Genomic DNA, 144,179 nt, shown 5'->3' with positions numbered 1-144,179 from the left:
AGTACTGACACAAAAATGGAACTCTACCAGGTGCTAATAATGTCAATAGCAACATATGGCTCAGAAGCTTGGGCGCTCAAGAAAAGAGATGAGAAGTCTCCAGAACAATTATTATTTTATTGTATCGGTACCAAATGAGTTATAGACGAACTGAACCTGGCGGGAGAAGACCACGGTGGCAAACTGCCATTTACCGAGGCTATGGGCTATAAATCTGGACGTGTCTGCTTTGTAATCTTAAGAACCACACTAATCTCCATTCGAAATGAATTCCACACTTAATAACGAATCGGATTGTGACCTTTGGCTTCCAAGCGAAGATGCAACTCAATTGTTATACAACACTTACCACAAGGTACTCTTCGTGGGATTTCCCAGCAAACACAAAAAAGTTTTAAAAACGTTTCAAATAAGTTATATTTTGGCTTTTGGTTTAGGTAAAAATGTTTTAATAATATTAAAATGTCGGGTTATATAAAGGTCATGAAAACGTTTTAAAACGTTTTGTACGAAAACACACTACAGCAATATTTTTAAAATGTTTTCAAACTGTTATTGTAAACTATTTTTGCAAACATATTTTGCCAAATATTTTGTCAACACTTAAGGGCTGGGGTATGAACGTTTGGACAGTATTTATTTTGGGACATCAGAGCATCAGACATATCGAATTGCATTCTGAATACGAAGAATGTCATTCTGATATCAAATAATTTTGATTTTTGAAATTCGCAATTTAATACACATTTTATGGTAAAACATTAAAAATTGATATTTTTGATATTTAACAGTACTTGAAGTAAACTTTATAAATCTGATGATTTATACTTAAAAGTAATATGTAGGTGGGATGAAAAGCCGACGATCAATTGAAAATTTTGACCTTTCGTATTGAATGGATTTTTTCCCAAAACACCAACAAAAATTAGGTCTTTTTGGGAAAAAAATCCATATCTTCAATATGAAAGGTCAAAATTTTCAATTGACCGTCGGCTTTTCCTCCCTGCTACATACACTTTAAGAATATATCATTAGATTTATATAATTTACTTCGAGGACTGTTATGTATCAAAAATTTGAAAAATATCAAATTTTTATAATTTGTCATAAAATTTGTATTATATTGTGATTTTCAAAAATTATTTGATATCAGAAAGACATGCTTCGTATTCAGAATGCAATTGATAGGTCCGAGGTGCTCTCATGTCCCACAAAAAATACTGTCGAAACGCAATAAACGCTCATTTTAGATCCCTTAAATAACATGATATTAAAATATTTGCATCCAGCAAACACAGAAATGTTCTTAAAATGTTTTTTCAAAACGTTTTAATAACATTTAAATGTCGGGTTATATAAAGGTCATGAAAACGTTTTAAAAACGTTATTGCAAATATTTTGGGCAAACATTTTTCACAAAATATTTTTTCAACCCCAAAATAACATTCTGTTTAGAATTTTTTGTATCAAGTTTTCAAAAATGTTTTTGGAATGTTATTAAAACGTTTTTATACCCTTTATATAACCCGACATTTAAGTTTTCTGTCAAACATTTTCTGTTTGCTGAGCAGTAGATTATCAAAAAATGTTTTTTAATGTTATGAAAACGTTTTATACCCTTAGTATACCCTTTATATAACCCGACATTTAAACGTTTTCTGACAACCTTTTATAACCTTTTGGGGTTGTACCTCTTGTCGTTGCATTTGGTATTTTATGAAATCTGGCTTTGCTGTTCTTATCGTATCTTATCTTGTCTATCGTATCAAGAGTATGCGTAATACTACAAATATTTATTTGTGCAACTTAGCCATGAGTGATGCTGCACTCCCGGGGGCACTTCAATTTGAAATGGATATAGGTGTAGGGCTGGCACTTTCGCACTAAGGAGCATTCGGTGAGAGCAAAATGTAAAAAATATGGGGTCATTGGGTGAGAGCATGATTTTTAGCATTCGGTGAGAGCAAAATGTAAAAAATATGGGGTCATTGGGTGAGAACATGACCTTTTTTTAAAATGGAATCTTTGGGTGAGAGCCGAAACAGCGCAACAGAAACCTCGAAAATTGAATTTCTAGTTCTAAATGGCTTCAAATTGCTTTGTTTTTTTCAAAATAAGTGACAAAATCAGTGATAAATGAAAGTTGCTGTTAAAATTGAACAAGTAAGGGTCTTTGGGTGACAGATCAAATGAAAAAATAGGGGGTCTTCGGGTGACAGAGCATGTGTTCGTAAAAAATATGGGGTCTTTGGGTGACAGCGACGCTGAAAAGGGGGGTCTTAACAGCCCTACATACGCGTCACCTCCAAAGTTGGAGTGCCCCCCCCCCCCCGAGGCTGCACTACTTGTTGCCGGTGCGATACGCTATCTTACTACCTATTTCACGACACCCATGTTTTGGTATTTCTCTTTGCCTACGGCGCAAGGCTGTCTTGTATCTGAAATCACTGTCCGTCTGTTCTATTTCACATCGGTTTTCTTCGTATGGTTATTTGAACGATATCTTGCCATTTGTCACCCTATGAGACATTTATTGATCAAAGGAAAACGCTGGACAATAAAGATGACCGTATCATTATGGATTATTTCCTTATCAATATCAAGTCTTGCTTTTCCACTTCATCGAGTCTCATATGCATGTGTAAGTTGGCCCAATGAAAGTGAGTATCGCTCTTTGTTATCAAAATTCTCAACTTGCATACCTGATGTGAGTCGTGTTTCAAGTCATGTTTCTATACTTATTACGGCCTTTTTCGATATCAGTCAATTTACTCTAGCGGTTTTGATGTGTACATACATGTTTATAAAGATAATTTGCACGCTAAGTACATACTGCAGTTACTGTCCGTTTTCCTATACACAATACACAGTGCTCTCACCATTGACGCGTGACCCCTACAAAATGATGTATGTTGGGAGAATGGACACTTGCCTAGTTAACATCACTGTGTGAAAAATAACCAGCCAATATTTTATTTATTCTCCAAAACTTCTAGCAAATATATTTCTCTAACATGACCTAAAATTACAGCTAGGTTAGATGTTCAGAAATGGTCGTACTTTTGTAAAATATGAGTGAGGGCAAGGCATAGCTAGCCAACTCCCCGTGTTATTTGAATGGAGATTTGACCGAAAATATTGGTATCGGACCGCTCACTTCTGAAGGATGCCACAAAAAACCGGTAAAAGCTACATTTAAATTATTCTAAATAGGTTCTAGAAAATAAAGTTTTGTAACATGTCCTAAATTTTTAGCTAATTTAGGTGTTTGGAGAGGGTCGTACTTTTGTGTTTTAGGAAGGACATGTAAACGACAGATAACACCAAAAATATGAAGAAATTATTTCTAAACCGTGTTAAGTCAAAAATCATTATGTTGCTCATTTTCAAGAATGCTGGTTTACAAACAGCACGACATTGTCTGATTTCGTGAACAAAGCCACACATAACATTGTTTCCTTTCGTTTCCTTTGTAATCGGTTACCCAACTGAAGCTATGAATACCAGCTTTATTGCGATATCGCACATGAAAACAGTCACTTGTGCACAACCAGAGAAGATCCGATTTAATCAGTTGAGCTGTTTCAATGAGTGTTATCTTGGTTTAATAGCTTTTAATGGGGTTAAGTCCTGCAAAGGTCGAGATGAATTCTACTGTAGACATGACTGCATCATGACAGACAGAGTCATCAACAGTAAGAAACCAAATAGCGCGAATGTTGATACTGAATGGAACCGTTTTCTTCATGTCTTCTTCCATTTCGGATAAATGAAATTAACAGTATCTTTGTAACGCTGACGAATAATGGTATTTTTTCAAACTTAAAAGTTTGGAATAATATTGCTTGGTTAGGACGTGTGATGGCACTGTTAAACTCAGCTCTAAATCCAATTTTGTATAATGTCAGTAATACGAAATACAGATCGGCGTTCGCTGAAGATTTTTGGTTTGAAGAAGAAGAAGAAGAAGAAGAAGACGTCTGTTTCAGGGACAACTAACCAATGTACTCAAAGTAAATAAATCCTTTGTTTCCTATTGTTTATTGTTACGTTCAATGGAGCATATCTCACTAGTGGCAGTGGCGACATCCGGGCTCAGTTGTGGAGGATGGTCACATATTTGAACGATATCTTGCCATTTGTCACCCAATGAGACATTTATTGATTAAAGGAAAACGCTGGACAACAAAGATGACCGTATCATTATGGATTATTTCCTTATCGATATCAAGTCTTGCTTTTCCAGTTCACCAAGTCTCATATGCATGTGTAAGTTGGCCCAATGAAAGTGAGTATCGCTCTTTGTTATCAAAATTCTCAACTTGCATACCTGATGTGAGTCGTGTTTCAAGTCATGTTTCTATACTTATTACGGCCTTTTTCGATATCAGTCAATTTACTCTAGCGGTTTTGATGTGTACATACATGTTTATAAAGATAATTTGCACGCTAAGTACAGACAGAGTCATCAACAGTAAGAAACCAAATAGCGCGAATGTTGATACTGAATGGAACCGTTTTCTTCATGTCTTCTCCCATTTCGGATAAATGAAATTAACAGTATCTTTGTAACGCTGACGAATAATGGTATTTTTTCAAACTTAAAAGTTTGGAATAATATTGCTTGGTTAGGACGTGTGATGGCACTGTTAAACTCAGCTCTAAATCCAATTTTGTATTCTGTCGGTTGGACATCCGGGCTATCTCTAGTCTCGGGCCCAAACTGCATGTGGCTCACGGTTTGTTATGAACAACAGAAGCCGGCTGTGAAGGAGGCTACATAGCGATGTTGCTGGAGTGATATTCAATTTCGGAAAAAACGACACTCGACCATGGAATTTAATTTTAAGTTTGTCAGTATATAAACGGTAAATCAAGTAAGTTTCTTTCACTCTGAAGACTAAGAAACGGTTGTTTGATTCCACTGACTATTTGCGATCGAAATTTACATAACACCAATGACAGAAATCATCAACAAAAATCGAATCAGGGACTTGTTTTCACTCGAACATCATCAACCGGAAGTGACGTGACACGGACCGACAGAATAATGTCAGTAATACGAAATACAGATCGGCGTTCGCTGAAGATTTTTTGTTTGAAGAAGAAGAAGAAGACGTCTGTTTCAGGGACAACTAACCAATGTACTCAAAGTAAAACTACTGCTTCTCCTGGAAATCGAAGAATTGAACGAGCAATTCCCAAGTATCTTGATTCTGAAACATGTGATATTCAGATGAACGTACTTAAGACTACACTACAGGATTCTCATGAGATTAGCAGCTCTGCTACTCTCGAGTACCTACGTCCGCCACCAGACCCTTGTGGGCCAGCAAGCCGGCTGCAACTCGCGAATACCTCGTGGCGTAGGTACTTTGAAGGTACTCCGAGTACCGACAATGGTACTCGCCTGTCAGGTACTCCACAGCTGAGTACCGACATGGGTACTCTGGCAAAAAAAATGAGACAAGCGGGTTGCCATTTCTTATTTGTTTCTGTTGCCATATTGTTTTATATTGATTAATATGTTCTTGATTTATGTTTCTTATTTATTCTTTTGGGCATTTTTAAGCGGATACGTTATAGTAAATGAGTAAATAAATAAATAAATAAATAGATAAATAAGTAAATAACTAACTAAAGGAGTAAATAAATAAGGAAATAGGTAAACAAGTAAATAAGTGATTAAATAAATAATTACCCAAAGAAGTAAATAAATAAATAAATAAATAAATAAATAAATAAATAAATAGACAGGTAAAATAACTAATTATATAAATAAGTAAATAATTAGGTAAATAATAACTAAATAAATAAGTAAATAAACAAGAAAATAAGAAAATAACCAAGTAGGTCTAAATAAATAAATAAATAAATAAATAAATAAATAAATAAATAGATAAATAAATATCTAAATGAGTAAGTAAATAAATAAGTGAAGATTAATAAATAAGTATATAAACAATTAAATAAAGAAAGAAAGAAAGAAGTAACCAACTAGATAAATAATTAGGTAATAAATAAATCAGTAAAATAACTAAAGCAAGTAATGAGTTAATGAATAAAAAAACATACGAACATAAAATACATGATGCAATCTTTTCTAAACATTTCTGAAAAATAATGAATTTACTAAATAAGATAAAAATTACAAATGAAAACAACCAAGCTGAGCAACCATCAGCCAAGCAAACAGCTAACTAACCAACCAAGTAAACACTTTTATAAAACCGTGTTATTTTCCAAACACAAAACGGAAAACAAATTTTATGAAAAACAACGGAATTATAACACTGTCGCCGGCGTACGGAAAAACTGCATTGTGTAACAAGCAATTGCATCTAGATCATAACAAATTAATATTTCCACTTCAACGCGTTCGTGTGCAAGCCTTGTTGAACGCGTAGTTGAACGCGCAGTCGGCCGCGTAGTTGTACCACGGGCGCGCGCGCCTTGAAGTCAATGAACTTTACGATCAAAGGACTTTGGCGACGGAGTACCTCGCGGGTGAGTACCTTCACTCAAGGATTCTCGAGTATACTGTGGTTCGCCTCAAGTTCTGTAGTGACGTAGGTGCGTATTTCGATGTGAACCGCACGCGTAAAGTTAAACGCGCAGAGCGTACACGCAAGCGTACAAGGGTAGATTGTCCACACGCTTGCGACGCAACCGCGAAAAAGCAATGACGTCACTACCAAACTTGAGGTGAACCACAGTATAATATACTATAGGATAAGCCACTAGTTTGCGCAAATGAAGTCAGTCATTCAGCCTATGCGCCTTCATGCATGTGATGGCCTAGCTGTACCCCGGTACGTGTAGGAGTGTATAACCTGTGGAAGAGATGATGCATGTTTACGTCATCATTTCAAAAAAAAATTAAATGGCGAAAAACGGTGAACATTTGGTCGGACCTTTCCATTACTATCATATCGTGAAAAACCAAATAGCTGAGGAGTTAGCTCAATATGCTAGGAAAATATTCTCTTCGATGACCCCGTGACGAGACTGGCTAAATAAGCTGTATTTTTGCTGGAAAGGGTCCGAATAACTGGCAGTCGATGTGCGCCATCTTGGAAAATAGCTCGAAATAGACTTCCTCGACAGTCGTTCAAGATTAGAACTGAGATCTGGAACTACATTAACCAATCAAATCTTGCGCACTCAAATGACCTAGCAACTGTCAATCAAATATAGGATAAGTCCTTTTGACCAATAAAGCAGTCTTGCGCATCATAGCCGTTCACAAGTACGTAAGATTTAGGCTACGCACTCAAATGCATAGCAACCGGCATAGCAACCGTCACTCAAACTGCCGACGAAGTGACTTCATTTTTTATACAGGGATTGAATACGAGTGTCACAGCCCTGCTTCACTGCTACTTCACTGCTGACACATGGGTACACCATGGGTGCGGTTACTGTGCAGGTATTTCCGCTGAAGGGCCATCCAGATCGAAGTACCCCCGACCATGGTGTGCCTATAAGTCACCTACTCGGTACCTCGCAGTTGACTCTTAGGTGACGCATGGTGGAGTATCGATGTATTTTTTGTTTAAAATTTGCTTCTTACTTTATTAATTGTACCTTGACCTTCGAGTCATTTTAAAGTATTAAGAAATGCAAATATCACAAGTAAACTATACTTTCCTTGACATGCCTTGCACAGTTGTCCTTCAACTCCTCAATCTGCTGTCCATCTATCACAAACTCATCACTTTTCCGCTCGTCTACAACCATTAATTTTGTCTTCTTTGTGTTCAGAAGAAGGCTTTTTTCTTCGCTTTGATTTGATTTCTAATTGATTAGTGATGTTCCTATGCTTATTGAAGTTGTATTGTGATTGTATTAACGTTTCGACCTGAAATATAAAGTAACTTGAATAGACTAGACTGATAATTGGCTTAATTTATTACAATTAAAAAGGGTAATTAAAATATGTTGCATGCACTGCCGTAGCTGTGTTTCTCGGGGTGTGTTTCAAAACAAACAGAATCTTACAACAATATTTGAGAGAAGCCCTAACAAAGTGGAATGGAATATGTTGGAAATTGATTGGTGAGTTAAAATCAAAATACAACATGTTTGCTGTTTTCAGGGTAGACGAGGTATTGTTGGCCGAAGCAGCCAAAATAAAATCGATTTTCATTATCTAAATCAATACGGTATATTATTGAAAAATAACACTTTAAAACTTCATTCTAAAAATCATATACTTTGAACACTTACATGATTTATTGAGTTATGTACGTTGTTTCAGCCCTCTTTGCAACATAACTCAAGAACAATAGGACCTATAAAAGTGTATCTGTGATATTTGAATTCTACACATTCGCTATGAAAATGATCAATGCAATTTTTGCCAAAGCTCACTACCATTCGCAACTAAATCAACAACAGTTTAAAATAGTTGCTTACCTTAATGATTAAAATCAACTCAAATCTGTGTTCTATGGAGTAAATATTTGTACTCGAACTTTTTCAACATTCAAGTTTTACCAATCAAGTATATGGGCAGTTAGTGCTGTATGAGTAATATGGCGCGGTCCATGTATATGACGTCATTCTCCCAAAAAGGTTGATACCAGGATTTTTTTGGATGCTTGGTGTCTGTGATTGAAGATTGGGTACATAGAGAACCTACAAAATCTGGGATATGGATCGAACCTACATAGGAGCAATTACGTCACAAACTTGAAAATGTAATGCTGCATTGGATGGAAAATTCAGTTATTATTTTGCCTCGAAAAACGCCCGGAAATATATACGTTCGCTTTAAAATGCTCAAACTTGTTCGGACTTTTGAAAGGGTTTCGAAACCCGCACCACCCTTTGTGAATGTGTCCTAAAATCTAATCTGCGGCCCGCGTAATTTTTCATTGGTTATTTCTGACCCGCAGAGTTAAAAAGGTTGCTTATAATTAAAGACTGAATTAAAAAGACTAGTTTGCGTCTGACGTCTGGGGAAATGCGCGGGTTGACTGGACGTAATACGCAAACTAGTCTTGTTAATTCTTTATTCAATTATACCCGGTGTTACAGGAAGCACATCGATTCAAATGGTTATTAGTATTATTGACAATTCTTAAACACTTGAGAACGTTCCTGCAATCTCATTGGTTCGTACCCGTGTGATATGACATGATATCACACGGGTCAGCGCGTGTGCATCAACGCGATACGCGTGCTCGCTATTTGAACCAATCGGGAGGCGCATAGCAACAACAGGACTGATCGATTTTAAGCCCTAGGTAGTTCCTTATAAAATGTAGGATTTAATTTGATTAAAATTTGTAATATACTTATGATATTTCTATTTGAATTGAAGTGTTTAAGAATAAGAATAAAGGTATTGTTTTTAGCCGATGTCGTGCATCTATCGTCTCATATAACACGGGCGATATCATTATTTTTGGCGTAAAACAACTCGGCTTCGCCTCGTTGTTTTACTTAAAATAACGATGTCGCCCGTGTTATATGAGACGATAGATGCACGACAGCGGCCAAAAACAATACCTTTATTCTCTAAATATTACATAATAATAAAACTGGACACACAAAAAGTGAACTATATAAACTTATAATGAAAAATATAACTGATAATATAAGCTTATATGTTTCATGAAATCTAACACACTTATTACGCAACACAAATAAAGTTGATTAGTAAAAGTGAATGAGCTTCATTAAAATGCCCAAGCTTTTAGTATTTATCTTTACAAATATCCACACTGACCACTGATTAATAATTATAATAATTAAAATAACGATGGGGAGTCTATGACTATAATGGGTCTACTGAACAAGTAAACATATACTAGTAATTAGTTTGAAAGCAGTGTAGGAAAACGTTTTATAAACTAATGAGTTTCATTCCACAGGAACGCCCAGTTGATTTTATTGTTATTTGTTATAATAATGATTTCATGATGAATATCAATACAACCGTTGTTGGTCCAAGCGAACGTCTTGTTACTATATTGCTAGCCTCGTCTCAGCCGTCATTCGAATCGTTTGAATCACCCGCTAATATGTCGGAAACGCCTAGCATGCCAAATAAGCCGCAACCAACCCGAATATCACCGTGGGCTGATGATTACCCCGTAAACACGTACTATCTGATCCTTGTCTATCTTATGTGCATTTGTGGGCTGGTTGGTAACATCCTAGTCATAGGTAGCGTTTTTGTCCACAAAAAACTGCGAGTTTTGAGCAATGTCTTCATCGTTAATCTTGCCGTAGCCGATTTGTGCGTCGTCATCGTCGTCGACGTGTTCACTATTCTCGGCATTTACACGAAAGGTTTGATCTTCGAAGGTAAGCCCATTTTGTGTGAATTACTCGGTGTGATTTGCATTACATCCTGCGCTTGTTCCTTGTGGTGTATTGCGGCCATTGCTCTCAATCGTTACATCTGTATCTGTCATCGCAATCTGTACCTGACTCTCTTCAAAAAGAAGACTGTGCCCTACATCATCCTCACACTGTGGGTTATATCTTTCTTCATAGATTTTCCAAACTTAATCGGTTGGGGTCGACATGGATTTGATCAAAGACTTCTCTTTTGTACCTATGATTTCAGCGCTAATTTTGGCTACTCCATCTACTTTGCCGTTTTGCTGATAACAATACCGTTCATTGTTCTTACCTACTCCTACATTCGTATACTGTTGTACTCTCGAGAAGTGAAGAAGGAATTGAGAGCACATCAAAAGAAAGATAGTGCCGCTCCAGGAGGCGTAATTCGCACAACAGATCTTCGCTTACTAAAATCTGTTCTTATCATCTGGATTTGTTATACTCTGTTCTGGTTACCTTACACCATCATCGTATTTTTCGACCAGGATGGGGACTGGGGACGTACAGTGTACATCTTCGCAACGGCATTGGCTCACGCCAGCTCCAGTTCGAATGGTTTGATATACGCGGCTACTAATCGTAACTTTCGAGAAGCTTACGTATATCAACTGAAATATGTGTTTTGTTGCTGCGGTCTGTTTTGTAATGATAAGTCTAAACATGCTGTAAACTCAAATTCAGCGTCCACAGTCGTGGCTGGAGATGTTGTTGCTACAGGATCGCGAAAAGAAAGCAAAAGAGACCGCAGCAGATGGATCAAAGATAAGATTACAGAACCAGAGAAACTCAATAACCTTAATGTAATGGTGGGAGTAGTGGGAGGAGAAAATGTCAACATGGGATTCGTATCCGGAGAAGAACCTGAACGAAAGATTATTGACCCAGAGAGTAAAAACTAAAGCAATGGAAATTGTTATCATGTGTTGTTGGCGATAACAGAAAGCAGCACCTAGAGTCGTCAATTAAAGCTATAATCACGACGCAATTGGTATCTAAACAAACGTTATAATAATGTTTAAAGCTATCACTTTTAGAGAATAGAGGTGTAGTTTTAACCTTTGTCGTGCTCCTATTGTCTCATAAAACTTATTTATAGTAGAACAACAAGCCCGAAGACGGAGTTGTTATGCACCTCAAATGGTATCGCCAGTATTATGTGACAATGAGATGCATGACAGAATAATTAGTTGGAAAACGTTTCGCGATGAAAAAAACCCCATGGTGATGTCTTTGTAAATTGCATTCTTGATCAAAGACTTCTCTTTTGTACCTATGATTTCAGCGCTAACTTTGGCTACTCGATCTACTTTGTCGTTTTACTCGTAACAATACCGTTCATTGTTCTGACCTACACCTACATTCGCATACTGATGTACTGTCGAGAAGTGTAGAAGGACTTGAACTCTGAAAAGTGCACTTTTTCAATTAGGAGGGTGTGGGGACGAACCGCTCATACCCCCACACCTTTTGGTGGGTTTGGGCCCTGCCCCATACAGGCTTGCCCCCTTGCACTTTTCTTGCTAATTTTGTCTTGCTAATATTGGACATGTTATTTATAAAGAACTATAAAAAGGGAGTCTTTCAATGGAATATTCCATATTGTTTGTGGCCACTACTCCACACCTGAAGTGCTCCATGATACCGGTTGCTTTGAGGGTTGGGGACGTCAGTACTTGCATTATAACACTTGTCACTTGGTCATAAGAGCCCTTGTCCTTTCAATGCCTTTCCAAGATAGATTATGGCAACGGGCTACTTCTTGGTTGCTCTAAAGCAGACATTCAAAGACTACAACGCATCCATAATTGGGCTGCGAAACAGATATGTAAAGCCCTCAGATATGATCATGCCAGCCTGTACTTAAAACAGTTGCACTGGCTTCCTGTTGAAGATACATTATTTTCAAAGTTTTAGTCACTCTGTTTAAATGCCTCTCACCAAGAGTGTTCCTGAGTACCTGCCTGATTGTGTTTCCCTGCCCTGCCCTGCGCATGCTGGCCTGCGTTCTGCACTTGATACCACCCTCCTGACTGAGCACAATACAATTAAAACCCTTTAGTCGGCTGAACGCAGGACCTTCTCATATGTTGCGCCTCGCACCTGGAATAGACTGCCAATTGGTATTAGATAATTACAATCAGTGGGTATTTTCAAGGGGGTTCTAAAATCACATTTGTTTCCTTAGAGTTTGTAGCCTTCCTGAATTCTGCCACAGGCAGTTCTCGCTGATTTTCTTTTCTTCATGTTCTTCTTTTGCTTTGTTTTTTGTTTTTGAACGCTTCGTTCTAAATGTAGCAGCGCTGGGTGTAAAGTGTTGAAAACGTGTGACAATTATTCCAAAATCTTCCACACTATTTCCACTAATATCATGAATATAATGGACGAAAATGGTTAGATCTGGAATAATTCAAATCAATGAATTTGGTTGGAATTCCAAAATCTTACACACTGTGTGTGATGTTTTCAAATGGAACAGCCCAATATTAACATGTAGTATTAATAATATACTCATTTTTCGATGGCCATTTTGAATTTCGTAAACATTTGGAAAATATGGAATTCTTGAAATGTAGTTATTTTGCATGCAAGACTAGCATGACTAGTAAAATTTAATTTAATAAATCAGGCAATTTTATGTTTTTCACTGAAGTGCAAAAACAAAAATTCAATTTATTTGTGTTAAGTCAATTAACTGATAATAATATCTATTCATGCTTATTTACAACCTCTACGTATTAGTAGATTTTGGGTTTAAACCGAGTGAGTGTCTCGCCATTTAAGTTTCATAATTTTGAATGTATTCTACAATTTCACTCACATTTGCAATTTTGACCTCTATGATTCAATCTTGGATTCAGGGACGAGGATTTTAATACAATTATGAAAGAAAAAAAATAACTCTATCTAATTCCGAAGGTACCCAGTAGACACAAAACGTTTTACAGAAAACGCTTCAATGTCGGGTTATATATAGGACATAAAACGTTTTAATAACATTCAAAAATATTGTTGAAAACTTGATGCAAAACATTCTAAACAGAATATTATGTAAGTGTTGACAAAATATTTTGCGAAAATGTTTGCACAAAATATTTTACAATAACGTTTTAAAAACGTTTTCATGACATACATAACCAGACATTTAAATATTATTAAAACGTTTTGAAAAAAATAAACATTTTTGGGTTTGCTGCGGAGGTAATGTTCTAGAAATTGCTACAATTGGAGCACAGAGTACATGAAACAGCCACTAAACGTATCACTTTACTTAAAAGTCTACAACTTTTTCTCTTTACAAACATAATATTTACGATTTTGCAAAGTTCAATTGATTCTAACTGCTTTGGTGCCTCAGCGCACTACATTACACTTCAAAGCACTGTTGATACAGCAAATGACAATTCAGAACAAATGTTGACATATTTTTAAATATACTATCTATATTATGTTATTATACAGTATATATTATTATATACATAATTATTATAATTATATTCGTTATAAATCACTTAAAGCTATATTATAACATTTGCTGAGAAGGACGCCCTCAATATTTTTCTTTTTTAAATGATTTATTGCACTTTATTAAACCAACATACCCTGCAAAAATCAAGACTCTAGGTGCTGTAGTTTGATCAAATTCCGAGATTTTGAATAAAACGCAGGAACCGTCGTTTTATTATTACGATGGAATTATTAGTCGAACGCATACACGATGTTCATAACCCAGTACGTACATGACGTGCAGGACGGTGATCTACACAACTCAGGATCGTACCATAACACGACCGAATGAGTGATACGTATTGGCGACATCGGCGCTGGCAGTAAATTCCAATTTTCTTTGCTTTGCTTTAGTTGTACGGCTCAAAAATAAAAGGAGATATATCTGACGGTAAAAGCTCAAATTTTATCGCTAATGCTAATATATTTTGTATGAAAATGTTATAATATAGCTTTAACTTACAGTCTAGAACGTCGTGCAAATAATTTTGCTTGTTTTGTGTAAGTTGGCTAAATTCACATGCATACGATTCCATTATAATAAACTGATCTCTATCACAAACTCACAAGCTTAAAGGAGTATTTTGTTGTTAATATTGAACACAATATTGGGCGAATAGGGAATCAAAAAGCACGTACATAAACCACTTTCATTTTTATGTAAAAAAAATTGTGAATAGGCCTAATAATTCTGAAGCTATAGGCGTATTTGTAACGGCTGCATTACTTTTTGTGAGATCTTTAGATTAATGTACAGTAAATATGGTCAATCTCAGTCTCATTTGATTTGCTTATATCTCTGGTTAAATAGTACAAATAAAAAAGGTGTTACACAGGTGAATTTTGCATTTATACTATTGACTTTTAAGTTTGTTCACGTGTTATACATCACGCTGTGCATTGTACATGTACATTTGTTGCGGTAACGTATACGCGTATTTTATATTTGAGAGGGATTTCTACTATCTTGCAAAGATGCACTTATGTTACTTATGTCAGTCTGGATGTCACGGTTACTGCTAGAAGATAAGCAGCAACACCAAAGTTTTTTCAGAGCATCGCGCATTCCATGACGATATTTTTGACAGCAACAGACATACAAGATTGGGTTGATACATGAGTTCAGAAAAAGAAAAATATGCCCAATACCATTCAGTGTTTCGCTTTGGTTTTTATTTAAATAATCAATATTAGTGACTTCATCAAGTATTTCATAGAAATAATAAAATCGAGCTGGCAACTGACAAAGAAAAAAGACCACATTGTTCAGCACCAAAGTTCGAGTGACTTGATTGCGAACTGACTGCATTTGTTCTTGATTATTGCCAAGTTCACGGCTCATTAAAGCTGATATGATTTTGACTGAAATAATGCAGTTGATCAGAAAACAAACTATGACTGAACACGTTGAGATGATTGGTGGAAATACGATATATTTCTTGCAAAAAGCAACATGAACAGGTAGGTGCGAGAATGCTTCTTCTAAAGGCCAAATGAAACAGGTTGGATGAAGTTCAAATCCAGATGTATGTACCACACTAAGCGCTGAACCAATCAACCATACTGCAATTATCATCTGGAATGTACGCTTGTTTCCTTTCATCAAGTGATGTTTAATTGGTGCACAAATTGCCAGGTATCTTTCCACAGCAATCAGTGTGACAAACCCCAATGAGACAGAGTAGGAGATATATGCAGACATCATAAAAACATAACAATCCATATTTGAACTAAGCAAGTAATCGTCGCGAACATCCGAGGTCCAATAATCCAAATGTCCCCACATCAATGCACATACGAGAAAGAAAATATCTACAATGGCTAAGTTGCTCATAAAAGCAGTCAAGCTACTCTTCATTTTGGAACTGTCAAGACTGACGCCAAAAAGGTGACATTTCCAAAAATACCAAAAGCACAAATGATAGGTAATGCAAATATGATGAGAGCGGCATCATTTGAGGACAAAATCCTTTCCCTGGCTAAAGTTGGATTAGTTACATTGATGATATCTTCTGCCTCAAAACAAGTGTTGGTGTTTTGAACTGCATCCATGATGAAGTAAAAAAGGTAAGTTGCAATAATAATTGGTATTTCAACAGTTGTGTTATATTTGATGTTGCTTTAATTGGCACAACCGGTGAACTGGTCACGTTATATGGGCTCACTTCTGTACGAGTATACACCTAACTCCCTCTCATAAAGCACTATTATTTCAGTTGTACAGTTGAGGATCTGTGCATGAAATTAATTGTACGTTGCACAGTGTCATCGCCCCGATATCTTCATGGCAGAAATCGCCATGGTAGGTTGAATCCACCGCCACGCATGGCCATTTTGTATCGACCTGTTTAATAGTTTTGAGTCGCATAATGGGCCGAAGGACATCTGACTAAGGCTACTGACAATAGCCCCGATTAGCTCGGTGACTGACCTCGCTGTGTGTCAGTCGAGCGTGGTACGCCATAGGTCATATGCTTTTAGATTACCTTCACGATTGGCCTATACACTGCGTTATATAATTCGGCACATATAAATCAGAATTATTGTCAGTTTTTGACTCAAGACGCAAGCTACTCTCTCAAGACGCAAGCTAACGACTATCATATCTGTTCAAAATATATATTCAAGTGCAAGGAACCACATCTGGTTTCTTTATACGAAATCATTTACGGGAGATATTCATCATTTTCTACCCCGGTATACAAAGATTTTCTTCTCATATCAAACTTGCGCATAGCAAATTCACGTGTATCGATCCCGGGTATTTATTTTAGTATCTCTGCTGACAAAGTAATTATTAGCCAGGCGATGTCGGTGTGCGTTGGTGCTGGCTTATAATTTCCCAACCTTATACGAAATATGTAGACAGCAACTAGACTAGCTGAGTTGATTGTTGCTTTATCGATCACCAGATCAAATCTGCCTACGCATCCATCCATACAACAGATTGCTAAATGGTACTATGCTGCAAGCCCACAAAAAAGTTCCGAAAAAGAAAAGTATGCCAATAGTTCGAGCCTTAGACATATTAGAAGCAGATAGTGAAATGCGGCAAGAGAGAGAGATAGCGACTGAAAGAGAAAGTTAGAATCTGAGCGAGTGAGAGAAGAGGGATAGAGAGAGAGAAAGACAGGCAGAGTAGGGAAGAAGCGAAAAAGAGAGACATGCAAAGAGAAATAAGGGTATAAGAGAGACTATGGGAGAGAGTAGGATGGCAATTCAATGGTGTACGACCATTAGAAAGTGAAAATTAAATTAGTCTTATCGATGTGGAAATCCCCTTTTGTTCAATATCTATTTTTATTTTATATCGCGGCAACGCTATCACGAGATAAGCTTAGAAGATGATAAAAAATGATATACTTGTATTTTCCACTTCATTACTAAAATCTGCCTAATGTTCAAATGATAAAGGAAAAGTCTGTATGCTACTAACACACGCATAGTATATGGGAAACACAGAAAAACAGGTTCTAACATGTTTATTAACAGTGAGAATTGAAATACAATTTTGGTTTTGTCTGTCTGTTTGTTAGTTACCAAACTTATTCCCAACCATTTTAGTTGAAAAGGCAAACACAACAACTTTTTCCTACAAAACATGGAACACTAAACTGATTTTGAAAGATACATTGAGAGCACATCAAAAGAAAGATAGTGCCGCTCCAGGAGGCGTAATCCGCACAACAGATCTTCGTTTACTAAAATTTGTTCTTATCGGAAAAGTGCACTTTTTCAATCAGGAAGGTGTGGTGACGGGTGCGTCGCACCACCCGCATCTGCCCACACACTTGTTGGTGGATTTGGACCCCGTCCCATACAGGCTTGCCCCCTGGCACTTTTCTTGCTAATGTTGGTTTTGCTAAATAGGACATCACCCGGGAAACATGTTATTTATTAGCAATTATAACAGGTGAGTCTTTCAATGGACTATTCCATTTAATCCCACACCCCCTGTGGAAGAGTTCACTGCCATCTCAATTGCACCTTATAAAATCATCCATATAAAATTTTTGGCTGGCGTACCAAATAATGTCCTAAGACATGAAAGTACTCCCAATCCCAGCCCATGAATCGGCACAGGAGCTGGCTAATGACTAGTTTTGTTTTCAACAATAAGGTTACTACAATATATCAAGATCTTGGCAAAGACCTACCTGATCATAACAGAATATGACCCTCTGCCAGAGAGACCAGTTTGTGCTTCAATCAGTGAGTTTGATGAGTATGCATTGATGGTACGTTTTCTGATCCTGTTGAGCTCACATTTGGCCTACGTACCACAGGGTTCAATAATTGGACCCTCAGGGTTTTCTTTTAATATCTTACTTATTGGTCGTGATATTGAATTATCTGACTTGTCTTACATGCTGACAATGTACAACTGCACACTAATTTCGATCCCAAGGACCCGGTATCCATTGCTGCTGCTTTAGAGATTTCAACATTTTTACCGAAAAAAGTGAACCTTTTGTGAGTTTTTTCTTAAACAGAGGGCTGGTTTTCAACATTTTTTTACAGATAAAAGTAGACTTTTTTTTAAATTCGGATTGGCATTTTTGGGGTACCTACTAGCTACGGCTTTGAGAAGATTAGTGTAGTGTAAAAGCTTGTAAACATGGTCAATCGCAGTCTCATTTGATTTGAATACAAACGCTACATCTATTAAGGGGGTACTACACCCATTGATTTTTTTGGCATTTTTTTGCATTTTGTGAAGAAATTACAAAAAAATATTGGACAAAGTGGTATGCAAAATGAAGGGGCAAATCTTCTCGTTTTATTGGTGGCATCGGTATCAACGTAGCTTACGTGCTTTTAAAAGTAGAAGCCAAAAGGTGGTACAACACTGATGATTTAAATTCACTTCATTTTGGAAAGCTTACTATCAACGGATATTTTGGATATGTGTTGCTAACACATTAGGGAAATAAAGTTGATATGTAAAATGGGAATAAGTGGTTCCTGATTTCTTTTATGACTTCATGAACTTGGTGCTCCACAACTATCAAAAAAGGAACTGGTTAAAATGCTTCTATTTTCAATGTTGAGCTATATTTTGTATTTTTAACTTGCGACATTATTTCACTGAAACATAATTAAGCCACAGGTAACAGGTTACCACAACCATACTACAGCAATGTTGAAAAAAATTGTATTTTTTGTCACCTATACCACCAAATTGGGTAGTTTTCCGTAAGCTTAACTTTTATGATTTTGGTAACTATTTTATATTTATTTGTGAAATCCATCTCAACTAGGCATTCTAAATTGTACTCACCATTTACATCCCAAGGTATATTAGTATATCCACCTTGCACTTCTCGATATAATCCAGTTAAAGACAGAATATCAAAATTATGCCTCATTATGATATCACAGACTCTCACATGTGTATTCAAAATTAATGCTTAAATTTGACCTGAACCAATTGACCTATTGCCTGACATACGGTGACCTAATAGCCTTTTCTTCTCCTAACAACATATTATAGTATTAAATTGACTAATGACTATGCATCCATTGTGTAAGTGTTTATTTAATTTGTTCAGTGTTATATATTTTGCATGCACCACTAGATTTTCTATAGAGAGTATAACAAAGGATTTAATGTATTCTATTCATGAACCCTACTTGAACATGTTGAATAGAATAAATTATGGTTTGTTATGAAACACGTATCTGAGTTACTAGGATACAGTAAACAAAAAATATATATGGCTAAAATGACTTACTAAAATGGTTTAAAACACTTTGTATGTAGATATATTTTATAAGTTCAGGACAAGAGGTGATGAACAAATTTATGTACTTCATAAATTTGCAAGAAAAAAAAGAAGAGGGGTACTGATGAAAATCAGGGTATTATTCCCCCTTAAAAAATAGAAGTGGTGTAACATTCATATCATTGGTGAATTTGGCATTTATACCTTTGACATTTAAGTTTGCTAATGTTTTAGTAGTTTACTGAAGATAAATCAAAGGCTGTCTGTCTGTAGGTTACATTTATTGCTGCAACTTATTTGATAGTTGAGTAGACATTTTATCATCTTGCGAAGGTCCACTTATGTTACTAATGTCAGTCTGGATGTCACGGTTACTGCTAGAAGATAAGCAGCAACAGCAAAGTTTTTTCAGAGCATCGCGCATTCCATGACGATATTTTTGACAGCAACAGACATACAAGATTGGGTTGATACATGAGTTCAGAAAAAGAAAAGTATGCCCAATACCATTCAGTGTTTCACTTTGGTTTTTATTTAAAAAATCAATATTAGTGACTTCATCAAGTATTTCATAGAAATAATACAGTCCAGCTGGCAACTGACAAAGAAAAAATACCACATTGTTCAGCACCAAAGTTCGAGTGACTTGATTGCGAGCTGACTGCATTTGTTCTTGATTATTGCCAAGTTCACGGCTCATTAAAACTGATATGATTTTGACTGAAATAACGCAGTTGATCAGGAAACAAACTATGACTGAACACGTTGAGATGATTGGTGGAAAAACAATATATTTCTTGCAAAATGCAACATGAACAGGTAGGTGCGAGAATGCTTCTTCTAAAGGCCAAATGAAACAAGTTGGATGAAGTTCAAATCCAGATGTATGTACTACACTAAGTGCTGAACCAATCAACCATACTGCAATTATCATCTGGAATGTACGCTTGGTTCCTTTCATCAAGTGATGTTTAATTGGTGCACAAATTGCCAGGTATCTTTCCACAGCAATCAGTGTGACAAACCCCAATGAGACAGAGTAGGAGATATATGCAGACATCATAAAAACATAACAATCTATGTTTGAACTAAGCAGATAATCGTCACGAACATCAGAGGTCCAAAAATCCAAATGTCCCCACATCAATGCACTTACGAGAAAGAAAATATCCACGATGGCTAAGTTGCTCATAAAAGCAGTCAAGCTACTCTTCATTTTTGGCACTGTCAAGACTGATGCCAAAAAGGTGACATTTCCAAACACACCAAAAGCACAAATGATAGGTAATGCAAACATGATGACAGCCGCATCATTTGAGGACAAAATCCGTTCCATGGCTAAAGTTGGATCAGTTACATTGATGATATCTTCTGCCTCAAAACAAGTGTTGGTGTTTTGAACTACATCCATGATGAAATCAAAAATGTAAGTTGCAATAATTGGTATTTTAACAGTTGCGTTATATTTGATGTTGCTTAAATTGGCACAACCGGTGAACCGGTCATGTTATATGGGCTCACTTCTGTACGAGTATACCTAACTCCCTCTCATAAAGCACTATTATTTCAGTTGTACAGTTGAGGATCTGTGCATGGAATATCTGTGATTGTACGTTGGTGCTGGCTTATAATTTTCCAAGGCCTCATACGAAATGTAGTCAGCAAGTAGACTAGCTGAGTTGATTTTTGCTTTCTCGATCACCAGATCAAATCTGCCTGTGCATCCATCCATACAACAGATTGCTAAGTGGTCTTCCAGTATGCTGACAGCCCACAAAAAAAATCAGTATGCCAATATTCAGAGCCCCTAGTCTGCTTTATTTTCTTTAGGAAAACAGACTAAAACTTACAATATTTGCATTTCATTCTTCCAATATTTCTCCGCTGTTGTTGTTTTCAGATTCATCTTCATTTTATTAAATTTATTTTTGATTTTATTCATCCACCCAATTTATATCAACATTTTTTATTACTTAATTGCAATATTTTACATTCATGCACCTAAATATTCTCTCCTTTTGTTGTTTTCAGATTTACCTTCATTTTATTAATTTAATTTTATTACTTTTTATTACCTGTCATATTTTCCTTTAAATGGGCTGTTCCAGTTGAAGTCCATACACCCCTATGGAAGACATGACCTTAAGGCCCATTCAGTGATTTGCTCATCCGGACGATCGTAAAAATCCTCAACATTCAGATTTTGGTACCTTTGTCATTGTCATAGATGTGCTAACATAGCCTGCTAGTGGTTCAGCCAAAAACCGTGTATTTAAGGCAGAATAAGGCATTTACATGATTCTGTATTTTAATGACAGTATATAAATTAGCTACATGTATTTGAATGGGGCTTCAACGTCAATACTGCTGTTTTCTTCGTTTTTTGCCCAATTTTACTTTTCAAAAATAACAAATGACAATTTGAATGACTTATCCTTCACTTTAAACAATTTATAAACAATTTATTTTTTTTACACTTGCCCTGGGATCACTGAATGGACTTTAATCTCCCACACAGGGGATGTAGATTTCAAATTGAGTCACCCATTCAGGTAACCCCATTTGAAATTCACATTCCCAGTGTGGGAGGTTAAAGGCATGTCTTCCATACGGGCAGGGTGTATGGATTTCAACTGGAATATCCCATTCTTCTACCTTGGCTCATTGTATTCTCCACTAATGCGATATACGTCTAGACGCGTCTAGATTGATATTATTCGCTTAATGATTGACTATATTAATATTTTTAATATATAATCTTTGATTTTCTCATTCTCCTTTCTTACCGTTGTTAAGTAAAAGTGAAACAGTGTTTCATAAACTTGTTTGTATACTTCTTCTTCTTAGCGTGTCCAAGCGCAGGGTCAAATGCGCCCCGAGCCAATAGCTGACGCAGTGACGAACAGAATCGTTGAATTCAGCTAGGTCCACATGTGTGCAGTTTTGCCCCATCTGTGGACAGACCAACAAGTGTTCCATAGTCTGTGGAGCCGTTCCACACTCACAGGTAGTGTTTTGTCCTTCTGGTAGGTAGCCCCATTTCTGCAATGCGACCTTGCACCTTCCGACCCCTGATTTTAGTCTCTTGAGACACCGCCACTCAGGCCATGTGGAATCAGCTGCAGGTGGTAGCTGCTCACTGGGTTGCAGTCCCATAGCTGGTGGATTGGGAGATCTCTTTTTCCGCTTCCTTGGAGACTGTCCCAAGAGGATGAACTTTGTTTGTATACTTTAACTAATTGTACTAGTCGATAAACTCAGTAGCGTAGCCAGTGGGGGAGGGGGCGGGGGACAGAGTGCCCCCTGACAAAAAATGAAAGAGAAAAGTGCCCCTTCCGACAAATAATGAAAGAGAAATTCGGGAGGGCAAAGGAAAAGAAAAAGGGAAAGAAGCCCGTTTCTCACCAAACATGGACCAAAATAGTGTAAAATACTACATTTGCCCAACAAGCCACTTTTTTGGAATAAGCTTAAAGGGAATGTCCGGCAAACATAACATTATGCCTTGTATGTTAGAAAAATAATTATAAGCACGAATCACCTGGTTTTGTTTAAAACAAACTCATATTGACCATAAAAACAAATAAACAGCCGGCTCTTAACACGCGATATTCAAAATGCCCCCGACGAAATTGTCCAGTGCAATGGCGTCATGGTTACTTGTGCTCAATTGTTGTCAGCCTTCATTGTATTACTGGGACGTCATTGCACTGGACAATTTCGGCGCCCGGGAATTTTGAATATCGCGTGTTGAGAGACGGCTGTATTAATTCGTTTTATGCTCAATATGATTTTTTTTCGAATAAAACCACGTGATTCGTGCTTGATAATTAATTTCTATCATATAAGGCATAATGTTGTAATTGCCGGAGACATCCTTTAAAGACTTGACGTGTACAGTCTCTCTAAAAACGGCATATGTATATATCTCACCAAAATACTGGGTCAAAATGATGCAACCAGGTTTTTTGGTTTTTTTTTTTTTTTTTTTTTGTCTTTACCCCAAAATAATTATTTTGCTCCTATAGATGAGCTAGTTCTACACTACATACTCTGCTATTTTGTAGTGAACGATTTCCCACTCACCACATAAGCAAACATTGCTCGTTGCAAATCACCCAAAATTGACTTACAATTTACTACATGATTCAAGTGTAAGCACTGCTGGAAACTGCTGGAAATAGGCTAAACTGCTTCCTTTATTAATGTTTTCACAACCACCTATCATGCAATAATTATAGTTTTATCAGCTCGTAATAGACGGGAAATGTTAGGCTTTTACCACTACGCCGAAAAGTAGAGACCCACGTTAAGAGTGCTATTAGTTGACGTGTCTGGTCTTTATTTTGTGTGTTGAAGAATGTAGACAACATACAGGACTTGAATTGATAATTCGTGATGCTTCTGGCAAGATGTCCCAAAACAATTCTCAAAAAATTACGAGCTGATCAAACTGAAAGTGCACCCATAATCTACCAAATATTTTACACAAAACTTGTAAAAATCTGTAATATTCTTGAATTTGTGTCAACAGAGTAAAAGACACAGATTTTCTGCGGCTCTGGCATGCTAGTCATATGCTTCAATGTAAAAAGTCCACATTTTCAAAATAACAAGAGCTATCTCAAGAACCCCTGAACCAATACTAGGCTAGTTTATACTAATTTTGATTCATTTTCTCTACTGATTACAAATATTGTCATGTAAATGTATAATTCTAAAATGTTTGTAAATTTTTAAAGAAAATTTGAAACTTGTCGTCTGCAGTCGACTATGAAGAAGGTTAATATACTTTGAAAACAAATTTCAATCACAGTCATGAAAATGGAAAACTCAAATACTTGATACAGAATGTGGTTTCAGGTTGACTTTTTGACGATTCGAAAAGATTGACATGCATTTTTATGCATTCATTTACATTCAAAAGTTAATCAAACTTATTCATTAAAATAAGAATATACGACAGTTATGGGTTTTATTCTTCAGTGTTTTGTGATGTTAAGTATACCAGTTGTTTTCATCAGATATCCAATAGCCTAAATATTATATCACTCGCTCAGTGCTATGCAGTGGCGTACCTGGGATTTTGCCGGGGGAAAGCCTGTATGGGGGCGTGGGCCCAAACTCACCAAAAAGTGGGGGTAGGTGCGGGTGGTGGCGTGGTGCGACGCAACCGTCTCCCATCCTAAAGATATGGTGTCAGATTGCTAGGGGAACAATAAGACTGGCAGCCATCTTGATTTTCAAAATGGCTGCCATTTAAACATTTTTACTATAACTTGAGTTGTAAATATCCTATGTATGACTCTCTTTTAGTGGTTATACACACATTATCATTAACAACAAGTCCAAATTACATGGTAACAGATTGCTAGGGGAACAATGAGGTTAAAAGTCATCTGCAGTTTCAAAATGGCGGCCACTTATGATGTATTTTCAACAATGACTCTGATTCTGAAAGTCGTATAACGTTCTTCATCTTTCATAAGAAATGCACTTGTACACTTCTCTAGTACTGAACTTTTTTTTAAAAATACATCCAGGAGTAAGTCTGTTAAAACCATATTATGGTAACTAACCAAATTTATATACATGATGAGCTTATTTCCAAACCGTGTTAAGTCCACAGACACATGTTTCTGATTTACCTGTGCGATATTGCAATGGGTTCTGATGCTATAGGTATTATAAATTCAGTTGGATGTATCATTACAAAGCAAACAGTGGATGGATGCACAGTAACAATACTGTGTGAGGCCTTTGATTCCCAAATGAGAACAATAGTCTGCATATTGTTAACTAATATTGTTGTGGTAAATAATGGCTTGTTGATGGTACAACTCGTTGTTGCTAATGTCAAACTTGTCAAAGTAATTGTGGTTGTATGACACAAGTAAATGAGAAACATGTGGTTGTGGTGGACTTAACATGGTATGGAAATAAGTTCTTCACATACACATTATAGTTTATTATTACTATCATCTTCATCATCTGATCGGGACATATTTTCTGTATTCTCACATTCATCTGACTCAATCATGTAGAAAAGCCACCAAGTTCGATACAGTTCAGTCCATTCCTTCGGCACTTGTAGCGATTGTGAGCTGGTACCAGTGAAGTTTTAGTTGGCGGCAGACCCTGTGATTCCGCCTGCCTCTTCTTCTGGAGCCACCACCTAACATCTGCTACATTTGTTAAATCTGTATGATGCAAATACAACTGGCAACTAAATGCTTCAATGGCAGACATGACTGCATCAGATTAGTGCACCATCTCTATCTCTAATTTTAAAAAAAAGGCCCACTATCTCTAATTTGAAATAAGGTTCGCTATCTCTAATTTTAAATAAGGTTCGCTATCTTTAATTTAAAGTAAGGCCCGCTATAGCGAACCTTATTGAAAAATAGAGATAGCGGGCCTTATTTTAGATTAGAGATAGCGAACCTTATTTAAAATTAGAGATAGTGGGCCTTAATTAAAATGAGAGATAGTGGGTCTTATTTAAAATTAGGGATAGTGGGCCTTATTTAAGATTAGTGATAACGAACCTTTCCAGTTGAAATCTATACTACCCCTGTGGAAGATTTTGGAAATATCTTCCACAGCGGGAGTATGTTTTTCAAATGCAATTGGTCAGTGTTAATCACTTCGATACCCATACTCCCTCTGTCATGTCTGTATTATGGCTTTACATCTATCTTCCACAACTGGAGTGAGTATTTCAAATTGAAGTTACCAAATTGCCTATTCTATTCAAACTTCAAACTCCTTCTGTGGAAGACTTTAGCTAAATCTTCCACAGGGGAGGTGTGGAGTTTAAATGGAACAGCCCATTATGTTCAAAACCTCTTTCTTTAACAAAAAACCCTTATCTTTGGTCATAGATTTTAAATACATGAGCGTTGGCTTACAGTTGACTGTGAAAGACAATAAGATGAAAAATCTTCATTATAATAGCAAGACATAAAATACTTTTTTTTTGGCGAATAATTTTCATTTATTCTTGCACGGTTATATAAAATTGTGAAAGATAAAGTATACAATTTAACAATGATTTCATAGTATTAAATGTCTAGTAACATTATATCCTACAAAATTTAACAATAGGTCCATTAACAATGATTAATTTATCAAGCTATTATAGGTTTACAACCAATACGAACAATCGATATCGTACATAGATTTACAACATTTACGAGATTACGACATACGACATACTTGTCAGTCTTGTACGGTCACATTGCTGGTATCTTCAGTGGGCAACACTTGACACTGTTATCTTTAGTAGATAACTTTTGATACTGCTATTTTGCCACTGCTTTCTTCAGTAGATAGCATTTGACAGTGATCCTTTAGTAGATCACATGGAACAATAATTACTATCTTCAGTAGATAGCATATGACAGTGCCTTTTTTTAGATTGCATTTACCATTGCTATCTCAGTGCAAAATGTAACAATAGTTCTAATAATTTATCAATTAAGATACTAGTTTTACATTCAATACTGTCGATCGGTAACATACCGGAAAACCTCGTCTTCAAGCATATATAGCGTTTTTGATGAAAGCTACTTAATACGAACCAGCCGTAAATATGCAAAAACAATATATTGGTCTTGCAATAGTATTATTTTGTTTACATATGCTTGTATAGGTAGTTTATTTGCTCAAACTCGATAATGTTATGTATTTGTCGCTGGATGGCGCCTGGATTAATTTAGCTTTCATCAAGAGCATTCTATATGCTAGTAGACGAGGTTTTACGGTATTTAATTTTACCAAATTTAATACATTGTTACAAGTAAAGATACGATTACACTCGTATAGTTACGGCTACATGTTCTGCAAAATATAACAATAGTTTTAATGATTTAAGGGATCTAAAATGAGCGTTTATTGCTTTTCGACAGTATTTTTTGTAGGACATGACTCATGAGAGCACCTCAGAACTATCGAATTGCATTCAGAATACGAAGCATGTCTTTCTGATATCAAGTAATTTTCATTTTTTGAAAATCACAATATAATACAAATTTTATGACAAATTATAAAAAATTGATATTTTTCAAATTTTTGATATATAACAGTCCTCGAAGTAAATTATATAAATCTAATGATATATTCTTAAAGTGTATGTAGCAGGGAGGAAAAGCCGACGGTCAATTGAAAATTTTGACCTTTCATATTGAAGATATGGATTTTTTCCCAAAAGACCTATTTTTTTTTGGTGTTTTGGGAAAAAAATCCATATCTTCAATACGAAAGGTCAAAATTTTCAATTGATCGTCGGCTTTTCATCCCACCTACATACACTTTAAGTATAAATCATCAGATTTATAAAGTTTACTTCAAGTACTGTTAAATATCAAAAATATCAATTTTAATGATTTGCCATAAAATGTGTATTAAATTGCGAATTTCAAAAATCAAAATTATTTGATATCAGAATGACATTCTTCGTATTCAGAATGCAATTCGATATGTCTGATGTGCTCTGATATCCCAAAATAAATACTGTCCAAACGTTCATACCCCAGCCCTTAAGATACTAGTTTTACATTCAATACTGTCGATCGGTAACATACCGGAAAACCTCGTCTTCAAGCATATATAGCGTTTTTGATGAAAGCTACTTAATACGAACCAGCTGTAAATAAGCCAAAACAATATATTGGTCTTGCAATAGTATTATTTTGTTTACATATGCTTGTATAGGTAGTTTATTTGCTCAAACTCGATAATGTTATGTATTTGTCGCTGGATGGCCCCTGGATTAATTTAGCTTTCATCAAGAGCATTCTATATGCTAGTAGACGAGGTTTTACGGTATTTAATTTTACCAAATTTAATACATTGTTACAAGTAAAGATACGATTACACTCGTATAGTTACGGCTACATGTTCTGCAAAATATAACAATAGTTTTAATGATTTAACAAGATAATAGTTTTAAATCCAATACTGTCAATCGATAACGTACTTAATATTACAAAATTTAATTCATTGACACAAGTAAAGACAAGATCTCGCTTATCAAATACGACAAATACTTGTTAGTTTAGTTACGACTGCATTGTAGATTCTGGTATCTTCAGTAGACAACACTTGACACTACACTCATAGAAATTGTTCGTTGGCATTACTCAGTAAGTTGATGTAAGTCGTTGCGTCAACCTTCCGAGTAATGCCAACGCGTACAATTTTGAGTAACGCTGACTCGATATCTTTATGTTGGTCGCACTCATTTGCACTTACTTTATTGAGTTGTTACAACTCAGAAAATGAAACTAGGTTAGCATAATTTTCTAGAGGTGTGCTATAGTATACAAAATTTTGCACTGATTACAAAAATAAATATTTGAATACTGCTAATTGTGCAGAAAATGATCCAATTACGTGAATTAAGTAACAAAGTACCAAATTGGAATAACTCAAAACAATAAGTACCAGTAACTTAATATGAACGAGTTACATCAACTTACATGTTGAGTTACAATAACTCAACTAATTGGTTCTTTGAACCTTGTTTATTTTTCTAAGTTCCCTGAACTTGAATTCAGAAGTTGGCATTACTTAAAAAGTTGACGCAACGACTTACATCAACTTTTTACGTAACGCCAACAAAGTTGATTAGTTGACGGAACTTTTGAGCTTTTTCAGCATTTTTTACGTTCGGATAACTAAAATCAATTTTGTTTTGGCAACTTCTACACTATTTTTGAGTTGTCCAAACTTACTCCTTTTCAATTGCGCCAACAAGGCGAACAAGTCATTTCTATGAGTGTAGACAACACTTAACACTACTATCTTCAGTAGATAATATTTGGCATGCTATCTTTAATAGATAACATTGCTGTCTTCAGTAGATAACATTGTTATCTTCAATAGAAAGCATTCGACACTGTTATAAGGAAATAACTATTTACTATATTCAGTATAGCATTTGCTATTACTTTCTTCAGTAGATTATATTTGCCTGTGATTCTTTCAGTAGAGCACATTTAACAACAAATACTATCTTCCGTAGATAGCATTTGACCTTGCTATCTGCAGTGGGTACCACTTGGCATGGCTATCATCAGTATACACAGCATTTGACAGTACTACATACATTAACACAAGTAAAGATACGATTACACTTAGCAAATACCACACATTTGTTAGTATAGTTACGGCTGCATTGTGTTCTGCAAGATCTGCCAAATGCAATAATAGTTCTATGATTTTATCAAGCTATAACTGGATTTTACATCCAGTATTGACGATCGATAACATACTTAATTTTACCAAATTTAATACAATGACACAAGTTTAGATACGATCACACTTAGCAAATACGACATATTTTGTTAGTATAGTTGTGTTCTTCAAGATGTGCAAAATGTAACAATAATTCTATTAATTTATCAAGCTATGTAGTTTTACATCCAGCATTGACGATTGATATCGTACTTAATTTTGCAAAATTAAAAACACTGACACAAGTAAACACGAGATCACACCACAGATATTGGAACATCTGTGATCACACTTAGCAAATACGACATACTTGTCTAGTTACGGTCACATTGCTGGAATCTTCAGTAGATAACACTTGACACTGGTATCTTCATTAGATAGCATTTGGCATTGATATCTTCAATAGATAGCATTATTTTGACACTGCTATTTGCTATTGCTTTCTTCAGTAGATAGCATTTGACAGTGATCCTTTCAGTAGATTACATTTAACAATAATTACTATCTTCAATAGCATTAAACATTGCAATCTGCAGTGGCATTTGACATGACTATCATCAGTATATAGCATTTTACCGTGCTATCGTCTGTAGATAGCATTTACCAATGCTATCTGCAGTGGGTAGCATTTGACATGGCTATCGTCAGTAGAAAGCATTTTACATTGCTATCTTCTGTAGATATCATTTGCCATTGCTATTTGTAGTGCAAAATGTAACAATAGTTCTATTAATTTATCAAGATAATAATTTTACATCCAATACTGTCGATCGATAACATACTTAATTTTACTAAATGTAATACATTGACATAAGTAAAGATTGGATCTCACTAAACATGCTTGTAATTCTGAAATAAAGTTACTATGGTCTAATTGGCTTCCTCGAGAGAGTGACGTCGGTGTCGGTGCCCTCTGTTTTTATTTATCAACATGATCTTTGTTGGCGTTACTTCGCCTGTGTACAGATGAGCCGGCTTTGACCTCGCGTGTAATCACGTCGCGACGTGATTACACGCGAGGTCAAAGCCGACGCGTCGGTTGTTTGAGTGAACTCGCACAATTTAATACTACACGCACTTGAGCACGCACTGACGTCACTCTCCCGAGGGAGCCAAATGGACTATAGAAGGTGAATAAGGCGCGAAACCAACAAAAGATAACGATAAGGAAAAAAAGGTAATTTTAAAAAGGGATGATTTAACATTACTTTTCATTTAGGGCACGGTATCGCAGCCGTAGCGGTATGATTGCGACTTATAATAATAGAGCAAAACTGAATTAGAACTTTATAATAAGTAGCCTATTTATTAATTTAAGTGGCCAAACCGAGAAAAATAGTTCAAAATATTAACTCACAGCAAAAGCTATGTCAGTTGAAATTCAGTTTCCCACATTAACTGTATCAGTATAGCTCCATTTATCAAAATATCATCACGGATTTATCTTAGAACAATAACATAATAATATAATTACAATTAATTTTGAAATCTATACAGTAATAAATAAACGGAATTTTACAAAAACACCATAATAAAACTGTTTACCACAATATATTGTACAATTACATTATGAAAAATTTTTAAATGCTGTAGAGTTTTTTCATATTGCACGTTTTTACTACTCTTCCATGACCTTATGTAACCCGACATTTAAAACGTTTTGCCCAAACGCAAGACCAGTTTATAACACGTTTATAACGTTTTAAAAACATAGGCCTATGTGTTTGCTGGGTGGACAGATTCTTGTTCGTATAATAGTTCCAAGATTTGCACAATCTCAAAGCCATGATTTAATTGATATACACACCAGTCAATGTCATTTAATTTGGACATTTTAAAATGTAAAATCTTGAAATGTGATCGCTCGCGATTAATGCCAAAGCGATGCCATCAATCGCTTTTATAAATAATTTAGTTTTAAAATTAGATGGTTCATTATCGCAAAGATCGGCTCAACTTCTTTGGAAATAATAAATTTTTGCTTGCAATATGGCTCTTTAAATCTCTGGAGAGGGTTTATCATGTTTGTCAAGACTATTAAATTTCGGCGGATTTAACAATTTGGGCTTTGTTTCGGTTAACTTGTATTTTTAATTGAGCATCTCTTTTCAATTTCCGTTTTTCAGCTCGTTTCTTTCTATAATCAAAAATGAGGTCAGCAATGGTGTACATGTATGGATTAATGGCAAAATTAATGGGCAAAACAACTGTAACACACCAAGCAAATACAGACGGGGGTAAAATAATCACCCTAGTTTGAACCAAGATCCCGAGTAAGATTATCGGCGACCAACAGAAGAAATCTGTGGCAACGATGGCAGATACTTTGATTGTGAGCTTTATCTGTTTTTTCATTCCAAGGGTATTTCCAGATTCCTTGGCGGATTTGACAACAGCCTTCACTATATGAACGTAACAGACAAGTATTACCAGGTAACATACACCGTTAAGGCCTAAGAAAAGGGCTGTTGAATAAAAGAGCCCATTAGCAAAATCATTGGATTCGGTATTGGTATTGTTCTCGCGAAAAAAACTCTCATATAGGACTCCTACTAAAGAACCCAAAAAACTATCGTCATGCTCGATTTTTGAAGTGGAATATATTGGTGTCAAAGCAAGGGGCAGACCAATACAAACATGAGAATTGTCATAAAATTTAAAATTGATTCCTGACAAAGCTGATGGAATAGTTCCTAATGCAGTTGAAATGATCCACGTCAAAATCGCAACAATTGTGGCAGATTTCTTTCTTAATTTGTGAGTAGAATAGGGATACCTGAGATTAATGAACCTGTCTATGCTTATCAATGTCACAAAGAACACGGACGCTTCACTAGATATTATTGATAAAGCTCCTGCGATTCTACAGGTTATGCCAGATCTCCAGGTTTCGGATTGCATTGGAAAGTGGTCACCGAAATATAAATCAGCTGAAGGAATGGTCATAAGATAGATTCCCATAAGAAAATCTGATATGGCAAGATTGCTTAGCAATAGTGCATTCACTGTATTTGTCTTAGCATTTTTGTTTGTAGCAATTAGCACAAAGAGGTTTCCTCCAAGTGCATTTAAACCGAGGAGCCACATTATCACTGTCAATGTTCTATCAGCAAGCAGTCTATCACATGTAAGATATGGTGATCTACTTCCTGTGGCAATACAATTGATATGATCATGGACATAACATATACATATTTCATGCTGACTAACAAGCAATCGTAGCCTATCTGACAGGGAAGAAAACGAATCGCGGGTTATTCTGGTTAGCGTGTTGTTAATGACATTTAAGGAACGCAGACGAATCAAGTGTTGTATGTTTGGAATTTCCTTCAATTTATTTCCTGACAAATCAACAAAGGATAGGCTGCCCGTGTCTTTGAATATGTCATTATCTAAATACGTCAGATAATTGTTTGATATAGCAAGAAGATACAAATTCACTAAACCTTTCATCACATTTTTATCCAACGATCGTAATTGGTTAGAGTGAACATAGAGGTACTCCAAACGTACCATGTTTTTGAAGATACCATCAGGGAATTCGGTTAACTTGTTATGATCAATATTAAGAATTTGTATTGTTCCTAAATTGGAGAATAAATTCGCATCGAATGTACGAAATTCATTTCCACTCAATCTTAGTATATGTAAATTGCGTAATTCTTTAAATTCTCTATGTAAGGAAGTTAATTGATTTCCCTCCAAGTTCAAATGGTAAACAAATGAATCTTGAAATATACCATCAGGTATTGAACTCAAGGCATTGTTTTCAAGGGAAAGCATAAAGAGATTTTTCATTGCGCGGAAAACTCTCGTGTTCAGGTTAGATAGTTTATTTCCACCAAGATATAGGTATTGCAAATTTACCAAATATGGAAATATCCCGTCAGGTAATGTACTCAAAAAATTATCAGAAAGCCAGAGCATTTGAAGATTTGTTAAATTTTTAAACATTAGTTTTGAAATCTTATTTCCATCTAGGTACAGTGTTTCCAAATAGATCAAATCTTGAACTATCCCATCAGGTACACTATTTAAATAATTGTTGGAAAGCGAGAGAAAATAAAGATTTTTCAAACTCATTCCAGGTAATTTAATTTCTGATATACGATTTCCGTCGAGAATCAGTTCTTCCAAGTTATTCATATACTGAAATATCTCAAATGTATTCGATAACGTGTAAGAAAGCACGAGATTCCAGAGATTGTTCAAACCTTCGAACATTCCTACATTTAGATCCGATATATTATTTTTACTAAGGATCAATTCTTCCAAATTAATTAGACCTTTAAATATCCCGTCAGGTAATGTGGTCAATAAATTACCAGAAAGTTCGAGTAATTTGAGATTCTTCAAACTTTGGAATACCGTAAACGTTCGCCTAATGGCGCTTTTGGATTCTTAGAAATGTGAGAGCGCCATCCTTGTAAAATCTCAACAGCATTAAGGATACGTGTATGTTAAATTGAGCAACCTGGACGTAATGCCTAATATGCAAAATATCGTGACATGACCCAATACTTTAGGTCACTAGGTTAGTTGCTAGAGCAGCAAATGTTTTGGGGTTTCTTCAGGTATTCTTTCTCAAAGTGTCATTGGACTTAATTTGTAAATCAATTCATACGTTATACCTAACTCATTTTGGTAAATCTTTTTATAACATTGTAATTTCTTCATATTTTTTTAATATTCTTCAGTTCAGAATTACACACTTCTATTGTCTGACCCGTTAGCTCAGTCGGTAGAGGGTGCGCCTTGAATAGTGAATGGTACTTGTTCGAATCTTGATTACTGCCCCCACTTTTATGTGAAGAATGGTCAAGAAATGTTTTTGGATTTTGTCCCCATTTTACGAACGAATATTGTGATTTTTTTTAAATTTAATTTTAATTTTCTAATTTTTTTTTAGATAAATAGGCACTGCGAACAAACGGCAACAAAAACCGCTGACAAAATTTGCTCCACCTGCTACCTATCAATGCGTGATATATTCCACTACATTTAACAGTTAAATGACCTTTGAAAAATAGAACGGCCTCAATGTTTCAAATTGTGTAACTACATTACTTTATTCATTTATGTAAACACCTCAAAAGAAATAAGTCCCCCTCTGAACATGTCGTCATAACATCGTAAGGTTTCATTTTGTACCAACAAAACTAACTTTGAAATAATTATATGACTGTTTACTAAGTGCTGTGTGAAAATGAGAGATTTCCATGACTTCAGGGCTGAATGAGCCTAAATTGAAGGCAAAAATGCCCTTTTCAAAAGTCACAAAGTAGGCCTATGCTTGTCACAAAAGTTGATTCATGGCTTGTTACTAATGGAAAACCCCATGTGTTTGAGTGCAGTTTAAAATCCTCACCAAGTGAACATTTACTGTAATGTGTATCGATTCTTGATCATTCAGCCATGCAAATCCCCTTGGTGCAGAGTTCAGCGTGCAGTGAGTTGTAAGATGGTCAGTTCCATTCCTTGTCCCAATACGCCTCGCAGTTAACAAGCATAGGCCTACTTTGTGACTTTTGGAAAGGGCACTTTTTGTCTTCAATTTAGGCTCATTCAGCCCTGAAGTCATGGAAATCTCTCATTTTCACACAGCACTTAGTAAACAGTCATATAATTATTTCAAAGTTAGTTTTGTTGGTACAAAACGAAACCTTACGATGTTATGACGACATGTTCAGAGGGGGACTTATTTCTTTTGAGGTGTTTATTATAAATGATCATTTATTTTTTCTTTTCTTAAAAGGATCGAACCCAAGTAGATCAGATCATTGATCATATAACTATCAGACCACGAAGTAGTTACGTAACTCCGTGATGGTATCGGAACCAAGCACTGTTTGTATGGCGATCATTACGATCACGCTATTGTGGTATGCCTTTTTTGTGTACTGATTGTTTCGATCGTGGTTCATTACTTAAGCGCGTGATCCCGTTGACATAGTAACATTACGTAACTTCGATACATACTGAATAGTTGTTGAGTGCACATAATATGGAAAGCCATTGGGGTATTGTGTGCCTTCCAAAGCGCCTTATAACATGTTCTCATTGTCTTTGAACAAGTTCATTTGGATTGTTAGATTTCACTGTTAACATAGTTCGTTTTATGCAAATCCAAGAAAAATGAAGATGTTAAACTCACATTTTAGTGACGTTTCACCACTACACTAGTGGTTTCTTCAGACTGGCAACCCATCACATCTGACTGCTTCCTTTTATAGGCAACAGGAACCTCTATAGAGGGCGTGATGAGTTGGTCAAAGATGTTGTTGAGTGAGTAGGCCCCCTCGTCCTTGTTTTGAGTACCAACAAAAAATGTGTGCCCTCCTCAGTGATTCTAAGACCTATGAAAAATTAGATCGCGACCCCACACCAAAACACAAAAGAGAGCTGGTTTCAATCCTTCATAGGCTCGAAAAAGACGATAAGATCAAGAAAGCGGACAAACAATTCCTGTATCCCACCTCAGAAAATGTACCTCGAATTTATGGTAGTCCCAAAATTCACAAAGACGGTACCCCGCTTCGTCCTATAGTGGACTTTACAGGTTCCATAGGTTATAATGTGGCCAAATCTCTTGCTGATATTTTGAGCCCTATTGTTGGCCAATCTGAGCACCATGTTCTAAACTCAAAAAGTCTTGCTGAAGATCTCAAAGATGTTACCCTTGAGGAAGATGAGATTCTTAATTCGCACGATGTGGTGGCGCTTTTTACCAGTACACCCATTGATCTCACTCTTCATATACTCAGAGAAAGACTTAACGAGGACAAAGATCTCAAAAACAGAACACTCCTCTCTACTGATGACATTATAGAACTGACTAAATTTTGCCTAGCTACGGTTGCGTACTTCAGCTACTCCGGTCAGATTTACCGCCAATGTTTCGGCATGGCCATGGGTAGCCCCCTCAGCCCCCTTGCTTGTAATATCTTTATGGAGTGGCTTGAGCAGAAAGCTATTTCCACAGCCCCGGATAGCTGTCGCCCACGTCTCTGGAAGAGATACGTTGATGACGTGTTAGAAATTATACGCAGAGGACAAGTTGACAATCTAACTGATCACTTAAATTCAATTGATCCCACCGGCAGCATTAAATTTACCTATGAACAAGAGCAGGACGGTTCTATTCCATTCCTTGATACCCTGATCACAAGAAAACCAGACGGGTCAGTGAAACTTAGCATATACAGGAAGAAAACCCACACCGATCAGTACCTTCAGTTCTCCTCCCACCACCCTCTCCATCAAAAGTTAGGAGTTGTCAGAACTTTACTAGACCGGAGTGAATCGCTAGTCACCGAGGAAACGGACAGACAGAAAGAGGAGACCAATATACGCGAAGCGTTATCTGGCTGTGGTTACCCAGATTGGTCGATCAAAAAAGTACAAAATAGAGCCACTCCAAAAACAAAGACTACCTCAAAGAATAAAGATGACAGTGAAAAGTCTAAAGGTATGGTTGTAGTTCCCTATGTAGAGGGGCTCACCGAGCGAATATCAAGAGTTTTCAAAAGCATGGCTTCTCTACCGCTATGAAACCTCACCGCACCATCCGCAGTATGCTTGTTCACCCTAAGGACAAATTACTCCCTCAACAAAAAGCAGAGGCGATATATGAAATTCCCTGCGGAGATTGTGCTGGGACCTACATCGGAGAAACCGTCCGCCCATTCGGCGTTCGCCTCAAAGAACACCAAAAAGAGGTGGAAAAATTTGAAACGAAGCCCTACACAAGAGCCAGCCGCACGTCATCTATCACAGACATTCACAAGTCAGCTATCACTGATCACGTTGTCTCTACCAATCATTCCATCAATTGGGAGGACTCAAAAGTCATCGACAGAGAAGCTGACAAGACCACTAGGTGGCTGAAAGAAGCCATCTGGATACGCCGAAAAGGAAAAGACACTCTAAACAAGGACGAGGGGCCTACTCACTCAACAACATCTTTGACCAACTCATCACGCCCTCTATAGAGGTTCCTGTTGCCTATAAAAGGAAGCAGTCAGATGTGATGGGTTGCCAGTCTGAAGAAACCACTAGTGTAGTGGTGAAACGTCACTAAAAATGTGAGTTTAACATCTTCATTTTTCTTGGATTTGCATAAAACGAACTATGTTAACAATGTTCTCATTGTGTTGTGGAATCCTAGCCAGTATTCAAAGATAGCTATAGAGGCCTTGCGTTTATCGATTGGCTCCAAACAAAGGATTTTAACCGGTTTCTTCCCCGATGGCGCAGTGCAGTCCATTCAATCAAATGTTGTCATCAACCTATTTGATCGTAGTGCATTTTGTTATGTGTTTGAGACGAACTGTCGCGGCAGATGCAATCATGCTTTTGTTGAATGCATTTGAGTAGTCCGCCATATTTACGGGATGATACGTCATATGCACAGCCTCTATTCAGTTGGTCGTTGTATGATTTTGTTCGTTCACTCATTCAAATTTTATTTATATCATTTGAAAACTGAGCCTATTATGATACATCCTCCGTGGAACAGTTTCAAACAAATATAGCTAGGGATTATTGGGGCAGAGGTTATCTTTTGAATCCTCTTAGGGGGCTATCATTTTTTTCGGAAGGGGGGTCCCAAATTTACAAAAAGTCTGCGTCAATAAAATTGCGCACCCCCTATTTCGGCAACAAAAATTTTATGATCCCAAACCCCAAAATTGTATTGAAATCAGTCTTTTTGAATAAAATAACACACTTTCTGTGGTCATCGTGTGACTCCTACATTTTGGTCATAAAACATTTTATGACCCCCTCCTATTATTCTTTCCAAGACTTTATGACCCCGGTATTTGGGACCCCCCCCCCCTTCGAATAAAATGATATACCTCTTATGACCACTGATGCATAGGCAAGGACACTCGCGCGAATTGAAAGACTTGTCGTCTCACACACATAACAAATGTCTATACAATCAAATAGGTTCATTACAACATTTGATTGAATGGATTGAGTTACTCTAAAATGAAACGATAAAAACAAATAATCATGAAAAAAGACACATACAAGAAAAAATAATAAAATTATATAAACAATGTTAAAGATAAAATCAAGAAAATAGAGAATAAAATTTCCTCAAATCAGAAAAAAAAACATTGACAGACATCATAATCTGTCAGAAATTACTGCATGAGATTCGAACCATGAATCTTCTCCACAAGTTCTCTTTATCCTCGCACTATAGTCTAATGCTCTGCTCACTGGGCCACAACGTATCAGGTGAATGATTACCGCATTATCATGAACAAGTTTGTTCGATCTTGTTCATAATTGTATGGGTCGATAGGTTTCACCCTTTAACTACACGTACCCTTAATGATCAGTGATAATAGTTGGCTTTTACAGGGATGGCGCTCTCTCATTTCCATGAACTCTATAGCGCCATTAGGCGAACGTTTACGGTATTCCTTCATTCAAATCTGATATCTGATTTAAATCAACGTGTAGATACTTTAAATGTATCAAATATTGAAACATCTCACCAGATAATGTACTTATGTTATTTTGGCTAAGATACAGGATCACCAGATTGTTCAAACCTTTGAACATTTCTCCATCCAAATGTGATATCTGATTTCTACGAAGGAACAACCATTTCAAATTGATTAAGCCTTGAAATATCTCACCAGGTAATGTGCTCAACAAATTGAAAGAAAGATCGAGTTTTATGAGATTGTTCAAGCCTTGAAACATTGTTACATTAAGATCTGATATCTGATTTCCATTTAGTTTCAGGTCTTCCAAATTTGTCACATTTTGAAATATTCCACCAGGTAATGTTCTCAAAAAATTACCATAAAGCCATCAGAGTGTTTTTAGATTGTCCAAATCTTGAAATATCGAAACATTCAATGTACTCAATAAATTATTATGAAGCCCGAGTTTTTTGAGCTTGTGCAAGTCTTGAAATAACCCATCAGGCAGTGAGCGCAATAGATTGTCATTAAGCAACAGCTCTGTGAGATTGTTCAAACCTTTGAACATTAATGTGTCTAGTTCTGATATCTGATCGAAGGTTAGGCTTATGTATTTCAAATTGATCAAATCTGTTTGAAATAACTCAATGGGTAGTGTATTGATTGCGTTTTTTTGTAACGTTTTTACTGGGAAATTCATATGAAGCGACAAAAGCATAAGGCCACTTAATCCAATGAACATTTCAGCATTCAACTCCTTTATTTCATTTTGATCCAGGTCAAGTCGCTGCAATTGTTTCAAATCTCGAAAAATTTTATCGGGTAATGTATTCAAGAAATTTACATTTAGATATAGTGACTTGAGATTTTCCATACCTTTAAATGTGTTTACCTCAAGGTATAATATCTTAGAATTAAAAAGGTGAAGGTTGATCAATGTTGTCAAATCTTTAAATATCCCATCATGCAGGTAATGAACTGAAGAAATATGTGGAATCCATAGCCAGGGTTGTGAGATTCAAGCCTTGGAACAATAGTTTGTCCAATTCTGATATTGGATTTGTACTGAGTTCTAGGCTTTTCAAATTTGTCAAATCTTGAAATATTTTAACAGGTACCGTGCTTATCAAATTCTCGTGAAGCCACAGAAATTCGAGATTGTACAAACCTTGGAAGCAATCTACCTCCAGTTCTGATATACGATTTCCAAAGAGGTAGAGCGTTCTCAAATTTGTCAAATCTTGAAATATTTTATCAGGTACTGTGCTTAAAAATTTTTCTTCAAGCCGCAGTGTTTTGAGATTGTACTAACCTTGAAAGATTTCTACCTTCAGTTCTGATATCTTATTAAATTGAAGATAAAGTCGTTCCAAATATGACAACGTCCAAAATGTTTTTGGATTTTGCAACACCAGTCGATTAGACTTCAGATTTAATACCTCTAAATATTGTAAGTCTTGAAAAAAGTTATCAGACACTTGCACAATTGTATTTTCTGATAAATCTAAATATGTTGTGTAAAGTGGGTAGGTGACTGCATGCGTGCTGTTTTGACCATGTTGGCAATCTTCGTACACTACTTCTCTGGTACTAAGGTAAGACGCACAGTTTGGGGAAAACTTGAGTTTACACTTATAATAAGTATATCGTGGATCACACATAACTTTATTGTTGTATCCTTTAACATTATGACACTGATCTCTACTTACTGTGTTACCATGGTGATCTTTCTGAACACTTTCGTCTTCAGGGCATCCGAGTAAGTTATCATTAGCACGTGCTTCTTTTATGTAAAGACTTATATTACCTTGCAAATTAACTAGGAAACTTGACTCTAACAATGTTGAACTACACATTTCTGGTTGTACATTGAACACTACATACTTATTTTGACAGTCTTTTAAGTCTCCATCTCGTTCAATATAAAGACGCGTCGGTTGTGTAGGGTCATTATATCCGTGTATTTGTAGCTCAGCGACGGTTCCTTGCGATGCCGTCACTTGAAGGATACATGCGTAATTCGCGCTCCCTTGGAAGAAAACTCCTCCTTCGGTCTTGTTATCAACAAAACATGGATAGGCTTCATTGAGAGGTACATCCCAAAGAGGTTCCACCAGCAACTGAGCTGCAACGATCATTCCATTCATCACTGGGTTGTCATTAAAGGACAATGTCATGATGATGACAGAGAGTTTCAGGATGAAACAGAAATAATTACGTTTGCTTACACCCGTCATTTCGGCTAGGTTGTGTTAGATCGCAAGGAATGAAATCAGTAAACGTTAAACATCTTATAGCGAATCAATGTCCGGAATGAATGCAGTTATTGAAACCGTTCGCGTCCTCTTTTTAGCTTAGAATAGATCATAAAAATAGCACAATTCTGCTGTATGAAAGAAAATAAGATCATGTACGTTGGATACCTTTGTTCACTTTGTTCTGTAAGGCCACTGCAAGTCCTGTGATATACGCACGCGTATGTGACACTGAATAAACAACAACAAAACCGTTCCAAGTAACGAACTAGCCCATGTAGGTCGATCGGGACCTATAGGTAACTTCACTCGCATCCACCGCTCATAACAAAGTTGTTCTTAACAAATATCCATAAAATTCAATTTCAACGCTCTTACAAGTAGAAGAAAAGGGCTCATCGGATGACGGAATTTGTTGTGCGATTATCGAACTCACTTCTGTTACTTCGACCTGAATTACACGGCAGAAAGTTTTATAAGTTCGCGTTGGTCGACTAAAAGCTAATATTTCTGGATATGCAAGCATGACGTACATGACATATGCATGTGCTCTTCCCTGGCTGCGGGGCTCTCCGCGATCCTCGATTTAAATACCAGTATAAGGAACGGCGAAAAGATGTATATCGGTAAGACGCTAGTGTAAGTCAGGTAGAGAAACAGAAATCAACGAGCAAGAGCAAGGAGACTGTAACGTTATAAAAAAAAACCACAAACACATCTTACTTTGGCTAACTTCATCCTGAAAATCACAGTCTATCGTTTCAAATATCTCGAGTTCGATGTGGCTTGTTCAATACAATGCTGACCATAATCGTGCAAACCGTTATTATAAAGAAGACAACAATTGAAAAAGAAATTACAAGTTTTGAGGTATTCACGTTGCCTCTTACGACACGCTGGTTTTGGTTCTTCCACTTTTGAGGTATTCACGTTGCCTCTTACGACACGCTGGTTTTGGTTCTTCCACTTTTGAGGTATTCACGTTGCCTCTTACGACACGCTGGTTTTGGTTCTTCCACTTTTGAGGTATTCACGTTGCCTCTTACGACACGCTGGTTTTGGTTCTTCCACTTTTGAGGTATTCACGTTGCCTCTTACGACACGCTGGTTTTGGTTCTTCCACTTTTGAGGTTTTCACGTTGCCTCTTACGACACGCTGGTTTTGGTTCTTCCACTTTTGAGGTATTCACGTTGCCTCTTACGACATGCTGGTTTTGGTTCTTTCAACTTTGTTACACGAGTTATTGAAGTACGGTTTGAAAAGAGTGTCTCATGAGACCGATATTGCAGAAACTAATAACGAAAGCAGAGAGAATACACCGGCATAAACTTTGATGACTACAATGGCTATTGTATGGTGCTGATCGACACGTCGTGTTTCTTGATTGGGCGACTCTATATGCAACCATCGCTTTTCCAAATTTCCAAATTTACCACATCTCATTATCATACAGTCGTATGTTTTATTTTCAATGCTTTTCTTTCAGAATGCTTTCGATGGACATAGATGTTTATAAAATACATTGCATATAAAACTGCCTTTGTGCGCAGATCACACGTGAGACGGCAAATTAACGTTCTCGTGTTAGTCATTCAAGCGGTAATTATTTGCCTTTTATTAAGAATGGACAAAAGTATTCTTGGCGAAAGCTAATAAACATCTCAAAAAAGTAACTAACCCCCCCTTAAATAATGACCATTATTCAAAAACGGGTGATTGTATTACAAATCTGAAGGGGGAAGGAGAATTTATTTTTGCACATTTTGACACCTCATTTGTAGCAATTGACTTAATATTGACGTCACAGCGTACATTTAAACCAATGTAACCCAAGATTTGAAAGTTGCAGTAAATTGTATTGATTTTGTATTCAGTGTAATGGACGGAAATCTGTGTAATGATATCTGAGTGTTTTTGTATTGTAAAAATTTGTATGTAAGTGCAACTTTCAAATCTGGACCTCACTACATTAAATTGACCGGTGTTTTATTGTTTTCTGGGCTATCGTATCAAATGAGGTGTCAAAATGCGCAGAAATAAATTCTGCTTCCAACGCATTTTACAGATTTGTAATACAATAGCTCCTTTTTGAATAATGGCCATTATTTAAGGAGGGTTAGTTACTTTTTTTGAGATGTTTATAAAAAGTTTACAAGACTACAACTAATATAACAAGTTTACAAGACTACAAGTAATATCTATAGTAAAAAAGTTGAGAAAAGCTTTTATTTTGTAAAACATGTAGCGTCGGACATGTTGATGACCAAAGAACTGGTGATAATAGTAAAATGGTATTGCCTTTAGTATGTTTAACGTGTTTGTTTGTTACGTTATTTGTTTGTTACCAGGTTGAATATGAAAACAATCCGTTCGCCTTCTAGACGTTAAGAACAATACTTATGCATTCAGATGAAAATATATAGTGAGTCTTTAAGGGCCGAGGTAAGGGCAAACTTAAAGTATGGTAACTCGAGAGAGAAAGCGACGACAAATCCCAAATAACAATCACAAATCAAGTTTGTTTTAAATTTTGGGGCGTTTTTTCCGAAATTTGATATTTTGGTGATATTTCAAGAAGGCGACATGCCAAACACAAATCTTTTTGCACATACTTTGTTATTGCTAATACAACTCTTTTCTGCATACCTACGTTACAATTCGTTTTGGTGATTTTGTGACTGCATTTTGACGTTTTCGGTGCGATTTTAGGTTTACCGGGAATTAACGTTGATTTCTGGTCCTCCTCCTTTTATAATTTTACTTTGATCGCATCATGCAGTATTGTTAACTACATGCACACAACACAGGGGCACTCACAATAGGCAATTGAACCCTACTGGTAGCGCTGTGTTGTAGCTATATGGGATGAACTAGTTAGCATCATATATCAAAAAGGAAAAAAGCTATGATTTTAGTACTTGCCCTATGTTTCAATTACTTATTCTTTTCCAAATATCTGAATCTTCAAACCCGGTACAAGCTTTAATAACGGGGAACATACATTTTATTAAAAGAAATCCTACCATCTATCCAAACTCGCCGTGTTATTCCAATGCACATTTTGCTTCACCGGGCAGCCATTTTTTTGTCGTGTTTGGAAGATTGGTGTCATAAAACCGTCATAGGTACAAATTTAGTACTTTCTGTCAATCAATTATGGCTTATTCTCTACATGTCAATCTTTAAATAGTTGGCATAGTCCTTATGATAACGGTGGTCCGCCTTGATGAGTAAATGACAGCAAACAGCTGCAAACCAGTGAAAAATACCCCCAAAACTCGGTCAGTGGAGCTCCGCTCGTACATGTCAATAGAGTCATTATCGATTGGATTAGTCGTCCGTAGCGGACAATTCGGTCGCTCATTGGATCAATATTATCAGGTGGTAATAAATTTGCATTGGACAATAGATTACTATATAATGGTTTAGTACTGCATATATATCGGTTTAATCTTCAATAAGCGGGTTTATGGATGGAAAGGTCACGGTGAATATGCCGTGGACGACACTGCACTATGGTCGGCTTTGCAAATAACAGAATGTAGATTAGCTCTGAATAAGTATCGTAGTCCTCTCGATGGGTTTTTTCATGATATAATTACTTTGAATTCCATGTAACAACCCAAAATTTACCTCTGAATTCAGGGTTCAAGGCTGCTTTCGGAACAGCCGTAGACTCAAAAAAGTGCACGAGTGGCGAATATGGTTTTATACTTCCCGCATTGATGATTGCGTCAACGCCTAATAATATACTTCTTTGTATAATGTTGATTGTATCAAGGTATACAAAGAATTGGTTACATGTCAATGGCCTCTATATATTTATTTGGTTAGTATGACTTCAAGGGATAAAACCTTTATGCACCTTTCGTGCTTTTCTATTACGTAGGATCTTTACCTACAAGCATATGCCCGGGGCATGTGCCAATATTGCGTAACGCTAGAGGTGAATATATTTCTTTGATATTTCTTTGATATGGAGCAGGATGTATGGTTCGGGTGCCGAGCGGTCTAAGGCGTTGTGATTTCTTAGTTGCTGTTCTGATCGTCGCTTGTTCGAAATCTTGCTACGCCATTTATTTTCTTATGCTGCTTTATTTATTTATTTATTTATTTATTTATTTATTTATTTATTTATTTATTTATTTATTTATTTATTTATTTATTTATTTATTTATTTATTTATTTATTTATTTGGTTGATTATTTGAACGACGTGATGATTGAGTGAGCAGATTGATCGATTGCTACATTAGTAGGACATCATACATTAGTATTGATTTATTTCGTTAGTTAGCACTATCAAGGATTAATATCACATGTTGTAGAGCAGATAGGAAGTTGGTTTAGTGGTATTATCCGGGCCTCAGAACCAGGAGGTACCGGGTTCGATTCCCACCTATGCATAATTTTTAAAGACCAGGAAAATTACTACAGTAAGTTTATTTGGCACGCGATCTCGGTTATTCATTTTCTGATGGCTGTGCCTCTTACAGACACCCTCCCTCTGGAATCCAAACCACGGTTCGCTCTTCTCACATCCCTTAAATCATGGTTAAATAAGTTTATGAGACTCTTCTCACACCTAGTCAATCAATAGAGGTTGGACATGCAGGTACTTGACTTCTTTTGAAAATCCTAAACAAGGTATAGCAGTCGCTGACAGGATATGCAGCTTATAGACGAATCTATTTTCACACCTCAATGGCAGCCATAGCTGGGTCCCCCCTTAGGTCTACCTAAAATGTGAAATGATATGGCCTTGGCGGGGATATTAAACAGACAAAAGAGTGATGAAAGTTTACAACACAATACAAGCCGAATTGTATTGTGTTGTAAACTTTCATCATTCTTTAGTCTACGTGTAACACGGGTGATGGAATGCAGTTTAATGTCCCCGCCAAGGCCACATCATTGCACAATTTAGGTGGGATAGACTTAAGGGGAGACCCAGCTATGGCTGCCATTGAGGTGTAGGAATGCGTGAAAATAGATTCGTCTATATAGCGCGGATAACCTCTATAGCAATTGCAGGGGGGTGGGGAGTAGTGACAACATTCATATGCCATTGGATAGCCTGAGTCCCTCGGCCCCGATCTCGAAACTATTAAACATGGCGGAACAATATGGCCGTTTCTCGTTCCTGCAAGCACAACCCGATGACCGTTCGTATCAGTTGAAGGACTGGTGGATCAAGCAACAAATTGAATGTTTCTGTATCTTTCTTTCTTGTCATATTTTTTCCTTACGAAATTTCCTTTCATAAAATATGTACTTGGATATAGTTAAGGGATGGGGTATGGACGTTTGGACAGTATTTTTGTGGGACATGAGAGCACATCAGACATATAAATGCGATCCTCAGACAACTGAGCTCTGATTTATTTATTTATTTATTTATTTATTTATTTTTGTATTATTTACGATTTGTTCTAATTTCTCTCGTCTGTATTACAGGCATGAAAAAAGTTTGTAATACTTCCGTTTTTAAAAACACGCTGCTGTTTTCTTGGGAAGACACTAATAATAAGTTAGATTTAAAAATAAAGAGTCTTACGGTGACACATATTTCAACTTTTAACAAATTATGACCACCATTGTATAAGTTATCTCGGGAAGAAATAAGAAATCATCCTAAAAATAATTACCAGTGATATTTGAAATTCACCACATGAATAGTATAATCATAATTATTATAGTATGAATGTTATAAATAGCGTTATTTAGTAATTGGATATATCTATCAATAAAACTCTGCAAACGGAAAGAAAGCAGGAAGTTACAATTTTCTTACAAAAAGCTTTCTGAAACTTAGTCCGGTAACATATTGAAAAGGTAATTATGAACATTTATTTATCTACGACTGTGATACAACGATACGGAGCCTCATGGGTGACATGTAACAAATATTTTTTTTGACAATTATCCCGAGATAATCAGGTTATCTCAGGATAATTATCCCGAGATAATCATGTTATCCCGGGATAGTCAGGTTATCTTGGGATAATTATCCCGAGATAATTATGTTATCCGGGATAATCAGGTTATCTCGGGAGAATTATCCGAGATAATCAGGTTATCCCAGGATAATCAGGTTATCCAGGATAATTATCCGAGATAATCAGGTTATCTCAGGATAATCATATTATCCGGGATAATTATCCCGAGATAATCAGGTTATCTCGGGATAATTATCCCGAGATAATCAGGTTATCCCGGGATAATCATATTATCCCGGGATAATTATCCCGAGATAATCATGTTATCCCGGGATAACATGTTTATCTCGGGATAATTGTACATGTGCTATCTCTTTAACATGTACAATTATCCCGGGATAACATGTTTATCTCGGGATAATTGTACATGTCACAATCTCTTTAACACAGCAATGTTACGCAAATAGCGTCAATTATGTAATAGACGTCCGTACAGGATGTACGGCGATGGAGTGTACATCTGGGTAAGAGACTGTATAACCCCTTCGTACATATTGTGTACAATTGTATACATGAACTTCTATTGCCACTGGCTACGTGGTGCGCAACCATCCAGGAAATGACATTTCGGACGTAAACATTGCAGAAATTGAATGACAATAGTCACAAAACTACAGCCTTTTATTTTCATCAGAAGTACAGTCGGATGAAACCAATAACATATTCATGAAAAGTGAAAATAAAATTATATATGTGCCGAATGATTTGGCTTGATTGGGTTAAATAAAGATAAAATCGACAGTTTTCCTCACACGAATCACGCCGAAAAATATTACAAAATTTCGCTCCAAATTTCGCGTGAAATTGCCCACCAAACTGGTCGATTGTGGCCTCCATTTTTAATAAGGGTTTTTATTTCAACCATAACTTGAAACGCAGGACTGGACAATTATAAGTAAAGTTACGAAGCAAAATGGACTGCAGGGTCATTTCAGATCACAGCACCGAGTTTAACGAGAGTAGTCGAGCGAGCATGCACACATGATACATCATACGGGGACCGGCCCGGTAGTTGCCCTCGCGGGCTGCCGGCTGGAGTGCCGTTACACTTCTGACTTTTGCTTTTTACACCTTTGCATCAGGCACCACATTTTTTACACCAAGACTTAAAAACTTGTCTAAATTTTGGTTCCGAATTCCCTGCATTGATTCGAACACGATTTGAACAAGTAGGCCTACGCTTAGGCCTATTCACAAGTTTGATCACAGTCATTGTGTATGATCTTAGGCCTATAGCGGCTTAATATAAAATTGGGTTATTTTTTGGCATATTTGTAATACATAGGCATAAATGAAATCAGCCACATTTATTGTGTCTGTAGGTCATGTTGTAGGCCAACCAGAGCAATTTAAACAGCCAAAATAGCCAGTGGTTTTCTTTCCACTTTACCTCGTTATCAGCTTAAGGAATAAAACCCTTCCCTATTATTAGGCTAGGCCTAATAGCAGATTAATATCACTAGGCCCTATCTTCAGTAGAAAGCAGTTTAATATATCTTCAGTAGATAGCAGATCAATATAGCTATCTTCTGTAGATAGCAGATCAATAGGCCTATAGGCCTAGGCCTATAGCTATCTTCAGTAGGCCTAGAAATAGCAGATCAATAATTATCGTCAGTAGATAGCAGATCGACATAGGCCTAGCTATCTTCAGTAGATAGCAGATTATTATAGCTATTTTTAGTAATTAGCCGGTTAATATGCAGCTATCTTCAATAGATAGCAGATCAATATAGCTATTTTTAGTAGATAGCAGATTAATATTGCTATCTCCAATAGATTACAGATGAATATAACTACCTTCAGTAGATAGCAGATCAATAGCTGTCTTCAGTAGGCTACATAGCAGATCAATATAGCTATCTTCAGTAGATAGCAGATTAATATAGCTATCGTCAGTAGATAGCAGATCAATATAATTATAGCTATCGTCAGTAGATAGCAGATCAATATAGCTATCTTCAATAGATACCGGTAGCAGATCAATATAGCTATCGTCAGTATATAGCAGATCAATATAATTATAGCTATCTTCAGTAGAAAGCAGATCAATGTAGCTATCTTCAGTAGATAGTAGATCAATATAGCTATTTTCAGTAGATAGCAGATTACTATCGCTATCTTCAGTAGAAATCAGGTTAATATATAGCTATCTTATGTCGATAGCAGATCAATATAGCTGTTGTCAGTAGATAGCAGGTCAATATAACTATCGTCGGTAGATAGCAGATCAATATAGTAATCTTCTGACGATAACTATATTGATCTGCTATCTACCGACGATAGTTATATTGATCTATCTACTGACAACAACTATATTGATCTGCTAGCTACTGAAGATAGCTATATTGGTCTGCTATCTACTGAAGATTGCTATATATTACCCTACTTTCTACTGAAGATAGAATTATTAATCTGCTATCTAAAAAGATAGCTATATTAATCGGCTATCTACTGAAAATAGCTATATTGATCTACTATCTACTGAAGATAGCTATATTGATCTGCTATCTACAGAAGATAGCTATATATTGACCTGCTTTCTACTGAAGATAGCGATAGTAATCTGCTATCTACTGAAAAATAGCTATATTGATCTGCTATCTACTGAAGATAACTATGTTAATCTGCTAGGCTGCTATCTACTGAAGATAGTTATATTCATCTGTAATCTACTTGAGATAGCTATATTGATCTGCTAGGCCTACTAAAGATAGCTATATATTAAAATGCTATCTACTGAAGATAACTATATTAATCTGCTATCTACTGAAAATAGCTTTCCACTGAATATAGCTATAATTGATCTGCTATCTACAAAAGATTACTATATCGATCTGCTACCTACCAACGATTGTTATATTGATCTGCTATCTACTGAAGATAGCTATATTGATCTGATATCTACTAAAAATAGCTACATAGATCTGCTATCTACTGAATATAGCCAGAAAATGGCCAGAAACGGGTTTTCAGGGTATAGAAGGGGTCGAAAATGTTCATGGTGCTGTTTAAACGCCCATATCTCGAAAATTAATCACAAGACTACCCGTACATTGAACATATATTAGATTTTCATCGATTGGTATTACATTTATAGTCAATTTGTTGCCGAAAATGTCTAAAATCGCGCAAAGAAAATGCGTGTTTTCCCGTGTGTTTCAATGGGACGCTGAATTGATGGTGTTCGCCCTGACTGTACGTAGCCAGTAGCACAGTTCGTCGTATAAACAGTCTCCTACCCAGATGTACACTCCATCGCCGTACATCCTATGATATGAACATCTATTACAAAATTGACGCTATTTGCGTGAGCAACATTGCTGTGTTAAAGAGATTGTGCATGTACAATTATCCCGAGATAAACATGTTATCCCGAGATAACATGATTATCTCGGGATAATTATCCGGGATAATCTGATTATCCAGGATAACATGATTATCTCAGGATAATTATCGAGTTAACTTGATTATCCGGGATAACATGATTATCTCGGGATAATTATCCCAGGATAATCTGATTATCCCGCGATAACATGATTATCTCGGGATAATTATCCCGGGATAATCTGATTATCCCGGGATAACCTGATTATCTCGGGATAACCTGATTATCTCGGGATAATTATCCCGGGATAATCTGATTATCCCGGGATAACATGATTATCTTGGGATAATTATCCCGGGATAATCTGATTATCCCGGGATAATATGATTATCTCGGGATAATTATCCCGAGATAACCTGATTATCCCGAGATATTACATGATTGACTATCTCGGGATAATTATCCCGAGATAACCTGATTATCCCGGGATAACATGATTATCTCGGGATAATTATCCCGAGATAACCTGATTATCTCGGGATAATTTTCAAAAAAAATATTTGTTACATGTCACCCATGAGGCTCCGTACAACGAAGCACGAAAGAACGTTTGTTTGTAATTTGAATCGTTGCTGTCGACGGGAAAAAAAGAAAGAATTGCGATGAAATGTATTAAGGGATCGGATATCAACGTTTGCACAGTATTTTTTGTGGGACATGTGTGCACATCAGACGACATATCGAATTGCATTCTGAATACGAGGAATGTCCTTCTGATATCAGATAATTTTGACTTTTTGAAATTGGCTATATAATATTTAATGGCAAATTATAAGTTGTTTTTTTTTCGTATTTAACAGTCCTCGAAGTAAAATTTATAAATCTAATGATATGTACTTAAAGTGTATGTAGCTGGGAGGAAAAGCCGACGATCATTTGAAATTTTTGACCTTTCGTATTGAAGCTATACATTTTCCCCCCAAAAGAACCTAAATTTGTAGGTCTTTTTGGAAAAAAATGTATATATTTAATATGAAAAATCAAAATTTTCAAATGATCGTCGGCTATTCCTCGCAGCTACATACACTATTTGAATATCATTATATTTATAAATTTTACTTCGAGGACTGTTTTTTGCCATACAATTTGTATCATATCGCGAATTTCAAAAAAATTCTTCATATTCAGAATGCAATTCGATATGTCTGATGTGCTCTCAGGCCCCACAAAAATACTACTGTGCAAAGGTGGGTGACCAACCCCTTATTGTTGCGTATAAATCACAGCAGCTGTCAGTCTTCATTATCAGTCGTTTATTTTTAAAACTTACTGGTCAAAACATAATCTTGAGGAGCTGTAACATCTCTTCAGTCATCTTTATCAGTCGTTTAAAACTTTTTCAAAACTTTTTCAAACTTGCAAGTCACAGCTACCGCGTGAATCTAGTATCTGCAATAGTCATCGGTGATGTCTTTTTTATGTCTTTTTTAATAGAAAAAGAGCCAAGACATGCGACCAGATATAGTGGTATCATTGATTATGTCCATAGCAACAAAATGGCGTTGTGGATATTTTAAGTAGCAATTCATTTGCTTCGAGTACTTTGCAACTTCCAATAACTAATTGTTCTCTTGTAAGTACAGACTTAACATTTAATATGGAATATTTTTCGCAAAATTCCAAGACTGGTCTGGACGGATTCTACATAGACCGCACGTGCTTAATATTAACTGGGGTGTGTCGGGAGATGGTGTAAAATAATTGTTTGATAGCCTGTGCTTTCCATATATGTTTACATTATGGTGCTCATAATGTAGCGAATTTGGCTAAAATGGCGGATTTAGGGAGTCTGAATTTGAGCTTTGTGGGGGACACAATTTCAGACTTTATGCAACATGGTTCTGTTATTATCAAATTTAAAGGAGTTTGGGAGGATATTTAATATTTAGCCCGTGCCGTTTATGCAGACCTCTATACCAGACCAGTCTTGGAATTTTGCGAAAAAGTATTCCATATTAAATGTCAAGTCTGTAAGTGTATAATTATCTTAATGATTTCAGCTCAAGACTCCTCTACGCTGTTTATTAGCAACTATTTTGGTACCCAACAAGACGCTCGTCTCATCTATGCTGTTTGATAACCGCTAGTTTCGTAGCTTCTTTCAAATATACTTATTAGGAGCGTTTGCCGAATAGGGTGCGTGGAACTCTTATTACAAGACTGCCCTATACCCCAACCCTAAACCCTAACCCTAAACTCCGTAAACGAGGACTTGACTCAAGTCTAGCAAGTTGCACCTTACTTTCGATAAAGAATTTTCTATTTGGTGAAGACATTGGGCTATTCCATTTAAAATCCACACTACCCCTGTGGAAGATTTTGGAAATATATATTCCACAGAAATATATTCCACCCATGATACTCCCCCTGTGTTATGGCTTTACCCATGGAGTGAGTATGGAAGTTACCCATTTCATATAATGGACGGCTCTTCATCCCATCATATTAGAATACAATATTGTCTATTGTATTTAAAACTCATACTCCCTCTGTGGAAGGCTTTAGCTAAATCCTCTGCAGGGGTAGTGTGGATTTCAAATGGAATAGCCGATTGTTTTATGTTTCAAATAGAGTACGTTTTTTATCACATCATAATGCCCGATAATTATGAATTAAGTCATCATGCTTTCCCCGGATGCTTTCTTACCGTATACATTCGAGGGTCAGTCAGTATGTAATAAGAGTTGACTCGTGACGTCATATGTGCATTGTTTTCATGGCATTTCTCAATGATTACATAAACACTGTAGCTTTGTCTTTCAAACAACACAGGTAAACATTATACACATGATTACGTAACTGCATTGGCATAAAATCAATAGACTAGGGACACTGCCAAATCACGCAAAAAGGCGGGCTTTTAAATTACAGCAAAGATACGTGTTTAAAATGTCCGAGAACAGCAAAAGTACAAGGTGCCTCACACCGACATCGCCTGGCTAATAATTACTTGGTAGGCCTACACCAGAGATACTAAAATCAATACCCGGGATCGATACACGTGAATGTGCTATGCACGATTTTGATATTCAGACGAAAATCTTTGGATACCGGGATAGAAAATGATGATTATCTCCCGCAAATGATTTCGTCTAAAGAAACCAGAGGTGGTTCCTTGCACTTGAATATATGTGTTGAACAGATATGATAGTCGTTAGCTTGCGTCTTGAGAGAGTAGCTTGCGTCTTGAGCTCAAAAACTGACAATAATTCTGATTTTATATGTGCCGAATTATATAGCGCAGTGTATAGGCCAATCGTGGGTAGTCTAAAAGCATATGACCTATGGCGTACCATGCTCGACTCACGCACAGCGAGGTCAGTGACCGGGCAATTGTCAGTAGCCTTAGCCAGATGTCCTTCGGCCCATTATGCGTCTTAAAAGTATTAAACAGGTCGGAACAAAATGGCCATGCGTGGCGGTGGATTCAACCTACCATGGCGCGCGATTTCTGCCATGAAGATATCGGGGCGATGACACTGTGTGCCTATGGCTGGTTTTGGGCAGGAATAAACACTAGGTCCTCAGTTTGCTTTTGGTACTTTTTGAATATGAGACTTGCCATTAAACTTGGGTGGAAATGGGACGTCTGGAAACTTCAACAACTTTAGGCTTGAATGGAAGCAAAATTATTCTGCAAAAATGGCGAAAATGAAAAAGCAGTTATTACAAATGACATTAATTATCTCCAAAATGAAACAGATTAAAATATGATCACTGGTCACGTGTGAGAGCTGGTACTTAGTGCAATGATAACTGGTGCAAATCAAACAACAATTTGCGCATGCGTATAGGATGACCGATACAACATGCTGGAAATGCACGAAAATTGCAAAATTCCATGTAAATAGGGCCTAAAATATTACAAAATGCTATGAAAATTTTAATTTCAATATTCATATGAATTTTTATGGATGATCTCAACCTGAAATGAACAGAAAAGTTTTAAAAATAAATTTCTCATTCAAACGATGGCCTCTCTCTCTCTCTCTGTTCCACTACTTTTTGAATAAATGTAACAATAGTAGAATAACAGATATATTTTAATCACGGATTCAAACATTTTCTAGGGAGACTCCCGCGCCCGTTTTAATGTTTGGAGATTAGTCAACATAACTGGCAAAAAACCTTAAATTTCCACGTTTGCTATTTTTGGCAATATCAAGATTTTTATAGAAAGAAAAGCCTTGTTTTGGGTGAAAAGGGGGATTCCAAGCAATTTCTGGCAGGTCAAAACGGGAGGGGGGCAAGCGATTTTTGGCACAGATATTTTAGGCACCGGTCTTTCCCCGGGGGTTCTTTCTCTCCTTGTTCACAGCGCTTAAATTTTAAAGGCGCTTTATAAATATCTATCTATCTATCTATCTAAAAAGGAGTAGGAAACGTGTGCGTAATTATAGAGGGCCAGGGGATTCACTCTATCATTATAAAAGAATATTTTAAGAAATCAAAGAGCCCCAGGAATAAAAATTGTAGTGTAATTCACACCAGACACATGACAAAAATGAATTTTTGTAATCGATCAAAAACCAAACGTTTTATACCAATTTTGAATTTAGCCTGAATCCGTAAATATGGCACCTCTCGCCCTTTTTTTTAGGTCAAGGCTGTTTTGACCATTATGCAGCGAACCATTGTTGAAGCTATTTCACCACAGATTATAGAAGGATTCACATACATGTTCAAAACACTCTAGAGAAAGAATGTGGTCATATACTGCTGAAATATCTTTTGTTGATTTCGAATGATAATGTCTTAACGTCGTAAATTTTAAGGTCAAATTCCTAAAATCAAAACAAAACATTGCGACCCAGATATTCCCCAACTTATGCAATTTCATCATCGTATCAGTGTCTTTATCATTTGTTTGAGGCCTTTTCCAAACGTTCGTGCTATTTATGCATAAAACGGCCAATCTATCTTTACAAAATGCATCATTTTTATGTAAACAAAAGGCTAAAGATAGCATTATGAGATTTTTCTTTTATTATTACACTCTTCTGTTCATCTGCCTCCGTGGCCGAGCGAAAAAAAAACGGGACTGATAATCAATGACGCGTTGAATCGTTGGTTCGAGTCCCATCGAAGCCTGTGGAAACTTTTTTTTTCTTCAAAATTCATGATCACATTCCGAAATGAGTAACTTGTCGGTAAATCGTGTATCGTATCCTTAAATATACAAAATTTCCTGCTCGCGCTCGCATTTATACATGATAAGACATCTTTTAAAACCCATAATTATTTAAAACCTTAAGGTATCTGGAATGAGCGTTTTGAGCGTTTCGACAGTATTTATTGTGGGACATGAGAGCACATCAGACATAAGAATGTCTTTCTGATATCAAATAATTTTCATTTTATGACAAATTATTCAAATTTGATATTTTTCACATTTTTGATATATAACAGTCCTCGAAGTAAATTTTATAAATCTAATGAATATATTCTTAAAGTGTATGTAGCTGGGAGGAAAAGCCGACGATCAATTGAAAATTTTGACCTTTCATATTGAAGATATGGATTTTTTCCCCAAAAGACCTAATTTTTTTTTTGTTTTGGGGAAAAAAATCCATATTTTCAATACGAAAGGTAAAAAATTTCAATTGATCGTCGGCTTTTCATCCCACCTACATACACTTTAAGTGCATATTATCAGATTTATAAAGTTTACCGTGAGTACTGTTAAAATGTCAAAAATATCAATTTTTAATCTTTTGCCATAAAATGTGTATTACATTGCGAATTTCAAAAAAGCAAAATTATTTGATATCAGAAGGACATTCTCCGTATTCTTGCAGGGGGGGCAAAGATGTTTTGCCCGCGCGTCAAAAGGGGTGGGGAAAAGGTTTTTTGGCACGTCAAGGGGGGATTTTTTGGCACGGTCAAGGGGGGGGGGGAGCAATTTTTGGCAGACCATTTTGAGAATTCACCACCCCGGGGTAGGTCTATACACATAATCATTGTACAGCCCTAATTCGGACTACATACTACCTGTTTTCAGGCTGTAACACATTTTTTTTACATTTTCGCGCACTTTCAATAAGTTTTATTGTCACAGTAAAAACGTATTTTGTTTATTTGTTTGCTTAGCCTTATCATATTCCCCTCTATATAGTAAAAGTCAAAGAAGTTTAGTGATTTTTTTTCTTTGTTTATTAACTTTTGGAAATTCATCATACATGTTACAATTGTCGTGCCCGAAGGGGCACTCAACTTTAGAAGTGACGGGTATGTGCCTACCGGGGTCGCAAAGTAGGGGCCTATCGGGTACAAAGCGTTATTTAAAAAAAGGGGGTCATTGGGTATAAATTTAAAAAAAGGGGGTCATTGGGTATAATATTTTGAGAAAGGGGGTCATTGCGTATAAGATTTCAAAAAAAGGGTCATCGGGTAGAAATTTTGAAAAAATTGAGCAAAATTTTGGAAACTTTCGGCATAATTTTGAAAAAGTTGAACAAAATTTGGAAGTTTCGGCATTATTTGTTGGCATTTTGATGATGCTATTCTAGAAAATCCAGAAAAAAGGGGGGTCCGAGCCGCAACCAAAAAAAGGGGGCCGTAGCCGCAACTAAAAAAAAGGGGGGTCATCGGGTATGACTTTTAAAAAGGGGTCATCGGGTATAGTCGACTTCAAAAGAGGGGCCAATTGACAGGCACATACCGTCACTTCCAAAGTTGAGCCCCCCCCCGGGTGTCGTGCATGGTGTTCTGTTGCAGAAGTCGAATCGATATTCATGTTGTACATTTCAAGAGGTTATTATATTAGTCCTGGTACAATTATGACTTTTTCCCCCTAGTAATGAAAATTTGATTAATACGAAGAAATGTTTTAAAACTAGCTATTTGAGCATTGTCACCTTAATGATAAGTTAAAAGGTCGAATGCAATGATCTGTAAACTGCGCCTGCGCTACCAGGGACGTTTCGATATCAGCAACCATTCTGGAATTTTATCATGTAAATAGTCTGGACTAGCTGGTAAAAGAAAACGGTCGTGTCTTTTCCGGGTTCGGACTCACGCAAAGCACATCATTATTGGAAGTGTTTCTCAGCAACTGTGACCCCGCCCATCTGAGACAGTTGTTTGTAAACAACTCATTAAAAGTTGTCTTTTTCTTTAACTTGACCACTTAAGTGTTGTAAAAGCTTCAATCATGTCTGGTCTGCGTAAAGCCAAGAAATATGACTGGAAAGATTCAAATCTTGCATTGTTTGGCTCCGATACGGAGAAGAAAGTGAAGAAGGAATCAGCTGAGAGCGAACCAGCCTGGAAAGGCGCTGGTTCGGAAGTTGGCGTGCAGATATGGAGAATTGTGAAGTTTAAAGTGACACATTGGCCTAAGGAAGACTACGGTAATTTCTTCAACGGGGATTCCTACATCATTCTCAACACATATGTAAGTAATCAACACACAGTATAGGCCTATTTGTATATTTTAGCATTCATGGCTCGATGAGTATACGGTGTACGATGCATGCGTGACGGTATTTTGCTCTTCACTTCCGGGTTTCCAGTTCTAAATGTCAAAAGCTAAAAGAAACTGACATAAAACATGTTATGATTGTAAAAAAAAACCCGGACTGATTTGCAAGCGAAGAGTGCCGAGTAAAATTGAAAGCTAACCCCGCCCAGATTGATTCTTCGTCCAATAATAACAAAGATGTTTCCCCTCCTGTTTTGTGTCCTGTAGGATAATAATGATTTGTAAAATCGGCATTCTAGCAAAAAAGATAGATTTTAATAGAAAACTATAGATTAATTTTTCAAAAGTACATTTAAATGTACCTACATTGTAGTGTCATTGACTTATTTTGCTTCTAAACCAATTGTTGGAAAAAAATGAAAATATCTTTATTTAGCATTGACATGAAATAATATTGCAAGCGGTAAAATTGCTCCAAAAATGCAACTTTTGTATGTTTTGTTTATTCTTAATCTTATCCATAGAATCGGTATGAACTTTAATTATTCTGAGTTCCACGGCTATCACCAATATTATAAAACATAAATATGCATGCTTTGACACGGCGTGCTGAAAAAAATCAAAATAACTATCGACATAATAATTATTAATGCATGAATGTTTAACATAATTATTCATAAACCAATCATTTTAGCATAGTTATATATGACCAAATATGGTTAAAAGTCAATGGCAATAGCAGTCATTCAACACAAGAAATAGACCTCAATGTTTCGACACGTTACCAGCTGATACGAGCTGTCTTCATCAGGGCTCCGGAGATGAGATAGTGGTGAATGATTATTGTCACAGTCTTGTCTTGTTTATATATCATATAAGTATTGCAGATTTCCTGACATCGGAATCAGGCTAATTAGTTATGTTATGTAATAAATAATTTCTTAATCTGAAATATTCAGATTGCATGCATAATTGGATGATATGTTTTGTTGCACATGAATGAATGTTGCAATATATTAATTATCACCGTGTGAAAGAGTTCACGAATCAAAGGAGTGCATTCCAAAAAGGGTGAAAATCACTTCAAAAGAGTAAAGTTTTCACTCCAAATTCTTAAAGGTATAATACCACTCTTTTTTGGAGTGATCCTTTATATGGCTCCTTGGAGAATGAAAATTTCATTGTTTTTTGGAGTGAAATTCACTGATCATGCTGATAGATTGAAAAATTTCACTCTTTTTTGAGTGCACAGGCACTCTCTTTTGGTTCACTCTTCAATAGTCAATATCTATTTTTGTCTCTTCAATAACAAAGAAAATAATTCATTGACATGATAAATAATAAAATACAAAAGGTAAAACATGTAAAAGAAATCATTATGTTACTTATTATTCAATACTCATTTGACATTTATATATATACAAAATAACTCATTGATATGATAAAACAATAGGATACAGAAGCTGAAAATTTTAGCCTACACTTTTAAAGAGAAATTAATAATTATATTAATTATTATTCAATTTTCATAAATAGTTGATCTCATCAATAACATAAATAATATAATGCATTATACACATGAGACGTGGACCACTAAAAAACCAGAGCGTGATTCATGAATGTGATGACCATGTAAAACCAGGCCAATGCTTTACGTCTATAGTTTAACATGAAGCATAAATGTCTGCAATTGGAAAGACATAAAAAAGCAATCATCATGCGTTATGCGTTACTGCCAAAGCATAAACCTGTTTTATGTAAATAAATTGAATGAAAACGGTAATCGTATTTATGTAAATGTGCATTAAAATAGATTTGAAAAGGCTTATATTTATTGTGTAATACTTCCTTTTCGATATCGCTCGCTTACTAAAACATAAAATACAAGCACAAAAGTTATTTATTAACCAGATAATTGTTCAAAGCAAACAGCATGAGTGACTACAGTATGACCCGACTCCTCAAATTTACTCATGACGTCATTCCAAAATGTTATTTTAGATGTGATGGAGTGGTTTATCTATAGATATATGGAGGTCAAGAAATAATTGTAACAATTTATGTGCAATTTTTGTGAAAATATTTTGCTTAAAAGGGCCATCCAACTTGACGAGATCGACGGTACCATATTGAAATTTCAAATGGGCCGGGATGTGGGGTGTGAGAGGGTAACTTGCTGGCGTGGGTGTGAGAGGTTGTTGTCAGATGGGGGAGGGGGAGGCTATTGTGCAGGTGTGGATATGTGTATAATTAATTGCGTATATGTGTGCATGTCTTGCATAGTAATATGCCTATGGGGCCTATCCTATGTCCAAAAGGTGCATGTATATCATAGGCCTAACTTGTAATGCCATTAGGCATATTTTACAATTATTGTTAGATAGTTTTTTAAGACAAAAATGTGAAGTTTATATACATTGAATCGTGATCACGAATATATTAAGCTTTCACCTTCACACAGGTGGAAAAATATCCGCAGGTTTCAGTTAGCTATTGGACATGAATTCGAACTATGCGCTCACATGCTATTTCTGGTAACCGAATCTGTGTTCTGACCAGCATCTTGCAGGGAAATATCAAGGAAAAACAAACTAAAACCCCTGGTGCTACACACAATGGAAAAGGAATCATGCACGTTTTCGTACTTTAAAGAACTTGCTCTGGAACTTGCCTATATGGAAGAGGAAATGGTCACTTTTATTATATTTGAAAACAGCACGGTGTTTTTTAAATATGAGTTCCTGGTTCATTCGGTTACTATGGATACGGGGTGACAGAAAAATGAGGTTAATTAAAGGTAAAAATACTGAAGCTAACATCGAGTCCCGGTACAAATTTTTTTCCAAATAATAAGCACCCAATTTGTTGTGTATCAAACAGATGTTTCAATTTTTTTTTGTCATTTGTTTAAAAATGTCATCACTGATCTCTAAGAATGTGTATGAAAATCATACTGTGAATATTAGGCCTGCTATCCAAAGTTCAGTGTTAACAACGTTTAACCATGCACATTATCATAATGATGTCGGTCCGAAGTTGACTCATATTTTAAAATATATTAGGTAAGGTGACATAGGCCTAGACCTACATGGATACCTGAAAAACATGATTGTTCGATGTAAGCACGGCCGTCAACTCAAATGGGGGCACACAAGTTTGCTTTAAAGTGAACTTTGGCGCGCTACGCGACGGAGGGGGTCTGAGAGAGGGGTGGCAGATTTGTTTTTTCTCAAAAAGAAGCCTTACATGCCCTAGGTGTCTAAAGCCATTTAGTGGGCCTACACTATTATTGGAGCTCGACTTTTATTCAAATCAAAATTGCTCTGCTGTAGGCCTATGTGGTACAAACGCAACATATTTGGCTGATTCGATTAAGTCAGGTTTCTAAAAAAATCATTTATGATATATCGTACATTATGACTTTAAAGATAAATATAAATTTCTAACATGTTTACAATGTAGCACAGTACCTGGAAGTTAAACTGTACCATGTGCGCAAAGGTCAATTGCTGCATGGGATAGGCCCAGGGATAGGCCTACTTGTGGAAGTATGTAAAGGTTAAGGTTCATGCACGTACATCTTTTATTACTAATTGCTTTTAAATTACTTAATTCTAATTTAATTTTGGAAATGCTAAATTTCATCCGAAATATTATTTGTGAATCGTATAAATCTCGTCTCGTTAAAATTAAAATTAAGTTGACAACATAGGCCTAGGAATGTTCATAGTAGGGGCCTACACTTCAATAAAGCTGATTGAAGTAAATTGATGTGATTTCATATTTGTCTTTATTTAACATGGTTATAGCATGTGGACGTGGCTGGAAAATATCAAAGAGGTTTTGTAAAAGATGCAAATCCCCAAAATGTCTTTTAATTAGGCTTCTACGAAATGGGTTAAAGTTTTAAAAAGGGTGAAGAACGTTTACGTTCCTGTCGCGTTGGTTACGTAAAAATGCTGTAATTTGTTAAGTTAGCAAAAAACAAAACAAAACAAAACAAAATATCTCCTCCCTCCTCACTTTTCCAAAAAGTTGGGGACGCGAAACGAATTTTTAATTTTATGTGGCCCAATATAGCCTACTAAAATAAAGTCATATGTCTTCTTTTATGCATATTAATCATTGTTATGTCAATATTTTTTTTAAATAACAATGGGTATGGGCGTTTGTTTTCACCTACAAACGTGGACTTTGGAGTCGTAGATAAAAAATACACATAGCATAGCGAACTGTGGACGTCCACGCTGTCGTAAGAGAGCGGCAGAGGGTGCTATACAGCATAATTTTGCATGTTGGTCCACCAGGTCCACGGTTAATAGCGGTGAAATGTCACAGAAGTCCACGTTTATGATATGTCCTCTGTGTGTGTGGGTCCACGGTTTCACTGTTAACATGGTTAACAACCACACACACAATACGGGTCCACGGTTGTCGGTAAAAACGTGGGGGTGTGTTGGGTGTGTGTGCGTTCGTAAATGCCGTCAAACGAGGACCTACATATGGATACACACCGTAGAACGAGGACACACCTCCAAACGAGGACGTCCTCGGTTTGAAACTATGACCAGGATGACGTACATGATGCAAATATGCATAATAGATAGGTCCCCCATAGGCGGTATAGGATGGGTCTCGGTTGGATAGTAAGTTGTATGGTGTGTTTGTGTGAGGTCCACGGTGTGTCGATTAAAAACGGGTGTGTAAGTCCTCGGTTAGATCCTCCTAAAGTCGAGGTCCTCGTTTGAAGGTATTTACAAACAGGTATGTGGGGGTGTGTTTGTGGGGGGGGGGGTGAAATGGCGTGGTGGCGGGTGCATGTACTATAGTATGCACACCCCTGTGCGTGAGTGCATTTATAGTTGACCATGGTAAAGAAGATCAAACGGTTAATTCGATGCTTCCTATTTTATCTTACAGAAAAATCCTGACAGTGATGAACTTCTTTATGATGTGCATTTCTGGATTGGGCAGTATTCAAGCCAGGTAAGTGGCACAAGATGTAGCACTTCTTCTCCTCCCTTCATCATGATCTAGTCCTTCGAGAAGAACCACTGCTATGGGGGCACTTCGGCTTTTTTAGCCACAAATGGATTTGACGGAGATTTGAGGTTGTTTAACACATTCATTTATCATGTTTTAATAGCATACTCATTTTTTTTATTATGGGCTTTTCTTTAGTTATTCTTGGCGTGTCGGTTTAAGGGCTCTGGTATGAACGTTTCGACAATATTTTTTGTGGGACATTAGAGCACATCAGATAAATCGAATTGAATTCTGAATACGAGGAATTTTGATTTTTTTTAAATTCGCGATATATGCTAATACAAATTTTATGACAAATTATTAAAATTTGATATTTTTAAAACCAACTTGTTAAAACAGTCCTCGAAGTAAACTTCCTAAGTCTAATGATATGTACGTAAAGTGTATGTGTAGCTGGGATGAAAAGCCAACGATCAATTGAAAAATTTGACCTTTCAAATTGAAGATATACAATTTCCCCCAAAAGAGGCTCCATTTTTAAAGTGTTTGGGGGATCTATATCTTCAATACGAAAGGTCAAAATGTTCAATTGATCGTCGGCTTTTCATCCCAGCTACATACACTTTAAGTACATATCATTAGATTTATAAAGTTTACTTCGAGGACTGTTAAATATGAAAAATATCAATTTTTAATAATTTGTCATAAAATGTGTATTTTATCGCGAATTTCAAAAATCAGAAGAACATTCTTCGTATTCAGAATGCAATTCGATATGTCTGTGCTCTCATGTCCCACAAAAAATATTGTCCAAACGCTCATACCCCACCCCTTAAATTTAAAGAAAAAATATCCAAAACGCCGCCACTGTAGCATTTGATACTGCATAGCAGTATTTCGATACAATGCAAGCAAACACAATTTTTAAACGTTTAAACGGGTTATGAACACGTTTTGGTTTTATTCAAAACGTTTTAATGACATTTTTTAAGCGATGTCAAAACGTTATTATAAAATATTTTTGCAAACATTTTTTGAAAATATTTTGTCATTTTCAACTCTTAAATAACATTATGTTACAATGGGCTATTCCAGAAAATAGATGCACACCCCCTATAGAGGAGTTCGGATATCCGGACTTTTTGTCCAGTTGTGACTATTGGAAATCCAGACTTTTAAAGTGTCCAAAGGCGAAATAATCCAGCAGAAAAATAGTTCAAAATCAGAAATCCTCAATTTAAGAGCTCATTTTGGTCATTTCCGTGATTTTTCCTTCATTTAATTGAATTTTCAGGCTTTTTCAAGTGACATTTGTAATTGGAATTCCAGTCTTTTTCAGAAAGCAGACCTGGAAATCCAGACATTTCTGTGATTGAAAAGTTACTCCTCTATAGGGGGTGTGCACTTATTTTCTGGAATAGCCCAATGTTTTGCATCAAGTTTTCAAAAAAAAATTGTAAACAATACATCTGCAGGATGAATACGGCACAGCCGCGTACAAGACGGTGGAACTCGATACCTTTTTGGATTGATAAACCAATTCAGCATCGTGAAGTCATGGACCACGAGTCGGATTTATTCAAATCATACTTCAAAACAATAACGTAAGTCTCTATCGTTGTGATTTCGCGTAGTGGCGAATAGCATATTACTATAACCCGTCCCTACACTGTATATCCAAGTGTTTAGGGTTTTTGTAACACTTTTTCATTTACACAGTAAAGGTATAGGACACCTAAACACCACAGTAAACATACAAAGACAAAGAGTAAACACAGCTAGAGTATTTAGATTCTAAACATTCAACTTGTTTACTTTCAAAATCGTTTAGAAAGTAAACACTCTAAGTGTTTACAAAAAGCATTTACTTTGTGAACAATTATGAAAGTATACACGTTAGAATCTAAATACTCTCACGTGTTTACTCTTTGTCTTTATGTGTTTACTTTGGTGTTTATGTGTCCTATACCTCCTATGTGTTTACTTTGGTGTTTATGTGTCCTTTACCTCCTATGTGTTTACTTTGGTGTTTATGTGTCCTTTAATAAATTATATAACCCATGTTCATATGAATTTAATATCACTAACATTTTGTTCACATGATTTGTTCCTATTATAATAGCAAATGAAAAAGAATATTGCATGCTCTATTTGCTGCGTGGCTATCGAACTTCAAAAACCATTTGATATGATTTTCGTCACTATGATGATGATGATCACGATGCTCAGTGCTACTATATAGCAAAGTGTTCGTCCCATCCCTGCATAATAGTCTTGTATACTTTTGCTGAAATTGTGAAGAGTAATTTTCATGGGTGTCAAATAGGTATCATGGGGTGTCTTGTGTCCCAGTCAAAGGTGACTGAAGTCACTGTATGGATCGTTTGGTGTCATCGCTCGTTTGGGTTGAGTTGAGTATAAAAATATAGCTAAAAATATTACATCATTTTGTTGATATTACATACCGGTATAGGGGTATAGGCTATCTGCATCGTGTGTATGAAATTCAAATTACTTCAAATTAAATGACAGGTTGTAGAGAGAAAAAAAATAGTTCATGGTTTATGTAAGAAATATAAGAGCAAATCGTGAGAATTGTTTAAATTTGAAAGAAAAAATCATCTTTGAAAATAATGTATTATCCTTTACCTACAAAATGACGCTTTGATAAAATTGAAGGTTGGAGGCTTAGGCTACATAATGCAAGTCCATAAGGGGCTGTGCAATAATTATGTGTATACATAGTGTTTTTTAGTGTCGTGGAACTTCAGTACTTAGTGCAAGGGTTCTGTTGATAGAATATTACTGTATAAAATAGCTTAAAATGACACTCGTCCGCTTTACAAATTAATGCTGTTTTCAAAGATGCTAGTAAATAAAACTAATCTTTTCATTGTTTTTGAGCAGCGTACTGACATATCCTCCCCCTAGCTCCCCCAACCCTATTCCGTTGACCTTATAGCCTATTTAATGTCATAATGAAATCACAATGATGATATAGACTTCAACCCTCTTGGTATATAGTGTCACATATTTCGCAATTCATTCCGGTTGTTTTTTAATCCACAAATTAGGGACCCTTCAGTCATGTTCAGAATTTTGTTATATTATAGTCCCTCTTTTTACAATCGGTGTTCCAAATTTCATTACCATGGAATCTTACAATAGGAGTTAAAATAGGAGCTAAAATAGGAGTTAAAATAGGAGTTAAAATAGGAGTTAAAATAGGAGTTAAAATAGGAGCTAAAATAGGAGTTAAAATAGGAGTTAAATAGGAGTTTAAATAGGAGTTAAAATAGGAGTTAAAATAGGAGTTAAAATAGGAGTTAAAATATGCTATAAAAACTATTGTTATGTAATAACATACATATAAACCGAACTCTTTTTACCATATTTAGCAAGATGGAGGGTGGTGCCGACACAGGTTTTCGTCGTGTGGAACCAACTCAGTACCAAACCCGACTGCTCCACTTCAAGGGATCCAGAAAGAAGGTGGAGATTCGCGAGGTAAGATTGTATGGCACGCCATAACAGACAAAACCCTCCGCTGCCAGTGAATTTGCGAAAATTCTAGGCGAGGATTTTGTTCAAAATTACCGTCACTTATTAGCATTATTCCGGGGGGGGCACTCCAACTTCCGAGGTGACGCGTATGCTAGGGCTGTTAAGACCCCTTTTTCAGCGTTGCTGTCACCCAAAGACTCCATATTTTTTTACGAACACATGTTCTGTCACCCGAATACCCCCTATTTGTTCATTTGATCTGTCACCCAAAGACCCTACAAGTTCAATTTTAACAGCAACTTTCATTTATCACTGATTTTGTCACTTATTTTGAAAAACAAAGAAAAATTTGAAGCCATTTAGAACTAGAAATTCGATTCGGCTCTCACTCAAAGATTCCATTAAAAAAAAAAAAGGTCATGTTCTCACCCAATGACCCTATATTTTTTACATTTTGCTCTCACCGAATGCCCCTTAGTGCGAAAGTGCCAGCGCTACACCTATATCCAAGTGCCCCCCCCCCCCCTCCACGGGGGGCATTATTGTGCCTATTTTTAAAAATCACAACTTTTCACCGCGCTCACCAGACGCTTTCGATTATACTAGTACTTGAAGCGTGTGCAGCACACCAGTAATAAAGAATACTAGGCGGTTACCCGTATTTGGCGGTTCTCGGCTGTCGCGATTACCTGGCTGATGGTGACTGTACTCACCAAGTTTTATGGCCATAGGACAGTTTTTACTAATTTGACCTCAGATGACCCCTTGTGACCTCGAAATTACCTTCCAAAATTTGGCTCTAAATGTTGACTGTACCCACCACGTTTCATGCCCATACGACAGATTTAAGTAATTTGACCTTGGATGACCCCAGATGACCCTAAATGACCGTCCAAAAATTTGACTCTAAAAGTTTACTGTACCCACCAAGTTTCATGCCCATACGATATTTTTTACTAATTTGACCTTGGATGACCCCAAAATGACCGTCCAAAAATTTGACTCTAAAAGTTGACTGTACCCACCATGTTTCATGCCCATATGACAGTTTTTACTAATTTGACCTCAGATGACCCCTGGATGACCTCGGGTAATCTTGGCCCACTAACCGAAACAAACTTGTTCTGTCTGAGGTCCAGATGCACCCACCCACCAAGTTTGAGGAACGTGCGACCCCTAGTCTCCGAGAAAACAGTTTTTACTAATTTGACCTCAGATGACCCCTGGGTGACCTTGACCCACTAACCAATACAAACTTGTTCCGTCTTAGGTCAAGATGCACCTACCCACCAAGTTGCATGCCCATATGACCGTTTTTACTAATTTGACCCCTAGATGACCTCTGGTGACCTTGACCCACTAACCAATACAAACTTGTTCTGTCCCGGGCCAAGACGCACCCACCCGTCAAGTTTGAGGAACGTGTCCCCCAGTCTCCGAGAAAAACAGTTTTTACTAATTTGACCCCTAGATGACCTTGGGTGACCTTGACCCACTAACCAATACAAACTTGTTCTGTATGGGGTCAAGCTGCACCCACCCACCAAGTTTGAGGAACGTGCGACCCCTAGTCTCCGAGAAAATAGGCGGACAGACAGAGTCACAGACAGAGTCACAGACAGACAGAGGCACAGACAGACAGAGGCACAGACTACCAGTTTTATTATATAGATTGTTGGCCAATTGGGGTGAGAATATTTTCATTATGATTTTTCTGACATTTGACCCGTCTTATTAATTTAACAACAGGTGGAATGCAATAAGCACAACTTGGATGACTCTGATGTCTTCATCTTGGATGCAGGTCTTCAAATTTACCAGTACAACGGCTCCACATGCAATAAGGATGAAAAGATGTCGGTAAGCCTCGAAATATTTCCTATACACCTATCCGACTTCGCCATTACTGCGGTGTCCCCGATGTAAAAATGCGGTGTCCCGAGGTCGGGGGTTCCATCCATTATTTATTGTGTGCTATACAGAATTGTACCGGGAATTGTACACAACAGTGATATTCAATACACAATCATGAGTATTGAATTACGAATTAAATCTCCCGCTCTGGTACATCTGTGTTGCCGTCAATAGAGGGCCAAATACAGTAAACGCTTCTCGGATTGGTGTATACGGTCAGTTCGGAAAGTAAAGAAATATTTAAAGAAAACTATTCTAACAACTTAAGGGAAGGGGTATGAACGTTTGGGCAGTATTTATTGTGGGACATTATATTAGAGCACATCAGACATATCGAATTGCATTCTGAATACGAAGAATGTCCTTCTGATATCAAATAATTTTGATTTTTCGAAATTCGCAATGTAATACACATTTTATGGCAAATCATTAAAAATTGATATTTTTGATATTTAACAGTACTCGAAGTAAACTTTATAAATCTGATGATTTATATTTGAAGTGTATGTAGGTGGGATGAAAAGCCGACGATCAATTGAAAATTTTGACCTTTTGTATTGAAGATATGGATTTTTTTTCCAAAACACCAAAAAAAATTAGGCCTTTTTGGTAAAAAAAAATCCATATCTTCAATATGAAACGTTAAAAATGTCGGCTTTTCCTCCCAGCTACATACACTTTAAGAATATATCATTAAATTTATCAAATTTACTTCGAGGACGGTTATATATCAAAATGTGAAAATATCAACTTTTAATAATTTGTCATAAAATTTGTATTATACCGTGAATTTCAAAAATGAAAATTATTTGATATCAGAAAGACATTCTTCGTATTCAGAATGCAATTCGATATGTCTGATGTGCTCTCATGTCCCACAAAAATACTGTCGAAACGCTCAAAACGCTCATTCCAGATCCCTTAAAGCAATATTATAACATTATCATACAAAATAGATTAGCAATTCTTTGACATAAAATGTTAGTTTTTACTGTCAGATATACCCCCTTTTATTTTTGAGCCGAACAACTACGGCAAAGCAAAGTAAATTGGAATTTACTACCAGCGCGTATGTCGCCAATACGTACCACTCCTTCGGTCATGTTATGGTACGACCCTTTGTTGTGTAGATCACCGTCCTGCACGCCGTGTGTATTGTGTGTTATGAACATCGTGTATGCGTTCGACTAATAATTCCATCGTAATAATAAGACGCCGGTTCCGGCGCTTTATTCAAAATCTCGGATTTTGACAAAACTACAGCACCTAGAGTCTTGAATTTTGCAGGGTATATTGGTTTAATAAAGTACAATATAATCGTGTAAAAAAGTAAAAAAAAAAAAATCAGTGAGGGCGTCATCCTCAGCAAATGTTATAATATGGCTTTAAGTATAGCTTTCATCAAAAACGCTATATATGCTTGTAGACGAGGTTTTACGGTATGTTATCGATCGACAGTAGTGAATGTAAAACCATTATCTTAATTGATAAATTATTAGAACTATTGTTACATTTTGCACTGAAGATAGCAATGGTAAATGCTATCTAAAAAAGGCACTGTCATATGCTATCTACTGAAGATAGTAATTACCAGCAAACACAAAAACGTTTTAAAACGTTTTAAATGTCCCTAAAAATGCTGTCGAAACGCCCAAAACGCTCATTCCAGATCCCTTAAAAGTCCGTGTTGAAATCATTCTTCTGCCTGGGTGGACTTGAGACTCCTTGTTCAGAGGACGCGCCATTGGATTTCCAGGGGGTGGCATGGGAGTTAAAAAAAAAAAAAAAAAAAAACTTCACCCACTAGTGAGACGAAAAACAAAATCGCCTACTAGTAAAATTTAAAAAAAAATTCCCCACCCAACTCTTTATAAAGGTATCCATTAAGTTTGAAAGGAAAAAATTCGCGAAAAAAAAATTGTCGGTACTTTATTAAACTAAAATACCCTGCAAAAACCAATACTTTAGGTGCTGCAGTTTTTTCAAAATCCGAGATTTTGAACAAAGCGCAGGAACCGTCGTTAAAAAATATGAAACTGTCCATGAAAATATAGTCGAACGCTAACGCGATGTTCATAACACAGTACGTACATGGCGTGCGGGACGGCCATATACACATCAAAGGACCGTGCCGTAGCACGACCGACGGAGTGACACGCATTGCCGACATCTGCGATAATAGTAAATTCAAATTTTCGTTGTTTTACCTCAGCTGTTCGACTCAAAATTAAAAGGTCCATATCTGACAGTAAAAGCTATCATTTTATGGAAAAGAAGTACTGCTATAATTGAAATGTTACAACATGGCTTGTAAATCACTTTATCTTTCTTATACAGGCAGTCCAGTTTTTGCAGCAATTGAAGAGCGAGCGTTCTGGCAAAGCTAGCACAGAGGTGTTGGATGCCCCCATCTCATCCGGTCACTTCTTCATGAAGTCTTTAGCGGATGATGATCTGGACAAGGATAGCGAAGAAGAAGACAGTTCTCAACCATGCATGCATAAGTAAGTATGCATACTTATATTATTTTTCCGCGGGAGGATGTGAGAAATGGGGAATAAAATAGCCCCGTGTTCCCCCTTTTTCTTTCGCCGCCACTGGTAAGTAAACAAAATTCCAAAGGGCTCATATAACCCGTTGAAACCATCATTTGCGTAACTGTAATTTGCCTTCTTTCCTTTCCTATTTTACACAAAATATATTTTCCGAGGGGGCAGACTTACTCTTCAGCTACCCCTGGCGAGGCTGGCGTCACGCCCCTGCCCTGGATGGAAAGGGAGGTAGAAAACAATATGACCAAATGCATGTCTGCGTTATATGAAGAAACACCGTGCACGACTTGTGTCCATAGGACAATTATAGTTATAAATTATTTCAACAAGGTAGATTTAGTTTCAAAAAACCTGTTATGAAGATCATTTAGAAATTAAATGGATGGAGGGACCCTTTGCAAAAACAATTGATACCCTAACATTGAACGAACGACGAATCTTGAAATGTGGGTCTACAACTTCAGCGATTTGAAATCAGGGCCGGATTTACCATAGGGCCAGATGGGCCCGGGCCCAGGGCCCCCAAATTTGCCTTGTGCAGTGTGCATCTTCCATTTTAGCCGAAAAACACCATGTTTTGGGCCAAAATAGCCTACAAAAATTGCAAACATCCTAGTAGAATCTCAAAACTTGGCCACTTTAGTGCATAATGCCTTCTACACGATGCGTTTGGGGCCTCCAAATTTTGGCCTGGCCCAGGGCCCCAAAAAAGGTAAATCCGGCCCTGTTTGAAATTGTAGGTGAATGTTTGGATTGCCGAGACTTACGTATAATCATGGTGTCCCTTTTGGGGCACTATATATATTTATTCTTCCCATGTATTTTTATTTGATTGTAGAGTGAGTGATGCATCAGGGAAGATGGAGTTCACCACTGTTGCAGAAGGCAGCGTATCAAAGAGCAAGCTCGACTCAAATGTGAGTATTATGTCAAACTGAACCGGTATAGCATTCATTTCTACATACTTACAAAGTATCGTCGCTCGCAAGACATAGTGGCGTATCAGCCATTTTTGACAAAATGAGATAAGATCAGTTTCATAATCTATGTATAAAGTTCTACATTCTGACAAACTTTCAAGACATACATATCATTAATTAATTAAGTATTATCACTAATTAGGTTTGGCGTATCTCACTCAATGGAATTATTGTGTACAACATTCACCTTGTTTTGGGAGACATAGTGGCGTATCAGTGACATACGCCACTATGTCGTATATATGTGACATACACCACTATTTTGGTATATCTTGGCTGTGTGGCCAATATGAATATGAATTCAACTATTATTAGACATACTGGCGTATCATGTGTCGTATGTCAATTTTGAATGGAGAATAATTTTTCAAACAATTTGACATACGGTCGTATAAGTTTAATGACTAATTACAATTAATTGGTGAATGACAGCAATGTATTTTATACATTAAATGTAACTTAAATATTTATATTTTTATATCCATTCAAGAAAAGGGGACATTTTAATCGAGGCAATGTATGACAAACGGTTATAAGTTACAAAAACTTCAGATGCAATTATCTCAAAATGGCCATTTTCGTGATACGCCACTATGTCTTGCGAGCGACGGTATGATGTTTTGCATAACTTTTATTTTGCATAAAGAAACACCGCGTGATGTGTGTTGTAAGGGTGCATACTACCAAATTACTGTCCCTCATATGCAAAACTACATGCTTTTGGAAAGTATGTAATTTTGCATATGCAAAATATCATATTTTGCACAGGTATGTGGTTTTGCACGCAGCACCGGGCAATGCGTGTGCGTGTCATGCTCTGAAGTTTTCGTGTCATTTTCACAATTGACAATAAGACCCGCCAAGAGGATTCTTTTTGCAAGAAAGTTCGGAATAAGGAAAGTTTACTTGTGATCGTATTTACATGGTGTGCAGGAGAGTTATGTGCAATATTTTGTAAATTATGGATTAATTGTGATCAATCTGCAGATCTGGCCTATTCATGGCTGTTGATCTTTGGTGGAATATTAAGACAAAATATTCGGAACAGAAAATATCTAATAAATCCCTTGAAATAAAAATTATAACTGCATTAAGTATCTTTGCTTTGATAAAAATTATGACTGCATTAATTAACTTTGCTTTGATAAAAATTATGACTGCATTAATTAACTTTGCTTTGATAAAAATTATGACTGCATATGTGTTACTTCATTTTACATTATTTTATACAGGACGTGTTTGTGGTCGATACTGTCAAGGAGGTCTTTGTATGGGTTGGTAAGAGTGCAAGTGTAGATGAACGTCGCAATGCTATGTCATATGCCCATGTAAGTCTCCTCACACTCTATCTATATCAGAATTGTGTTGAATTTTAGCAGGATTTAAATTTACAAGACACATTTTGACTGGAACGGGGGGTGAGGGTGAATCTAGTCGTTATCTTGTAATTTTATAGGCAGTATGGTTGCCATCTTTAAAAAAAACCCACCCAGTGGGCACATCAGAAAATGGACGTTAATACAACGTCGTAACGTTGTTGACGTAAATTGGTTGGTTTAACGTGGGCAAAATTTCTTATTACAACGTTAAACCAACCAAAATGTGCCTACGGTCGTAAAATTGCTTTATAACAACGTTAAACCAACCAATTTATGTCAAAAAGCTTTCATATACAATCATCCTACATCCATTATACAACGTTCTGACGTTGTATTGACGTTAATTTTCTGATGCGCCCACTGGGCAAAACATCATACATTTTAGTGCCTCTATAATATTCAAATTAATTCATGCCTATATAGCTTATGATTGTGTCTACACCATCTACATCTATACCAGTAAAGTTCCCAAAATGCATGTAACTGACTCCAGTTTTGCATTCGAGCAACGTGCGAGGGTAATGCATTCCAGTCCATAATAATGGTCAATATAGTGTCGCGTCGAAACCCCGGTCGAAACCCAACTTGCGCATTTGGATTCTGGACATTAAAGTGTGACATTAATTGTCTTTATTAAAAATCCATTGCGACTCCAGACTTGCGACTTGCCCATGATGGTAAGAACGGAAATCTACAAGTACAGAGAAAAAAACTACAATGTTGCACCTTTCTGGGTGCGGATTTTTCCCTTTTGGGGTTTGAAACTTCAAATTTGATATAACATAATAGGATATATTTACGTTTTTGTTTTTCTATCTTTTCCCGTATTTTCTGTAGAAATACCTGATGTCGACTCCCCATCCGCTCGTCCCGGTCACCGTTGTCTCAGAAGGAAAGGAATCCACAGTTTTCAACGCGGCTTTCTAAACAATCAATGGAAAGAGTGACCAAATGAAAAAATGAACCTCAGAAAAGATTATTTTATAGAATTATTCAAAACATTTGTTTCTCCATTCCAGAGATTAACAAAAAAATATTTAGAATTTCTGATATTTCGGTTTTCTGATTTTTTTATATGACTAGTGGACTAGTGCAGTTGAAGCTTATATAGTTTGCTGTAAACCTAACGTTTATAAACACTATATCCAAACTTCAAAAGACCCACGTAAATGTTTTAAATAAACAGTAATGTTTTTCTTATATTTTAAGGTTAAAGAGGAAGCCCCACCAGAGCAGTATATGGGGTGAACCAAACCTGCCTGGTTATCAAATGAAATTCAGAGATAATCAAAGTTATCTCTGAATTTATCAGGTGCTACATGTAATTGATGCAATAACATTAAAACATCAATTAGCACCTGTCAATTTAAGAGATAACCTTGTCATTTATTAATTTGATAACCAGGCAGGTTTGGTTCACCCCATGCAGAAGAACTGCTCTGGTGCGGCTTCCTCTTTAAGCACAACAAGCGAATAGCATAGTCCGTAATCCGTATTAGAGCCGTATAGGTAGCCGAGTCGGTGTTTTATAAAACATAAATGTGATGAATGAGCCATGGCTATTATGTCTTTGGCACTCCGATGATGATGGCATAAAAGACGGGAGAAGAATCACAAAACAATATCAGAATATGGGAAAGAAGTCTGGGATGGGAAGAAAACGGAAAAGTCGCAAGATTTTGAACATCTTGTGTAAGACTGGGATATTATGATTCGAGGGATTTTTATCGCTCATCCGTGAGTAAGAACCTGTTACACACTCACCAAATTGTAGGATTGCAAATCACGAATTCTATTATATTGAGTCGTTTCGTTACCATGGTTACGGTTACCCAGGATAAAGTGCAATGGAGTTTTGAAGAGGAAAGTATATAGAATTTATCCTTAAAGTTTCTTAAACCATCAGATTCATATGGCCCGTATAATTTGTTTGTTTGTTGTGTTTCAACTGTCGATCTGTGTGGACGCACGCTTGGGTTCTGACGGGACCATGCAGGCTCAAACAAAATATTAGGAACTTGATGCGTAATGTTTAGCTTTAGGCCTAAAGGTGAAGGCATGAATGTGTTCAATGGCTAAATACGGTTTTTGGAGTATATCGATGTTATAAACGCGTTATTTTCTTGCATTGTATAATTCTTTATGACAATGCACGCACTTGTGACACCATATAATGGAATATTGACGATATTCGGTGCAATTTGAATAAACAAACAATTAAACGATAGTGAGGACTTGCCAACAACAGATTTGCATACTCAAATTTGGCATATTGTGTACACATAAGGATATTCAATATTAGTCTGTATAGTTTTGCATTTAGAAGTACGAAATAAAGGCTTTGGACGCCATATATCAAGTGCATTTGTTATTGTTTGTTTATTTGTTTATTTTAACGGCAGTGGCAGCACTATATCGAGGATTCAGAACCAAAAAGCCGTAACTCACTATGACCAGCTCTCTCAAAATGAGCATAAAGTTGGCTCCTAATTGCTTTGGTCTTCAAAAATCAATAGTTCCTTCACATGCACAATGTCTTTTGTTTTCTATTAAATTTTGTCATGTTTAATTAACATGATTAATGGACTGCATCTTGTATAGTGCCCTGGCGACTTGTAGGCCTATGTTTATTTGTGGGAGCAGGTGATTGATATCATGAATCAAATGATAATCCCCAATATTTTTCTTGCCCCCATACAGTAGTAAAAACCCAAAATGACGAAAATGTTCACTTTTTGCGGCAATTTTTCGTAAAACGGCAATTTTTCGTACACCCTCCCCCGAAATTCACTTTTCCCCCTCCCCATGTGCCCCACCGAAAAAAAAAATAATCCTGGAGCCGCCACTGTTTAACGGGCTTTAGTCTTTCCATGCGGAAACACTTGGGTCCTGGTAGGACCCAGGCTCAAACAGAATGCTCAAGCTAAGCTAAACAAGAATTTGTCTTTAAAAAGACAAGTTCACGGATCAGGTGTATATACTTTGAGCTACTTTGGTCTAACATTTAATATTCATATATCTAACCTACTCTGCACTTATTCGACAATAAATAAGTGATATGAGGCTTAATAATGATACCTGCGTCTTGACTCTGGAAAACAATTTTTTTAAACCGGAAAAATATGGGGTCTTTGGATGACACTGTGAACATGTGCTGGTAATGTGGTCTTTGGGTGACAGTGATGGCGAAAAGGGGGGTCTTAATAGCCCTACATACGCGTTACCTCCAAAGTGGGAGTGCCCCCCCCCCTCCGGATTTCAGCACACCACATCAAAGCTCCCATTGGTCGCCCATTCCTTTTTTAAAGGAATATTTATTAAGCCACCTTCAGGAAACAAATTTGGCTATAACTGTCAAGAAGAAAATTGTACATGCAAGATGCCTTATCACTTAAGTAAACAAATTACCCTGGGCAAATTACACAGCTATTTTGGTCTTGCTAGATTTTGTCAGGGATATTTGTCTCATAGCCCTGCTTTTATGAACACCAATTACTATTTTGTAACAGAAAATATATTATACAGGTTTATACACACATTGCTGGGTTATTACACGAGTCAATAAACATTCAATTAACTACATGTATAGATAATGGACTTAGTTTTGTGCAATGTAGTTATATTGAACTTTTTCTGAAGTAAATCGCCTGCTGTATAGTTTTCTATACATAGATGGGTAAATCACAAAATAAACATTGCTGACCATGACCTGCCTAGTTTTGATTAACCAATCAGTTATGTGTATTGTCAGCATGTGATGGCTATAAGCCAATTGCAAACATGTTTATAAAAAAGGGTAAAAAATTCCTACACTGAGCAGTCTCTTTGCCGGGTTTAAGGGCTGATAGTCTTTGTCATGTGGGGCAGGATTAGATAAATGCATACAAACTAGCCTTAACTAGGGTATGAGATATTAGGAATTATTTCCTAGTCTCTTAACCACAGTGTTGGTGGGCTAAAATAGCTATTCAGGACACAGGATATGTAAGGGATAAACTGTGCATATGAGATGTGAGGGCAAGTGGCATTATTTCACTGCCGTGAAAAAACCTATAGGCATGCTGTGATGCTGGCTTATATGGAAAGAAAAGAGAGAAACAGATTTGATGATAAAGATCAAGGAAAAGCATCCGAAGTCCCAACATGCCCGAACGTTGTGACACTTGGGAAACTTTAAATCCCATCAACTGTCATTGATTCATGATATTTCAAACTTGATTGTCCAACCGCTGTCACCAACGAGAAGTGGTTTGCAATGCAAAACTTAAAAGTGAGCTATTTTGGAAAGTTATAAAATTCGCCTGTCATTGCTGTCTGAGCTGAAAGTTTTGACCAGCAAGGTAGCGCACCATTAGAGAATGGATTTGGAGAAAACCTTCTGATAATTACAAACACTCGCTGAGCAGCAAGATCTTCCCTCTAAGCTTTTAATCCGATAAGCTGATTATCTATTTGTTTTCATGAATTGGAAGACATTCTTTGATGTATTACTGAGCTCAATCATCTGAAATTACTGGAGTGTGAGCCACTCAGGCTGGTGGCTCAGCATAGTAGGCCTATTTTTATTAACAGAAGGTTTTCTCCAAATTCATTTCCTAATGTGGTAACGTGTATAGGAAATTTACTTTCAAGCCAATGTAGGCCTACTTCTAGACTGGTTCTTTTTGGAATGTGTTTATTTAAGCATCTAGCGGCAAGTTTGCGTAAAAGCTGGCAACCAAACTATTTTTGCAAATATTCGGGTATTTGACCCTTAAAAAAAAAAAAAAAGACCCCAAACCCACCTACATGCTCCGTATAATGGGCCCGAAGCAAAAATTAAACATGCTCCAAATTCACTAAAAACATGTCAAATTATTCGTCAGGGTCTAAGGATCACAAAAATGTAACACATGCACGTAGAACATAATAGTTACCAAGTTACCAAGGTCAATTTGCATGCTATAGTACCGTGGTGAAAAAGTATACCGGGTATGTTGCTCCGATTATCTTAAAAATGGATGCAAACTGTTCCTCAAGTTCAAGGATTCAGGAAAAGAATAGTTTTTACTCTCTGCGATGTCAAGTTCAGATAGATGCTAAATAAATGACTCTTTGCTGCGTAACATGCTAACTATAGACATCGCAGATAGTGCAAACTATTCTTTTTCTGAAACCTCTAAGCTATAGGCGAACAATTTGCCTCAACTTTTACGAAAACTTGGAGAAACTTTGACTTTTGACCCTACACAACTAGCAAATCGACCTGTGACCTTTTGTGCTTCTTAACGATAGACGCATAATTTTACATGTTTGAAAGTGTTATTGGAATCAAATTAATCCCCCCGGCATATGATCATATGGGGTCAATGGTCATGGGTCATTTTGAGGGTCGCCCCCCCATGTCCCCTGGAAAAAAATCTGGTGTCGCCACTGGCGTCATATAGCATGTATAGGCCTATAGCATATTTTTGTTTGGGCCCGGGGTTTGGGCTTCATGTAGATCCCCGAAAAAAGAACATGATGAAACCCGTATGGCATCCTCTGAACACATCTTCACACGAAATAGCGACCTCTTGTATAGTGTTGGGCCTCCTGCTATTCAAAAACAACAACAATATATTACCGCCCAGCCTGACATTCATCGATCAGCTGCAGATGACAATGGATGCATGTTGTTATTGTTGAAGTACAACCACAAAATGATGCATGTGACCTAAATGGAGTTATTATTCTACCTTTTAATGGATATATATTTTGCTATGTTGTAGGTGAGTGCCATGCCATTTTATTTACTGAATCCCATTCGATACCTTGCATACAAAATACGTACCGTTGGTACTGCAGTGATGCATGGATGTAATGAAAATGCCAATGACAATGTCGTGTACTTGACTTGAAATTGAATCTGTCATGCATGTCGGCCCCTATGTTTAGTGTAAATATGTGGTATATTTTTCTCATCATTATTGTGACTTAGAGAAGGTGAGAAAGCCTGAAAGAAGTCCAGATGCCTATACTAAATGACTAAATGCAACACACGTGCACGTGGATGTGTTTCCCCGGGAACATCAGTTCTGACATAACTGAGTTCAGTTGATCGGTCATGTTGATGAAACAGACATTGTTGTAGGAGCCACGATGCTTGTACGTATGTTAAAACTTAACTCAGTGGTACCATACCAGTACGGAATGCAATAAATAATATGCATTTAATTGTTAAAATAGGTCTACAACAATTGATACTAAATTCATGTTTTATATTTATGTAGAAATTATGAGAAATACCCTCCCTGGGAGAAATAATTCAATATATTGATTTGACATTATAAAGTATTAAGCAATTACCACAATTAATATTAGACAGGGGATGTTAATTTGTTATTCTGGTTCTGCACTTCTGTTCTATATGTATAGTGTCAGAATCATAAAACTAAAAAGCATATTAATTTTTTCGTGTGGAATTTGTGAACATTGTGAAATATTTTATGTTATTTAAGTGTATTATTCTTACAGTCACACTATTATACTAGTGCTAATAATAATCCGGGATATTACGATTAAGAACACTACCAGTTAGAAAGACAGGGGATTTTATTAGACTATAGTATATAAATTGGTATCACGGTGCTGTGCTGTGCACTGAAGCATTTGTAAGCCCAAATTTGGGGCACTAATAAGATTAACAACCAGTTGGAATGACATCCATGGGATTTTATATTTGTTAGAACTACATGTATATAGGCATACCTTCTCTCTAGATAGTAATGATGTGCTGTGTACCTATTAAAAAGCATTATTTATAACTAAACTAAGCCCAACTTTGGTCTCTTAATCTTATACATTTAAGAGCTAGCTACTACAGTGGTTGGAATGATGTTTTCCCCTGCCATTTTGATATGTTTATAAATATTAATGCCACCAAGTTTCAAAATAAACACTAAGCAGGCACCCAGGAGCCATTTACCCAATGGTCATAACATTTTGGCTCCTGGTCCACACCAAAATCATATTCAGGCTCTACATTAAAAAAAGAAAAGAAAAAAAAAGAGCCTGGTTAAAGCAGGTTTTGTATTTAATGTGTACAATTAAATGGCTCCTGGTTCACTAGATAATCACAGGACCAGGAGCTGCTTTTTCCAAATGTGTGGCTCCTGGTCCAGATCTGCTTATTTTGAGGCTTGAATGTCACTCTTTAAACTCTTAAAGCCTGAGGATTGTTCATATTCATAGAACTTATTGTTTGCCTCTATTTCATACGTGGTATATGACACTGACAGACTAGTGAAAATCTGTAGGTCTTTTGCAGGACAAAAACTGAAATAATTATGATTTGTACAATGTACATGTGTGTATAATTGAATAACTACCACACCTCAATGCAAAACCAATTATAAGAGCTTTTATATTCAAATGTTTCATAATATTTTGTGTGACACATCACATGATCACAGAGACAGTTAGCGTATTTATAATTATTATTTTATCATACAGGGTGTCTCAAAATGTGATACAACACATCCCTGTTTATGATTATGATAGTTTTCATGTTTAATGTTTTGCTGTTTTACCTGATCATGAACTTCATAGTTACTCAGCAAACACAAACTGTTTTTATAACATAAACAGGTTAAAACCATGTTGTTTTGGTTTAGGACCAAACGTTTTTACATTTAAATGTTGTCGTTGTCGATGTCGGGTTATATAATTATAAAGGCCATAAACACAATAAACACAACGTTTTATAAAATTTGATATGAAGAAAAACCCACTACAATTACATGTTTTCAAAATGTTAAATTGTAAAATATGTTTAGCAAACATTTTGGCACAATATTTTGTCAATAAATAACATTTAAAATGTTTGGCAACAATTTTTCAAAAATGTTTTGGAATGTTATTATAACATTTTATACCCTTTATACTCTTTACGCTATAGTCCCGATATATTTAACATTTTCTCTATACCGTTTTGTGTTTGCTGAGTGTATGTTGTTGATTGATGTAATACTAAGAATTTTAGGACACCCTGAAGAATCCCTAAAGTTCATGGGCACAGAAATGGAATAGACTTTACTCTTGTAGATAAACTATAGTTGTTGGATACACCTCGTTTTGTTATGTTGAAAACTGGAAATGTTCATCATAGCTGTCAAAATATTGACTCTTTTTTGTTGTTGTATTATCCTAGCTGTCAAAGTCAACCCTTTATCTTAAAAAATAAAATAAATATTAATTATTATGCCTGTGTAGTATTAGTATTACTTTGCTGTAATGATTTATCATGAAAAATATTTTTAAATTTGACTTAAAGATATCTAATTTACCTGTTTGACTTCCCTGTATTATTTTGTTTTCAACACTATTTTAATAGTAATGCATATTATTATTATGTCAAGTTTTGCTTTCCCACTATGATGCATTTTCATATCGTCAAAGTTTAGATTGATGTGATGACAGTTTGACATAGGAACTTTGCCTTCGGGCAGGACCGAGGAGAGCAATTATGGAACCACATACCTTAAAGTTGTCAACCCCGTATGGAATAGTTTGTTATGTTGCTAATTTGAGATCGTATGCATCGTATACTAAGTAATTTGAATACCGATATTGCTTATTGTAAAAGTTTCTACTACAGTAAAAATGTAATTTAATTTGATCATCACACAGGAGCATTGTGGACTGTTTTTAACGGATTGTAAGAATTAGTAGCTATAAATCAATTGCAAGCACTAAAGAATATAGTTATCTAGGCACAATATCAAAACGAAGAATGCATTACCGACAATTTATTATGGAAGCTCTGCTCAGCATTTGTTTGATCCCATTCTCCTCGGCTCGCGGAACGCAGGTGGATGAGGTATTTCTCATTTCAACTTTATAGGGGCCATTAATAATACACCAGAAACATGCATACATGTACCATACATTTAAACAGTTCACATCACGTTGGTGCATTTTCGAGAAGTCGGGAACTGCACTAGTATATCATAATTATATGCGACTTTAATATTTCCCCGGCGCTTATTGTCCTCTGCAGAAACCTCATCATGAGCATCGGAAGTTGGCAACTTGGCAAAAAATACTAAGATAAAACCACTCATAAACAAGATAGCAGATCATAACACCACCAAAAAAGTATATGGTCTACGAATTGAGTAAACACGTAGGCCTACATTCAATCTTTTTAAATTGTAGGCCCTTAAGGGGTGGGGTATGAACGTTTGGACAGTATTTATTGTGGGACATTAGAACACATCAGACATATCGAATTGCATTCTGAATACGAGGAATGTCCTTCTGATATCAAATAATTTTGATTTTTTGAAATTCGCAATGTAGGCCTAATATACATGTTATGGCAAATGATTAAAAATTGATATTTTTTATATTTAAGGCGATATAATACCCCGATTTTCATCAGTACCCCTCTTCTTTTTTTTCTTGCAAATTTATTAAGTACATATATATGTTTATCACCTCATGTCCTGAACTTATAAAATATATCTACATATAAAGTGACTTTCAACCATTTTAGTAAGTCATTTTAGACCTATATATTTTTTGTTTACTGTAACCTAGTAACTCAGATCTGTGTTTCATAACAAACCATAATTTATTCTTTTCAAAATGTTCAAGTAGGGTACATGACAGAATACATTAAATCCTTTGTTATACTCTCTATAGAAAATCTATAGTGGTGCATGCAAAATACCTACCATGATATAACACTGAATAAATTAAATAAACACTTATACAATGGATGCATAGTAATTAGTTGTTAGGAGAAGAAAAGGCTATTAGGTCACCGTATGTCAGGTTATAGGTCAATTGGTTCAGGTCAAATTTAAGCATCAATTTTGAATACACATGTGAGAGTCTGTGATATCATATGAGGCATAATTTTGATATTCTGTCTTTAACTGGATATATATCGAGAAGTGCATGGTGGATATACTAATATACCTTGGGATGTAAATGGTGAGTACAATTTAGAATGCCTAGTTGAGACGGATTTCACAAATAAATATAAAATAGTTACCAAAATCACAAACGTTAAGCTTACGGAAAACTACCCAATATGGTTGTATAGGTGACAAGAAATACAATTTTTTCATCATTGCTGTAGTATGGTTGTTGTAACCTGTTACCTATGGCTTAATTAAGTTTCAGTGCAATAATGTCGCAAGTTAAAAATACAAAATATAGCTCAACATTGAAAATAGAAGCATTTTAACCAGTTCCTTTTTTGATAGTTGTGGAGCACCAAGTTCATGAAGTCATAAAAGAAATCAGGAACCACTTATTCCCATTTTACATATCAACTTTATTTCCCTAATGTGTTAGCAACACATATCCAAAATTTTAACGAAATCCGTTGATAGTAAGCTTTCCAAAATGAAGTGAATTTAAATCATCAGTGATGTACCTCCTTTTGGCTTCTATCTGTAAAAGCATGTAAGCTACATTGATACCGATACCACCAATAAAACGAGAAGATTTGCCCCTTCATTTTGCATACCACTTTGTCCAATTTTTTTTTGTAATTTCTTCACAAAATGCAAAAAATGCAAAAAAAAATCAATGGGTGTAGTACCCCCTTAACAGTACTCGAAGTAAACTTTATAAATCTGATGATTTATACTTCAGGTGTATGTAGGTGGGATGAAAAGCCGACGATCAATTGAAAATTTTGACCATTCGTATTAAAGATATGGATTTTTTTAAAAAAACACCAAAAAAAATTAGTTTTTTGGAAAAAAAAAAAAAAAAATCCATATCTTCAATATGAACGGCCAAAATTTTCAATTGATCGTCGGTTTTTCCTCCCAACTACATACGCTTTACGAATATGTCATTAGTCACTTCGAGGACTGGTATATATCAAAAATGTGAAAAATATCGTGAATTTCAAAAAATGAAAATTATTTGATATCAGAAAGACATTCTTCGTATTATTCAGAATGCAATTCGATATGTCTGATGACTCTGATCTGCTCTCATGTCCCACAAAAATACTGTCGAAACGCTCAAAACGCTCATTCCAGATCCCTTAAAAATATATATTTTTTTGCCATGGCTACATAAATAGATACATTTTGGGATTTATAGTGGGAAAACCGATAGCATGTTAAACTATTGAACTTCTTTGATTGTAGACATGATAAATGATAATGGCTATTATCATGTAGGATCCGCGTGAAGGTCAGTGAGCTTATTGTCATTAGTTGCAAAGAAAGGTGACCATAGGTGACCGAATGATTGGTTTATAAATATCATTTTTATACGTCTATAAAATTTTCAAACTTTTTCTTGAAAGCTAAACATCAACCAAGAAACAACTTTTTATATCTCAAGCATTGAACACCATGCATAACACGTTTGTGATACAATGTAGGTCTGCATAATATTAATAAATCTGATAGTGATAATTCTGATAATATTAATAAATTGTATATAATCGTGCAAAAATCAAAATTGAAATGGTTCAATAATGCTAACAACAATGCTTGTGTGCGAAAATATCAATAGTCATAGCAATAAGTAAATAATAATATAATTATTAAACTTATGAACCTGGTAGACGAAAAAAAATGTAAAAGAATTAATAAATGAAAAGAAAAAATCGAATTCACGCGGGTAAGTTCCAGACGGCGGACCAACCATGCAAGTTTATGTCATTGTTATTTTGGTGAAAGCAAGATCAACGAAGAGTATATAATAAATTAGATCCTTCTTCCAAGTTGGCAGTGTTGTTCACAATTAAAATAAATTGGCACTGAGGGGTGAAAAAGGCAATATGAAACCGTCTAAGTATGTCATGTTTTATTTTGTAAGTATATAAAAGAATCCTCTCTATTATGTTTATCGTCTTATTTGTTTATGTTACCCGCTGGCGGCGGGGAACATGAAGATCAGTGTGGTATTGAAAATCTACAAAGTGATAGTTTGAATTTCGTTTAACGGGAAACAAGAAACAGGGCACGTGTGGAGGCGGAGGCGGTGATGGATTCCAAGTGAAAGAGTTCAAAGAGCATGTATTATAAAATCCACAAAAATTTGGTTGCCACACGTTGGGTTACCCAACTTTGCTTACTTTAATATTCCACGAAATTTAAGAGATTGCATGCCATACTTTCGAATCTGACGCATGATGTTAGAAAAGGCATTTTTCAATGTTTTCACTCAAAATTATGACTAAAGAAGTACAAAACGAACACTAAAAAAACAACGGATAACACTTAATAAACACTAAAACGCGTTTATATTTATATTCTACACGTAAAAGTATAGGAAGCATTGCATATGATTAACACTATAAACACGTTTATAGAAGGATTTATTGATGGATTAGTAGCATGTTTATATCGGTGATATAAACGTGTTGGAGTGTTTATATTTTTTATCACAAATACCTCTATTCTATAAACGTGCTACCCTATGTTAATCGTATGCCAAGCCATATACTTTTACATGTATAGGCCTACGTGTAAAATAAGAAATAAACGTGTTTTAGTGTTTATTAAGTGTTGTCAGATGTTTTTATACAGTGAATGATTACAAAAAAGTGTTTATTCATGTTTTATTATACAATTTCCACATAGCTAGACAGACAGACTGACTGACAGAAAGAAAGAACATCAGATAGACAGACAGATAGAGAGGGAGGTAAAAAGAAAGGATTGAATAAAAAAAGAAGGAAGAATGAATGAAAAACAAAAGGACGAAACAAAAGTGAAGGAAAGGAAGTCAAGCAAAGAAGGAAAAAAAGAAGAACGAGGGGAAGAATAAAGACAGAATATGAGGGAGAAAGCAAAAATAAATGAGAAAAATGTGAAGTGAAGAAAATGATATTTTTGTGAGTCATTTTGATTTCTTTTTAGCCTATTTTCTCTTTTTGAAAATTTAGGCCAATTTAGCACCCCCCCACCCCCCACTTTTCAAGACGGATTGACGCGACTGATATGAATAAATAAAAATGAGGAAAACAATGTGCCAGATGATATCACAAATTGGAGTGACAATGTAATGCTTGGTAGACGGTACTTCCTCGATAGGCTATATATTAGGTTGTTTGTTATGTGACTGCTTCCTGTATGGCTCGTGTTAACAGTGGTTAAAGGGTTATCAAAACATAAAAGAAGCATTTAATACACAGTATAAAACAAGCTATATTTTCCCTTTGGCTTACGACAGTGTGGTGTTGGGAGAATGTGCTAAAATGATCAAAATTATCATAAGTCACTTATAAAGGTCCCAAATCAAAATAAGGTATAGGTTTATTGGAGCTTACATGTATAGGAATAGGATTTTAATAATAACACCCGGGAAAAACACCCGATATAGTTGATAAAAATTGGTAACACGGTAACACGTCGAGTTTAAAGCAGATTAAATAAAGCGCGATATAATAGATAGGCCTAATGTAAACCTCGCAAATCGTTCACTGGTTTTATACATATTAAAATGTTGAATACGTTTTGGCTTTGCAAAAATATTTCAAATATTCGACTAAACACTAAACGGAGCTGAGTAGGGGCCTGATGAAACATACGAACACATTTAAATGATAAAGATGCTATTTCTGAATTGCCTAGGATGTTTACAGAACCCAAAATCAATGACAGTGCCTTTGACTTATGTGCACCCTAAAGAACTCAGTGATTGTATCATGTTGAGAATTATAGAGAAGCGTGTAGCATCATTAAACTCATACCCAGGTTGGTTTGGGTGGTCGGTCACGTTATAAAAATTATACTGAATAAAAGCTAACCGTGAGACTGCAATGGAGTCTAGCAACATCATCATACGAATAGACTTTGACACATGCATTCAACCTCAAATTGTATTAACACGGCATGCGATTCAAGTCTATCATAGCCTCCTGGCTCAACGAGATTATATTTATGGCAGAAGACGTACATCATCGTATAAGCTGTAGTCTCCACATATGCAGAAATCGGTTCCACAGGATGCATATATTTGTGAACTGCATTAACACAGCATGCGGGAGAGGTTACTAACCATGGTGTGATCAAGAATTTGACGAAAAACACGTAATGTTGTCAACAAGCAATGCATCGGTGTTGAAATTGGAATATTAGGTCGCGGGAGACCCGACAACTAGGATTACCACATTAACACAGGAGAGGTTGATGACAAAATAATTATGTATACAATAATTCTTGAGATGAAAGCATGTGGGATGCGTACACTGTAAAAATGTGACCGCACGCTTGACATCAGATTGTGCATATGAACGCAAATCAGGAAGGAAGGTGTGTGTTATCTTCAGTAGATAGCAGATGAAACAGCAAACTCTTTTATGCCATACAAAGCCGTATACCGTGTTATTCGCATCACTAAGTCATTTTGATATGATGAATATGAAGCAAATCTGTTTATTTTGATTGTTGAAAATAAACGTGAGTTGGCATATTTTATAAATGAGAGCAAAACGAGGAGTTTAATATACACACACCCACGCTTTGTGTGTGCACTATTACGTACTTTAAAGGTAGGTTAATTGTGTACAGATGATGCGCGGACAGTGATATATAATATCGCTATATCGTTAATGCCGTGATTTGCCACCTTTCCCTTTGAATTATATGTGTGTTACCGACAATAATCATTATCGGCTGTGGGTTTCATCGGTTTGCAGTGAAATTTGTTTTGCTGATGAGTCGTAAGTGACATTTTAATGGCACTGAATTGAGAACTTGTCGATCGAGGGTTAGCTGAGTGATCATTCTCAACCCCAAGTCGAACTAATGATTATACATTTTGTTTTTGAAAACAGCAAAATAAGATTCTTTAGTATTTTTTGTTTGTTTTTGCCTTAGGTCATTTCATTTTGGTTTCATTTCACTGACTTGGTTAAGGTGTATGTAGACGTATATTAATTTGATTAATTTAAGTATAGGTGTTTAATGGAGTTGGCCAATGGCCATGACATTTTAATGACCGTCATGTATACTGAATGCGATCAGCTGATCATGATTTAGTCTGACATGCTTGATTTACATGTATCTTTAGTCGAACAGTTCGCTTCTTTGATTTTAAATCACGTCTGTCATGTCCATTGGAGTTTGAATGTTAAGTATTTGTGTACATTTGTTTATTTAGAAAAGTTCTAAACGTTTTATATTATGACATGATTATATATTTGTTGCTGATTCATGACTTGTTGGTTATAGAGTCACGACTTATTTTGTTTTTCATAAGATAAAGCACGTTTTGTGCGCATTGAAATCCCATAAATAAACAATGTATAATGTTTGAAATTAATTTAGAAAGAAATGTTTTAATTATGTTTTGTTTTATGACTTACTATACCTTCCTACAAACATCACTACAAGACTGAAGAAAAGTACAATTGTTATATTCATTAGGGCCTTAGTATGTCGCATTTACTCGCATTGAATTCTAATGGTGTGTCCTCATTAAGATTATTTTGTTGCTCTGCTAAACGCTCCTTCGTGAATACACAAACAGGCTTCAAGGAAGGTGACGGTAAATTACTAAATTGGTTAACTTCTAAGTGAATGTGACCCTTTATACTTATATAGCAAACATGGCCGTTGACAAAACTCATGTTAGGCCTACCTAGAAATGGTTCAAGAAATGCAGGAAGACAAGGCAGATGGGGAGATGAAATACAGCTGTTTCTTGATGTAATAAACCTGGATGAGGAAAGCACAAGATAGATCAATGTGGTGTCACGTGCCTTCATCTTGTAGTGCATGGGTTGAAAATGGCTGATGATCATGATGTATTAAAATGATCGTTGCTAAAATATTTTATTTAAATACCCACTAAAACATTTAGGTCATGTGTACTTTAGTATTTTCGTATTCCTTTGTTTAGTTCTATTCCCGTGAACACTGATATAAAATGTTACTTCGAAACGTCTGGAAATGACACTAAGATTCACAACATGCTCAGCAATCAGGGCACAGTTCTTTTAGCCCAATACATTTGCACATTCATTGAATGACCTTTGAAAATTTGGGTACAAAAACTTATCCTCTGCAACTTGAGGTCAAATTCTGTACTATGATTATTCAATTGAGGTTATTAAACTATGCCATTGGGATGAGGCCAATGTGGTCCATAGTGTGAGGAAAATCAATCAACCCTTGATTACTTTTATAGCTCTGTATATTGTGATCTATAGTCAGAATCAGAACTCCATTAACCTTATTGACATCGGGGAACCCCTTACGCTTGATCACGTGACCAAGTGACTCATCACATGACTCGGTCTGTTATCATGGACGAAATGGTTACGCTAGAATAATGGACTTGGTGGACTAATTGGATAACTCTGTCATATATTGTGGCTTTGTTATTAGTTAATGCTATTATTTATATTTTATTGAATTGATTTCAGTAAAGCGTGAAATGCTTCCAGGTATGAAAAATTGGTTGTTCGTAATTAGATCACTGTGGGTTGTGGGATATTAATTAAGAAGAGCTATGTAGCCATATCTTTCCTAAGTAATGACATTTTGTGGAGCTACATGTATATGTATAAATGCCAGGGGTGTATTTAATAAAAATATTAAATAATTTTAATTAATTTATATTCAATTCAAGAAACGTTCAATTCAATACAAATAGAATACCCAGCAATGTTTTAAAGAAAAGGTTTAAATGCCGGGTTATATAATCGTTTTAATAACATTCATAAAACATTTTTGAAAACGTGATGCAAAACATTTTAACAGAATGTTATTTAACTGTTGATTAAATATTTTGCAAAAATGTTTGCCCAAAATATTTTACAATCACGCGTAAAAACGTATCCCTTTGCTATTAGCAACCCTTTGCTATCTACTGAAGACAGTAACGTTTTGCTATCTGCTGAAGACAGCAACCCTTTAACCAAACCAAAACCTGTTTGTTAAACATTTTAAAAACATTTCTGTGTTTGCTAGTTAGGTAATACATACTGAAAAAAATTTTCACAGAAAGACAATGTCCCCTTGCTATCTACTGAAGAAAGCGACTACTGAATCTACTGAAGACATTTAAACGTTATTAAAACATTCTGAATAAACGTTTTAAAAACATTTTTTTGTGTTTGCTGGGTATACATTGTTGAACCATGAGCACTTTTCAATCGAAACCCCGTACATATTATTATGTTGATGGGCTTATTCTTGTCCACTTATAATTAATAGTTTGAATTTTGTATCTATGTAACACTGAAGTAGACTTACCGATTCCGGGGGTTGCTAATACTATAAAGTATGGTACCATGTGTTTTGAACATTGCACGATGGTAATAACGATAATGATAATTGACTATAAATCGATGATGACCATAATACGTCGGTAACGATTATAGTGTTAATGGTGGTGGTGTTGGTGATAATGTCATGAATTATGTTGATGATGATGATGATTATGATGATGGTGATAATGTCATGAATGATGTTGATGATATGGTGGTGAATGGTGATGATGATGGTGATGATGATGATGATGGTGATGATGCTGCTGATGATGATGACGATGATGACGACGACGACGATGATGATGATGATGGTGATGATGATGTTGGTGATTATGATGATGGTGATGATGCTAATGATGATGAGAAGGATGACAATATGGAGGAGGAAGTTGTGGGTGTTGTAAAGATGATGATAATGTTGATAATGATGATGATGGTTGCGACAACTTTGATGATGGTGATGCTTATTATGTTTGGGGTGAAAATGATGAAAATGGTTGATGGTGATGATGATGGAGCTGATGATGGTATTATTTAGGATGATGAAGATTATGATGATGGTGATGATGAGATGGATAACAACATGGAGGAGGGCTGGTGCGTGTTTGGAAGATGATGATAATGATGATGATGGTTACGACAACTTTGATGATGGTGATGATTATTATGATGTTTGGGGTGAAAATGATGAAAATAGTTGATGGTGATGATGATGTAGCTGATGATGATGACGGTAATGGTATTATTTAGGATGATGAAGATTATGATGATGATGAGATGGATAACAATATGGAGGAGGGCTGGTGGGTGTTGCGAAGATGATGATAATGATGATGATGGTTACGGCAACTTTGATGGTGATGATTATTATGATGTTTGGGGTGAAAATGATGAAAATAGTTGATGGTGATGATGATGGAGCTGATGATGATGGAGCTGATGATGATGATCATAATGTTATTATTTAGGATGATGCAGGCGGCGGATGACATGATCGCGCCGGCAACTCGTGAAACCGCCCGGCCGTATGGCATTTTCCACATACTCGGTTAGTTTTGTGGGGTTCATTATCGAACCCCAACGGTTTTAGCTTGTATTTATATTATTTATCAACATAGGCCTATTTGTTTGTGATATTTCAAGCGTTTTAAAATTTCAAAATAATCCCATTCAATTACACGGTTGACGATGAAAATTTACTGAATTTAGGGACTGCACGTCATACACCACCTGGGATGATGAAGATTATGATGATGGTGATGATGAGATGGATAACAATATGGAGGAGGGCTGGTGCGTGTTGTGAAGATGATGATAATGATGATGATGGTTACGACAACTTTGATGATGGTGATGATTATTATGATTGGGGTGAAAATGATGAAAATAGTTGATGGTGATGATGATGGAGCTGATGATGATGATGATAATGGTATTATTTAGGATGATGAAGATTATGATGATGGTGATGATGAGATGGATAACAATATGGAGGCGGGGTGGTGCGTGTTGTGAAGATGATGATGATGATGATGGTTACGACAACTTTGATGATGGTGATGATGATTATTATGATGTTTGGGGTGAAAATTATGAAAATAGTTGATGGTGATGATGATGGAGCTGATGATGATGATATTATTTACGATGATAATGAAGATTATGATGATGGTGATGATGACAACGACGATGTCGACAACGACGGTGATGATGATTAGATGACATGACAATGGTAACGACTAGTACAACGATAAATGAAAACGTCCCCCACGGGAAAGCTATAGATGTGATGTATTATATTCACCAAAATATGCAACCTTGCCCGCAATGCAGAATTGCATGTTTTTGTTTTATACAAACCATGCCAACCTTAAAACAATTTTGTCCAAGTGCCCTTTGGGCTGAATTTGGTCTGAAAATAACATGGTTATTTAATTCGCTGGAGGCTTTAGTGAAGTAAGAAATTGAGGAGTGCCTTGTGCTTAGCATGCTTAGAGTTGAGTCGGTTGATCACCTTTTTCCCCGCCCTAGATCATTTTTGTTAGACAAATTATTTTGAAAACCCTTCCGGCCCGGGGGCAAAAAGTGCATCCAGGTATAAGTGCATTTGAGGTCAAAGCGTGTCACCGTGTCGACGCCATAGGGACCCTAAGGTGATTCGTGTATCTTGTCAATTCTCATGATGACACTTCTATCTATTCCAAGAAATATTGATTATACTTCAAAGCATAATCCTATAATTTTCTGGATTAATTCATTTAAGTTTCTGTTGATCATGTTGATGCTAACACATCTTCATATTTGTAGGCGTATTGAACATGCTTGTCACAAAAATAGATATTGTGAGTGTAAATAAGCATATGAATCGCTGCTGCACAATTATTTTGTAGTGAGTCATTGCATGGATTGATGCTAACCCAAATATGTAGAGAAAACTGAGAGGCTTCATTCCGTCATCTGTCGTCACTGGTGAGATATATGATGATCATATGGCAATTGTCAGTGAAAGAGAATTGTACATACTCGATTCATTTGCTTCATCATTTGTGGTTGGACATGTTATTACTGTAATTTGGTATGTGAAATGATTGCTGAAGGATGTTGAACTGACAAAAATATGACAGCTATGACATAGCTCTTACATTTATGTGAGATATTTGTTCAATCGCTGGCGATGAGAAGACATAATATAAGTTGATAATCCTCCAATGAGATGGCTCAATATATATACTGTGCTTATAGTACGATCCATTTGGATGGTCAAGCAGTGAAGCAGAGCTCGATCCCTCATCGAATGAGAGATTTATTGGGAAAGATCGTTAGACGTGTATGCTTTTTGTACGAGCCATATGATTGGTCAAAAAAGCAGTCGATCGCTCATCCCGGACGCTCATCGCTAGAAATTGAACTTGAAAATCAGTTGAACAGCAATTGAAATCCTTACACCTCCTATGGAAGACATGGCCTTTATATCCTACACAGAGGTTATAGATTTCAAATGGAGTCACCCATTCAGGTTACCCCATTTGAAATTCACACTCCCTGTGTGAATGATTAAGGTTATATCTTCCATATGGGGTGTATGGATTTCAACTGGAATAGCCCCATGTAAACGTATATACCTGGATCTGGAGTACTTAATGTGACAGCCACACCACATTTCGCCAAAATACATTCTAGAAACGCTTGCTGTTAGAATAAGAAAAATTTTAATGCTAATTTATTGCACATTCTAGGGAAGCGTGGTTACCTTTTAAAATAACCGAGTGAGAGGGTTTTCAAGAAAATATTTTTCCTGTCAAAACTGAAGCATCCTCTGCATAAAAGAAAATATGAATATTAACTGCACATCATATATAACGATTCGTGATACCCAATTGTGGCACATTTGATGTCGTTTAAGAAGCAGAGAATTTTATTTCAATTTTATATACGCCAAAATATTTTTTTAATTGAGCAAAATAAGGATAGAAAAAACGTTGAAAATCCTATGTGAATATTACATTAGACCCGGCAAAAGATTACTGTTTCGTTTTTATGGTAATCTAATCTTTTATTTCCTGAAAAAACATTTGGGGTCTAAAATGGAATTTTTATGTAATTGATAAAACATCGAACGTGATACAAGAAAATGGTAGGTTTTCCTCTATAGTATTTTACTGACCATGGAAATGTACTGAGACACAAGCACGTGTCAAAATCGATATAATGTATTGTCCATACAGACGCCCAGTTATCACTGTTTATTATTGGATTTTTTTGTATAAAACACGCAGTTAACTTAATTGAGCGCTAATAATACACATAAATGTTTTTAGGCAAATAAAATTCCAAAATATGGTACGTTTTCTGCCTTTGCTTGTCACGTGGTAGGCCTATGTTGAAGTTGCGATTATACCTTCAAATAAGTTTCAAATGAATTCCAAGAAGACAAATGGCCGAGTGGTCTAAGGCGCTGGGTTCATAGTGTATCCAAAGCAGTCCGCCGCCGCCGTGAGTTCGAACCCCGCCTCCGCCAAACTTTAATGAAGTAAAATTAAAATTGAAATTTTACTTTTAAAAAAGTTCATATTGGGGAAATGTGACTGGCAGAATTTATGTATGGCGTGGAGTGGTGTGTGTGACAGCCAAGCATCCTTAATGGAAAAATTGTTTCCGGTTGTTTCAGTATTTTATTGATATTTTATGTGTATTTTAGTTATGCTCTGTCAATCTGACTCAATCGGTTTTATTGCGACAATCACAAACATACATAATCATGAATACAATCGTGTTTTTGATTTTTCATGTTCGATTTCTTGAACCACGAAATCCGACAGAGAATTAATTTGTGATCATTATATAAACAGTTTTTAGGCCTACACATTTATTAAACTTCTTGTATTGGATTTTATTTAATCATGTTAATATAGGTTAACACCGCGTCGCCTGTTACCATGGAAACACTTAATGGACCAGTTTTCCACATCGCAATGCTCTCAATGACATTTCTAATGGAATCCGTACCATAGAGTTATTGTATCAACTTGTCGTGTTTTGGTAAGTGTGGGTGAAGTTGATAGACATCCAAATATCGTTTTACGTAATAACGTAGTTAGTAGAAATGTATGCATGCATTAATGTATTAAAAATTAAATATGTCGCCGATATTAGGGTTTTCTTGTCGTGTATATTATTTATGGTATACAAAATACAAATTGAGACCTGTTCTCACAAAATAGCGGAAAGTGGCCAGGGAAGAAAAGGAGATAGGGTTCCTTGAATATGCCAGAAAACAATAGAAAACAAATTCTTCTTTGAAATATCGATTTTTGAACACCAAGTGAGGGAAGTTATATCATTTTAAATCCAAAGATTATAAATCTGGCCATAACTCAAAAATAAAGATATGCCCCTTCTCATTTTGTGAGAACATTATGCTCTCCTTTAAATGTGTCTCTGTCGACCCCCTCTCTAATTCTCCCTCTCTCTAATTCTCCCTCTCTCCTTCTCTCTCTATATATTATGTCTCCTTATTTATATGGCCATCTCTAGTCACGCTCTCTTAAATATAATAGCTTATATAATTTAATCAAAATATCATCATTATTTTAGTGCATGCACGATCTTTTGAGATCATACCAGAACTATTAAAATATTTCTGGTCTGGTGGTAATACGAACGCAAGCTGTTGAACTCCGAACGATAATAACCTGGATTCCTGAAATACATTGAGACCTAAATAAAATGTTCGCATACTGATAAAATTATAAGCGTGATTGCCGTCACACGGAATGGATCATTTTGGCTTGGAATTGTTTACATAATTTACATTACAATAAAACAATCATGACTTCGTCTGAACAAAAAAACAATAACTTACAAAGACTTTTCAACATATTGTTCTCTGTCGACATTCAGATGCATATAAGTTGGAAGCATGCGTATTTGCACATGTCTGGCGTTATGTTTTCTTTCGTCATGTTGACTTGTTAACTTCGATATTTTGATAGGCCTATTTTCGATTTATGATATGTATCAAAAAGTGACTTTCCCACAGTGTGCGTTTAAAGTGATGTAAATTAAAATTATGTGGAGTGGTGTTATTATTTTGACGCGTATTAATGGATCATGAGTTTGCAGCTGTGACTTTTATTAATAATGAAATGTTTTCAACATTTATGTGACACTATACGGAATTAATAATAGGTTAAATGCACTATCAGACATTCGTGACCGGGAAGCGTTAAAAATGTTGGGAATTTGTAGAAAAGGCAATAATTTTCGTCGATTTAATTGCGTGTTTCTGTAAGTGTCCGTTAGAACAAAAGCATCCAAATTGTTAATTATATCCTTGCTAGCTTTCGATATTTTCACCTGCAAAGTGTGTTAGTACTTATAAGCCTACTATACAAAAATTGTATTCTTATTTTTCCCCCCGATTTCTGTTTGAGAGAATCGCTGATAGTTGTTATTAAGGTTAATGTATGGCATGTATGTAGCCCGGTAATTTATTATGACACGTTTGGGATAATGACTTTGCCCTCTTGACATCTTTTCAAATTTGATACCAGAAGTTCAATGTTATTGTCTACTATATAACACAATGGTACATGTAGTTAACCACGATGTGACGTGGCTCTAAGCACGTGGGCAGCCAAGACGAACTAGCGAAATAAAAACACAGTGAGGAGATACACCATTGGGTATATATACAGAGACTAGCTTGTTTACGTCGCCATTGAAGATGAGTCATAGCTTAATGCTTTGCCTGTCATTCTTACTATATTACAAAACTAATCATAAACGGCAAATAATAGGCCTACAAACTTGTTCAAAATTGATCTCGATAGAATCACATTATCATTTTGCATTTTGTATTTTGTTGATTTGAAATAATGGAAATTTGTAAATTTCGTCCTTTTAAATGTTTCATTGGCAATGTTTAACACACACACACACGGTCCCGCGAGTAAGGTTTAACCATGTGAACATGAACAAGCTCTATATACATTACTTACCGTGGGACCTATCACAGCATATTTATATCAAGCCAATGTGGATGAAAAAGCTATAGATGACATGCGATGGTTAACTTCCGTTTGATGTTGTGAGAAACTTAGCTTTACTAACAATAACATGTATAATTTAATTTGGAATATTCCAAAGATAGCAAACTGTTTTTGCATCCACTGAAAATAACAACATTTTGAGCTGAAAAATATAAGTAACCTTGCTCTCTCTTGAAGACAGCAACCATAAGCTAACAACTGAAGATAATAAACCATTGCTATGTACGGAAGATTTCAACCATTTTACTATCTGCTGTCTACTGAAGACAACAACTATGTTATCTATTGAAGATGGTAATCCTTTGCTATCTACTGAAGATAACAACCCTTTTCTATCGCATGAACTTGAAGACAGCATTTCTTTGTTATGTACTGAAGCTAGCAATCCTTTGCTACTGAAGACGACAAAAATTTGCTATCTGCTGAAGACAACTAGGCCTACTATGAAGATAACAAAAAATTAACAATGCTTTGCTTTATACTGAAGATGGGAACCATTTGCTATCTACTGAAGCTAGCAACCTTTTTGCTATCTACTGAGGATTGTAACCTTGCTATCTACTGAAGACAGCAACCATTTGCTATCTACTGAAGATGACTACTAGTACTATGTAGTGAACATAATGCTTTGCCTTAATACTGAAGACAGCTACCATTTACTAGCTACTGATGCATGATGACAACCATTTGCTATCTACTGAGTACAGCAATCGTTTGCTATCTACTGAAGATGGCAAACCTTTTCTATGTACTTGAGATAACAACCCTTTGCTATCTGCTGAAGACAGCAACCCTTTAACCAAACCAAAACCTGTTTACATTTTAAAAACATTTGTGTGTTTGCTGGTTAAATAGGCATATATACTGAAAAAGGTATTTCAATGACCCTTTGCCTATCTACTAAAGAAAGCAACTACGTTATCTACTAGTACTAAAGATAGCTTCTTTGCTAGCTACTGAAGACAACAACCCTCTGCTATCTACTGAAGACAACAATTACGTTATCTACTGAAGATAATAATATGCCAGCTAATAAAGATAAAACCATTATCTACTGCATAGGACAGCAAATCTTTGTTATCTACTGAAGATAGCAACCCTTTACTATCTACTGAAGACAGCAACCATTTACTATCTGCTGAAGACATCAATCGTTTGATATCTACTGAAGGTGACTGCTATGTAGTGAAGATAATAATGCTTTGCTATATACTGAAGACAACTACCGGTATCCTTTACTATCTTCTGAAGACAACAACCATTCGCTATCTACTGAAGACAGCAATCGTTTGCTATCTACTGAAGATGACTGCTATGTAGTGAAGGAAATGCTTTGTTATATACTGAAGACAGCTACCCTTTACTATCTACTGAGGACAACCATTTGCTATCAACTGTAGACAGCAATATTTTGCTATCTACTGAAGACAGCAGCTGTTTGCTATCTACTGAAGACAGCAACCCTTTGCTATTTACTGAAGACAGCAATCACTTGCTATCTACAAAAGACAGCAATCGCTTGCTATCTACCGAATATAGCAATAATTAGCATCCCTTTTCTATCACTGAAGATCAACCATTTGCTATCTACTGAAGACAGCAAACCTTTAACCAAACCAAAAGCTGTTTATTAAACATCTTCAAAACATTTGTGTGTGAAAAAATGTATTTCACTGAAAGACAATGACCCTTTGCTATCTACTGAAGAAAGCAACAACGTTATCTACTAAAGATAGCACACTTTTCTAGCTACTGAAGGCATCAACTCTCTGCTATTTTCTAAAGACATCTACGTTTATCTACTGAAGATAGTAATATGCCAGCTGCTGAAGATAACAACCCTTTCTTATCTACTGAAGACAGAAAATCTTTGTTATCTACTGAAGACAGCAATCATTTCCTATCTACTGAAGATAGTACCCTTTTCTATCTACTGAAAATAGCAACCCTTTGCTATCTACTGATGGCAGCAACTGTTTGCTATCTGCTGAAGACAGCAACCCTTTAACCAAAGCAAAACATGTTTGTTAAACATTTTTAAAACATTTGTGTGTTTACTGGTTAGCCATATATACTGAAAAAAAATCAGAAAGACAACAACCCTCTGCTATCTACTGAAGACAGCAACTATGTTATCTCCTGAAGATAGTAATATGCCAGCTACTGAAGATAACAACCCTTTCCTATCTACTGAAGACAGCTAATCTTTCTTATCTACTGAAGACAGCAATCATTTCCTATCTACTGAAGATAGTAACCCTTTGCTATCTACTGATGGCAGCAACTGTTTGCTATCTGCTGAAGACAGCAACTCCTTAACCAAACCAAAACATGTTTGTTAAACATTTTAAAAACATTTGTGTGTTTGCTGGTTAGACATACTGAAAAAGTCTTTCACAGAAAGACAACGACCCTTTGCTATCTACTGAAGAAAGCAACTATGTTATCTACTGAAGATATCATAGCTACTGAAGACAACAACCTTCAACTGTCTACTGAAGACGGCAACTACGTTATCTACTGAAGACGGCAACTACGTTATCTACTGAAGATAGTAATATGCCAGCTACTGAAGATAACAACCCTTTCCTATCTACTGCAGACAGAAAATATTTTATCTACTGAAGATAGCAATCCGTTGCTATCTTCTGAAGACAGCAACCCTTGCTATCTACTGAAAACAGATCTTCGTATGTATTGAACAATGCTTTGCTATCTACTGAAGATATCAACTGTGCTATCTAATGAACCCTTTGTAATCTAAGGAAGATAGCAACATTTTGTTATCTAAAAAGATACAAACTGTGTACTATATATACTGCAAACAGCTTCCATGTTATCTACTGAAGATAGTAATTTGAACCCATTGCTTGGACTGAAGCCTTCAACTAAAGATAGCTATATGAAGTTTGTATGAAGACATCAAACATTTGCTAATTGCACGTTACAGAAGATAGCGACTTCAAACCACTGCACTTATGTTATTTATAGGCAAATGAAGATGATTGTATTTATTTCGTTTATCACAATCCATGCTATCTACTGACGATTCAGTGCAAACCGAGGTTCTGTCAACATGTTCTGGTTAAGCATATTATATTGGGGTGAAATTTTGATCTATTTATAATGTTTATAGTCGAATCGCTGAATGTTTCTCAATTGTTTTTCCCACATTTTATTTTTAACTTCGAACAAAATAGTTTGTTTACTCTTTGTCAAACAAATTAAATATATAGTAACGATAACGCTACATATGGGTTTGTTTGTTTTGTTTTTAAACAAAAGCGTGGTATTGTTAAATATGTGCAATGACAATAAAGCGCAAGCCAGTTTAAGGACATGTGAAGACCATGAAATTGAAGGTGATATCTACCAAAGATAGTATATCAACCTTTCAAGTGGCCTTAATATCTATTGTATGTATATGAATCAGATTGAGGTCAAGGCAGACAACTCGTCTTGTCTGTGATATTTCACACTGTATTCTTATCCATGTTATCCAATCGCAGAGAAGATATCTTACCCTTCCCAGAATCCTTTGCAACATGATACATCATCAGATGACACTCCCATTACTCTGTATAGGTTCCCTTTGTTTTCATTTTGAGAATAGACTGACTAAACATGGGTCGATAGTCGAGAAATAAACATATTTTACAAGATCTGGATGTGCTCTGTTCATTGGTGCATTTTTTCGGGCATTTTTTTCACTATCGACCATATTGCATGCATGCATGCAGATGGTTGTATAGTAAAAATTGTAATAGCAAAATGCATTGTGGGAAGTGTTAGACATCTTCTCTGATCCAATCGTAACACTGTTACTAACGAAAACGTCACTGTCAGAGTTCTTGAGCTCGGCGGGAAACAAACTAATATTACAAATACTTCTCAGTTTACCTACTTTTCTCTTGTACGATTCTTCTTTATGGCCCGTCGTCATAGGGAGAAATTCATGACTATACTTTAGTTATAATATAATTCACCTCTACCTATATATAAAGTAATAATGAGTAATTCCCATCTCGGCTTATAATGGCGCCGATCTGACCCGTTTTACCTGAATCTTAGATGAGAAGCTGACGCATTTTCCAGAAATAAGAAATGATGCTTTCTTGCATTGTCCACCCACGTGAGTCAAATTTAGTTGTAATCTAGTTTATATAACCAAAACAGGCTTTTAGTTGAGGCTCTGCTATGAGGAGCAAAAACAGACTGATGGAGGATGCGGTGACCCGTCGTTTGTTGGTGTAATTTATCTCAGCCACCTCGGGGATTTATTGAATAAAATGTAGCCATGCAGATAATTTTGGTAATGTAAGAAGCAGCTTGAAGGATGTACTTTTGAAATTAAGAAAGGAAGCACTGTAATTTCACAAAGCAGCAGAGTGACAAGATATTGGATGGTATATTTTTAAATTAATTTCTTTATTTTAATTTGTTTATATTAAAGTTTTTTTCTTTCTTTCTTTCTTTCTTTCTTTCTTTCTTTCTTTCTTTCTTTCTTTCTTTCTTTCTTTCTTTCTTTTTTTTTTTTCTTTTTCTTTTCTTTTCTTTTCTTTTTCTTTCTTTTCTTTTCTTTTCTTTTTTTTCTTTTCTTTTCTTTTCTTTTCTTTTCTTTTCTATTGTTTCCCTTTCTTTTTATCTTTCTTTCTTTCTTTTTCTTTGTTTCTTTTTCTTTCTTTCTTCTTTCTACTCGTATATTTATTTATTTATTTATTTATTTTGTTTATTATTTATTTCTTCGCTCAAGAGTTATAAAAAAAAAGAAGACAAAAATGAAGACAAAAGTCACAAATTAATTTTAAAAAAACAAGCACAAAGCATCAAAGAAACGCGAATTAATTACAATGGGTCAAACAGTCAGGAGTATCCATTCTAAAATACGGAAGAGAAAAGAGGAAAAAACATTGGGAAACAAATCGCATGAGTTCATTGGAAAAAGTATACAGGAAAGCCGATGAATGTTATTTCAGTCTAAACTTTGTATGACCTAATGATTGCGTTATCGGTTTTGTATCTAAAAATATTCTGTATCTGAAGTAGTATGTGCATGAAAACAAGGAAGAAGTGATTATACCGAAGAAGATAAAATTTGCGCCGAATCATATTTCGAAGGATGTGCGAACCAAAATGCTCAATGACCCCCGATTCACCTTTAAAAATTCTGCGAAGTTTCGGCAATAAAAATAGAAATAGAATACGTCAATTTGTTATCCTTACAAAGATCTTTTCAACTGGGAAACGATTGCTGTTACTAAGTAAATATGAAACTTGGAATATAGCTTATAATAAGAATATGATAAGCTTATAATGTTCGCACGTATTGAGAATGATGGATATGCAACAACAGGGCAAGTTATTTTTAACTCATCGGCTTTGAGGTACTGTGATTTATAAGATACTCATGGCGATGTGCCGACGATGGATGGATCGACACATCAACATTTTGTATAGGCTTTTCTTACACTGTACTTCCGTGTATGAATGGATAGCTATTAAATGGATAGGGACACGATAGATATTTTAATGGAAAGCTAGCTATCAAGTAGAATTTTACCAGGTATAATGCACGATACAATTATACAAAATATGTGTGTCACAAAATAACTAGTAAATTTTAGATTTTAAAGTAGTATTTCGTGATCCTAGCATCCTCTTTTTATGACATTTTCCAGTAGATATCCACGAAAAAAACTTATTCCCAAAATTTCAGTTGATTCTGATTTTGTGTTTGCGAGTTATGAATGATTATGTGTATTACATTGTTCCATAGACAATGTGTTGTAATTTCGTTCTGGTATACCAGAACGAATTTCATCTTTGCTAAACGAATTAATCTGCAAGAAATCTTTTGTACATAAACATTATGTAGCCAGAGGTTTCTCAACTTTTTTTGAGAAAAGTGGGGGGATGATGCTGTGGATCACGAAATGCCCTTTTATGGTCTCAATAGTCAATGCATGTAAAAAATAGTTTTATTGGAGAGTTGATAGTACTAAACATCTGTAAGGCCTGAAAAGAAAATTGTTTGATTGGCATAACATAAAAAAAATTGGGTAGGTAGGTATGGATTTTTTAAAGCTGTAAATTGCATTTGATAAAGGCATAGAACTTTTTTTCTTTTTTTTTTCTTTAAAATTTTTTTTTTATTATTTTTTTTTTTTTTATATTATTTATTTATTATTAATTTTTTTTTGGGGGGGGGAGGGGTAAAAGGCAAGGGGTCGAACCTACTTTTAGGGTCTGACGGGTTAATAAACAATTTTCAATTTTCATTAAAACAAATTGATAGGGTATCGGGTATTCAAAAGATAATAGAGAGCTTGCGAAATGACGTTACTTTAACTTTAACTTTAACGTCTAGAGGATTATAGAGGATTATGTATTCAAAACCACCTTGGTTTTGAATACATAATCCTCTATAATCCTCTAGACGTTAAAGTTAAAGTAACTTCATTTCGCAAGCTCTCTATTGAACCAAAACTAAAGGTTGTGACCACAATTGTAACAGGCAGTTGTAAAGCCAGGCTTTTGTTTAATATCCTTAGTGTAAGAGAGCACGAAATACTAATAGGATTAGAGTTAGGGTTAGGAATTAGGGTAATGGTTAGAGTTAGGGTAGGATAAGGTCAGATAAAGGCCTGAAAATCTTAAATAACATGGCAGCCAGCATTCCACAAGGTGGGAAAGATGTCCCATGGGGGGGGGGGTTGATGCATGCCCACCCTTGCCGCTGTCTACATCACATTCACTGGTAATACGATCCTACTGTATATGCCTACATTTTATCACCAAGCAAAATTTATTAGAACATCGATATCAATCTGCAATGTAATGAGGCCTACCAATTTGATGCTGATTGCAGGATCTTTCTAAAATGCCAAAATATTTGAGCTAATCCATTTCAGTCAGCTGCAAGCAAAGATGCAACGAGTACCGTATTAAGGAAACTGGAAAATGCATGCACTAAGTAGCAGTGTGGTTGGATGTGAATTGTATATTTTGTCCCAAAAATTTTGTCCCAAAAAGTGGTACAAAATCTCCAGAATGGTTGTTTTTACAGCAATTCTGTCAGTATTGACCAGTTGCATTTTGCATTTTTTGGTTCTAATTTAATACCAGCAGCGGGTCAAAGCCTAAGTTGTCCCCAGTGGCGTAGATTTCTTTTTGACATTGGGGGGGGGGGGGGGGGGGAGTTGGAAAAAATTCTTGAAGTATAGTCAATCCAGCACCTTTTGGTGACAGAATAAGTTTATGGTTCAAATGGTCTTATGCTGGAAGCACAAGAGTACTTATTCCATGGTCTTACTTATATATTTAGGACACCCTATATGTAGTTCAACTAAAAGTTAAAACATCTCTGTATGTCTGTTAGTCATCATGTTGTTTGGTGTTGTCTCTCCCCATCATCAAGTGATGTACAGAGCCAGGTGATGATACGTGTATCTAAGGGTAACAATGATAAATATGCAAGCCACAGATTCCTATGTGATGGGCTAAAAGTAATATTTCTTACTTTTATCTTGGGAAGTTATTTGGCAATTTGGAGTAGGCATCATGCATCAAAATGGTGTGATTTTTTTGTGGTGCTGTGCCAAGTTATTAAGGAGGCCAAGGAGTGAGACTTGATTTTGCATACTTCCATGCTCTGAAAATTTTTGATTGGGCTGTCATTTCAGGAGTGCTTATTGTAGTCTCTATATCAAACATGTACATGTAGGGATTAGGTCAGATGGATAGCGAGGGTTAAAGAGGGATTCTTAGCCCCCCCCCCCCCCATCAAATGTAAAAATCAACCTATTTCTGGGTATTACCATATTGACACAATCTTTGTCTTGCAACCGCCCCCCACCTCAAGTTTTGCATTTTTCAAACCCTGGATCCACCCCGGCCCGTTAGTGACCCTCACTGCCTTGCTTTAATAAGAGGAGATATTATAAATGTTGGTTTTGTTGGATTCAGCACAGGTTCAGGCGAAAAAATAGCAAGGTTCCTCCCCTATGGATTATAGACAAAGGGCATTCTTTTTAAACCAAATAACGGGACCCTGCTGACCAGTCCCTCATAGAACAAACAAGGGAAACTACACACAAAGTTTCATAGGTTGCAATTTGTTCTTTTCCCACAATGTCTACCTCAACTTTAAAAGTCACACTTTTATATCCCATGTCATTACGGTAGAAATGGTCCAGCTAATTGGACCGGTTATTATGTGGTGAATGTGACCGCAAATATTAGCAAGATTTTCAATTTTCATGAACATCAATTTTAAAGCCTCATTGATTTCAAACACGTATACTGCATTTGCTTTGTTCCTTTTGTCTACTTCCAAGTCCCAGTTTTAAACTAGTGTTGCATGCTTCAGAATCATTATCAAAGGTTTTCAATTTTATGCCATATAGAAGTGTGTGAAAGTTAATGTTGCATATAATTGATACATGTCACATTTATGCTACAATCAGTAACAAATAGGCTCAGAAAAGTACATTGTGCATTGATATGAAATAATACTATAGAATGATGTGCATATGGCAAACATCTCAGTTATTCATTCAGTGGCAGTGCTGGGGGGGGGGGGGGGGGCATGGGGAAAAATGTTCCACAGTCAAAACTCTTTCCCCCGATGCAGTTTACCCCTGGCAGTGAAAACCCAAAATTACAAATGTTTCCATTTTTTGCAGTAATTTTGTACAAAATTTGTTGATTTCTTCGGAAGTTCCCCCTGAAATTCACTTTTCCCCCTTTCCCCCACCCCCCCTGGTTATGGTTCACTAGTCCTAAGGTTCGTTTATCACTAGTTCACTAGTATCTAAACATAATTTACATAAAGCCAGCATTCAGACTTGTGAACCCTTTTATTTTTCGGACCTGTAAACCTTATTTACAGACTACTTTCCAGAGAAATACAGAACTAATTTTTTGGGATTAAAAAAATTTATCCAGTTAGCCATGTTTCATTTGGCAAAACAGGATAATAATATTTTTAATCAAAAAAAGTTCACCTACATTTTACAGTAATATTGAGAGACAAAATTTAAGAAAACTTCAGTGCAAACAAAAAATGAAAACTAGAAAGGTCTGTGCACAAAGCATGCAAAATTGTTATTAATATTATTATTAACAAAAATAGGTCATGCTTACATCTATATGTTGAAAACATCAACTGTTCCCATTAAAAAAGAAGTGTGGATGCCAGAGGAATTGACATAATTTCACTGATGCTGTCTGATATGATATACACTAATTGAGCTATCTCTCAAGTATTTCAAGTAATGATTAAATCTGATTATAAATTAGATTGTTTTATGATGTTTATTTGATAATAAGCAGGTACTTTCCATTTTAATAAGATATGATCATTGATATTAAACTGACAGTAGAGAAGGTGTCTTACCCTTCCCACAATCCTTTGCAATATGATATGTCACCTCATTTCATCAAAAGACACTCCTATTCATTTGTACAGGATTCCTTTGTTTTCATTTTGAGAAGAAACCAGGTTAAACATGGGTAGATAGTGAGAAATAAACATATTTTGCATGATTAATGTGCTCTGTTCATTGAGGTACATTTCGTCACATCGACCCATGTTGCACTATATAGCAAATCAGTACAGGAAATTAAAATGAGAGAAATGCATTATGGGAAGTGTAAGAATACTAAGATATCTTCTCTCTACTGACAGTTCAATAAAATTTCATGGATGAAAATTTCACAAGTGAAAATGGGGATGGCAAAGAGAAAGTGTCTTTAAAATGGCTAAAAATTAGACCAAAAATTGACAAATGTGGACAAATATTTGGCTTTTCCCCCTCGCATTAAAAACCTGGTTACACTGCTGCTGCAGAAGTAATAGTTCTTTTCAATCTAAAATGTGAACATAAGAATCATAAAGTGAAAATTGTCAAATATTTTCAGGTACTGTGATGGAATAACAAAATTCAAATTTGACTGAAATCATACATTATGGCTTTAAAATGTGAACTCACACCAGCTATTTTAGCGTGAAAAATGCTTGTTGTAATCATTATCAATATTATAAACCTTTTTCCAAGCCTTGTACTATAATTATATATCTGGAATTTTCACTTCATCATTTTCAAGCTTTTCAAGTTAAACAGGCAACTGCGAATTTAAAACCCTGCGAAAATATTTTAACCCATGGCTTCAATATGTAGCCATTTCACACTAAATAATAATTGAAACCACAAAACTGTTCAAATTGTTAACCCTGTAAAAATAACCATTTTTACAGTATGTTAAATTTAATCTACTTTATTAAAGGTCACTTTTTCTATCATTTCATGAGGTATTCTACATATCAACTGTCAATGAGTGATTTGTATTTTATTTTAACATGAATATGGAAATGTTTGTGTACATGTAAGTACTCCAGTTTTCATTATTTGCAGATTTTTAATACAAATGATTTTAAATTGCAGATGGAAATTTTTGTGCAATTAGGTTTTTTTTATGTGTGTGCAAATTTTAACCATTTATAATGATTTAAAAAAATATATATTTTGTGATTTATTTTTGTGGCACTCAAACAGTGATCAATGCTTTTCCCATGCATGATTACAATATCATGACCTGGATATTTTGTCACATGTGGAAGCATTTTGTTATATGATATATGTACATAGCACTGATACAACTTAATGTGTTACTCCATCTAATATTTCATGTTATGAGGAAAAGAAATCATCTGTTTCAGATTAGGCATTTAATATGGTTTGCTCTAGCAAGCTGGCATATTACTGATGTCGGTTTCTGCCTTCTTTGTCTGCCTTTTTTCTCTTCCCCATTAATCATCCTTGATATTTGTCTTCTCTTTGATCTTCATTCTCTTCCCATCCTTCTTCATTTCCCTTGTTATCTTTACCTTCCTTTTCCTTTGTTGTTCTTTCCCTTTCCCTTTGCCTTCCTCTTTCTCTTCTCTTTCTCATCATCTTCATCTTCATCCTCAACTTCATCTACTTCATTCACATCTTCATCCGGGATCTTCATCTTTGTCCCCAATCTTAATGCTCATCCTCATCATCCTGTCCATCTTCATCTTCTTCCCTCTTCTCATATTCATCTGCTTCATCGTCATCTTCATCTTCACCCTCATCCTCATCTTCATCCTCATGATGCTCATCCTCATCTTCACACTTCTCATCTTCATCTATATCTGCTATCTTCCTCGTCACCCTCATCTTCATCAATATCTTCATTCTTGTCTTCATCCGCATCCTCATCATCCTGCTCATCCCCATCTTCACCCATCTTATCATCTTCATCTCATCTTTATCTATTTCATTTTCATCTTCACCCTCATCTTATCTTCATCTGCTTCATCTTCATCTTCATCCTGATCCTATTCATCCTCATCTTCACCCCTCTTCTCATCTTCATCCTCATCTTTATCTGCTTTATCCTCATCTTCATCATGCTCATCTGCATCATCTTCATCTTCACCCTCATCATTTTCACCCTCATCTTCATCTTTATCTGCATCTTCAGTTTCATCTTCATCCTCATCAACCTGCTCATCCTCTTCTTCACCCCTCTTCTCATCTTCATCTTCATCTTCATTTTCATTTTCATCCTCATCTTCATCATCTTCATCTTTACCCTCATCTTCATCTTCACCCTCATCCTCATGTTCATCTTCAACCCCATCATCTTGTGCATCCTCATCCCCATCATCCTGCGCATCCTCACTTTCACCCTCTTCTGATTCTCTTCATCTTCAATGACAGAAATGACAAATTCTAGCCTTTGAAGTACATAAATTTGCATGTATCCCAGTTTGCTACATTCCGGTTGTGTTTATCTTAATTGTGTTTTAATGGAGTCTGTGTTAGCTAAATGTGATTGTTGAAATTGAAACTTATATGCCAACCAACAAGCCCTACATCATGCATGAGCAGCATGACTATGATTGTTCTTTTAATTGCCAAGAAAGGCGTAAAGTAATTTATCTTATAACAGGAAATGATAGATCAATTAATGATTAATTAAAGTTGTCCTTCAGAGAAATTTGTCATATTACTGTAAAAATGGAAATTTTCATGCTACATTTATTCATGTTCGCGCATCTATACTGCCTCTTTAATTGTGTGCGTATGTATGCTAGCGCTTTAAGCGTATGCTAGCAATATGAACTGCGCCCAATGTAATGCGCACTGACATCACTGCCCCTTGACGAAAATGGTATGTAGGACATTTACTTAACTTACATGCACGTTTACACAATGTCATACATCAGTGAGACACAACACAGTCTGCAGTCTGCCATATTATGTAGCAATGGAAAAGTGAGAAGTCCACAAAGTTCTTTCCTGGCAATTTTTAAACATTGGGAAGGACATGGTGCTAATCCAAATTACCCCCCTCCACCAAAAAAATCAAAAAACACAAAACACTAATATACATAACTGTGGAAAATTTTACATCTTCCCATGAAAATAGTAAAAAAATCGTGGCCTCCCCATAATCATGATAATGTTAATATGCATCAAGGACTCAGTGCAACAAAGCCTTCATAAAGTTCCCTTGGTTAACTCCATGAGAACTACCTGCTGATTGGCTAAATTAAATGTTGTGTCCAATTTTGAACCAATCAAGGAGGGTATTAATAAGATCATCTGCAAATGCAAGTTTGACCATAAAGAGTTTTAAAGCCTAGTCATAATTGGCAATGAAATGAGCATATCAAGTTATCAACCAATCAGAAATGCTGTTAGATGACCAGTAGTGTCCAGGGGTTAATGTTATGCATGAGGATTGAATTTATACACAACATAATCCAAGGGAGCTATTAATGTAAATGAGCCTTTGTTGCACTGAGCCCTTGGTATATAGGCCTACTTTTGTAAAACATTCAGCATTTTAACCTGTATTTGTTTTCTTATTCATGTTTCAGATATAAATCATCATGGGTTGTTGCCAGAGTTGTCGACGTAGCAAGGCCAAGAAGAACAACTTCGAGGGCCAAACCACAACAAATTTCCACTACCCTGATGTAGGCATTCCTGAGGAGAACCATGTTCCCTTGACAGACATCCAATATGAGATAGGTACCCCCGGAGATGTCACCATGGTTGCGACACCTATGAACGGACGCATGCCGGGTGAACATATGACGGCAAAACGCACTGGATCTGTACATTCTATTACCAAGCGTTACTCCTGCGGAAGTTACCATGGTAACTTCTATCGCCTCAGCAAGTTGGGTAGTCAGTATAGCATGTCGGAGAGCATACGAACAGACGGCAGTACTTGGACGATAGCCTCAAATGAAGCCAAAGAAGTCGATGATCCAAATTACGCAGCTAAGGTACTAGAAAAACTAGATGAATTCCGAAGGAAGCGGAAGTACACAGATCTTGTAGTGACTGTCGGAGACCACAAGTTTCCATGTCATAAAGTTGTGCTCGCTGCCAGCAGTCGTTTTTTCGCCGTCAGTGTCTTGGACGAAGTCAAGCGACATTGGAGAGCAGATCAAACGAGAAGAACTTGCCATGCCTGATATGTCCCCCAAAATAGTGCAATCTCTTTTAGACTATATTTATACATCAAAACTCACCATTAGTAGTGAAACAGCAGTGCAAGTGTTAAATGCAACCAGGCGATTTCATCTGAGTTCAGCTGAACAGGCTTGCTTGGAATTCCTTGAACGACAGGACAATAGGTTCCATGAAGAAGCGGAGGAGCCGGCTTCCTTATCGACAGAGTACATGTTCGAACAACCCTATCATGTCAATGAAATTCTCCTAGGTTTAAATGATCAGATGCATGATGGGAAATTTATAGATGTGTCTGTGTTGGTTGGTAACAAGGAGGTCAAATGTCATCAGGTTGTCTTGGCAACGATTGACTCGGTTATGGAAGACAGGCTTAGAGGAGCTGATAAGCAAGGACGGGTCATTATCAGGGATGTTAGTGCCTCTGTCATGAAGATGTTGATCAACTACACGTACACATCACGTCTTGAGGTGAGTGGACTAATAACTTGGTTTGAGGTGCCCAGTGCAATAAATCTTGACAGAAATATAATGATTGACACATTTACATGTCAACTGGTTCACGGTAACTACATATTCCGAACCTTGATCAAAATGATTGCAACACAAACACAATGGGTTGTTAACAGGTGTGAGATCCACTATTTGGAAGTAATGCACTCCCCCCCCAAAAAAAAACCTGTGATATTGGCAATATTTAGTGGCATATGGATTCAATAGGTACAGTCATTCTCCTGAAATGAGAGTAACTTTTTTTCTGTATGCATGCTCACAATATGACCTTAGCCATTTCAGGAAAAAAACACATATATTTCACTTATTCCCTGTATTGGCTGCATGATTGTGCTATTTGCTTAGATAATTTGTTTTCTCATGTATCTTTCTTTTCATTCCCAAATTTCTTTTGCAGGTATGCGAAGAAAATGCCCGAGAGGCCTTGAAACTTGCCTGTCGTTTGAGACACGAATCTGCCATACGCAAATGCAGCGAGTACCTCAAGGGAATGCTGAGCCCATCTAACTGTCTAGGGCTTGTGGCCATCTCCAGCGATCCAAGCTGTTTACAACTCCATAAAAGTGCCGCAAGGTAAACTAGTTTTGCTGATGAGGAGGGTTGGTTACTCTTGTCTTGTGTGTTTTGCCAATTTAGTCTTTCCTAATCACATTGTGGGAGTTAGAAACATATGGCTTGCTGAGAACATGAGGCCATCATCTTGGATTGTGTGATATTAAAGGGACATTCAGCCCATCAGTTGTGTGTTTCAGAGACAGATTGGGCTGTTCCATTTAAAATCCACACTACCCCTGTGGAAGATTTTGGAAATATCTTCCATAGGGGGAGTATGAATTTCAAATAGAATGAACACATTAGGCAGCTTCATTTGACTTTCATACACCATCTGAGAACAATTCAACCTGAATCTTCCACAGAGGGAGGATGAGTTTTAAATGGAGCTTCCTAATGTGTACATTCCATTTGAAATTATATTCCCTTGTGGAAGATATTTCCAAAATCTTCCACAGGGGTAGTGTGGAATTTAACTGGAATAGCCCATTGGCACAGATGTATACTTCACTTCCTCCATGTTTGTGCTTTAAAGCCATACTGTATGATCGTCCCAATTTTACACCTAAATGGAATCAGTGAAATGTGTTGTGTTTGTAGGTCAACAAAGCAATTATGACATAAAGTCATAATTGTAGATCCCCATGTTAAAATAGCCAGTGGCGTTTCTTTCACTTTCCCTTTGTTATTTAAGCTTAAAATGGACAGAAAGCCATCCCGGCTGTAATATTATTTCAGCATTTTGGGAAAGAATAATAACAAAATTAAAATTTTATGGAAATCGTACATTATGGCTTTAATGAACGGTACAGTTCGGTTTAATTCCTGCCAAGGATAAGCTTTTTATATTACACCTCCATATTACAATTTTAACAAATCTCAAAACTTGTTCAACTTGTTTTCACCCAGTGAGGCTATAAAAAAAGGAAATCGACCTATACTGACCCAATCCTTCCTACCCCATGTCAGAGCAAACAAACCCTTTTTTTTTAGCCTGACAATAATAATTAAGTTTATTCAATCAAATCTGGTTCTCGTATCTTAGAGCCATAATGTACGATTTCCAATATTTTGTTGTTTTCTTTACCAAAAATGATGAAACAACTGCCAGGAAAGTTTTTCTGTCCAGTTTATGCTGAAATAATGAGTTAAAATGAAAGAATACCCATTGACTATCTTTGTCGTTTAACATGGAGTTCTATGAAGGATTAATTATCCTAATTAATATGAATTGGCTGATCCCAGTTATAGGTTTGGACTTGGGTAAACATAATTATCCAAAAAATGGGGTACAAAAAAAAAATTAAGCCAAATTTATTTGTAAAAAGACGTTTTATTATGGCTTTATTGCACAAAATTGTATAACATTTATCACTCAAGTTGTCCACTCATGCCCACTTGGTGCTAAGTGCCTCCATCATTTATTGGGTCATGAATATATTGCAGAGAGATAGCATTTATCCAGATGAATGGTCACTTTACAGTGGTACATATATAATTAGTTCACCAGATGTGTGTTTATATGCATTTATGCCTGAAACGCATCATGTACATGTACACCTTTAAACTGCAAAATATAGCTTTTTGTTTGTTTTGCACTTCAACTACCGGTATATTCCTATAATGTATGGTCGTTTTTGATTTATTTATTTATAAAAATATGTATTGTTATTTTCAGGAATTCAGATTTTTGTCACTAAAACTGCTCAATAAATAAGGGGTCTTTTGGTGAGGATTTTGTTTTAAAAAAAGGGGATCTTTAAGGGGAAAATCTAAATATGGGGTCTTTGGGGCAGTGGATAACAAATTTGGGCCTTTTGGGGCGATGAATAGAAAATAAGGTCTTTAGAGGGCGGTTGATAAAAAAATGAGTATCTTATGTGACAAAAAAAAAAGTTGCAAACATATTTTCGAAACATTTTTAGCCAAAACTTTGGCCCCCAAAACAGCCTAAATTTTTAGGTCATTTTGAAGAAAAAAATGTATATTTTCAATACTGATGGTCAAATTTTCAAATGATGAACTGCTATTCCTCCCAGCTACATACAATTTAAGTACATTATCATTACATATATAAAGTTTACGTCAAGGACTGTTGAATATCAAAAATATAAATTTTTAATAATTTGCCATAAAATTTGTATGACATCGCAAATGTCAAAAATCAAAATTATTTGATATCGGGACATTAATCATATTCAGAATGCAATTTGGTATGTCTGATATGCTCTCAGGTCCCACAAAAACACTGTGCAAACGTTGCTATCTGTTCCCTTAAGCTTATATTATCTTATAATGCAAACCTCAACATTGAATCCCCCCTCCCTGGGGTTAACATCTCAATATTGATAACTTCAAACATACAAAAATGTATGTCTCATTCTGGTTTACCACACAAACATATGATGAACTCCCCTGAAGCAAAAACCAGACACCAATAAATGCTTGGGTAAAATAGAACATACCTTTTGGTTATGATGGATCACATTGATTCGGCACATAGAATTCTAAGAATGATATTTGCAAGTAAGTCATGGAGCTATTTTGAGCAGTGAAGTCATATCACTGCCAAATTCCATCTCAACTATGTCTGTGAGTTGTTGGGTATTCACAAAGCAGATCTAACTTTAATCATGGACTAAAATGGGGTTAGCTAGCTGTTAGCATAACCTAGAAGCATAAACTATAGATATGACTTTTTTTATTTATGAACTCAAAACTTAAAAGTGCAAAAGAGTTAAAGTGATCTCGACAATAAAATGAACTCACTTTTTGACATGCTCAACTGCTTCATTCGGTCTGGTTTTGATTATAAATATAAAAATGCTTTTCGAAACAAACAAAATGCCCAAATAATTTTTTTTAAATCACATACCAGCATAAGTTCCACCTTGCATGATTTATCTTCCACCATTTTGTGAGTTAATTAAAGGTGGGTGGTCAGATTTTTTCATATTGTGTTTTGTACCTCACATTGAGGCCTGTACCAAATTAATCCAATTGCCAACACGGTTGTTTGATGGGATCATTTATTAGTTTTTCAAACAAAACATCAAGTACAACCAAATTTTAGGCTTAAACAGCTAAATGTGATATCATGCTAATGTATACAGATGCTTATGAGTCATTCTCAACTTTGATTTCCCGTCTTTTACAAAATTATTCACTTTTATAGCATTTTTAAAGCTTTTTCGGATATAAAATGTATCTATTAATGACAAAATTGGTGGCGCTATTTAGTTACTGAAAATTATTCTTTCAAGCTTTTAATACAAATAATTCCTTTTATTGTTTGATAAAATGTGACACGATCTGGTCCATGGGGGCCAAAGGCGGCAAATTTGAAACTTAGATAAAGGTAAAAATATGGAGTAAAAAAACAATAAAATACATCAGAAAATAGACATCAAAAAACTTCGTAACTTTAGAACCAGGTATGCTAGGCCTTTGGTGTTTTCAGTAAATGATAGCTTATAGTATGTATAATGTAATAATTACAGTAACTCAGTTTTCAAAAATGCCTCCTTTGGCCCCCATGGACCAGATTGTGTCACAAATATGTTTATAAAATTTCCTTGTTGCTTGTTTCACCTATTCCAGGTGTTTTAATGGCAGAATTAATCACCTACCCCTTGCAAATAGAGAAATATGATTTAGGATAAATAGCGCCATTTATAGTTTGCATTTAGTTAATAATGAAGCCAATTCTATATACATCAAACAACCGTGCCAAATTTTGAGGTTAATTCACCTAGCCGTTTTGATATTAGAAGTAAAAACGTGACCCGTGTATAGAACGTTATGTGTGGTTTACCACATTTGGGGATGAGGTTCAGTGGCGTATCTAGAAGGCCCTTACCCCGGGGGGCTGAGATGGTTTGTGCCGCCCTGGAGAAAAGATACAGGATGCCGCCTACCCCCGACCCCCCACTGATTTACTAGGCCTACTAAGAGAACATTACCGGGACAAGTGTGGCATAAGCGCTGAAAAAAAATTGCAGATTCAATGCTAAAATGAACACAATTGAGGACAATTGTGCCAAAGGAAGATGTATAGGCGTTTTACAACATTTGGTTAATTTAGTCCAGGTGTTTTGATCCAGCTCATGAGTTTTATGCTTATTCCAGGCATCAGAGGAGCTGCCTCACACATATTAATGATTTACATAATAGAAAGGATGGAATTATGACTCTCCTTTTTGAGATTCGTGATTGTGTTCAAGTTTGAGATGAAAAAAAAAAAAGAATTTCCAATGGGGTGTCTCACAGATCTACTCACAGAATGGGTTTGCCGAGATAAATGCGCGAGAAGCGCGATCCAATCTGGCATTTTAATACTAAATGTTCCAAAATGTTTGGCAAAAGGAAGATGCAAATCGTAAATTGTCACAACATTTCTCTCGAATGGACAGTGGCGTAGATTTCTTTTTAACATGGGTGGGTTGGAAAATTTCTTGAAGTACAGTGAATCCAGAGCCTTTCAGTGACAACATTAGTTTATGGTACAAATGCTTTCAAGCGCCAGAAAATTTACCATGATTGAAGCTAAACAGATGTGGAATAATTGGCACTTTTTAGGTTTATATGACAAAATATAATTGACTTCCATGCAACGCTAATGGCACGGGCTATATGATTTTGTTACCCTCTGAAAATTTTGGCTTTGAAAAAACTGTCTTTCATACTAATAGTTTTTAAATTCGCAAGAGGTGTGGAAACATTTTTGCCGCTCGCATCATGGGAGGTGCTCAAAATCTACCGAGGGGTACTGATTCCAACACCGGCTGCACGTTCCTTTTTTTACTCTCTTAGTTTTAATGATCAAAGCAAAATAATTAGTTTTGTTGAAATTAAGCTGAAGCCTTTAAAAATTAGATTTTTACTGCTTGGAAGGGGCTCAAAATCCATCGAGGGGCACTGTATCTGATCATGCGTTTATTCGGTTTTTTCTGACCCTCTGAATTTGCGGCCGTAAAACAATCTTTCATAATGATTAGTTTTGTTGAAATTTAGATTTTCGCTGCTTGGCCGCGGGCTCAAAATCAATTAAAGAGGCGCTGAACCCAACGCAGGGCGGCAAGTTCCCTGTTGTCTCCCTTAGTTAAAGTCATAATGTACGATCTTTTTTCAGAATTTACCTTTATTTTTTTCAAAACCGATTTTTTGGCATATTTGTAATACTTACACATGTTCTAACTTAAATCTATGAGCAAACTGTCAAATTCGTCCTATTTGTAGTAAAACGGGACGATTTTCTGTTGGTCCAACATAAAGTCATAATCTTTTTAGATTATGACTTTATGTCGACCACGATCATAAACCGTAGTCTCGTACAAAACTAGCTTAGTTACGCTCCCTCCACATGTGGAGGGAGCGTAACTCAAACTTAACAGCGTGAGGAGACTAACTCTGAGGCCGCACTCGCTGTCCTAATCCAAATAGTGCGAGATGTTTCGAGTGATAGAGGTGAAGTTTATGATGTTGTTTCTTTGCAAATTCCCAATGTTTTTCGCGTCCAAATTGCATATTATCATTTTAGAAGAAAAAAAGAAAAATCTAAAAAATTAAAAAGATCGTACATTAAGGCTTTAAGGAATGGTCATGCATGGCGTTAATTTTCTCTCCTTCTCCCTCTTCTCTCAGTGCTAGTTGAAAGCCAGTGGCATAGCTAGGGGTTTTGGCGCCCAGGGCTAAGGATACACAATGGAGCCCTCCCCAATCCTTGAAACAAATGCCCGCGGAGCGCGCCAAAATGTGCAAAAATAGGACCTATGACTCATTAATTTTGGTTATAATGAAGTTGATTGCCGTCAATTGATCTTTCAAATGAATTTGTGTTCAAATCTGCTGCCTTGTGCGCAAAAATTTTGACTTTTATCGCCAGGAGGAGCGCAGAATCGATGTTGAATTGGTCAATTGGCGCCCTAAGGGTGGCGCCAGGGCGTGCCCCCCTCTGCCCCGTCGTTACACCACTGTTGAAAGCCACCATATATATGCGGTTTTCTCTCCTTCATCTGCTTTATTCCTGGTTATAAGCCATCTTCCTTGTATGTGCCGCCCCATAAGCCACCTTACTTTTATGTAGTGCTGCCCACAAGCCACCCTCCTTCTATGTGTCACAGTGCAGGCCCATAGTTAAACAGCGTGATATACCGTTTTCCACTAAGAATCACGACGTGCCGCCATTTATATGTGACTGACAAGCGTTTTTCTCTCCTCCCTCCCTGTTCTTTTGTCCTGGTTACAAGTCGCCCTCCTTGTATATGTGTCACCTCACAAGCCGCCCTCCGTCACCTATATTTATAACGCCTGTTGTATGCGTTTCACTTGCACCCCCACCCTCATTCTCTTGGTTACAAGCCAACATGTGCTTGGCCCTACAGATAGGTAGCTGATAAGCATTTTTCTCTCAGTTTACTTTTTTTCCTTGTTACAAGCCGCCTTCCTTGTATATGTGCCGCCCAAAAAAAATCCCCCATACTTCTGTAGTGCAGGCCCATATAGTCAAAAGTGTGATCTACCTTTTCACCCCCTCTTTTCCCCTGGTTACATGTCACGATGTGCCGCCCTATAGATGACCAACAAGTGTTTTTCTCTCCCCCCTCCCTCTACTTTTGTCCTGGTTACAAACCGCCTTCCTTGCATGTGCCGCCGTCACAAGCCGCCCTCCTTGTGAAGTCACCCTGTGGGCATATTAGACTTGTTGTACATTTCCACCCCTCTTTTATCTTGGTTACAAGTTGACCATGTGCCGCCCTTATATGGGTGACTGACACACGCTTTTTTCACAAGCCACCGCTCTCCTTGTATGTGTCGCCCCATGGCGCCCTTCTTGTATATGCCACCTCTATCTCTCTATCATGGTTGGTTGGCTACAAGTCGCCCTCTATCTGCATTCCTGATATGTGCTGCCCCTCTATCTCTCTCTCATAGTTGGTTGGCTACAAGCCGCCCTCTGTCTGCATTCCTGGTATGTGCCGCCTCTATCTCTCTATCATGGTTGGTTGGCTACAAGTCGCCCTCTGTCTGCATTCCTGGTATGTGCGGCCCCTCTATCTCTCTATCATGGTTGGTTGGCTACAAGCCGCCCTCTCTCTGCATTCCTGGTATGTGCCGCCCTCTATCTCTCTATCATGGTTGGTTGGCTACAAGGCGCCCTCTATCTACATTCCTGGTATGTACCGCCTCTATCTCTCTATCATGGTTGGTTGGCTACAATCCGCCCTCTCTCTTCATTCCTGGTATGTGCCGCCCCTCTATCACTCTATCATGGTTGGTTGGCTACAAGCCGCCCTCTATCTGCATTCCTGGTATGTGCCGCCCCTCTATCTCTCTATCATGGTTGGTTGGCTACAAGCCGCCCTCTGTCTGCATTTCTGGTATGTGCCGCCCCTCTATCTCTCTATCATGGTTGGTTGGCTACAAGCCGCCCTCTGTCTGCATTCCTGGTATGTGCCGCCCTCTATCTCTCTATCATGGTTGGTTGGCTACAAGCCGCCCTCTATCTGCATTCCTGGTATGTGCCGCCCCTTTATCTCTCTATCATGGTTGGTTGGCTACAAGCCGCCCTCTCTCTGCATTCCTGGTATGTGCCGCCCTCTATCTCTCTATCATGGTTGGTTGGCTACAAGCCGCCTCTATCTGCATTCCTGGTATGTACCGCCCTCTATCTCTCTGTCATGGTTGGTTGGCCACAAGCCGCCCTCTATCTGCATTCCTGATATGTGCGCGCCTCTATCTCTCTATCATGGTTGGTTGGCTACAAGCCGCCCTCTCTCTGCATTCCTGGTATGTGCCGCCCCTCTATCTCTCTATCATGGTTGGTTGGCTACAAGGCGCCCTCTATCTGCATTCCTGGTATGTGCCGCCCCTCTATCTCTCTGTCATGGTTGGTTGGCCACAAGCCGCCCTCTATCTGCATTCCTGATATGTGCCGCCCCTCTATCTCTCTATCATGGTTGGTTGGCTACAAGCCGCCCTCTCTCTGCATTCCTGATATGTGCCGCCCTCTATCTCTCTATCATGGTTGGTTGGCTACAAGCCGCCCTCTCTCTGCATTCCTGGTATGTGCCGCCCCTCTATCTCTCTATCATGGTTGGTTGGCTACAAGCCGCCCTCTCTCTGCATTCCTGGTATGTGCCGCCCTTTATCTCTCTATCATGGTTGGTTGGTTCTTTCTTTCTTTCTTTCTTTCTTTCTTTCTTTCTTTCTTTCTTTCTTTCTTTCTTTCTTTCTTTCTTTTTCTTTCTTTCTTTCTTTCTTTCTTTCTTTCTTTCTTTCTTTCTTTCTTTCTTTCTTTCATCTTTCTCTTTCTTTCTTTCTTTCTTTCTTTCTCTTTCTTTCTTCTTTTTCTCTTTCTTTTTCTCTTTCTTTTTCTTTCTTTCTTTCTTTCTTTCTTTCTTTCTTTCTTTCTTTTCTTTCTTTCTTTCCTCTTTCTTTCTTTCCTCTTTCTTTCTTTCCTCTTTCTTTCTTTCTTTCTTTTTTTTTGTTTCCTTTTTTCTTTTCTTTTCTCTTTTTTCGCCCTTTTTTACCCCGGGCTAAGGGCCTCAAAGCCCCCATAAAAAATACGCGCATGAGGTTATCATTTTTCATTCATAACATCTAAACAGAATATAATTTAGTCCTAAAATTTCACTAGGATTGTGAGAAAATGTGAGCTTGATTCTAATGCCTAAATCTCCATTTTGGTAGGAACAAGTGGGGGGATGAGGTTGTTGATCAGGTCACCCATCTTTTTTATTTTTTCTTATGCATGTACAAAATGTTTCAAGTCATGAAATCACCATTTAAAGAACAATCTCAGTTGCCTGCAGTGAACATATTTTTAAATTGTAGCGGTAAATAAGAAAAGCTTTAATAAGTTGGAAACTACCCAACAATGTGAATTTTGGCAAAATTTGCAGAAAAAAACATCAGTGTTTCTATATCTATCTGTATATTAGAGTAAAGCTGTAAATTAATTGATCTTTAACATTGACTTTGTTTGTTATTTGATTGTCTGCTGTTAACAGGCATGCTCTGAAGAATTTTCATCAAGTGATAACCCACTGTGAATTCCTGGATCTCAATCCTAAGGAAATGATAGACTACCTTGGTGATGACCACATCAATCTGAGGAGTGAAGAAGAGGCCTTTGAAGCTCTTCTGAAATGGGTCCAACACAAGGTTGAAGAGAGGAGGCATCACATGCCTGAAGCGCTACGGTGTTTACGGCTGCCGTATGTGTCACCTACGTATTTAGAAGAACAAATTGCACGGGAACCTCTCATTATGGAGAGTATTGAATGCGAACAACTCGTACAAGACACACGGGCAGTACAGGCCATGATTCGGGAAGGAAGACAAAACAATGACCCACGCATGAAGCCGCGAAGAGCATTCTGCGACGTGACTTTTGTTGTCGGGGGTAGAAACAAACACGAAATGTGGATTCAAGATACGTGTTACTATGACCATATACGTCGGAAGTGGTTTCCACTGGAGCCGTTGCCGAGCAACATGGTAGAGTACAAAGTAGTGTCTTTGCAGAATGATGTGTACGTGGTGGGAGGGCGCTATAAAGATGGCGAGGTGACTGGTGACGTATGGAGATACAACTCGCTCTTTGATGAATGGACACTGGTAATTGATTGCTTTATAAATTTGTGTGCTATAAAAGGGGAATAGTGTAGGGTTGTAATATATCAACATTGGCACTAAACTAAAGTAGTAACCTATATAGGTGTGTATTTCATTGGTCGTGGTATCGAATTGCACTTGTTAAGTTAACTGCACAGAGTGCATACATATGTATACAAGGGCGGTTTGTCGGCACGCTTGCAGCGCAGCCAAGAAAAAGCATTGACGTCACTACGAAACTTGATGTAAACCAAAGTATATCAACATTGGGCAGATCTGAGTCAACATGTTGATGTGTGCCATGAGGATGTTGACACTATACTATGATCAGCTCAAAATAGGCTGGACTCATAACATGGCATTGATATAGAATGGCGTTCATGCAGTTGGTCGTGGCACCAACGCCAAGTGAGCTTTTCGTAATGCGTAATTGACTCACGTTTTTGAGAAAAGTATGAGCTTTCCACTGATACCAAAATCTCAATTTTGTTAGAAATAAAGTGAGGATGAGGTTGTTCATTGGACCATCCTCCTTTAAAATCCCCCTAAAAAAATAATAAATGCAGATTGAGTGTTGTTGATCACCATCCGCATGTAACCTAACCTCAGTGTGATGGTCTTTACAGTGTGCTGCCAAATCCAAAAGGCCAAACACTTTAAATACAGCAAGTCACTAATCATAAGTGGCCCAAATCATTCCATAGTAAACAATTTCACGACAATTTAATTGCACTTGTTCTTTATCCTCCCATACAGGTTTCCTCGTTGAATATACCAAGAGCTTGCCATGGGCTAGGTGTCCTTCATGACAGAATCTACGCAGTTGGTGGCAGCACATGTCTATCAAATGAACCCAGTAACGAGGTTGAAAGGTACAGTCGTCAAAAGGACCAATGGAAAGCCAGCGAAGCTATGACTTACGGTGTGCTTGATCCCGTTGTGACAAGCCACAGTCGTAGACTCTATGTGATAGGCGGTCAACACGAAAATGGTAGCGTCATTGTTCAGTGCTTCCACTTTGACAAGAATGCATGGACGGTTCTAAGCGACCTCAGTTTGACCTACGAACCTCGTATCGCCGCTACGCTCAAGAGTAAAATCTATCTTGTTGGTGGACATAGCGAGTATCGTGTAGAGGTTTACAATCCCAATAGCGGAGATGTGGAGACAGTGGGAGAGATGCCTCATGCCGAAGCACACGCGAGGGAACTATACGCAGCAACTGTGACGAACCGCAAAATAAACGTCACAGGCGGACACTGGCGCGTCGGCACAGAAGACGCCCTCACCATAGCAACCAATAGTGTGGAACAATACGATCCATCATCCAATCAGTGGACAGTGTTGGGACCAATGCCACGAGCTTTGACCTATCATGGATGCGTAACAATTAGGAGGTACATAGGACTGCCTAAGTCTGATTGGGGCATACCTTTGTACAAACAGTACTGATTCTCTTCTGTGAGGTGTGCTTGAAGAGTTCAGATGCAGACCATGTGCAACTTAGGTCCAAAATGTACAAAGACTTGGAACACAGTTTATATCCCATGAATTCATGGGAAAATCTGTTCCAACTGACCAGCGGGGAACCAAAGGATGGATCCAAAAGGATACAACAGTGTCACACTAGCAATGGATAAAATTAAAAACAGGTAAAATATGACACAACATCCCATGTAGGAGAAACACAAAACATTTAAATAAAGGTAAACTTATTTATAATTAACTTTATTTATATGTTTTGTGTTACTCCCCCATTGGATGTTGTGTCATATTTTCCCTGTTTTTAATTTTACTTCATATGGACAGAGTATATATAGACCTGTTTTCATTGAACAAAAATATATATAGCATAAAATCAGTGAAAATTCATTCTATGGGGAATAGTTTGTAATACCTATAGCCACTATATATCACTCACTTTTTCATTGGACAAAATATATAGCATAACATCTGTGAAAATTCATTCTATGGGGAATAGTATACAAATATATACTGCCATGAGAGGTTCTGGTTAAAACTATGGTCCCGAGTTGAGATCAATAGTACTATTTTCCTGAGGCGCAGCCCGAAGGAAAATAGTATTAATTGATCTCAACGAGGGACCATAGTTTTAACCAGAACTTCGAATAAAGGCAGTATATATTTGTTTTATATACTTCATTAATATGTTCTTTGTTCATTGATTGGTTAAAAGAAAATGATGTTTTGACTCTCCAGCTTCTATCCTGAGTGAACAGCACGACCAATTTAAGAACAACCTATATTTTGCCCTTCAAAAAAATCGAATAGGCAAAAATCGGGCTAACCAATTACAGCAGCGAAATCACGCTATGGCAGTTTCGCTTATGCGTGAACTGTTCTGTCGTGATCGAATGCTTGCACGCCGAAGGCATGGTCAAAAGTACTATTTACGGCTTGGAGGTACTATTTACGGCTCATCCGGGACATTGAAAATACTATTTACGGCTTAGAGGTACTATTTACGGAAAGGAGTACTGATGGTAGAACTATTTTTGGTCATGTGATCCACTTTTAACCAATCAATGAACAAGAATATATTAATGAAGTATATAATTTGTAATACCCATAACTACTATATCACATACTTTTTTGCCGATTGTCAAATTCCCTTGTTTCCTGATTGCACATTAATTATAACATTATGCATCTGATCTTTTCAATTTCGTCATAGAGTTTACAATTCCTTAAAGAAGAGCATCTACTGTTTTGTAATTTTACAAAATGTATTATTGTTATTATTATGTGATATTTTTGTACGAAGGCATATCTTATGAATTGGTTGTTTTTCAATTTTTGGATGATGTAAAGTTGCTTTGGTACTAACAAGTGTAAGGCAGCATGTATAAATTTGGTCCTATAGCGCTATTGGTGCCCGGTTTGGTACCGAAACGATGACCCTTTCTACCACACCCTGGTTATGTAAAAAATTGTATCAAGCATAATAATTAACATTTGCATAGTGTTATCATTTTTTATTTGAAAAAAAATGAAAGCTCTGCAAATGTTCCCGTATGATAGAAAGAGGCACAATCGGTACGCGTATGGCCGGGGTACTGATAGCGCTGTACGACCAAATTAGACGTTGTGCCTAATGTGTGCATGTTGTAACTCGGTTATGAAGGTGTCTGTGTATGCCAAAGAGATTGGACTAGACAGCCCAGACTCCAAATAACCTTGTCCATGAGAAATGCTATACTAAATCAGCCATATTGGATTGTCACACTGGGGACTAAGAAAGTGTACCTCAAACTATAATTGGCATGTTTAAAGCTGAATTTATACTCGATTGCTTTTGCGGAAAGGCGATTCCCACGCTCACTCACTGTTTACTTCCTTTTTTAGAGCGTTAACTTCCTTTTTTAGAGCGTTAAGCCGATCAATCAATACAAATCACCAATGCAAAAACAATCTTTTGCGAGTTGCAGAAATCTCAACTTTTGAGCGATATCGCTAAAAGACCTTAAAGCTCAATTTTGATTGGTTGCTCAGATAATTATGTCATATAATTACCCAATCACAGGCACTGTAAGAAAGTTAGTAGAACACATAGGGTTAAAGTAATTGTGACCTTCTTGCATGCAACCATCAACTTGTGTTATCGCTTATACTGGAGACATCTCCATGTTGTCATATAAACTGTTGGATGATATTAAGCAGTACTATAATAAGATCTCAGCTATATAATCAAAAATAAGCAGCTACTATGATTTGCCAAAAATTGTGTGAAAATGTACCCAAGAAATGCATACTTTCTGTGTGTAAAGATGGTCGAATTTGTTACAAATGTTGAACAAACTTATGTAATTTACAAATTCATGTGATGTGGTATATTCCCTCCTAGCTTTGCACCTCTATAGAAGTGAACTATTTGGTTTCTGTAGTAACTAAGAAAACTGCAGTAGACTAACCCTGAGCTGGCTGCAATGGTTAATATTGTGCAGTAGACTTACTTGGGTACTGCACTACAAAAAGTTGTTATGCAAAGTATTGGAGCTTACATGGTATTGAATTTTGTAAAATAGACTGCAATTTATCCTGTAATGTAATCACTCACTGCAGTATGTAGCCTGTGCCAAAGTTTTCTCCTGTAATATTGGGCTATTCTATATGAAATCTATACCCCCACTGTGGAAGTCACGACCTTAATCTTCCACACAGGGAGTGTGAATTCAAATTGGGTGACCTGAATAGGTGACTCCATTTGAAATCTACACCCCTGTTCGGGAGATTAAGGTCATGTCTTCCATCACAGGGGGTGTATGGATTTCAAGTGGAATACCCCATTTTTGAAGCCTTGTTATTCAATAGCAACTCTATACTGGCCATTTTGAAGCCAAATTGTATCAAATAGTTTCCAATGTGTGATGCATGAACAATGTTTTGTACTGCATAATTATATTTATTACATTAAGGTACAAGTGTGGTGTGATAATATTATTTATTTTCAAGCATCATATATATATCTGTGTGTGGTATTAAATTGGGGCCAGTTTCACAAAGATGTGTAAAAAAGACATTTGAAGTATGGTGCCCAAACCCATGGAAGACATTTCTCTTTCTTCCATGCCAAACCAAAAGTATTCAAGATCCACATCATTGTATTGGATGAGGGGACATTTTCAAGTGTTTAAAAATTACAAATCCATGTGAAATTGGCCCTTGATCATGTATTTTGTATTTTATAATAGCATCTGCAAAACAATCATGTAAATTGTGTGATAATATGTATCATGATACTGTACTAACATAGAATCAATAACACATGGGTGCGTATAATACTAAGAACTATCAGTGGTGCAAGCATAAATATGCAAATTAATAGTTGAGTGCTGAATTGTACCCCAATTAGAATTATAGCACTTGTGATGTGACTTTGTGTTCAATTAAGTTCGGTTTTATTGTGTGAATAGTTCTTTGACCCATTACACTTCACAATCCCCCACTACAGGCATGTCAGTCCCTGTATATCATTTTATATAAGATGTCAAATTTGAACAACATTCTCCAATTCATCCGCAGAAGTGTAAATACTATACTTTTAAGCTTGTCATGTTAAGTTTCATAGAGAATAAAACATGCAGCATTATTGTGAGCCGAAAAGCTATGTTACTTACCTTTGACCTAGCCTAGTGAAGGCCGTATTTGAAGATGGTGATTGGTCAGTTCTCAAAGTCGCACTTGCTCCATGGTGACAGTGTATGGTCATTGTATTGTGCGCTCGATGAAAAAATAATGAGTTATTTGGATTATAAGACACTGACCCTGTACAGAATTTTTTACCTAACAAAAACAAGCAGAATTATTTGAACATTTTTGATAGTAGAAATAACTTGTAAATATTTTTAGACAGTTATGAGAAAAGTTATTTTTGGCATGCATATCCACTCTTTTTATACCGTAGTTGCAAATTTGGCCAATCCCTCCTAAATCAACCTTAATAATTCTGTACCATGTTGGAAATGTCATAGGCAATAAGTGAGGTGTGGATATGAGTGCTAGCTGCTGATTGGTTGCAAGAAGACTATTATGATTTGATAAGCCAATCAGCAACATGGTAAGAAAGGTGGTAGAGCTGAAGAATATTGAGCTTAGATATAAGCTGTATTTTAATTGGTCACTCAGATGAATGTATTACATAATTAACCAATCAGGAACACTGTAAGAAAAACAATAGAATTACAGCATAATTGTGAGGTGGAAAAAATGAATATTGTTTAATCTATGTTATTAGAGAAAACCAACATAATTTTGAGGTGCAACAAAATGAACAAAGATAGTAGAGAGTTACTGTCAGCAGCTTTTCAGACAATCAGATGTAATATTAAAGGTGTGCATTATATGTGTTGTGTGACTAAAACCACACTGTACATTGGGAATATATTCAGTGTGGGCATTCTCAAGGTCTGGTTAGTAAATGCATGTTCCGACTTTGGTTTCCATTTTGTAAAAAAATGGTTGGAACATTATTGCTGCTTTCTATGAGGTACATACCATTTTGACCTTCAGAATGTGTGTTCCATGCATGATATCATGATCATAGGCTTATTGCATTTTGAAATTGTCAGCCTTATAGCAAATGACGTTCTTACATTAAAAATACTGTAAAGCATGACTTGTGGGCATGAAAATTTCTTGACTTTGTTAGTGACATGATATGGATTTGCAAAATTTTACTTTTTACAAGAGGCCGAAAAAATGTGTAAATTGTTACAAAAATTACATGCCGCAAAATTTATGGTTTCTTTTTAATTCATGAAAATTTTGCACTTTGCAGTATTGTCATAGTTTTGAAAGTATGTTTGCATAATTTAACACAAGGCTGACACACTATTTTCAACTGAATAAGCCATTGATTATCCAGCCCTTAATGGGTTATCTCATTCCCATTTTATTTATGGTACAATTACTTGAAGATGTCATTTTAAGTGTATGCCTACATATCCTATCATATACCGTAAAACCTCGTCTACAAGCATATATAGCGTTTTTGATGAAAGCTCAATTAATATGAAACAAGCGTGCATATGCCAATACAATAGATTGGTCTTACAATAATACTTGTTTGTATATGCTTGGATCTGTAATTTATTTGCGCAAACTCCATAATGGTGCCTGGATTAATTTAGCTTTCATCAGAAGGACTCTATATATGCTTGTAGACGAGGTTTTACGGTATTTGAAGATTTTGTCATATAAAATTACACCAACTGTTGTGAATATGTTACCATTTTAAGTGTAGGCCTACATTAATATCCCTTCATATATTTGAAGATCTTGCCATATTTAATTGTAGGTCTACATACTAATTACACCAACTATATGAAGATGTTGTCATTTTAAGTGTAGGCCTACATAATATCCCATCATATATTTGAAGATCTTGTCATGTCATTTTGAGTGTAGGCCTACATTATAATCATATTATATGATCTGTCATTTGTAATTGTAGGTCATGTACTAATTACACCATGTTGTGTGAATTTATAACTACCTTCACGTTGCACATTTTGCCTTTACGGAACAATGCACTCGTAAAAATTCTAGTTTTACCAAGTGTTCCATGATGATGTTTATATTTATCCAAATTGGTCAGTGATTTTTGAGCTAATAATGATGATGTATATATGATTAAGTTTTTAACATTATGAAAATCAGCTATAAGACCAAAAACATTTGATCGTTCTTTTTAAATTATAGTGTTACTTGTAAGCCCATCATTGCTAATATTCAAACAGTACTGCTCTTTTATTTGATAAATTATTTTTATTAGTAAATTCTTGTTTTGTTTTGTGCTATTTAAACGTGCTGTCTCAGAGACTTTGTTTTGGTACATTAGAACGTGAAAATATTTTATTTATTTTAAGAACTTGTATTTCTGTTAAACTATGTTGTCCTGTGTATGAAAGAAAGACATAATGGCAAAGAATATTATATGTAACTAGATTTCGCGGTTCTCGGGTTGGGTGGTTCTTGTGATAGGACTATCTCTAATTACCCAACACCCGTTACCCATATGGCCTACCTACCTACCCTGACCTTTAAAACTACTATGCTATAATAGTACGTCTCTCAATGATCAAGACCCAATTTGACACAATAATCAACTTAGTAGTTTTTTTGCTGTGACGCTTAGGCCTACTTGGCCGTAATCTGGAAACTCATCATTCGCCTCTTCCAAGCCCTGTCCTGCTACCACATATGAGGCCCGGCCCCGAAATTAGTATCTGGATGTAGGCCTAGGCCGGTTACAAAACATGCTAAAGTAATAAAATCAATCGGGATAAATGTGGACGATGGAAATTTACTGAATTTAGAGAATGCACAGCTGCGACCACCACCTGGATCCATTCATGAGAAGTGGAATGGTGTAATTTTCTAACATTGGCAAAAAGTAAAAAGGTAAAGGAGTCGATCCTGTATAAACAGTGATCGGAGTGCCCATCTCTCTTTCATTGGCGATTGAGCCAGACTCCTCCATGTAATGTTGCTATAGGGGGATCGCTACACCTCCTCTACAGCGAGTCTGTTACCTTCCCAGCATTTAAGAATGCGGGTACCCATTTAAACACCTGGGTGGAGAGGAGTAATCGAGATAAAGTGCCTTACTCAAGGGCACAACACGATGGTGTCGCCGGGGCTCGAACCCGCAACCTTTCGATTATGAGTCAGTGCCCGTTCCGCTAGGCCACCGTGCTCCCTAACATTGGCATGGAACATCAAGTTTCAAAGCTTAACATCATAGCATTGTAGTGTCAAATAGTGAGTCATTTCAATTTTTTCTTATTACATACCAAAAGTTATACCCGCATGCAATAGCATGCAGGGTATCTTCCCATCCTGTGGTTTCTTCTCCTCCTCCTCCTCCTTTTCCTCCGTCCATCAAACACATCATTCTGTCAAGGCTAGCGCTAAAACTACAAGGGCCACAGGGCCCATATGTGGTACACTTATGGGCCCTACCTCAGAGAAGTGCCTTTTGCCCATCTTGGCCCCAGAGGTCAAAGGTCACGGGCCCCAGGGGCCCAAATGTGAAAATAGAAAGCACGCCATTTCTCATCAAATGAAGCAGCCTCAGGGCCCTGAGTTGGTACATTGATAGCCCAAGGGGTACTCTATATTTACAAATATACAAGAGCCCCATATGTTATATATTATGGGCCCCAGGGGCCCAAATGTTAAAATATGGTGCAACAGATTGACAAGCCTAGCTGTAAAACTACAAGATCACTAGGGCTCATATGTGGCATATGTATGGGCCCTTAGTTGTAGATGTGCCTTTTGCCCATTTTGGCCTCAGATGTACAAGGCTGGGGGCCCCAGGGCCCCAATGTTAAAACAAAGGGCCGGCCGTTTCTCAGCAAATAAAGTAGCTATAGGGTTCAGTTTTGGTACACAGATAGGTCTTTTAGTATTATATTGTCATATGTATATATAAGCCCCATATGTCACATAATATGGGCCCCAGGGCCCCAAACGCTAAAACATAGGGCCAGCCGTTACTCAGTAAATAAAGCAGCTACAATGCCCAGCTTGAGTCTACTGATAGCACTTGAGAATCATACTTTAACATATGTACATGAGCCCCATAAGTCATATATATTGGGCCCCAGGGCCCCAAATGTTAAAACAAAGGGCCGGCCGTTTCTCATCATATAAAGCAGCTTTATGGCTCAGTGTTGGTACACAGTTTGCACCTGAGAACTACATTGTTATATGTACATATGAGCCCCATATATCACATAATATTGGCCCCAGGGCCCCAAACGCTAAAACATAGGGCCGGCCGTTACTCAGTAAATAAAGTAGCTACAGTGGCCAGCTTGAGTCTACTGATAGCACTAGGAAATTATACTTCAACATAATTTTGTACATGGGCCTCATAAGTCAAATATTATGGGCCCCAGGGCCCCAAATGTTAAAACAAAGGGCGGACCGTTTCTCATCAAATAAAGCAGCTTCCGGGCTCAGAATTTGTACACAGATATCACCTGAGAATTATATTGTTACTAACACCCACACACCCATCCACCCCGGACCCCACGCACGTAGGACTGAACACAAAGATCGTATTTTATCATAATTGGAAATACCAGCGTGAAGCGTTAAGGCTGTTCCAGTTAAATTACATACCCATTGGCTGTTCCATTTAATTTACATACCTCCCTCTGAAATGGCCTCAAAAAGGCTGTTCCATTTAATTAACATACTCCCTCTGAAATGGCTGTTCCATTTAATTTACATACTCGCTCTGGAATAGTTTCCCCTGAATCATATTGCATAGCCTCACTGTGAGTAAGAGAGACTGACAACAGCAACCTATGGAGAGTATTAAGAGAGACGACTCCCCTGGGAGGGGACTTTTAACAATTTCTTTATTTTAAGTACTACGACAGTGCAACCCACATTCAATTAAAGCTTGTGACTTGGACTTTCACTTTTTACACATACAATTTCTTTATTTTTTTAAAGTCCTCAGCAAATAAGGACTGTAAGTTTGGGTACACCGATAACATGCGGGTATAGCCGTATTTGTGTACAAATATATAGCCTTCTAGTTTCAGTTTCTCTTTCTGCCTCAATTTCATTTCAATTTTCGTACATGAGCATGGAAGGAGTCAACTGGAGGGGGAATGGTTGTGATTTAAGGCCCCCGTTTGGGAAGTTATTACATTCTCTGCTTATTTGTCTTTCTTCCACTCACAGGGTGATTTAGTTACAGGCAATTTTAAGCCCACCTGTAGGGTACCTTGGTATTCCCCAATTTGGGTACTTTTATATAGATTTTTAATTCAAGCTAGATTATAATTTATTTTAAGTGTTAGTATTGTAGAATCACATTGAAAAAACACATTGTTTTACTTCCCACAGCCTTTGATTTCTGACTGAAACTTTATATTCCTCCGTATGTATAATATGGTATGAATGCAAAGCTGCCCTATGTTAATTAGGCAATGGATCCATTTTGAGCCTGATCATACAGCCTACATGCCTCAAGACCAATGTGGCTAGAGGAAACTTGTAGTCACCTGCTCCGCAGCCAAAGGATGATGATGATGATGAGTGACCAGTATATTAAAAATTACCCTTTGCAAAAGTATGAATGAATCAAATCACAAGAGTTGCAGTCCAAAGTAGTATAATCATTACCATATGAGCGTGTCCAAAAACAGCTGACATTCAGCTAAAATTGTTTTCTACTGTAAAAACAAATATGAATGATTGTGTGCAATTGTACAAAGTTTAAAACAAAAATTATGATATAATAGAACTGCTTTCATAGACCAGTAGTAGTTTTGTAAGTTATGTAGTAAGTAGAAGTAATTCAAACACTTGACATATCGACTGTTTGGAACTCTCAAAGGTTAACTGCATATAGCTGCCTGGTGCACAAATGGGTTAACCACCTTTGTTTAAACTCAGCAGTTAACCCTTTTGTGCAAGAGGCAGCTAATGCAGTTTGTATGCTCAAAGCAGTGGATATGGTTTCTTCCAAAAAGGTATTTATTGCTTTTCAAGTGACCATGCCATAAGTTCATAATTAATTGAAAATTTTGAATTTTTTGGAACTTGAGGTTTTAAAACAGTTGTGGTGCAATGAACCAAGTAGATAATTATGGTTGTTGTCTTGCAGTGGACATTTTGGAGAACAGAAAAGCTTAAACAGGACTTATATAACAGCTTCCAATTTCTTACACCAACGCTAGCTAGCTTTTATGCTCACACCAGGTAAATCAATTGAAAATCAGTCACTGTAGCATTTTAGCATTTGTGTAAGAAATTGCAATCTCTCAAATGTGTTATAATAAGCTGACTGGAAATATGTATAAAATTTGTAACTAGAAACACTCACTACTTACCAACATTTTGTATAGTATCTGTATACTATTTATCCATTGTGTTGAATTTATCCCTGCAAAGTTTATGCGAATATATTGTGCCTTTTTTCGCTGTCTTCAAACAAAATATGTATCATAGAATAACCTGTAAGGCCATCTCGGCCATTTGCAATGTACTATTTACAATCATATTCAGTGTATCAAAAGCAAATCACACAGCCAACAATTGTGTAGGTATATGTAACAAATGTATGACTGATCCAAAGTTTGCATAATGGTCATATCATACTATCATCATTAATTATCGGCAGTAATGCTTGGAGTGACACCTGGGGGGACTCAAGTTTGGTTTTGGTATGGACGTGCTGCTGAGAATTTGAAAGAGGACCCATAAATATACCAATTTTTCAAGAAATTTGGACCCATTCATATACCAAAATAGGCTTTGAAAAAGGGGTCATTGATTACCAAAAGGCTGAAAATGCTACCCATATTTGCGGTACGTCCCCGTATGGTCATTTGTACTGAGTACCCCGGGAGTGACATTCGCTACTCCTGTTGAAAGCCATATACATTTGTATACCCCCTATGGATCGAAGACATGATCTTAATTTCCCACACAGGGGGTGTAGATTTCAATTGGAGTTGCCCATTCAGGTAACCCCATTTGAAATGCATACTCCCTTTGTGGGAGATTAAGGTCATGGAATAGCCCATTGCTGTTTATCAAACTCTGATAGTGAAGGTATAAATACTATCAGCAATTCAGTCGTTGCTAGTGACTGTGATTTGTGTAACTACTCCCAAGTTGACTCCTTCTTGACTGGCATGTTGGAGTTAAGTCCACTTAATACGAGGTCAAGTCTTGAGTCCGGAAGTCAAGAGCAAACCTGATCTTAAGTCCTCCAACACTGTCAACAACATTGCTACATCGGTATCCACAACTAAAGCAGTATTCAGACTTTTTATTGTACGTACAATATTGTATGTAACATATCTACGTTGTTTAATCTATTGCCATTCTATTTCCCAATAATGTTTAAGTTCTAACGAATGTTTGATGACGTAAAATCGATAATATATCTCTGCTAGATATTATATGTAACATATTATTGATTTTTCGTCATCAAACATTCGTTAGAACTTAAACATTACTGGAAATTGAATGGCAATAGATTAAATAATGTAGATATGTTACATACAATATTGTACGTCTAATACTCGGAGTCTGTGGAGTGCTTATTTACTGCTTAAATGCTGATAGTGATTGTGAATCGCACGCTGTGGCCGCTAGTATGATATGGCCTTAACAGAGCCACTGGATGTATCCGAATGTATATTTGTAGAGCATGACAAATGCTACACTGTATGATATACAGCCATTAGGCAGTAATTGTTGTACATGTATGTAAATTCTTCTCTTGTGATGCAATCAAGCAACAAAATCAATTTGCATATTCATATTTTTTTGTCTCAAAGATCAAGGCAGTTGAGTCAGAACAAACCTGTAAATGTGTAAATAAATCTGGTAAATAACAAACTTGACAGCAATCGAATCGAGACAAAATCAGTGCAAGGCATAGGCTAGTACAGGCACTTCACCAACTGGTAATGTCCAGCATTATCTGTTAATTAGGGCTAACCATTCCATGAAGTATGACAGACAAAACTGCTATGCCCGCTGCATGCCTGTTACTATGTATTTTGCGAATTTTTCTTGTAAACAAGAACTTAGAAGGCATGTAATACTCTGTTGCATCAAACACAAAAGCACAGAACGCAGTGCGTGATTTGTTAGATCTGTGGGTCATTTCAAATGTTTCTTATTGACCAATAATTGGCTCTTGTGAATATACAATATTGTCATTGCATACAAAAGCACAGGAACTGTGCCTGTTGGTACACCATCTGTACATACAATATTGTCATTGCATACAAAAGCACAGGAACTTTGCCTGTTGGTACACCATCTGTACATACAATATTGTCATTGCATACAAAAGCACAGGAACTTTGCCTGTTGGTACACCATCTGTACCTCTTTAATCTATGGGTTAAAGTATATACATAGATATGTTTGTCCTGCCAATATCATGTTTGCCTTCGTCAGATTGTTTTCACGTTATGCAAAAATCTTGATTTTAGGACATTGCTTGATAGCATTACATTTGTGAATAAAACTCAACATTGTAAACAAATGTAAACACTGTGTAATAGTATGTAGGCTAGTTCCAGGTTATCCAAGGAATTTATTAGGGGGAATGTGGTCCTAAACAGGGCAGATAATCATTCATGTTCCTCCTTTTAATTCCTTGGAGCTGTTTTATCCTGTATAGATTCACTATAATCTCAATTAGAAGGGCAAATCAGCATGATAAGGGGTAGTTGAAACAGCGCTGCTACAGTACAATGTACAGAAGCCAAGTCATGTAAAACTTTCTTTTGTCATCTTAAGGGAGTACCTTATGGCAGGATGATCAATGTGTCGGTTTATCCATCAACATTACTTGGTATACACTTTCATAATGTACATTACTTAGTATACACTTTCATAATGTACCATAAGACTTTTGGTAAAAATTTGGTCTGTGTATGAACATCATTTCAAATCCACTTGCAACTAAACCTGTGTTGTAACTGCACCATGGGAACCTTCATGGTGGTGTTCAAGGTCACCTACTGTGGTCAAAAGTCATTTTTGAGGTTAACTTGGAAAATAGGCTGAAAGTACAAAAATGGTCTCACATGAACAGTTCAAATCTAATTGCAACCAAATTTGAGTCACAGCTGCACTATAGGATTAACCTGCTTGTAAGATGGTGCAGTTCACTCCCCATCTCATTGGACAACCTATTTGGGACCGCCACTCCTATTTGCTTTTGGATGATTTCCTCTCTTTTTTTTGTTCCATTTCCCTATATGTGTAAGAAATGAAGGTCCCAGGCTGTGCATTGTGGTTTTACTTTAACTGCTAAAAATATGCTGGTATTCTGTAATGTGATTGAATTAAGGGGGTTCGAAACGATGTTTCTGGAAAACAGAAACTGAATTTAGAACCATTTGAATAGATTGAATAAGTTAAGCTAAATACACTGAGCAAAATAGTTTTTGTTTGAAGGAAATCGGACATACGGTTGTCAAGATATACATGTTTTTAGTTTCTTTGTATTCTATTGTTTTTGCCAATATATTGATGAAGTTAATGAGGAAAATTGGCATAATGTGCTCATGAATATTCATGTTTGCCAATATTATACCAATATCTTATGAATAAACCTTCATACTACTTATATTTTATATGATTTTGACATGAAACTTTGCCAATGTGTTTCTATGGCCTAAAACATTAACATGTGATTTTCCCGCCCATCTAATTTGCATATTTGCATAATTAATTAGCATTATACTTAAAGCTAATTAATTATGCAAATATGCAAATTAGATGGGTGGGAAAATCACATGTTAAAGGTTTAGGTCATAGAGACACATTGGCAAAGTTTCAGGTCAAAATTCTTAAAGGTAAAAGTAGTATGAAGGTTTATTCATAAAATATTGGGAAAATATTGGCAAAATTAATATTAATGAGCACATTTTGCCAATTTTCCTCATTAACTTCATCAATATATTGGCAAAAAACAATAGAATACAAAGAATCTTTCAACAGCAATATCTCAAAAACCGTTTGTCCGATTTGGCTCAAATTTTGGAATTAAGATTATTTTGCATATCTCTCTGCAACAAGTCTAATTTAATCTCAATCAGAGCAACTTGATTTTGCCTTTCGTACCACCTTAAGTACCACAGCTCTACTTTTGTTTCCCCATGTGCTACAAATGCAAAGGATTAGACAGGCTATTCCATTTAAAATCCACACCCCTCTGTGGTAAAATATCACTGCCATCTTAGTTACCGTATTCATTCCATTAACTGCCTGTGGCACTTAGCAAGGGCATTTTGGGTGGATGCTTATTTTTTATAGTACTGTTTACATGGCCCAAAATTTTGATTTTATATGTAGATGGTTTTGTCTTTGATGATGTGGTTGGATGATCCAACACATATTAATGATGGATAGGGTTCAAATTTGGCTGTATCGCATAGCAGTTTGCTCCTTATTTTGAAGTAACTGCTACCCAATTTTGCATTTGTATAGCACTTTTTATAGTGCTTTAGTATATGGAAGTATCCTGATTATGATGAATTTGCCCAAAACTGCTACTCAAAATTTTAAAACAAATTCGAACCCTGATGATGGAGGATTATTATGTGTAGTTGGGTCATGTGTAATAAGGTCGCTGGGTGGGGCGCTTATAGGAGCATGGGTGGTAATTGGGACAAATACGGTACACCGGATGGTCAACCCAGCTCAGCTGAAAATGGTTGAAATTGTTGAATTTTCCATTTTGGCCTCAAATTAAAATATTTTGTTTGGAATTTCAAAAATCTTTCACAGTTTTTCCACTTTTTATGGATGAAAATGGTTGAACCTGGAATAATTTTAACTGTAGAAAAATTATCAAATTCGTGGACATCGTGGAACATTCAACTACGCTTGTTACTCCGCGACTAATCATGCTAACTGCTAACTACACGTCCATATTAGCGAGGCTATCTGCGTACAACTGCTTACTACGCACAGCCACGCAAAGAGTATGTTCCACGATGTCCACGAATTTGATAATTTTCGTGGAAGGAAGGAATTTGAATTTGATTGGAATACCAAGATCTTCCACATGCCGTGGGGACGGTGGGGTGTCCATTGTGCCGAATGCAGATTATCATTATTATGTCTCTGGTTTTCAGATATGTGTTAAAATGTTACCAACTTTGTCACATTTTATTTTATTTTACATTTTGCATACTTTTATTTACCTTTTTAACTTAGCACATATCCTACAACATAATTATGTTTTATTGTTTTTAATTCAAAATTTTAAGAATTTGTTAAAAAGATTTTTTTAAAGGGTTCATACATACATATAGCACCAGCTTATAAAAAGTGTAACAAATTTATAGCAAAAATTTTCAAAAATATTAAATGGAGTTTTGCCATTGCTCAGATATATAGATAAATATAGAGTTGTGCCATAGAGTTTATTTAGATGAACATATGAATTTATTGAATCCCACTGCATATATATAATAGTACTCTAAAAACCCAGTTAAAACACTCATTGTGCAAAAATTGTATAAATAGTGCTTGTATGTATGGTATACCCCGAGTGTGTGTGGTTTTTACGGCTATGCTTTGTGTTATTATTTGCTTATTTATGTAATGTAAAAAAAACACTGTAAAAAATGAGCTAATATAAAATAAATTCATTGGGAAATTTGATTGAAAGTTGTTGTTAAAATCTTTTTATTATGTGATGCAATCAAGCTAAATGTGGTAGATGCAATCGTATTCAACTTTGACCTTTTTGTATTACCAGGGTTACAGGTCGATAGTCCAAAGGGTCATTATTATAAAATTCAATAAACTCTAACCCTTACCCTAAACTTCACCTTAACCTTAGCCCGAAACTGCACCTTAACCGGGGTACCCCAACCCAAGTCCTAACCGGTAGCCATAAGTCTATCCTAATTCCTAACGCTAAGCATTTTGATTTGAGCTTGGTCCCATCAGGACCCAAGCGTGTGTCCACCCAGACCGTCCAGTTAAACAAATAACCTAACCGAATCCTATTTTGCATTGAGCCTGGTCCCATCAGGACCCAAGCGTGTGTCCACCCAGACCGTCCAGTTGAAAAAATAACAAAACCGAATCATCCCTCTAATCTAAAATTAGGGGGGTCTACACATTTTAAGGGGGAAAACATTGACGAAAATGGGCTAAAAAGTACAACAAAGGCCTACAAATTTTAAATATTGGGGTGGCCACCATCCCACAGGGGAAAGACTTCACAGGGGGGCAGCTTTTCTTCACCTCTTGGCTACGCTACTGTGGGGTATACTAGTAAAAGTGGTGTAGCAAGGGGGATCTGAGGGAGGGATATGTCATTAAATGGGACAAAATTGACAAATAGGGACAAAAATAAGGTTTGGTTTGCCCCTACCCCCCCCCCCCTCAACCTCAAATCGTGCATGTTAGCCTATGTCTTGAGAGCATGTCAAAAACAGTGAGGGCGCTGTTCACGGCCTCGTAGCGGGAAAACGAGGTGGAAGGACCCCCATACAGTGAAACATATGTTAAACTTTCATCGACTTGCAATCGACTGGTTATCATTAAATATTTAAGGGCTGGGGTATGAACGTTTGGACAGTATTTATTTTGGGACATTAGACATATCGAATTGCATTCTGAATACGAAGAATGTCATTCTGATATCATATAATTTTGATTTTTTGAAATTCGCAATTTAATACACATTTTATGGCAAATCATTAAAAATTGATATTTTTGATATTTAACAGTACTTGAAGTAAACTTATACTTTATACTTAAAGTGTATGTAGTTGGGATGAAAAGCCGACGATCAATTGAAAATGTTGACCTTTCGTATTGAAGATATGGATTTTTTTTCCCCAAAACACTTGCAAAAGTGTATTCTACAAATCATATACTTTGAAAACTTGCTTAATTTATTGTTGCTAATGAGTTATGTACGTTTTACAAAAGTGTTGTTGTTTCAGCCCTTTTTACAACATAACTCAAGAACCACAGGACCTACAAAGTATATCTGTGATATTTGGATTCTTCTACACCCTCGCTATGAATTGAGCAATGTAATTTTTACCAAAGCTCACTATCATTCGCAAGATGCTGTGAACTACCAAATCGCAACAATTAAAAATAGTGTATTACCTTAAGGGATCTAAAATGAGCGTTTATTGCGTTTCGACAGTATTTTTTGTGGGACATGAAAGCACTTCAGACCTATCGAATTGCATTCTGAATACGAAGCATGTCTTTCTGATATCAAATAATTTTAATTTTTGAAAATCACAATATAATACAAATTTTATGACAAATTATAAAAATTTGATATTTTTCAAATTTTTGATATATAACAGTCCTCGAAGTAAATTATATAAATCTTATGACATATTCTTAAAGTGTATGTAGCAGGGAGGAAAAGCCGACGGTCAATTGAAAATTTTGACCTTTCATATTAAAGATATGGAAAAAAAAAAAAAAAGACCTAATTTTTTTTTGGTGTTTTGGGGAAAAAATCCATATCTTCAATACGAAAGGTCAAAATTTTCAATTGATCGTCGGCTTTTCATCCCACCTACATACACTTTAAGTATAAATCATCAGATTTATAAAGTTTACTTCAAGTACTGTTAAATATCGAAAATATCAATTTTAATGATTTGCCATAAAATGTGTATTAAATTGCGAATTTCAAAAATCAAAATTATTTGATATCAGAATGACATTCTTCGTATTCAGAATGCAATTCGATATGTCTGATGTGCTCTAATGTCCCACAATAAATACTGTCCAAACGTTCATACCCCAGCCCTTAAAACGAGCCCAAAAGGCCTCAAAATGAGGCGTATTACAATGGAGCGATTATTTAGTGGTGTGCGCCCTTATCATTATCATATTATTTACAGCTCGTGATACAAATCAATTTCGGGCGCACACCACTAAATAATCGTCCCATTGAAATACACGGGAAAATACAAGAAAGTAAGTTTGTTTTTCTACCCCATGTAACAACATTTTTAATATTTTGATCGAACCAACGTCTTAAATAAAGATTAAACTTTTATTTAAATATAACTTTTGGGACAAGTTGAGACAAACTTGAGAGATACGAACTCCTGAACAGCGCCATCCCGAATTTCAGCCGGCACTCTCGCCTCCTTACCAGTTCCGGCCATGATATTGTTCCGAGGGCCTATTACCCATGCACATTCGATTCGGAATATTTTCTGAACAGATGTGTAATGTTGAGCTCCTATTCTATCGTTTTTATCAAAACAACCAAGAGTCACTCAAATTTGGTTCCCTCGGGACGCCGATGTATTTCGCATAGGCGCTATTTTTTACCGGAACTATGAAGGGTTACACCAAATGCGGAAGGATTTAGTGTAGTGCACTCTTCTAAGAAAAAATATTTTTGATATTCTTTATTTTTGGAATCAGTGGTCAACATCCTAAAAAGTGTAATTGCTTTTTATCGCTAGTCGCTCCAAAGTTATAAAACAGGGCTCCAAACAAGCTCGGACTGAGTGAAAAATATGATACTTTTCGCAATTTTCAGCATTCAAGGGCCAGAGCAACATTTTGACCATGTTAAACTGTATTTATAATCCCATTAACATCAGGAAAGTGACTTTGTTTAAAAAAAAATATGTACAATCACAAATTTAACATGACCGAAAAGCGACATGTGATCATTTCACCCCCCACTCTTATATCATGCATAATATAAGGATGTGTAAATAGGCATGTGGGGGTATGGGTAGATAGAACGTCAATTTGACACTCTAAAATGTTAAATTTCCAAGTTGCGTGTAGTATTTTTGTAAGATCTAATATTAAGAAACCCCATCATTAGAATTGTTTGATAAATTTCTCTCTTGGGAATTGAACATTTGGTCATGTGATAAAAATGCCGTCATTTTGCCATCATTAGGCCGTAATATAGTATGCTTTGACTTTAAATGTCTATTGAGACCCAATTAAAGGTTCAGTGATTATTTTCAAAACGGTTATAATTGAGTTTTGATCTTATAATTATATTTTGCATCAAAATAATTCCAAAGATGTTTCATTTTTTCTGCACCGAGATAACCAAAACTGACCACTTCTCTGATGTTGAGGCCAAAATAGCTCAATTTCAATTGCACGGTCTTAAATTGTCAATTCGACGGGAACTTGTGTTTTGAAGCAAATTTCTCGCGCGTTTAAGAATGAAATCGGGTATTTGTAGACGGAAATAGAAAACAGACCTTTTTTCTTTGCAAAGACATCGGTTTCAGACAAAAATCCCAACTTTTTGGCACTTAAAATCAATGATTAATCATGTCCATAGCCTATAAAAATGAGTCTTCGAAGGGCGCACACCACTAAATAATCGTCCCATTGAAATACACGGGAAAATACAAGAAAGTAAGTTTGTTTTTCTACCCCATGTAACAACATTTTTAATATTTTGATCGAACCAACGTCTTAAATAAAGATTAAACTTTTATTTAAATATAACTTTTTGGGACAAGTTGAGACAAACTTGAGAGATACGAACTCCTGAACAGCGCCATCCCGAATTTCAGCCGGCACTCTCGCCTCCTTACCAGTTCCGGCCATGATATTGTTCCGAGGGCCTATTACCCATGCACATTCGATTCGGAATATTTTCTGAACAGATGTGTAATGTTGAGCTCCTATTCTATCGTTTTTATCAAAACAACCAAGAGTCACTCAAATTTGGTTCCCTCGGGACGCCGATGTATTTCGCATAGGCGCTATTTTTACCGGAACTATGAAGGGTTACACCAAATGCGGAAGGATTTAGTGTAGTGCACTCTTCTAAGAAAAAATATTTTTGATATTCTTTATTTTTGGAATCAGTGGTCAACATCCTAAAAAGTGTAATTGCTTTTTATCGCTAGTCGCTCCAAAGTTATAAAACAGGGCTCCAAACAAGCTCGGACTGAGTGAAAAATATGATACTTTTCGCAATTTTCAGCATTCAAGGGCCAGAGCAACATTTTGACCATGTTAAACTGTATTTATAATCCCATTAACATCAGGAAAGTGACTTTGTTTACAAAAAAAATATGTACAATCACAAATTTAACATGACCAAAAAGCGACATGTGATCATTTCACCCCCCCCCCACTCTTATATCATGCATAATATAAGGATGTGTAAATAGGCATGTGGGGGTATGGGTAGATAGAACGTCAATTTGACACTCTAAAATGTTAAATTTCCAAGTTGCGTGTATTATTTTTGTAAGATCTAATATTAAGAAACCCCATCATTAGAATTGTTTGATAAATTTCTCTCTTGGGAATTGAACATTTGGTCATGTGATAAAAATGCCGTCATTTTGCCATCATTAGGCCGTAATATAGTATGCTTTGACTTTAAATGTCTATTGAGACCCAATTAAAGGTTCAGTGATTATTTTCAAAACGGTTATAATTGAGTTTTGATCTTATAATTATATTTTGCATCAAAATAATTCCAAAGATGTTTCATTTTTTCTGCACCGAGATAACCAAAACTGACCACTTCTCTGATGTTGAGGCCAAAATAGCTCAATTTCAATTGCACGGTCTTAAATTGTCAATTCGACGGGAACTTGTGTTTTGAAGCAAATTTCTCGCGCGTTTAAGAATGAAATCGGGTATTTGTAGACGGAAATAGAAAACAGACCTTTTTTCTTTGCAAAGACATCGGTTTCAGACAAAATCCCAACTTTTGGCACTTAAAATCAATGATTAATCATGTCCATAGCCTATAAAAATGAGTCTTCGAAGGGCGCACACCACTAAATAATCGTCCCATTGAAATACACGGGAAAATACAAGAAAGTAAGTTTGTTTTTCTACCCCATGTAACAACATTTTTAATATTTTGATCGAACCAACGTCTTAAATAAAGATTAAACTTTTATTTAAATATAACTTTTTGGGACAAGTTGAGACAAACTTGAGAGATACGAACTCCTGAACAGCGCCATCCCGAATTTCAGCCGGCACTCTCGCCTCCTTACCAGTTCCGGCCATGATATTGTTCCGAGGGCCTATTACCCATGCACATTCGATTCGGAATATTTTCTGAACAGATGTGTAATGTTGAGCTCCTATTCTATCGTTTTTATCAAAACAACCAAGAGTCACTCAAATTTGGTTCCTCGGGACGCCGATGTATTTCGCATAGGCGCTATTTTTACCGGAACTATGAAGGGTTACACCAAATGAGGAAGGATTTAGTGTAGTGCACTCTTCTAAGAAAAAATATTTTTTAGATTCTTTATTTTTGGAATCAGTGGTCAAACAAAAAAAAAAGTGTAATTGCTTTTTATCGCTAGTCGCTCCAAAGTTATAAAACAGGGCTCCAAACAAGCTCGGACTGAGTGAAAAATATGATACTTTTCGCAATTTTCAGCATTCAAGGGCCAGAGCAACATTTTGACCATGTTAAACTGTATTTATAATCCCATTAACATCAGGAAAGTGACTTTGTTTACAAAAAAAATATGTACAATCACAAATTTAACATG

At 36.4% G+C, this 144,179-nt stretch overlaps 2 protein-coding genes and 1 pseudogene across 2 annotated transcripts; all 3 read left to right on the top strand.

Moving 5' to 3' along the window:
* The first annotated feature begins 9,929 nt into the window (after positions 1 to 9,929).
* LOC140166743 (melatonin receptor type 1B-B-like) lies at positions 9,930 to 11,258 on the top strand. The gene has a single exon (XM_072190239.1). It carries the CDS (start codon positions 9,930 to 9,932, stop codon positions 11,256 to 11,258), a length of 1,329 nt encoding a protein of 442 aa, XP_072046340.1.
* A 46,582-nt stretch (positions 11,259 to 57,840) lies between these two features.
* Positions 57,841 to 76,014, top strand: LOC140166014 (gelsolin-like protein 2). Its single transcript, XM_072189383.1, is given in 10 exon segments — positions 57,841 to 58,312; positions 63,260 to 63,325; positions 64,801 to 64,854; positions 64,856 to 64,929; positions 66,724 to 66,832; positions 68,579 to 68,689; positions 71,081 to 71,247; positions 72,134 to 72,212; positions 73,508 to 73,603; positions 74,492 to 76,014. Coding segments are annotated over 10 exon segments (1,089 nt in total). The 5' UTR covers positions 57,841 to 58,069; the 3' UTR covers positions 74,582 to 76,014.
* Positions 76,015 to 79,173: 3,159 nt separating this feature from the next.
* LOC140166013 (kelch-like protein 38) lies at positions 79,174 to 123,299 on the top strand (annotated as a pseudogene).
* Positions 123,300 to 144,179: the final 20,880 nt, after the last annotated feature.

Source organism: Amphiura filiformis, chromosome 12, assembly GCF_039555335.1.
Source record: "Amphiura filiformis chromosome 12, Afil_fr2py, whole genome shotgun sequence".
Taxonomy (NCBI): domain Eukaryota; kingdom Metazoa; phylum Echinodermata; class Ophiuroidea; order Amphilepidida; family Amphiuridae; genus Amphiura; species Amphiura filiformis.
The sequence above is the reverse complement of the archived record's forward strand: the minus strand, read 5'-3'. Positions and strand labels throughout refer to the sequence as shown.

Excerpts from the sequence above, each read along its gene's own strand:
- LOC140166743 (XM_072190239.1), top strand. The coding sequence starts at position 9,930 with ATGAATATCAATACAACCGTTGTTGGTCCAAGCGAACGTCTTGTTACT.